The sequence below is a fragment of the Macaca nemestrina genome, chromosome 18, assembly GCF_043159975.1.
Source record: "Macaca nemestrina isolate mMacNem1 chromosome 18, mMacNem.hap1, whole genome shotgun sequence".
NCBI lineage: Eukaryota > Metazoa > Chordata > Mammalia > Primates > Cercopithecidae > Macaca > Macaca nemestrina.
The window spans coordinates 2,204,400-2,313,710 of NC_092142.1; the positions used below are offsets into that span (position 1 = coordinate 2,204,400).

Consider the following 109,311-nt stretch of genomic DNA (forward strand, 5'->3'; position numbering starts at 1 on the left):
GAAGGGAGAGTCTGTCCCTGTTCTCCTCCTTTGGGAGAGGCCGAGCGTCGTGGGCAGGCGGAGCCTCACCCGGGTTGCGGCAGCTGGTAAGGGGGCTCCAGGCCTCTTGATTCCTGTGGTAACACCGAGGCCTACACACACATTCAGCCCACTGAGTTCCAGAGGCCCCCATCACTGCCACCACCCCCGATGGCCCCACTGCCCCTGTGGCCTGTTCTGGCTCAAGGCCGGTGGCCTCCCAGGCTCCTGTCTTCAGGCTGCGCAGAGCCTGGCTTTCTGTAGGACAGGACCGGAGGGAGGTGACGCCATGTCTAGGTCAGATCCTGGAATGCATCTGTCCCTGTCCCTCACTGTTTCCAGCAGTGCCAGCGAGTCCTATGGCTCCGCATCCTGAGGGCGCACACCTGTCCACAGTCAGGCCGTTGGCAAGCGGATGGTGGCCGCCACCGTGGAGACCCAGCATCTTCTCTAGCACACGGCCGCAGGGTCATCCGGCCTCGGCCACTGCTGGTTGCCGTATCTTGTCAATTTTCTAGTTAGCTGGCTGATTTCTGATTTGCAAGACACAAGGAAGACCAAAAGCTTTCTGCACGCACACCTGTCAGGGGTGTGGCCGGTGGTCTCTGTCACACTGTGTGGCCTTTCCATCCTCTCACTAGGATTCTGAGTTTTTTGTTTGTTTGTTTTTGAGATGGAGTTTCGTTCTTGTTGCCCAGGCTGGAGTGCAATGGCGCCATCTCGGCTCACTGCAACCTCCGCCTCCTGGGTTCAGGCAATTCTTCTGCCTCAGCCTCCCGAGTACTGAGATTGCAGGCATGAGCCACCACGCCTGGCTAATTTTTATTTTATTTTATTTATTTATTTTTTGAGACAGAGCCTCACTCTGTCGCCAGGGCTGGAGACCAGTGGCATGATCTCAGCTCACTGCAACCTGTGCCTCCCAGGTTCAAGCGAGTCTTCTGCCTCAGCCTCCCAAGTAGCTGGGATTACAGGTACCCGCCACTAAGCCCAGCTAATTTGTTGTATTTTTAGTAGACACAGGGTTTCACCATGTTGGCCAAGGTGGTCTCCAACTCCTGACCTCGTGATTCACCCACCTCAGCCTCCCAAAGTGCTGGGATTACAGGCGTGGACCACCATGCCCAGCCCCTAATTTTGTATTTTTAGTAGAGATGGGGTTTCTCTATGTTGGTCAGGCTGGTCTCAAACTCCCGACCTCAGATGATTTGCCCGCCTTGGCCTCCCAAAGTGCTGGGATTACAGGCGTGAGCCACTGGCCTGGTGAGAGTTCCTAATTTTAATTAAGACGATGTTCTGGCCAGGTACGGTGGCTCACGCCTGTAATCCCAGCACTTTGAGAGGTCGAGGCAGGTGGATCACAAGGTAAGGAGTTCAAAACCAGCCTGACCAACATGGTGAAACCCCGTCTCTACTAAAAATACAAAAATTAGCCAGGCATGGTAGCACATGCCTGTAATTCCAGCTACTCAGGAGGCTGAGGCAGGAGAATCACTTAAACCCGGGAGGTGGAGGTTGCAGTGAGCTGAGATCATACCACTGTACTCCAGCCTGGGCGATAGAGTGAGACTCTGTCTCAAAAAAAAGAAAAAAAAAAAAGATGATGTCCCTTAAACGTTGAGCTTGATTCCTCAAATACCAACAACAAAGATGGTGATACGATTTGACTGTGTTCCCACCCAAATCTCACCTTGAATTATAATAATTCCCATGTGTCAAGGGCAGGGCCTGGTGGAAATAACTGAATCATGGGGGACGTTTTCCCTATACTGTTGTGGGTAGTGAGTAAGTCTCATGAGACCTGATGGTTTTATAAATGGGAGTTCCCCTGCAGATGCTCTCTTGCCTGCTGCCATGTAAGACCCTGTGCCTTCCGACATGATTGTGAGGCCTCCCCAGCCATGTGGAACTGTGAGTCCATTAAACCTCTTTCCTTTATAAATTACCCAGTCTCAGGTATGTTTATCAGCAGTGTGAGAAAAGACTAATATAGTAAATTATTACTGTAATAATTATTCTTACAGCGGGACACTGCTGTAAAGATACCCAAAAATGTGGAAGTGACTTTGGAACTGGGTAACAGGCAGAGGTTGGAACCATTTGGAGGGCTCAGAAGAGCACAGGAAGATGTGGGAAAGTTTGGCACTTCCCAGACTTGAATGCCTTTGACCAAAATGCTGATAGTGATATGGCCAACAAAGTCCAGGCTGAGGTGGTCTCTGAGAGGAGGAACTTGTTGGAAACTGGAATAAAGGTGACTCTTGCTGTGCTTTAGCAGAGACTGGTAGCATGTTGCCTCTGCCCTAGAGATGTGTGGAACTTTGAACTTGAGAGAGATGATTTAGGGCATCTGGTGAAAGAAATTCCTTTTTTTTGTTTTTGAGATGGAGTCTCGCTTTGTCACCGAGGCTGGAGTGCAGTGGTGTGATCTCGGCTCACTGCAACCGCTGCCTCATGTTCAAGCAATTCTCCTGTCTCAGCCCCCTGAGCAGCTGGAACTACAGAAGTGTGCCGTCACACCCAACTAATTTTTGTATTTTTAGTAGAGACAGGGTTTCACCATGTTGGCCAGGAGGGTCTTGATCTCTGACTTTGTGATCTGGCCGCCTTGGCCTCCCAAAATGCTGGGATTACAGGCGTGAGCCACTGCACCCAACCAGTGAAAGAAATTTCTAAGCGGCAATGTGTTCGAAAGGTGACCTGGGTGCTGTGTTAAAAGCATTCAGTTTTGTGTATTCACAAAGATACGGTTTGGAATTGGAACTTTAGTTTAAAAGGGAAGCCAACCATAAAAGGCTGAAAAATTTGCAGCATGGTGATGCCATAAAAAAGCCCATTTTCTGAGGAGAAATTTAAGCTGGCTGCAGAAATTTGCATAACAAGGCGCCAAATGTTAATCACAAAGACAGTGGGGAAAATGTCTCCAGGGCATGTCAGAGGTCTTCAGGGCAGCCCCTCCCATCACAGGTCCCGAGGCCTAGGAGGATAAAAATGGTTTAGTGGACGAGGCCCAGGGCCTTGCTGCTTTGTGCAGTCTTGGGTGCCCTGCCTCCCAGCCATGGCGAAAGGGAGCCAAGGTGCAGCTCAGACTGTTGCTTCAGAGGGTGCAAGCCCCAAGCCTTGGCAGTTTCCAGGTGGTGTTGGGCCTGCAGATGCCCAGAAGTCAAGAATTGAGGTTTGGGAGCTGGGTGCAGTGGCTCACACCTGTAATCCCAGCAGCACTTTGGGAGGCTGAGGCAGGTAGTTCACCTGAGGTCAGGAGTTTGAAACCAGCCTGGCCAACATGGCGAAACCCTGTCTCTACTGAAAATACAAAAATTAGTCAAGCGTGGTGATGCGCACCTGTAGTCCCAGCTACTTGGGAGGCTGAGGTGGATCACTTGAACCTGGGAGGCGGAAGTTGCAGTGAGCCAAGATCATGCCACTGCACTCCAGCCTGGGTGACAGAGCGAGACACCATAAAAAAAAAAATCAGGTTTGGGAACCTCTGCCTAGATTTCAGAGGCTGTATCGGAACACTGGGATTTCCAGGCAGAAGTGTGCTGCAGGGGCAGAGTCTTCACAGAGGACCTCTGCTAGGGCAATACGGAAGGGAAATGTGGGGTTGGATCCCCCGCAGAGTCCCTACTGGGGCACTGCTTAGTGGAGCTGTGAGAAAAGGGCCACCATCCTCCAGACCCCAGAATGGTAGATCCACTGACAACAGCTTGTACCGTGCACCTGGAAAAGCCACAGACACTTGACATGAGCCTGTGACAGCAGCTGGGAGGGGAGCTGTACCCTGCAAAGTCACAGGGGTGGAGCTGCCCGAGGCCTTGGGAACCCACCTCTTGCATCAGTGAGATCTGGATGTGAGACATGGAGTCAAAGGAGATCATTTTGTAGCTTTAAGATTTGCCTGCCCTGGGCCGGGCACGGTGGCTCAAGCCTGTAATCCTAGAACTTTGGGAGGCCGCGATGGGCGGATCACGAGGTCAGGAGATCGAGACCATCCTGGCTAACACGGTAAAACCCCGTCTCTACTAAAAAAAAAATACAAAAACTAGCCGGGCGAGGTGGCGGGCGCCTGTAGTCCCAGCTACTCGGGAGGCTGAGGCAGGAGAATGGCGTGAACCCGGGAGGCGGAGCTTGCAGTGAGCTGAGATCCGGCCATTGCACTCCAGCCTGGGTGACAGAGCGAGACTCCATCTCAAAAAAAAAAAAAAAAAAAAAAAGATTTGACTGCCCTGTTGGATTTTGGACTTGCATGGGGCCTGTAGCCCCTTTGTTTTGGCCAACTTCTCACATTTGGAATGGATGTATTTACCTAATGCCTGCACCTTTGATTTTACAGGCTTATAGGCAGAAGGGACTTGCCTTGTCTCAGATGAGACTTTGGACTTGGACTTTTGGATTAATGCTGGAATGAGTTAAGACTTTGGGGGACGGCTGGAAGGGCATGATTGTGTTTTGAATTGTGAGGATATGAGGTTTAGGAGGGGCCGGGGTGGGATGATATGGTTTGGCTGTGTCCCCACCCAAATCTCATCTTGAATTGTAGTTCCCATAATCCCCACACGTGTGAGAGGGACCCGGTGGAGACAGGTGAGTCAGGGGCTTGGTTCCCTCCGTCCTGTTCTCTCGAGAGTGAGTTCTCATGAGAGCTGATGGTTTTATAAGCGGCTTCCCCCTTCACTGGGCACTCATTTCTCTCTCCTGCTGCCATGAGAAGAAGAACTTGTTTGCCTCTTTTCCCACCATGATTGTAAGTTTCCTGAGGCCTCGCCCGCCTTGCAGAACTGCGAGTCAGTTAAACCTCTTTTCTTTATAAATTGCCCGCTCTCAGGCAGTCCTTCATAGCAATGTGAGAATGGACTAACACAGATGGGAAAATGGCAAAATTCTTAATGTCCTCTATCTTATTTTTATGGTTTCAAGTACTATTTTGTGCAGACACTGTCCTGTTTTCCCTTCTTTTTTTTTTTTTTTTTTTTTTTTTTTGAGACGGAGTCTTGCTCTGTCGCCCAGGCTGGAGTGCAGTGGCCGGATCTTGGCTCACTGCAAGCTCCGCCTCCCGGGTTTACGGCATTCTCCCGCCTCAGCCTCCCGAGTAGCTGGGACTACAGGCGCCCGCCACCTCGCCCAGCTAGTTTTTTGTACTTCTTTTTAGTAGAGACGGGGTTTCACCGTGTTAGCCAGGCTGGTCTCGATCTCCTGACCTCGTGATCCGCCCGTCTCGGCCTCCCAAAGTGCTGGGATTACAGGCTTGAGCCACCGCGCCCGGCCCTGTTTTCCCTTCTAATCAGCCTCCTAAGAGGGAGAGGCCAGGCTCAGGGTTCACTGTTCCCATGTGGGGGTTACCATCAGCCTCTGTGCCGTTTAGTGGAAGGACTGTCACTGCCCATCATAAACCAAGCCCATCTAAGCCTGGGCCCCTTTCTGGATTCTTGGTCCCTCTGTCTGTCCACTGCCACGCTCTCTGCACAGTGCTGACTTTTTGGTAAGCTGGAGTTCTTCTTTCTTTCTTTTTGGGGACATGGTCTTGCTCTGTTTCCCAGGCTGGAGTGCAGTGGTGCCATCTTGGCTCACTGCAGCCTCAACCTCCCAGGCTCAGGTGATCCTCCCACATCAGCCTCCCAAGTAGCTGGGACTTACAGGCGTGGTGTGTGCCACCATCCTCAGCTAATTTTTATTTTTTTATAGAGATGGGGTCTCCCTGTCATTTTCAGGAAATTCTCATATCTGGTAGAGTAGGGCCTCATTCTTCAAGAGCATCTTGGCTCTTCCCAGTCCTCTTGTGTTTCCATATAAACCTTGGAAGCAGCTGTTGAGTCTCTAAAACAAAACCAAATTGTGCGTGGCGCTGTGGTCTGTGATGTCTTCCTGCACTGAGTCTTCCAACCTGGGGACATGCAGTATTTCCTCCTTTACCGAGGACTCGTGTCTCTCACGTTTTTCTAGATTTTCTACGATGTGCTCTTGCATGTATTTTTTTAGGTTCTTTTCCTATATGATTGTTGCTTTTGATACTATTATGCATTATCATTTTTCCTCCTCAATTTCATTTGCTGTTTGTCAGGGCTGGAATTGTTTTCTAGACAGGTTGGGATAACTAAGTATGAAGTAATGTGTTCTCTTTACCCTACGATTCTGTTTCTAAAACAGTTTTGTTGATTTATAATTTACAGAGCACAAAATTCCCTCACTGTAAGTATGCAGTCGGTGACAGGAAATGCATGCTGTGCGGCCAGCGCTGCCTTCCGCCTTTCCCACATGAGCCGCGTGCTCTGCATCTGGTTTCTTCCCTGGATGCAGGGTTTTGGAGGCTCGTCCATGCCGTGACATGGAGCAATGCTTCATGCTTTACAGCTGAACGATGCTCCGCTCTGTGGCCTCATTTGTTCACGGCTCCTCCTTAGTTGCTGGAGGCTTGGGCTGTTTCCATTTGGGGACACTGTGAAAAATGGAAATCTATTTGTGTGCAAGTCTTTGGACACAGGTTTCATTTTTCTTGGGTACAGTCTTAGGAGTGGAGTTGCTGGTTCATAGCGTTGTATCTCTTTTTAAAAACTTTTCTGGTGTGGGCATACTTTTTTTTTTTTTTTTTATCTTATCACCCAGGCTGGAGTGCAGTGGCACAATCTTGACTCACTGCAACTTCCACCTCCTGGGTTCAAGCAATTCTCCTGCCTCAGCCTCCTGAATAGCTGAGATTACATGCGCCTACCACCACGCCCGGCTAATTGTTTTATTTTTCGAAGAGACGGGGTTTCACCATGTTGGCCTGGCTGCTCTCGAACTCCTGACCTCAGATGATCTGCCCACCTTGGCCTCCCAAAGTGCTGGGATTACAGGCTTGAGCCACCGCGCCCGGCAGTTGTCTTTTTAAAGCTCAAAAGTTTTTCATTGTGACAAGTTCCAACTGATTTATTTTTCTCTAACAACTCTTTGCCTAACCCAAGATGACAGAGATGTTCTCCTACAGCTGCTTCTGAAAGTTTGGTGGCTTCAGCTATTATATTTAGGACTGTGATCTCTTCTGAGTTACTTTATGAGGATATGAGGAAGGGTCTCAAGTCACTTCTTCCACAGATATCTAATTGTCCCAACACTATCTGTTAGACTCTCCTTTTCCCAGTTGAAATGTCTTGGCATTTTTGTTGAAAAATCAGACGGCCGGCCGGGCGCGGTGGCTCAAGCCTGTAATCCCAGCACTTTGGGAGGCCGAGATGGGCGGATCACGAGGTCGGGAGATCGAGACCATCCTGGCTAACACGGTGAAACCCCGTCTCTACTAACAATACAAAACACTAGCCGGGCGAGGTGGCAGCGCCTGTAGTCCCAGCTACTCAGGAGGCTGAGGCAGGAGAATGCTGTGAACCTGGGAGGCGGAGCTTGCAGTGAGCTGAGATCCAGCCACTGCACTCCAGCCTGGGCAACAGAGTGAGACTCCGTCTCAAAAAAAAAAAATCAGACGGCCATGAATACAAGGATTTATTCTAAACTCTGATCTGTTGTTCTTCATACCCTTCCTTACACTACTGTCACACTTGATTTTTTTTTTTTTTTTTTTTTTTTTTTTTGAGACGGAGTCTCACGCTGTTGCCCAGGCTGGAGTGCAGTGGCGCGATCTCGGCTCACTGCAAGCTCCGCCTCCCGGGTTCCCGCCATTCTCCTGCCTCAGCCTCCTGAGTAGCTGGGACTACAGGCGCCCGCCACCGCGCCGGCTAATTTTTTGTATTTTTAGTAGAGACGGGGTTTCACTGTGGTCTCGATCTCCTGACCTTGTGATCCGCCCGCCTCGGCCTCCCAAAGTGCTGGGATTACAGGCTTGAGCCACCGCGCCCGGCCCACACTTGATTTTTGAGACAGAGTTTTGCTCTTGTCACCCAGGCTGGAGTACAGTGGCACTATCTCAGCTCACTGCAACCTCCACCTCCTGAGTTCAAGCGATTCTCCTGCTTCAGCCTCCCGAGTAGCTGGGAATACAGGCGTGGGCCACCATGCCCGGCTAATTTTTGTATTTTTAGTAGAGACGGGGTTTCACCGTGTTGGCCAGGCTGGTCTCGATCTCCTGACCTCAGGTGATCCACCCACCTTGGCCTCCCAAAGTACTGGGATTACATGTGTGAGCTACCGTGCTCGGCCCCTGCTAGGATCTTAATAGGAACTGCATGGGATCTGTGGGCCCATTTGGGGAGACAGAAATCGTGACAGGAGTCTCCTACCCAGTGAATGTGCATTGTCTTTCCATTTTTCTCAGCAAGCATCTTGTATTTTCACTGTATAAATCTTCCGTTTCCTTCACCAAGGTGGTTCCTAAGTGTGTGCTCTAGTTTCGATGTTGGTGACTGGAATCTGAGTTTTGTGTGGATTGTTCATAGTCTATAGAAAGGTGATGGATCTGTTAACTCTGGATCCCGAGGCCCAGCTGAACTTCCCTGTTCCGGTTGTGTGTGTCCCGTAGGCCTTGCTATGTAGAGAACCCTTGTGCTATGAATAGACACTTTTACTTTTTCCAATGTGTGGTTTTTTTTGTTTTGTTTTTAGCATCTTATTAAACGCCTCGTTCTGCCTTTAGAGGGAACCATTGTCACCCACCATGAACTACGCCACCAGCTTGGGAGGCAGAATAGTGCTCACTGCAAAGATGGCCACATTCTAAGCCCTGGGCCCGGGGATGACGTGAGGCCACACCACCCAGAGGAGGTGCCAATTTCAGGTCAGTTCCCCTAAAATGGAGTAGCTTGGGTTTTCCAGGTGAACCTAGGGAATCGTATGGTCCTTAAAAGCAGAGGAGGAGTTGCCTTGAGGCATGGAGGACTCGGCCTGCTGTTGCTGGCTTTGAAGGTGGCAGGAAGGGCCACGAGCCAAGAGTGCCTCTTGAAAGCATGGGGATATAGAACCTCTCCCAGAGCCTCTGCGGGGAACGCAGCCCTGCCCACACTTTCCTCTTAGTCCCGTGAGACCCGTGTCAGACTACCGACCTCCAAACCGCAAGATACACTCGTGTTTTGGTTCTCGGGTGTTTTTTTTTTTTTTTTTTGAGATGGAGTATTGCTCTGTCACCCAGGCTGGAGTACAGTGGCGCGATCTCAGGTCACTGCAACCTCCACCTCCTGGGTTCAGGCAATTCTCTGGTCTCAGCCTCCCAAGTAGCTGGGATTACAGGCATGCGCCACCACACCCAGCTAATCTTTGTATTTTTAGTAGACACGGGGTTTCGCCATGTTGGCCAGGCTGGTCTTGAACTCCTGACCTCAAGTGATTCACCCTCCTCAGCCTCCCACAGTGTTGGGATGACAGGTGTGAGCCACCACATCTGGCCTAAACTTGTGTTGTTTTAAATCACTGAGGTGGTGGTGACCTATCCCAGCAGCGATTGGAACCTAATGCAGACGGCCTTTTCTAGCTGGGGATGTCCCCTTCTCTTCCCGGGTTGTGAGATTCTTTATCAGGAACAGGAGTGGGACTTTTGTACTGTGCTTTTCTGCATTGATTGAGATGGATCTCATGGGTGCCTTTTTTTTTTTTTTTTTTTGGAAACAGGCTCTGGCTCCGTCTCCCAGGCTAGAGTGCAGTGGCTCGATCTCAGCTCACTGAACTTGCGCCTCCTGGGCTCAAATGATCCTCTGGTTTCAACCTTGGGAGTAGCTGAGACCGTAAGCATGCGCTCCCATGCCTGGCTACTTTGTGGTTTCTTTTTGATTTATTTTGGTAGAGACAGGGTTTCGCTATATTGCCCAGGCTAGTCTTGAACTGGGCTCAAGCAATCTGCCCACCTCAGCCTCCCAAAGTTCTGGGATTACAGGTATATGTTTTTCTATTAATGAAGCTTACGACCTAAGTGCTTTGTAGATGTTACGGAACCTCACTTTGCTGTGACAAACCACGTGGTCATGGTGTGTGAGGTTGCCGAGTTTGGGTTGCTAATATTTTGTTAAGGATCTTTACGTCTGTGTTCATGACGGACATTGTTCTGTGGGGTGGGGGTGGGGATCATGACGCCTTTCGTCGCCTTTAGCCCCTAGACTCAGGGGGCATGTCTCGTCCTCCACATTCTGAAGATTGTGAATGGCTGTGTTACTGACAGTTCACAGCGGCAGCCCTGTGGGCACAGGCTTCCTATAGGAACACTTAGGACTTCTCAGTACTATAATTTCTTGTTTTAGGTCTATTCAGATTTTCTGTTTCTGAGTCAATTTAAGTGATTTGTGTCCCTCTGGGAGTTTGTCAGCTTCACCTAGTTGGTTGGTTTTCCCAGTATTCCAAGGCCTGCTCATTTCTGTAAGATTGGTGATGGTGTCCCCTGTTTCATGCTTCTGGCAGTCAGTCTAGCTAAGAGTTTGCCAATTTTGTTGATCTTTTCAAGGAACTTTTGCTTTTTCTGTTTTCTAGTTTACTCATTTCCTCTCTAATCTTTAGGTTTCATTTGTTCTTCTTTCTAGCTGAAAGTACAATCCTACTTTTTTTCTTTTTTGAGACCAAGTCTCACTGTCACTCAGGTTGGAGTGCAATGGCATGATCTTGGCTCATTGCAACCTCTGCCTCCCATGTTCAAGCGATTCTCCTGCCTCAGCCTCCCCAGTAGCTGGGATTACAGGCGCCTGCCACCACGCCCAGCTAATTGTATTTTTAGGAGAGATGGGGTTTCTCCATGTTGGCCAGGCTGGTCTCAAACTCCTGACCTCACGTGATCCACCCACCTCGGCTTCCCAAAGTGCTGGGATTACAGGCATGAGCCACTGAGCCCGGCCAAAGCCAACTTTTTTTTTTTAAAGACAGAGTCTTGCTCTGTCACCCAGGCTGGAGTGCAGTGGTGTGATATCGGCTTACTGCAAGCTCCACCTCCCAGGTTCACACCATTCTCCCACCTCAGCCTCCTGAGTAGCTGGGACAACAGGCACGTGCCGCCATGCCCGGCTAATTTTTTCTATTTTTAATAGAGACGGGGTTTCACCATGTTAGCCAGGATGGTCTCGCATCTCCTGACTTCATGATCCATCCGCCTCAGCATCCCAAAATGCTGGGATTATAGGCATGAGCCACCATGCCCGGCCAAATGTTTTTTATTTGAGACCCCCTTTTATTACATAGGTGGTTAAAGCTATAAATTTCCCTCTAAGCACTGTCAACTCCCACAACTACTGCCTGCCCCACCACTCCTACCATTCAGATCAGACATCAGGGCCAGGCACCGTGGCTCACACCTGTAATCCCAGCACTTTGGGAGGCAGAGGCAGGTGGATCACCTGAGGTCAGGAGTTCAAGACCAGCCTGGCCAACATGGCAAAACCCCGTCTCTACTAAAAATGCAAAAATTTAGCTGTGCATGGTGGTGGCACCTGTAATCCTAGCTACTCAGGAGGCTGAGGCAAGAGAATCACTTGAGCCCAGGAGGCAGAGGCTGCAGTGAGCTGAGACTATGCCATGGCACTCCAGCCTGGGCAACAGAGCTCCTGTCTCAAGAAAATAAAAGATCAGATGTCAGGCATTTGTTGCATCCACAGAGGGCTGTTAAAATTACTTATTGGTTTACAAATGAGCACAGTGTTACAGAATGGAAGCATTTAAGGTTCTCACCTAAGAATATTTGCTGACAAACAGAACGAACTCTTTGAACTGGGGTAGGGTTAGTGGGAGAAGCAAGCAGGAGAAGGAATCTGTGTCCTGTCTCCTCACACACACCTGGCTTGAGCGGCATCCCAGAGGGGTCTGTGAGTCTGAGAACAGATCAGTGACCCCTCCGGGGGGATGGGCAATGCGTGTGGTCTGGAAGTACAGTGCCAGCCTTCCTCTTCAATCCACAAGCCTCGGGCCAGGCTTGCTCCTAGGTCCCCAGGGCCGCTCTGCCTCTCCACTCAGAAGAGCCCATCTACAGGACCAGGTGGCAGAGGGGTTGTGGGCCCCACTCCCTTCACAACTGCACTGACAGGGCAATCGGTCAGTCAGTGAATCAGTCAGATGTTTCAGAACACACGAGAGGTGGGCGCAGCATTGTGAATGGACTAAATGCCACTCAACTGTGCGATTAATTAATTTCTTTGAGATAGGGTCTCCCTGTCCTCCAAGCCAGAATGCAGTGGCACAAGCAAGGCTCACTGCAGCCTTGGACTCCCAGGCTCAAGCGATCCTCCTGCCTCAGCCTCCTGAGTAGCTAGGACTACAGCTACACACCACCCTGCCCAGGTAACTTATTTATTTATTTATTTATTTTGAGACAGTCTTGCTCTGTCGCCCAGGCTGGAGTGCAGTGGCACAATCTCAGCTCACTGCAAGCTCTGCCTCCCAGGTTCACGCCGTTCTCCTGCCTCAGCCTCCCGAGTAGCTGAGACTACAAGCGCCCGCCACCATGCCCGGCTAAATTTTTTTTTTTGTATTTTTAGTAGAGATGGGGTTTCACCTTGTTGACCAGGGTGGTCTCGATCTCCTGACCTCAGGTGATCCACCCACCTCGGCCTCCCAAAGTGCTGGGATTACAGGCATGAGCTACCGCGCCCAGCCCTCATACATTTTTTTTTTTTTTTTTTTTGAGACGGAGTCTCGCTCTGTCACCCAGGCTGGAGTGCAGTGGCCGGATCTCAGCTCACTGCAAGCTCCGCCTCCCGGGTTCACGCCATTCTCCTGCCTCAGCCTCCCGAGTAGCTGGGACTACAGGCGCCCGCCACCTCACCCGGCTAAGTTTTTGTATTTTTAGTAAAGACGGGGTTTCACTGTGTTACCCAGGATGGTCTCGATCTCCTGACCTTGTGATCCGCCCGTCTCGGCCTCCCAAAGTGCTGGGATTACAGGCTTGAGCCACCGCGCCCGGCCCCTCATACATTTTTTAAGTTTCAGATTAGCCCTAAGGGTTGCCTCTTCCTGCCCTTCCCTCGTAGACCCTCTGCCGCGAGGCACACGCAGAGCCTGGGCAGGACATGTGGCCACCCACCCAGCGCTCCTGGGGTCACAGGCCGAGCACTCCCCAGGTGGCTGCTTCCCCAGAGGGCGGTTTGTGCTTTCCAAGCAGAGACGGGGCTGGGGGTGCTGCTGAGCAGGGCACTGCCTGGAGGTCGCGGGATCTGGCCACCTCTCCCTGCCAGGGGGACCTGAGCAGATCAGACAGGCACGGGCTGCAGAGGTGCCGACCGCAGCCGTGGGTCTGACAGTCGCATCGGCACCCAGCCACAGCAAAGGCACCGGCTCACGCCCACAGACCACGCCCACCCCGTGTCCCGGGGTGACACGGGGCAGTGTGCCATCACAACCCTCGGGATTCCCCAGGAAGACCTGTGAGGACAGCCTTTGAAGGGACAAGGGTGGGATGGGGCATGGGAATGAGCGTGGTGCCAGTGGCACGTTGCCAAGAGGCGGAGGCTCTGGGCAGCTGGGGCACGCTTTCCTGCAGCCCCAGCCACCCCCATGCTGGGAGCTTGGGACAGGAGACAGCACAGGCACGGCCACAGCGGCCACTCCAGCTGAGCCAGAGCCCCCGAGCATGGGCAGGAAACTTGGTGAGGAGCCCCCGCCTGCTTCAGGCACAAACACCGAGCCGCCTTCCCCAGCCCAGGACAGCAGCAGTGCTGGAGAGCCCATGGCCCCGGTGGGATGGGGTTTTGCTCTCGAAGGGCCCGAGCCCACTCATCCCATGTCAACGCGGATTGTGACGGTGACCTGGGAGCCAGAAAGGTGTCGATTCCTCTGGGGTGGGGTGCTGGTGGCAAAGGGAAGGAGGAAGAACCCAGGGCACCCCAGGTATCCTCTCTCCTCCAGAGCCAGGAAACCCAGGGAGAGAGCACCCCGCCCCCGGGGTCCTGACCTGAAGCATGGGTGGGGGGACTGCAGTGGCTCACGGGGGAGGAGGAAGAAGAGGAAGAAGGCCCGAGGGGATGAGGGGAGGCCTAAAGGCCAGAAGAAAACAGTCTACAAGTGTGAGTTATGGGAATAAATACTTTTTAAACTTCTCTTATAAATATGCATTAGAACATCCAATAACACAAGCCAAGGGCTGTGAAATTAAGGTTAAATCAAGACTGAATTTCTTGCGCGACCAGCAGGAAAGCCAGTTACCTAAAAGAGCCTCATCCTCAAATGCTCTGAAGGTGCAGGGCGGCCTCAGTCCTGGGGCATCTTGACCAAAGGCTCTGAAGGTGCAGGGCAGCCTCAGTCCCGGGGCATCTTGAACTCGTCCTTCTCCTTGCGCACGGCCCTCATGGTGGTCACTGGGTCCGTCTCACGCGCGTGCTGCTGCACCGTCTTCTCCCTGCGGAGGCCGGCACCGGGCTGCAGGCTGTGCAGAGCCATGCCCACCGCCCACCTCAGCAGCCAGGGCCACTGCAGAGGAAGGTGACTCGTGCTGGCTGTAGCCCAGCCCTGGGAAGACACAGAGGGCGGCGAGGCAGCAGCCACTCCCCCCGACAGGTTCTGAACTCCAGGGTCCAGAAGGACTCACGCCCTGGCCAAGGCGCCAGGAAAGGCCGGACCCCGCTCAAGAAGAGTGGTGGGGCTCTGCGGCTGCACCTGCTACAGCTCCCCAGGGCAGCCTCAGCCATCTGGGGTCTCAGATGCACCCCACTGTGTGTGTAGGAGTGGGACTGCCAGAGGGGAGGGGCCTGCGCCCTCCACCTGCCCTGGGCCCTCACCTCACTCTCATGAAGGGGTTGTAGGTGAACTCCTCTGCCAGGGTGGATGGCACTGTGGGCTCCCCGATGCTGTACTTCTCCTGCAAGAGAAACACGCCACTTTAATCACAGGAACTTTAAACGATGGCAGACCGGTCATGGGGGCTCACGCCTGTGATCCCAGCACTTTGGGAGGCTAAGGCAGATGGATCACTTGAGCCCTGGAGTTTGAGACCAGCCTGGACAACATGGCGAGACCCCGTGTCTACTAAAAATACAAAAAACTAGCCAGGCATGGTGGCGGGCACCTGTGGTCCCAGCTTCTCGGGGGGCTGAGGTGGGAGGATCCCTTGAGCACAGGTCGAGGCTACAGTGAGCCAAGACTGTGCTACTGCCCTCCAGCCTGGGTGACGGTGACCTCAAGTCTCAAAAAAGATGCTCAGAACACCTGGTAACCTTAGGACACCGCTGGACTGACAAAGGCTGAGAAGGAAGGTGAGCAGAGGCCAGAGGGTCTGTGCGTGTGGAAGAGGGAAGAGAAGCCAATGTCCGGGATGAGCCGCACATCCATCTTCCCGCGCCGTCCTGGAGAGCACATGGACAGAGCTTCCTTTTCATTCACGGGGTTTACATTTCACGTTACGGAGGTAACAATGCAGCAGACACAGAAAAGAAACCACCACAGCTGCACCCTCACAGCGAGCACAGGGAGGAGGAACACGGGAACCCGCAGCAGGGGAGGTTACCTGAGTCCCCGCAGGCAGGCAGCTGGTCACCTCCACTCGCGATGGAGATGCTCTCCCTTCTGACAACACTGACCAGGCAGATGGGTGGAGGCCGGGGGAAGAGAATGCAAACCCAACCACGGGGCCTAACAGCGGTCTCCACACAGCTCTGGCCCTTCTACCACAGCCGCACGAGGAGGGCCTCAGGGCAGAGCTCTGACAGAAGCTGCCGGCGCCCACGCACAGGCTCAAGACCACCGCAGCCTCACTCCCGAGGGTCCCCAGCTGCTGTGGGCAGTGGTGTCAATGAGTGACCCTTCAGCGGGTGGAGGCGCACCGAGCGGGGGTCTGACAGATGCCGAGATGGTTTCTCCCTAATCCGTTCTTCCCTTCTGGTGAAAACAATCTGAGAATGTTTTATAATATTCCTTGTGTTCCCACCAACATTCTCAATCCCAAAAAATCTTCCTCTACCTCCTATGAGGGAAGAAAAGTTAACACTTCTAAGGGTATCTTTAAAACAGAGGAAGTACAGGGCCGGGCGCGGTGGCTCATGCCTGTAATCCCAGCACTTTGGGAGGCCGAGACGGGCGGATCACGAGGTCAGGAGATTGAGACCATCCTGGCGAACACAGTGAAACCCCGTCTCTACTAAAAAATACAAAAAACTAGCCGGGTGAGGTGGCGAGCACCTGTAGTCCCAGCTACTCGGGAGGCTGAGGCAGGAGAATGGCGAAAACCCGGGAGGCGGAGCTTGCAGTGAGTGGAGATCCGGCCACTGCACTCCAGCCTGGGCGACAGAGCGAGACTCCGTCTCAAAAAAAAAAAAAAAAAAAAAAAAAAAACAGAGGAAGTACAAATTGTCATAAGCTTTTGGGTTACCTATTAAAACGAGTTTTAATGTTGTCGCTATTTTTCCTACAAAGTATGAAGCATTTACAGACAAAAATAAGGTCAGTCAGATGAGCGTGGTGGCTCACACCTGTAATCCTAACGCTTTGGGAGGCCGAGGCAGGTGGATCACCTGAGGTCAGGAGTTCGAGACCAGCCTGGGCAACATGGTGAAACCCCATCTCTACTAAAATACAAAAAATCAGTTGGGTGTGGTGGTGGGTGCCTGTAATCCCAGCTACTCAAGAGGCTGAGGCAGGAGAATCGCTTGAACCCAGGAGGTGGAGGCTGCAGTGAGCCGAGACCACACCACTATACTCCAGCCTGAGGAGCAGAGCAAGACGCCGTCTCCCAAATAAGACAGGCCGGGTGCAGTGGCTCAGACCTGTAATCCCAGCACTTTGGGAGGTCAAGGCAGGTGGATCACCTGAGGTCAGGAGTTTGAGACCAGTCTGGCCAACATGGTGAAACCCAGTCTCTACTAAAAATACAAAACCTAGCTGGACATGGTGGCGCATGCTTGTGATCCCAGCTACTCAGGAGGCTGAGGCAGGAGAATCGCTTGAACCCGGGAGGCAGAGGCTGCAGTAGTGAGCCGAGATTGTGCCACTGCACTCCAGCCTGGGTGACAGAGAGAGACTCTGCCTCAAAAAATAAATAAATAAAAAATAAGGTGAGTCCCTGCAGCACAGCTCATAAGAGCTCCACCTCGTGGGTTCGGACTCCAGGGTCCAGAAGGAGTTGAAAACACTCAACGTCCCTCCTATTGGGATTGGTAAAATGATTTACGGGTGGCATCCACGTAGTAGTATATTTTACACCTATTAAAAAGAATGAGGCCGGGCGCAGTGGTTCATGCCTGTAATCCCAGCACTTTGGGAGGCCAAGGCAGGAGGATCACTTGAGCCCAGAAGTTCAAGACCAGCCTAAGCAACATGGTGAAACCCCCTCTCTACCAAAAATGCAAAAATTAACCAGGCATGATGGCACAGGCCTGTAATCCCAGCTACAGGAGGCTGAGGCAGGAGAATCACCTGAACCCGGGAGGCAGAGGTTGCAGTGAGCCGCGATTGTGCCGCTGTACTCCAGCCTGGGCAGCAGAGCAAAACACTGTCTCTCCCCAACCAATTAAAAAAAAAAACACAGGCTAGGCACAGCGGCTCAAGCCTATAATCCCAGCACTTTGGGAGGCTGAGGCAGGCAGATCACGTGGTCAGGAGTTTGAGACCATCCTGGCCAACATGGTGAAACCCCGTCTCTACTAAAAATACAAAAATTACCCAGGCGTGGTGGCACATGCCTATAATTCCAGCTACTTGGGAGGCAGAGGTTGCAGTGAGCCGAGATCACGCCCCTGCACTGCAGCCTGGGCAATAAGAGCAAAACGCTGTCAAAAAACAAAAAAAAGGGTACAAATTGTCAAAATCAGGAATGAAAGCAAGAATATCATTCCAGATCCAGCAGACATTTGGTGGGTGGGAATTCATACTGATCTAAATTTTAAAACTATACTAATTCCAAAAAGAAAATACAGGAGCAAATTTTTTGACCTTGGGAGAAGCAAAGATTTCTTAGATGGAAGACAAAAAAGAATGACCCATAAAAGAATCTATTAGACTTCATTAAAATTAAAAATGTTTGCTCAAAAGATACCGCTAAGAAAACCAGAGGCTGCAGAATGGGAGCAGCTCGGCAGGAGGCTGTGTCTCACCAGGGACTGGGCTCCAGCACCTCCTTCCAAAACGCTGGCTCCACTGCCTGCGTGCTGGGAGGACCACGCCGTCCTGGCAGGAAAGCAACCACCACAAGCACCAAGGGAAGGGGAGTTTGGCAGTTTCTTTAAAAGTCAAACACACCTTCCGTCCAGCCTGGCCACTCCCTTCTCCTGGGGCTGGGATGTCCGTCCCTCCAAATGCATGCTGAAATCTGATCCCCAACTAACGGAGGTGTTTGGATGGGGGTCCCCTGTGAGTGGCTGCCCTGCTCCAAGTGTGAGTTGTTGCTGTTGGTTCCCACAGGAACTGGTGGTTTAAGAGAACCTTGTGCCCCCCACTGTCTCCTTCCTCTGGCCACACGCTTGGCACCACCAGCTCCTTTCCCCTTCTGCCATGAGCAGCAGCAGCCTGAGGCCTCGCCAGGTGCAGATGCCCAGGCCATGCTGCTTATAGCCTGCACAGCCATGAGCCACCTAAACCTCCTTTCGTAAGTCACCCAGCCTCAAGTATTCCTTTATAGCAACACCACACAGACTAAGACACCAAGGAAGTTAAAATATGCATCCGCTGTGTTTCCAACTAGTATCAACAAATCATCACGACTGGAAGTGCTTAGCGATCACTGAATAACACATGCAAGACCTTGAACACGCAAATTCCAAAACACTGCTGAGAAAAGCGAAAGACCTTAATAAATGGAAAGCTCACAGAAACAATGTTAAGATCTCAATTCTCTCCAAATCAGTTATCACAACAGTCCCAATCAAAAGCCAAGCTAGCTAGCTTGGTAGAAGCTCACAAGATGATTCTAAAAATGGAAATGCAAAAGGCTTAAAACAACTAAAACCATTTTGAAAAAGAACATTGGAGAATTTACACTACTGATGTCAAGACAGCATAGAGCTAGAGTCATCAAGATGCTGTGCTCGGACACCATGGCAAGTCATACAAACCAACGAAACAGAGCAGAGACCAGAGGCAGACTCGGGCATAGAGGGTCCATTCTCTTTAGAAAGGTGCCAAGGCAATCCAGGGAGGAAAGGACAGTCCTTCGACAGACGGCGCTAAACATGTCGGGATCACACTGCGAGAGGGTGAACCTCTACCCTCACCTCGCACGACACACAAACACCATCTTGAAAGGAAACATTGTAAATTGTAAATATAAAAGCTAAGACTTTAAAACTTCTAGGAAGAAACACAGGAGAAAGTCTTTGTGAGCTAGGGATACGCAAAGATTTCTTAGGGCACAAGAAACATAAAAGAGTGGCTGGTGCAGTGGCTCACGCCTGTAATCCCAAGCATTTCGGGAGCCCAAGGTGGGCGGATCACCTGAGGTTGGGCGTTGGAGTCCAGCCTGATCAACATGGAGAAACCCTGTCTCTATTAAAATACAAAATTAGCTGGGCGTGGTGGTGCACGCCTGTAATCCCAGCTACTCAGAAGGCTGAGCCAGAAGAATCACTTGAACCCGGGAGGTAGATGTTGTGGTGAGCTGAGATCCCACCACTGCACTCCAGCCTAGGCAACAAGAGTGAAACTCCGTCTCAAGAAAGAAAAGAAAGAAATGAATAACTTGAACTTCACCAAAACTATAAACTATTTTCCAAAAGACAATGTTAAGAAAATGAAAAGGCAAGCCATGAGCTGGGAGAGAAAAACATCTTTTAAATACGTATCTTCCAGATGATATAAGGAACTCTTACAAGAGCAACCCAACAGGCCGAATCCAATATTTAAAATAGACAAAAGATTGAACATAACAAGAAGGCATCCAAAGGCCAACACACACATGAAAAGATGGTCAACCCCGTTCATCATGGGGAAATATACAACTTAAAGGGAGTGAGACACCACCACATGCAAGTTAGAATCACAAAAATTACAGAGACCAGCGACCCAATGCAGTGCTGGCACAGTGTGGAGCCCTGGAACTCACACGCTGGTGGTGGACTGCAGAGCGGTACAACCATTGGGGAAAACGGTTCATACATTTAACCACACAACACAGCAATTCCACTCTTAGGTAGGTACCCAAGAGCAATAAAAACATATCCACAAAAAGACTTGTACACAAATGTTCATAGCAGCTTTATTCAAATAGCAAAAAACTGGAAACAGACGGATGGATAAAACAATGATAGCATTTCCACACGATGGGCTACTCAGAGGCAAAGAGCATGTCTGACCCTCACCAACATCGGCGGGGCCGAGAATGCCACAGAGACGACAGAACAATGTGCTTCTGTTCATGGGAACCTCTAGAAAGTGACCCGAGGTCAGAGCAGAGCAACAGCTGGCGGGGACGCCACAGGAGCCTTTGGGGTAAAGTTCCACATCTGGACTGCGGAGGGGATTGCACAGGTGCAAACACATCAACATTCCTCAAACTGCAACCTGCCCACTCCAAAGAGACACACGGGCCAGGCGCAGTGGCTCACGCCTGTAATCCCAACGCTTTGGGAGGCCGAGGCAGGCGGATCACCTGAAGTCAGGAGTTCAACACCAGCCTGGCCAACATGGCAAAACCCCATCTCTACTAAAAATAGCACAGTTGGCTGGGCATGCTGGCGGCCCCGTAATCTCAGCTACTCGAGAGGCTGAGGCAGGGAGACTTTTTTTTTTGAGACAGTGTCTCACTCTGTCGCCAGTCTGGAGTGCAGTGGCATGATCTCTGCTCACTGCCACCTCTGCCTCCTGGGTTCAAGCGATTCTCCTGCCTCAGCCTCCCAAGTAGCTGGGACCACAGGCACACGCCACCACGTCCAGCTAATTTTTTGCATTTTTAGTAGAGACGCGGTTTCACCATGTTGGCCAGGATGGTCTCGATCTCCTGACCTTGTGATCCACCCACCTCAGCCTCCCAAGGTGCTGGGATTACAGGCGTGAGCCACCACGCCCGGCCAGCAGGGAGAATTTCTTGAACCCAGGATGTGGAGGTTGCAGTGAGCCGAGATTACGCCACTGTACTCCAGCCTGGGCGACAGAAGGAGACTCCGTCACAAAAAAAAAAAAAAAAAAAAAAAAAAAAAAAAAAAAGAATTTATGATTCCTCTGATTTAGAGTTTCAATTTTTATGAATAATTATAAAATAACATAAAACTCTACATTGAAAAAGATGCTCAACAAAAACAAGTGATTTATTTAAAACAATAAACCTGTTGAAGGCAGCGACTCTCCACTCAGCAGAGGGAAGCCACGCCTGAGACGCCCGGTGTGTGTGCTTCCGACAGCGTTTCCAGTGAATCGGGGAAACACCCCTGGAGAGCCCCGCCGGCTCCTGCAGTCCTGGCCCAGCGGCCTGGGCTACGCCGTGGAGGCTCACGCGGGGCCATCACGGAGATGAGAGTCCTTTGGACACAGAGCCACGTTCTGTAGCCTGGAGAGCCAGCAGAGCCACGTGGTGCCAGCCTGACCCCACTGCTCAGAATATGGGAACAGGCCGGGCACGTGTTAGACATGCAGCGTCTGAGGCAGAGGGATCTCAACGGAACCCTGGGTTGGCCATGCAGGGCGAGCTGGGCCACACTGGCCTGAGTCCCAGGCCTGCTCTCTGGGCTCGGAGGGGTGGCTGTCTACCCACTCTGGCGACCCCGCCGTGCACAGTAGCCCTGAGCAGCCCACAGGAAAGCACTGCACAGTGACGGCCCCACTCACCTTGGCCCAGGCCAGCTTCTCCTGGATGGCGGCATTGCCAGGCTCCACGTGGCGCGCAAACTTGAGGTTGTTGATGGTGTACTCATGGCCACAATAGACTCTCTGAGGAAACAGGTGACAGTTGAGCTCACAAGGCTGTTACCATCCGTGGAAGTCCTCAGGGACGGGACCTGGACCCTCCCGGGGGGGTGTCCAGTGAGTGGGTGCCAGAAGGGAGAGCAGGCCCGCCCTGGGTGAGACCCTCCAAACCCCGGCCCACAGGGAGGCACTGCCTACTGTGTCTGGGGGCAGCCGGCCCAAGACCTCCAGCAGAGCTTTACACATCTCATCCGCAGTCCCTTCATAGAACTTCCCGCAGCCAGCCACAAACAAGGTATCACCTGGAAACAAGGACAGCCATAAGGTGGGGACCACTCGAGGCTGGTGGCTGGGACTCAGGAGGGGGCCAGAAGCAGGGTGACACTCACCAGCAAGGCCCAGGCCCCAAACCCTGGCTGCCCTCCAGCCACGGCTGCCCAGACTCAGCACCCTGCATTCTGGCTCCCACACCTCCTTCCAAGTCTCAGCTGACAGTGCCAACCACGCGACTGGTCGTGCAGACCCAAAACCCAGTCACTCCTCCCTCCCAGCCCCCAGTCCCACCAACTGTGGCTCTGAGACCCTCCCAAACCCAGCTCTCTCCCCGAACACCCAGCAGCCTCTCTCAGGCCCATGCCCGGCTCCCGTCTTCCCTTGGCCCCAGCAGCCAGAGCCACCCCGTGACCAAGGTCTCACCACCATGGCTGAGCTGACCGGAACCACCTCTCACCCACGGCGGGGGATACGGCCCGAGTGTGGCTCTGGGCCACCAGGATGCCTCCCGGTCATGCAAGGCCCACATCGAGTCACCGGGTGAAACCCCGCACTGTGAGGCCAGTCGGGACCAGACGACAGTAACAAGCATGGGAGGCAGCCCCCGCCCCCAGCAGCCTCCACACCGCCTTGAAGGTCGCAGCCATGAAGGGCCCAGCCTACAGTGGGGCCGTCCCCTGGCCATATGACCTCCAGAGGTGCCTCCACGGGTCTGCAACAACCCTGGGAGGCAGGCAGGGCCCCTAGACTGGCACAGGTCCCCGAGTCCACACTACAGCATCGAGAACACGGCCCCAGGGCTGAGCCACCTCTCGCCCTGCCAGAAGAAACTGACTCCTTTCCTGTGGGATCCGCCAGGACCCCAGCTGTCCAGCAGTCTCCGCCAGCACAGCCCTTGCAGCAGGCGTAACTTCCTTCCAGACCACAATCCAAACCCGTCGGAGGAAACAGCCAGTCCCACCACAAGGCTCCCAGCACCCACCCCGGGTCCTCACAGCGGTGCAGGAGAAGGCCATGAAGCTGCCCCGTGAGCCTGTCTGGCAGGAGACACAGGGTCTTCACAAAGAACCACCGCCCCCCACACCCAGACACGCACCTGTGAACACAGCAGGGGGCTCCGAGCCACCGGGCCTGCTCACGAAGTAACAGACGTGTCCTGAAGTGTGGCATGGTGTCGCCAGGCACTTGACGTTGAGAGACCCCACCTTAAACAAAGCAAGTGACCGCATGTGCTCCCAAACACCCTGGAGAGCGTCACCCGGGGTCACGGCGCGCAGCCTGGGCCTTACGGGGCCTGCTCAGCTCCGAGGGAAATGCCTGTGAAGGTCAGGCGGGCGCTCCCCGCCACGGGACTGGGGGACTCACTCCATGGGCGCGCCCCAAGTGCGGGGCCACCCTGGAACAAGAGCGCTTGCATGTAAAACACCAAGGGGCTTGTTTTCTCCTTCAAAACTGGGCCGAATCCATGCAGGGCATCTGGCTAGGAAAGACGGCTTTCCTTCCCACACATGAACTTTTGTTTTCCTCTGTCCCCATCTGCCCCAATTCTTTACTTCAAAAATGTTCACACCTTCAAAAAGGCTGAAGACCCCCTCACAGCGGCCTCCCGCCTGTGCGCTGAGCTCTCGAACCGGGACCCCGCCCACGTGGCCCACGCCCCAGGGTCTCGGAGCCCTGCTTCACAGCCCCGCACACGGCCGGGTTTTGCACACTCCTGTCCTTGTGCCTAGACAGAGAAGACCGTCCATGCTACCGCAGAGGACCACTGGGAGCACTCCCGGGTCACCGGGTTAGGGAGCAGAGAGGACGCAGGGAGGCCCCCACTGCTCCTGGCAGGGCCACGCTGGGGCACCTCCAGGGCTCACTCCTTACCTGCAGTGTGGACAGGTGAGTGATTTTGTGCGTCAGGGCCCCGATACGGTCGTCACCCCCGTACACCTTCAGTCCCGACTGCAGCTTGACCAGTTTCTCATTCCCGCCAGCATGGTCCCTGGAAGTCAAATGGGAGACCTGGGCTGCCTGCTGAGCTGAGGGGGCTGCCTGCTGCTTTTAAACCCTGGTCAAACGGGACGCTTATTATGCACACACAAAGGAAGCCAAGGAAGCAAATCACAGACACCTGCATGATCCTGTGGCCTGGGTTCCGGGCGTGGGGGCCTGGGGTTATCACCTGGACGTCTTTACAAAGCACCACCTGGTTCCACCCCCACGTCCTGGTGCAGTGGGTCTGGGGAGCGCCTGGGGGTGGGGTTTTTTAGTTTTGAAAGCCCCCAGCTGATCCTGATGTGCTGCCCAGTTTGTGACCCGAAACTCTGGCAGAAGATCAAACTGTTCAGCATGGGAATCACCTGGGGTGCGTCTGGGATGAGCAGCTGGCCCGAGGCAGTCTGTCTGCAGAGGAGGCCAGCCTGGGCCAGCTCCAGGCCTTCTGATGCGCAGCAGGTGGAGGTGCCTCCTGCGCGCCCGGGTTTGCCCAGGGGAACCTGCCTGACCTGCATTTCAGACAGGGGCGGTCGCAGGAGCCCTTCCCGGGCCTCACATGACATCACAGACTCCTTCACGTGCCTCCCATGAAAACTCCAGCGACCACACCAGAAACCACCCGCCTTGGCACCACTGGGCCCCAAGATAACAGGGTGGAGTGGTGGCTGCAGCCCTCTGCCCCTCCCACCCTTCAGGAGGGCACAGCACACAGGCCTCGGTCTGCCCATCACCACCCTCCACCAGTGAGCAAACCCCACTCCGCTGAAGCTAGCGCCTGGTTTAGGACTTGCCCATGCCGGCATGAACGTCTGAGGGGCCGGGAACTAAAAAGCACCACAGTGTTAGAAAGAAACGTCTGCAGCGAGGCCAGGAGAGGCAGGGAGCTGCAACAAGCTGTGATGCGTCAGGCAGCCACACGGAGGCCACCACCAGGGTTCCCTGGAGGAGGCATGGTGGCAGCAGGGGCCTCACACGACAGGCAGGTGAATGTGCTGACAGACAGCAGCTCAGCCACACAGGACAAGGGCCAGGGAGGCTGCCAGCACCGCCCCTCGAGCCCAGGTCCCTGCATGGACACCTCTGATGACCCCGCAGAGGCTTGTGAGGCCCGACTCACAGAGCCTGAGACTCTCCAGGCCTGAGTCTGACTGTGTGTGAACCGTGACGCTTCCATCAAACCCTGGCCAAGCGCTCCCACCACCAAGAAGAGGACAAAAGGCTTCATTTCACCCCGACACAGAGGCTGGGGAAGCCACAGTTCAGAGGCCCTAAAGCAGTGCCAGACGGGTCCCGGCTCAGGAGAAAGGTGCCGGCTGCCCTCAGGTGCTTGCTTGGCAAAAAGAAGAAATAGCCAAATAAACATTTTTTTCTAGCTTTGAAGAGCCTCAGAAATTTCCAAAAGCCGAACAAGGGCCTTGAGCAGGCAATGCCAGCCCTAGAACCCAGACACAGCGCTTTATTCATCTATTTTCAAGGATTTTAAAAAACCCAACCTCTCCAGATATGGCTGCTAGTCTTTTGTTTTTTTGAGATGGAGTCTCGCTCTGTCACCCAGGCTGGAGTGCAATGCCACAGTCTCATCTCATGCAACCTCCACCTCCGGGATTCAAGTGATTCTCCTGCTTCAGCCTCCCGAATAGCTGAGATTACAGGCTCCTGCCACCACGCCCAGGTAATTTTTGTATTTTCAGTAGAGACTGGGTTTCACCATGTTGGCCAGGCTGGTCCTGACCTCGTGACCCACCCACCTCAGCCTACCAAAATGCTGGGATTATAGGCATAAGCCACTGTGCCCGGCCGGCTGCTTGTTTTTTTGTTTTTTGTTTTTTTAAATAAAACTCACCTGTAAAGTCATTTCCTCCCCAACATTGAGGCCAACGTGCCAGGGCACAAGCCCGCGTGGCCCAGGAGAGAGCAGGGGGGTGGGGCCTGAGGGTAAGGCTGCAGCCTTCTCCCCTCACCCTGCAGGCCTCGGGGCCTCAGAGTCACTGCAGCACCAGACTCGCCCCTTGGGGGCGACGGTGAGCCCCGGGTCTTTCTCAGAAGTCTGCTGGGGGCCTATCCTCACACAGCAGACAGAGACATGGGGGGAGACAGGTCTCGATGTCCCTAAACCCACCAGGGCGAGAAGTGAGCCGGGTCCCGCACCCCTAGGTGAGACGCAGGCCCCTGTGGCGCCAGCACTTACCAGTGGTGGTGGGTGGTGAGCACTGTGGTCAGTTTCACCCCATGCTTTCTCGCCGCGTCCACGACCTGCAGTGACCCCAGGCAGGACAAAGGCCCATCACACTCCCAGGCCTGGCTTGCCGGCCTACACAGTAGGGTGCCCAGCGGAACCCAGGACATGCCAGGAGGGGCCGCTGACATGGCCTGTCCTGACCCTGCCAGCTTGCCCTGCTCCAGCAGAGCCAGTGAAAAGCACCTTCTCCTTCCTGCTCAGCCTGACTCTTGCAACTACCTACGACTGCCCCAAGCCCCTCTAGCTCTGAGGGCACCACCCCCAGAGGTAGCATGCAGGGGCAGAAAGCCTCCAAGAAGAGCCAAGTGCCCGGAATTTTACGGCACAGCGTTTTCTGTCACTGCCTCTTGCCTCCACGCTTTGTGGGGCCCTGTAACAGAGTGGCTGGCGACTAATTTCCATTTAGCTTAGGCAAAATTGCAAGGACACTGCGGTTAGGAAACCCATCGGGGGTGAGAACTCCGAGCTGGATGATGAGGGCAGAGAGAGCTGGGCACAGCCATGCGCACCTTCTGGGGCTGCACCGGGTCCACGATGGCAGCCTCCTTGGTCTCATCATCGATGACCAGGTACATGTAGTTGTCGGTCAGGGCAGGGAGCACCTCCACCTTCATGGTGCCCTCGTCCACGGTCAGATTCTTCCGCAAATCTGTGTGGTGGAGAACTCCCAGCAGGGCTGGACCTGCAGACACAGAGCACAACTCAGCGGGTGTCCACGCCAGGCCCTCCACGACAGGACGCACAAAATGCAGGGCTTCCCAGCCTTTCTAGGTTCCTTTGAAAGGGAATATCCTGGCCAGGTACGGTGGTTCTTTTTTTTTTTTGAGACGGAGTCTCACTCTGTTGCCCAGGCTGGAGTGCAGTGGCGCGGTTTCGGCTCACTGCAAGCTGTGCCTCCCGGGTTCACGCCATTCTCCTGCCTCAGCCTCCTGAGTAGCTGGGACTACAGGCGCCGCCACCACGCCTGGATAATTTTTTGTATTTTTAGCAGAGAGGGGGTTTCACCGTGTTAGCCAGGATGGTCTCGATCTCCTGACCTCATGATCCGCCTGCCTCGGCCTCCCAAAGTGTTGGGATTACAGGCGTGAGCCACCATGCCTGGCCGATACAGTGGTTCTTGCCGGGAATCCCAGCGCTTTAAGAGATTGAGGTGGGAGGACTGCTTGAGGGCAGGAGTTTGAAACCAGCCTGGGCAACATAGCAAGACCTTGTCTCTACAAATTTAAAAATTAGCCAGGCCTGGTGGTGTGTGCCTGTAGTCCCAGCTACTCCAGAGGCTTAAGCCCGGCAGTTTGAAGCTGCAGTGACCTATGACTGTGCCACTGCACTCCAGCCTGGGTGACAAGACAAGAACCTGTTAATAAAAAAAAAAAAAAAAAAAAAAAAGAGAAAGAAAAACAAACAAAAAAAAGAACCAAAACGAGTATCTTCATATATCCCTAAGGAAAACATAGGAACTGACTCATGCTCACATTCATGGAAATCAACTGTTTCAGACTTATGATCTCTTCTTTTTTGAGAACTCTAAAAGGACAGGATGGCCAGCTTGTGACTGTGAGGCAAACTGCTGCTAGTTCTGGGGTATTCACACCCCGGACTCGGACAGAACATGAAGAAGGGAACGCAGACTGGGGGTGCCCCAGCCTGGCCATCTGCCCTCCAGCAAGCTGTGTTGCCACCACTGATTAAGCGAGCCTGCATTCCATGCAGTTACAGCCCTTCTCAGCCTCTAGCCAGAAAGAACCAATACTTGACAGCAGGCTGAGGCAGGAGAATCGCTTGAACCTGGGAGGTGGAAGTTGCAGTGAGCCAAGCTTGCCCCACTGTAATCCAGCCTGGGCGACAGAGTGAGACTCTGTCTCAGAAAAAACCAATACTTGCTCTTGAATGGCACGAATGTGAGATGTGCACAAGAATCAGCAGTTCCTTTGAGATGGAAAGCCGGCCACAACTGCGCCAGATTCAACTGTGGAAGACACAAAACCACCATCCAACTGACCCAAAGGACTCTGCCACAGGGGCCCAGGAGGTGGGAGGAGTGGGTGGCCAAGGGACAAAAGCATCTACCACCCAGTTGACCAACGCAAAAGTATTTTCAGCAATGAAACTCCTACTAAATCTAAAAATACATGGGGGCCTCGACAATACCTTCAGTTCCACTCTACAGGGGGCAGAAACCACAGAAGGTGGCAGGGGACAGTGCAATCCTGGGATAGGTGCCAGGGCAGGGGCTTCTCCCAAAAGGGATCCAGAAATGGGCAGCACCCTCCAACTGACAGACACACACGTCTCCAGGGCCCATCTAAATGGGGAATCCGACCTTATTTCCACAGCCAGAGAAACTGCCCAAACTATAGTTTCACTGTTCAAGGATATCCTATCACCCGTCTGACAATCAGCTGGGCATTTTCCAGATCATTCTCCTCAGGTACAATATACTGAGATTTCTATATGAGCAGCTTCCTGCGATATTCCCCTTCCCCTTAGCCTCAGTACCACCCCAGCCCAAAGAGCACACCAAGCAGTGTGGGTGCTGGGGGCGGCAAGTGGGGTACAGAAGGGCTGCGACAGGATTCCCTGAGTGCCAAGGCATCCTCCTGGAAAGGAGCTCCATTGATACTAGCAGAACATTACAAACAAAAATATTACCCATGTGCAGTGGCCATGCCTGTCATCCTAGCATTTTGGGAGGCTGAGGCAGGTGAATCACTTGAGGTCAGGAGTTAGAGACCAGCCTGGCCAACATGGTGAAACCCCATCTCTACTCAAATACAAAAATTAGTCGGGCGTATTGGCGAGTGCCTGTAGTCCCAGCTACTCAGGAGGCTGAGGCAGGAGACTTGCTTGAGCGTGGGAGGCAGAGGTTGCAGTGAGCCAAGATTGGCCACTGCACTGCCTCACAACTGGTGCTCAGCCTCCCATGGGGACCATCACAGCCTCCTAAAGAAGCTAACAACCCATGGAGGTGCCTTTATTTCTGAGGAAAGACGCAGCTGGTGCCAGCACCAGCAGAAACCTTATTCCCTTTCCCTATCACTCAGCCCAACACTGCCTGGAAAATGTTCCCGGCTCGCTGTTTTGTAACTGTAATACTTTGTACAAACAGGCCAAGGACCTGCAGCTTGGGGCCTGGGCCAAGTCCAGAAATGTTTGGTTTGGCCCACAGAAAAAAAATTTTTTTTTTTTTTTTTTTTTGAGATATGGTCTCACTCTGTCGCCTAGGCTACAGTGCAGTAGTGCGATCACGGGTCACTGCAGCCTCGACCTCCTGGACTCAAGCGATCCTCCCACCTCAGCCACCAAAGTGACTGAGACTACGGTTGTGTGTCACCACGCCCGGCTGATTTTGTTTAGTTTTTATAGAGATGAGGTCTCAACATGTTGACAGGCTGGTCTGGAACTCCTGGACTCAAGGGATCCTCCCGCCTTGGCTTCCCAAACTGCTGGGATGACAGGCGTGCGTCACTGCACTTCTTTCTTAAATCAGGAAGTTTCACAGCATCTTGCTTCCCTTGAACTGGGCGGCACTAAATACGGGGGCTGGGGGCTCCCTTAGAATGAGGCAGGCACGCCCTGCGGATGCACACAGTCCCGCTGGAACTCTCTGCCTGGGCCCTTATGAATGTCCCTAATGTCCCTAAAACTGTTATTCTGAGGACCTCTAAATCCATGTCCGTTCCTTACCAATGGGGACATTTTACCCCCTGCAGAGCCTTGACAGATTTTGGGGAGATCTGGAAACCGCCAGGGATGCCTCCCTGCCTGCGCCTCCGCCCGCCCAGTGCCCTGCGCTGCGCACCCGCCCGGGGCGCTGGCCTGGCCGGCCTCGCGACCACCTCGGGCGAATGACACGCCGGGTCCCCAGACAGGGAGGCTCCGGCGCCGGGCGGGCAGCTCCACCACCGCAGGCGGCGCCGCGAGAGCGCGGTCGTTGCAGCCGGGCAGCAGGTGCGGGGTGGGCCAGGCGTCCCGGGGCCCTGCCCGCTGCGCCTCACAGCCGCGCCCCAGGCTCTCCTCGGCGCCGGCCCGGGCAGGACGCGATGCCCTGGAGGCGTCAGAGGCACGGCCGGCCCAGCCCGAGCGTGGAGGCCGCGGCGGACGCAGGCCTGGCCCTGCTTACCTAGCGCTTTCCGCACCCGCGGCCCCGCGCCCGCTCCGTGCCCGCCTCAGCGCCTGCGCCGCCTCCACTCGAGCCGGGCAGCGCGGCCTCAGGCACCTGCGCAACAGAAACCGCGTCAGCGGCCGCCAACCGACGGCCCGGCGCCGCCCGCTGCCCGCCCCGCCAGGCCCGCGTCCCCTGACCCGCACCGCCCCGTCGCACCCACCCAGGCCTCGGCGGGCGCAGGCGGCTCCCAACGCGGCGAGACTGCGACAGCCGAGCAGCCCGCGGCCCAGCACCATGACCGGAGCCGGGCTGGACGGCCGGGCGGCTCCGGGCTGCAAAACACCGGCGTCGACGCGTCTCAGCCAATCAGCGCCCCCCTCGGGCTGCCCTCAGCCAATCAGTATCCGCCTCGCACCGTCCGCCAGCCAATCAACGCGCTCGCGCTCAACTAGTTTCCTCCACGAGCCCCGACTGCCAGGGGCCGGTAGACGGGCCTGGGAGCGGGGGCGGCGGCCCGAGAGATGCGCCAGGAGAGTTGTGCCGCGAGCCTCCGCCTCTTTTTTGGCACCGCGAAGCGGCTCCCTGGTGGCCGAGCGCCACGCCGCCCGGGCACCCGGCAGATCGCGAGGTGGAACGAGCCGTCGCTGCAGGGACAGCGTTCCGAGGCAGTTGGTCCTCTCCGGGGTGCCGTAGGCATCAGCTGACCGGCCCAGCGCACGTGACTACAGGGGCACTTGATGGGAATCATGGCAGCCTCCCGGCCACTGTCCCGCTTCTGGGAGTGGGGAAAGAACATCGTCTGCGTGGGGAGGAACTACGCGGACCACGTCAGGGAGATGCGCAGCGCGGTGTTGAGCGAGCCCGTGCTGTTCCTGAAGCCGTCCACGGCCTACGCGCCCGAGGGCTCGCCCATCCTCATGCCCGCGTACACTCGCAACCTGCACCACGAGCTGGAGCTGGGCGTGGTGATGGGCAAACGCTGCCGCGCGGTCCCCGAGGCCGCGGCCATGGACTACGTGGGCGGTTATGCCCTGTGCCTAGATATGACCGCCCGGGACGTGCAGGACGAGTGCAAGAAGAAGGGGCTGCCCTGGACTCTGGCCAAGAGCTTCACGGCGTCCTGCCCGGTCAGCGCGTTTGTGCCCAAGGAGAAGATCCCTGACCCTCACAAGCTGAAGCTCTGGCTCAAGGTCAACGGCGAACTCAGACAGGAGGGTGAGACAGCCTCCATGATTTTTTCCATCCCCTACATCATCAGCTATGTTTCTAAGATCATAACCTTGGAAGAAGGAGATATTATCTTGACTGGGACGCCAAAGGGAGTTGGACCGGTTAAAGAAAACGATGAGATCGAGGCTGGCATACACGGGCTGGTCAGTATGAGATTTAAGGTGGAAAAGCCAGAATATTGAGTTATTTCTTTACAAGTTTCGGGAGAGAAGGGAAAAAGACAAGAGCAAGCAACGGCTATTAAATGTCACAATCCTTTAATAAGAAACCATTTATTGGCTGGGCGTGGTGGCTCACGCCTGTAATCCCAGCACTTTGGGAGGCGGAGGCGGGCGGATCTCGAGGTCAGGAGATCAAGACCATCCTGGCTGACACGGTGAAACCCCGTCTCTACTAAAAATACAAAAAATTAGCTGGGTGTGGTGGCGGGCGCCTCTAGTCCCAGCTACTCGGGAGGCTGAGGCAGGAGAATGGCGTGAACCCAGGAGGCGGAGCTTGCAGTGAGCCGAGATCACACCACTGCACTCCAGCCTGGACAACAGAGCGAGACTCCGTCTCAAAAAAAAATAAAAAGAAACCATTTATTTTAAAAACGATTAGATTGCTATGCCTCAACTCATATAAGATGGACTCTTCAAGAAAACGTGAAGTAGAATGGATAGGCCAGAAATGAAAACAGCCAAAGTAAAGTATTTCTTCAGAAAACATTTTATCAAACCAAATGTTGAGTTTCCTTTTGTAAACCTGGATTGGTGAAGACTTTTCAGTGGGTTATCTCTAGTAGTTCAAGACTTAAAAGCTGCAGAGAAAACTGAAAATTATGTTCCAGATAACTTTCCATTGTTTACTAAATTTTCTTGGACTCGGTCATCATCAGGAAGCATTTGTAAAAACAATAATTTCCAAATTACTGGCCCATCCCAGACTGGCTGAATCCATTTGATAGGATTAATCTCCAGTGAAGCTGTGTTTACAGAGCGTTCCAAGTGATTCTTACCAGGAAATGTGAAAAACACTCCTGCATGTAATCAGTTAATTTAAAATTTTTCTTAATAAGCAAACAATTAATGAAGATTTCACCTGTTTACTTAGGGTATCTACCCAGACCCATCGATTCTGAGTTCGAGGGATGATTTTGAAATTATTGCTTTCCAAATAAAGGTGCTCCCTTGTATGTGGCTTTACTAATTTATTTCTCCCCAGTAGTGACGAGGAGGGATATTTCCTCCTTGTGGGGCTTTAGACCTTAGTCTTTGACCTTTAGCCTTCTGAGCACTGTGCTCTATTAACAGAGTTAATCAGCAACTGTACTTCCCAACCGGAGATAAGGAGGCTTTGTGGAAGTTGAATAGCCTGGGACTGCTGCTTTTGCTCTTGCCTGCACCTTTCTGCGAAAAAAAAGTCTAGGCAAGATGCACAGCATAGCTATCAATGCCTGGAGGAGTCCTCTGGGCTTCGGCAGGGGTTCCTGTTAGTGTACACATCATCTGCTGGCCCCTTGAAGAAAGCCTAGGACATCTAATTTAGTAATAATGGTCACCATTTATTGAACACAATACTGTTACGCAGCATGTCAAGCAGTTTATTCTGTATTTCCATGTGTTATGTAACCCTCAACCAAGCCATAAGGTTAGTATTATCACTACCATACCCATTACTCAAATGAAGACAGATCTAGAGGCTAGGAAGGCTGGCTAAAGTCACTCAGCTTAGTGGCAGAGCCAAGATGTAACCCACTCTCCCAAGACCAGAACCTGAAGTTTTGACCACAATGTGGGCTGCATCCTGTAAGTAGGTACATAAGAAGAATCAGACATTTAGGTATGCTACAACCCATGCTTATAGTATAATTTAGTACGAGGAATTGCCATAATTTGATTTCTTTATTAAATATGCTATCTTAACTACTTTTAGTATTATTTTTTTCATTGCTTGGCAATGCATGTAATTAGAGAAGAGTCAGAAAATAGAGATTAGCAATTAGAACAAAACACCAAAAATTTCATCTACCCAGGGACAGCCGAAGTTAAGCATTTAGTCCAAGTTCTTCCAAATCTGTGGATATAATTGTAATGTTTTAAATAGAGTTTGCTCATACCATACAATTTTCTTCTTTTTTCGCTTTTTTTTTTTTTTTTTTTTGAGATGGCGTTTAACTCGTTGCCCAGGCTGGAGTGCAGTGGCGTGATCTTGGCTCACTGCAACCTCTGCCTCCCGGGTTCAAGTGATTCTCCTGCCTCAGCCTCTCGAGTAGCTGGGATTACAGGCATGTGCCCCCACACCCGGCTAATTTTGTATTTTTAGTAGAGACAGGGTTTCACCATGTTGATCAGGCTGGTCTCGAACTCCTGACCTCAAGTGATCCACCCATCTTGGCCTCCCAAAGTGCTGGGATTACAGGCATGAGACACCGCGCCCAGCTATACCATAAAATTTTTTAACTTGCTTATTTCACTGTATATTGTGACCATCTTTTTCCTTGTTAGCTGACACATTCCTGCAGTACAATTTTCATGGATTGCATAAGATTCTGAAGTCAAGCCTCCATTTTTGGACCTTGAGATTGTCTCTAATGATTTGCTAGTATCAGCACATGTGCTGTTGGCTAGGTTCCCATAAGTGGAAGACCTGGATCAAAGGGTGTGCTTATGCTGAAAGTGTATTATTTGTCTAGCTACCAGGTACAAGGTTCAGCTGAGATACATCTACCAAGTTGACAGACTATTAAAGTCAAAGGCATAAAGTAGAAGCATTGCTCACATGCAACCCTAGTAAGGTGGCACAAGCCAGCACTGAGTACGGTACCCCCAGGGTCAGTGTTCACCACAGTGGTAGAACAAGCTTTGTCACAAACATCGACATCAGCATTGCAAGTGTAGGCACACGAAGTCCTTAGATGCAAGAATCAAAAACAAAGACACCAAGTCCGACAATTCCTGATAATGCTAAAATCATAGTAATCCTAGCATTCAGAAGATAACGTTTTTCCACATTTTTAGTACATTTAAACCTATGAAAAAGTTGAAAAACTAATACAATGAACTCCATATGCCCTTTAATAGATTCAACAATTACCAGCACTCACTGTTTGTCCTCTGGTCCTGTGTCTCGCCTTTCCTCCCACCCCCCCATATGTGTGTATATATACATACACGCACCTCTCTATATATGTGTGTATATATATGCGCGCGCACACACACACACACCCCCTTATTTTGAAAATGCATTGGGATGGTGACTGCAGAAACACTCTGCCCTTTCAGCATACATCTCCTAAGAATCAGGATATTCTCCTACATGGAAATGTGAGACCATTATCACACTTCATAATTTATTAGTCTGTACAGAATATATGGCTTGACATCTGTTCTTCTGTTGTTTTTAAAACATGTTCATTGGACTTTTATAAAAAATTAGTATTACACATCCGCTTAATATATTATGAACATATTTCCAGGTCAGTGAATGTAAGTATAGGTACCCCTTTTTTTTTTTTTTTTTTTTTTTTTTTGAGACGGAGTCTTGCTCTGTCCCCCAGGCTGGAGTGCAGTGGCCGGATCTCAGCTCACTGCAAGCTCCTTCTCTCGGGTTCACGCCATTCTCCTGCCTCAGCCTCCCGAGTAGCTGGGACTACAGGCACCCGCCACTTCGCCCGGCTAGTTTTTTGTATTTTTTAGTAGAGACGGGGTTTCACTGTGTTAGCCAGGATGGTCTCGATCTCCTGACCTCATGATCCGCCCGTCTCGGCCTCCCAAAGTGCTGGGATTACAGGCTTGAGCCACCGCGCCCAGCCCAGGTACCCCTTTTTAATGACTGTATCTTAGATCACGTACCCCAGAAGCACAGCCTAAGATGGAGATTCTTGCTCCCATGATTTGCTGAAGGAGTGCTCTCAGAAGTGTAATGAAGCAGAAAGGACAGGGAGTAAACTCCAAGGAAGAAAGTGGTCTGCGCTGGATACCAGCTTCAGAAAGCTGGTGAACCCAAGGGGAAGTTCTGAAGCAAGGAGTCTGTTGGCACCAGTATCTGCTCTCCCCACCCCTTCCATAGCTTCCTCAGGTAATTTTCTGATCCTCATAGAAGCTGAGGGACCTCAGCAAGTGAAGAGACTCTGGGTGGGACATCCCCAACAGGTTGCACACATTTCAGATGCTCTGCTAATTAGAAACAACGATGCAGGGAGCATCCTCCATTTACTTTTTTTTTTTTTTTTTTGAGACAGAGTCTCACTCTGTCGCCCAGGCTGGAGTGCAGTGGCACAATCTCAGCTCACTGCAAGCTCCGCCTCCTGGGTTCACGCCATTCTCCTGCCTCAGCCTCCTGAGTAGCTGGGACTACAGGCGCCCGCCACCGCGCCCGGCTAATTTTTTGTATTTTTAGTAGAGACGGGGTTTCACTGTGTTAGCCAGGATGGTCTTGATCTTCCTGACCTCGTGATCTGCCTGCCTCGGCCTCCCAAAGTGCTGCAATTACAGGCATGAACCACCGCACCCAGCCTCAGTTTTTTTTTTTTTTTTAACAAGACTATTGTTGGGTGCACCTTTGGTGTAAATGTTGGTATAGTATCTTTGTTTTCAAGATAGTTTTATATTACCTTTCAAATATGCTAAAACCTTCATATAATTATTTTCCTCTTTTTCTTAAAAATGTAAGTGTCGGCTGGGCATGGTGGCTCACACCTGTAATCCCAGCACTTTGGGAGGCTGAGGCAGGTGGATCACTTGAGCCCAGGAATTCAAGACCAGCCTGGGCAAAATGGCAAGATCCCTGTCTCTACAAAATGTTTTAAAATTAACCAAGTAAGGTGGCATCTCCTGAGCTCCTGGACATGGGGCTCAGTGGAGGGGGCACCATACCCACTCTTGCTGAACCAACAGTGGGAGCCAAGCCAGCACCAGCCATGGCACCCTCACTTCTCTCCTCTCCTTCCTTCCCTATCCACCCTCCTCATTCACCTTGCTTCACAACCCCCCCCCGCCATTTCTCCCAAGGGAGGATGGAAGGATGTAAGGCCTGTTCTGCACAACTAGGTCAAGTCGTTCGTTACCTTATCACCACAATTTGGACATGTAGGGGTGAACCTGCATCCCTCCTCTGTGGCCGCACCTGGTAACAGCCAGATAAAACATGACTGGCAAGATAGTTTATCTCCCAACACCAGCCTTAGGAAACAGTTTCATATACTCACTTTTTCCTTTTTTCCAATCCTGTCGTGGAGGACGTGTAGCCTTCTAAAGTACCAGGTCAAACCTCCCAGGATGTGGGTCAACAATGACCTTAGCGGTGGGTCTTCACAGGCTGGAGTCTGTGCCCTGAAGCAAGTGACTCTCAATGGTGTGAAGTTGAGCAGTTTTCTTTGTGGCTGCTGCAAAGCAAACAGATAAAATGGCAGCTGTCGTCCTCATGTCCTGAGTAGGTCCCCCTCAGAGTTCTGAGACCCAGGCACGCTCATGAAACTTTTGAAGTTGGTCTCCTCCCTGTTGATTCAGACTCAGTCATGTCAGTCCTGAGCCAGCAAGTCTCCACAAGCACTGGGCACTCTAGTGTGTCACCAGAGAAGACCAGGGGCTAGAAAAGCTCCAGGTGCTCAAAGCAGTCGCACAGGATTGCCCACGACTTCGGCTATTCCCACCCGGTGCAGAGAGCCCCTCGCCCTCATCCTGTCGGATGACGAGTCACCACCCAGCTCTCAGAAGGTAGTCTTTAGAGGTCTGACTTTTTTTTTTAGATGGAGTCTCGCTCTGTCGCCCAGGCTGGAGTGCAGTGGCTCGATCTCAGCTCACTACAACCTCCACATCCCAGGTTCAAGAGATTCTCCTGCCTCAGCCTCCTGAGTAGCTGGGACTACAGGCACATGCCACCACACCCAGCTAATTTTTTGTATTTTTAGTAGAGATGAGGTTTCACTATGTTAGCCAGGATGGTCTCTATCTCCTGACCGCCTCGGTGTCCCAAAGTGCTGGGATTACAGGCGTGAGCCACCGTGCCCGGGGCTTGAGGTCCTACTCTTTTTCCAGGGAACCAAGACAAAGAATAAATTGGCTTAAGAAAATAAATCATTCAAATCTGTAGAAGATTAAATCCCTTTATTAATTCATGTAAACATTTTCCAACTTGGGAGGAGACAAGGCAAAGACAGTAGGAGGCCTTCTGAGAAGGGAGGTCAGATGAGAGAGGCCTTCAGACTCACCCCAGACCAGCTCCACCATAACAATTTCTAGAAACATATTCATCACATGTAAACAAAATGCAGTTTTCCCCATAATTTTCAAATTAAGATTCCATTTGAAACGGAGTTAAAGCTCATACACTTTTCCAGAGTTTAAAATGCTAGGCCATTTTAAACACGTGTTTGTCCAGATAAGTTTCTGCTTGCCTCAGTGGGATCCGCAAGCTTGCACGAGAGCACACTAATTTTCAATCCACTCCTTGCTCTGTGTGATACAACAAACTGCAAGGAGAAACAGAAAAAGAGACAGAAGGTTAGTTTTTTAAATCGCCTTGTATATCAAGTTGAAAAATCAATGATCACAAATAGTGAACCGCAATGAAAGTTTTGTTTACAGATATTAATATAAACTTCCGTTAAAGCTGTAAGATGATGGAAAGGGTTCCAGTCTCAGAGTACAGTTAATTTATAGGCCCAGCTTCTGACAGATTTTATAAAAATTTATGTCACTTTTCATGCTATTTCTCTCAGGTAGGAAAGTTGGGATTAAAAGTCTAGTGTGGGCCGGGCGCGGTGACTCACACCTGTAATCCCAGCACTTTGGGAGGCCGAGGCGGGCGGATCACAAGGTCAGGAGATCGAGACCACGGTGAAACCCCGTCTCTACTAAAAATACAAAAAATTAGCCAGGCGCGATGGTGGGTGCCTGTAGTCCCAGCTACTTGGGAGGCTGAGGCAGGAGAGTGGCAGGAACCCAGGAGGCAGAGCTTTCAGTGAGCCGAGATCGCGCCACTGCACTCCAGCCAGGGGGACAGAGCGAGACTCCGTCTCAAAAAAAAAAAAAAAAAAAAAAAAAGTCTAGTGTGGCCGGGCGCAGTGGCTCACACCTGTAATCCCAGCACTTTGGGAGACCGAGGCGGGCGGATCACCTGAGGTCAGGAGTTCGAGACCAGACTGGCTAACATGGTGAAACTCCCATTTCTACTAAAAATACAAAAAATTAGCCGGGCATGGTAGCGCACACCTGTTATCCCAGCTACTCAGGAGGCTAAGGCAGGAGAATCGCTTGAACCCAGGAGGCAGAGGTTGCAGTGAGCAGAGATTGCACCATTGCACTCCAGCTTGGGTAACTAGAGCGAAACTCTGTCCCCCTGCCCCCCAAAAAAAAGTCTAATGCAGGGCTGGGTGAGGTGGCTCATACCTGTAATCCCAGCACTTTGGGAGGCCAAGGCAGGTAGATCACTTGAGGCCAAAAGTTCAAGACCAGCCTGGCCAACAAAGTGAAACCCTGTCTCTACTAAAAATATAAAAATTAGCCAGGCATGGTGGTGCACACCTGTGGTCCCAGCTACTCGGTGGCTGAGGTGGGAGGATCACTTGAGCCTGGTAAAGTTGAGACTGCAGTAAGCTGTGATCGCACCATGCGCTCCAGCCTGGGTGACAGAGCAAGCAGAGAGAGACTCTGTCTCAAAACAAACAAAAAAAAAGTATAACGTAGGAAAAAGGGCTTACTGTGTGTTCAAACTACCAACTGTGATAGACTTTAAGCTGTAGCAGGGACTCAATCTGTGAGACTACAGGAATATGATGACATAATTTAATAATAGTCTTATTTTAGGCCGGGCGTGGTGGCTCACGACTGTAATCCCAGCACTTTGGGAGGCCGAGGCGGGCGGATCACAAGGTCAGGAGATCGAGACCACGGTGAAATCCCGTCTCTACTAAAAATACAAAAAATTAGCCGGGCGCGGTTGTGGGCGCCTGTAGTCCCAGCTACTCGGGAGGCTGAGGCAGGAGAATGGCGTGAACCCGGGAGGCGGAGCTTGCAGTGAGCCAAGATCGCGCCACTGCACTCCAGCCTGGGCTGGGCGACAGAGCGAGACTCCGTCTCAAAAAAAAAAAAATAAATAATAATAATAATAATAATAGTCTTATTTTAATAGTCTTGTTTTTTACAATTTATACAGCACTTTAACCAACATTTTATTTAATATAGAGTGGAAGGACATATAAACCACTTTAATTTCAAGACTGAGAGAAAAAAAAGTACCAACGTCAGGAAAACTGTAGAAGGCTTTAAATGGGTAATAACAATAAGTGGGTATCCTTTCGATGGAATGTCATAGTAGTCTGGCATTGGCTAGAACACGTTCAGAGCTATCTGATTCTACAGGAGCTACACCTCCCACTGCACGGACTGAGCTGTTTTAGAACTAGGTTGTAGAAAGCTGACAGTGATTCGAATGACCCTGCTCATGGAATCCCCATGAAGTCTGAGTGAAGATGCACTGCTTCTGCCCTGTAGAGGAGCCCAGTGGTTCATCTACAAGCAAACCCATCCAGCATTTTGCATTGCCTGCCTATGTATCTATTCTTCCAATTACTTCTTTTTTTTTTTTTAATTTTTGAGACAGAGTTTTACTCTGTCACCCAGGCTGGAGTGCAGTGGTGAGATCTCAGCTCACTGCAACCTCCGCCTCCCGGGTTCAAGTGGTTCTCCTGCCTCAGCCTCCTGACTAGCTGGAATTACAGGCACCTGCCACCACGCCCGGCTAATTTTTATAGTTTTAGTAGAGACAGTGTTTCACCATCTTGGACAGGCTGGTCATGAACCAATTCCCTTTGAATCCTTTTCCCTATATCTTACTGGTTCCCTCATTAATTAATGAGTTTTCAACATGTGTTATTTTATTTTTGTATGCATCATGGTTTTTGGATTTTGGTTTTGGATTTTACATCTTTTTATTTGTAAAATACTGTGTTACCTAACGCACCAAGCAGCTTGTCCATAATTGTGAATATTTGTTAAAGCCACCTGGGACATCTGTTACACACATTCTCTGGGAAAGTGCAGTATCCACTTGAGGGTCATTCATTGTTGTATTTGAATCAAATTTAGAAAACTCTTAAGTTCCCATGAACTTAAGTTGATCCAACTCATTAGCAAGTGGTGCCTCCTGTCTGGAGGCAAAGCATACAGGGTCGGTCAAGGACTTGAGTGTGCCCTGACTTGCAAAGAGATAGTACTTAGGGGCCCATGCTAACCATTGAAGAGATGCAGCATCTTACTGCAACTTTTCTTTCCTTTGGCCTGGTAGTGAAGAGGCCTTAAGCCAAGGTCCTAGAAATATTGGTGAGGCCACTGGAGACTCCATGTCTGCAAACTATTTGGATGTGCTGGTGGCCATGGAAAATGGGAAAACCTGCTTATGAGGCTGAGATGGAGGAGATGCGGCATTCACAAATGCTCCTGCAGGACGTCCATGAGATGAAAACTAATTTCATAATAATACTAATTCTCCCATCAGCACACGATGTTTTCTAGAGGCTTCATGATACCGTTAGTCTGACACAAATGGAATGTGTGCTCTAGAATGTTTTAAATTTTTTTCAGTATTAAGCTCCAGTAGAGCAAGTATCAGTAGATATAACCCACACAAATGGAAGCACATTGACTTGCAGGACAACACAAGAGAAAAGAGTTGAGAACCATGAAGTGAAGCAACGAGGCTGGCTGGGTCCAGTCTTACCTGTGACCCACGGCAAGTGGCAAGACTTTTTTTTTTTTTTTTTGAGACAGAGTCTCGCTCTGTCGCCCAGGCTGGAGTGCAGTGGCGCGATCTCCACTCACTGCAAGCTCCACCACCTCCAGGGTTAACACCATTCTCCTGCCTCAGCCTCCCTAGAAGCTGGGACTACAGATGCCCGCCACCAAGCCCGGCTAATTTTTTTGTATTTTCAGTAGATATGGGGTTTCACCGTGTTAGCCAGCATGGTCTCGATCTCCTGACCTCGTGATCCACCCACCTCGGCCTCTCAAAGTGCTGGGATTACAGGCGTGAGCCACCACGCCCGGCCGTGGCAAGACTTCTTGGTCCCACTTTTCTCATCTGCAGCAGGGGAGTTTGTCTGGCTGCACTTTTCCCCCTCTGACACCTTGAACACTAAGACTCGAGGATCCTCCAACACTGAAGTGCCTCAGGAGGCAGCTGTGGCCCTTCAGAGTTGGAGGATCACGGAATTTTGCAGGTTAGCAAACTTAATTAACCTCCGTAGGGTCTCACAGGCTGAGGTGTGGCGGGATTAGGATTCAGACCAAATCTGTCTCCCCAATAACCACGCACTTAACTGTGCTGTTTCACACTGCTCGTTACGCGAAGAGAACACCATGGCGGGGTGGAGGTGGGGACAACCTAGTCTGACCTTTTGGGGTTCAGGGGCCAAGAGAGGGGTCTCACTATGTTGCCCAGGCTGGCCTCAAACTCCTGGGTTCAGGCGATCCTCCCACCTCAGCCTACCAAGTAGCTGGGATGACAGGTGTGCACTTTTGCACCCGGCAGCTCTGATTTTAAAGCGTTTTCCCCTCTTTTGGATTTAACCTTAAAGGATATTTTCTTTGTTGGTCTATTTTCTTTGATGTCTTTGGTAACTCCTTTATACAATATGAAAAAAACCCTGGTTATTTCTTTTGTTTTTAGGGTAGCTGAGTCCTTATGCACATCTGGGAACTGGGCATTAGAAATAATAAATTTCCCAAATTTATCTAGGTTTTTCTTATGGTTTGAATATATAGAATAATAAATATATAGAATAATATAGCACTATAAAATGCACTAACTTTTAAATAAATTTTGCTTCTTTCCAAGAGAAATTGCCACTTTAATGCTGTTTTCTGTTCATCTGTCATTGCAAGAAACTCATTTACCTGGTTAAAAAAAAAGATGAGACAAATATATCTGAAGTTTACGAAGAAAATTCGTTTTGACAACAGTGAGAAACAAACTTTCTCATTAGGAATGAAATTTTAATTTGCAGTAATTATAGCTCAACCGTTTGTTTTTGTTTTTACAGACAGGGTCTCACTCTGTCGCCCAAGCTGGAGTGCAGCAGTGCGATCACAGCTCACTGAAGCCTCAAACTCCCAGGGTCTAGCAATCCTCCCACCTCAGCTTCCCAAGTTTCTGAAATTACAGGTATGCACTATTATTCTCTGGCTAATTGTTTTATGTTTTATTTTTTGTAGAGACACTATGTTGCCCAGGGTCTCACTATGTTGCCCAGGGTGATCTTGAACCCCTGACCTCAAGTGATCCTGCTACCTCAGCCTCCCAAAGTGCTAGGATTACAGGTGTGACCCACTATGCCCAGCCAACTCAATTGTTTTGATAGAGAAGATAAGGCAGGAAAGGCTAGATAAGCAGAATCTCTAAAGGCAATCAGGTAGCTCAGTAAGGAAAAATCCCTTCAATAAAGTGGAAGCAGAATTTGGAACTAAAGTCTAATGGTAAATTTCATGAGCTGGTTTTAACAATAAAAAGCAAGTGCCTATTGCCAAATGCACATGCTAATCCCTAAGTGTTATCTGCTGCTGTTCTGTAGCTGCAAACCAGGGAGAAAATGTGTAGCTGATTTCATGTAACTGAGTAGGTGAAACACAGCCAAATCCTCCTAGAAAAACCACCTGATGACTGATCAACATCTCCAACTTGTTTTACCCCTTGTTACTTGACTATATCAAACATCATGTTTCCTCGGTTGTTTTTTTTTTTTTTTTTTTTGAGACAAGTCTTGCTCTGTAACTCAGGATGGAGTGCAGTGGCGTGATCTTGGCTCACTGCAACTTCCACATCCTGGGTTCAAGTGATTCTCGTGCCCCAGCCTCCTGAATAGCTAGGATTACAAGTGCACGTCACCACACTCAGCTAATTTTTGTACTTTTAGTAGAAATGGGGTTTCACCATATTGGCCAGGCTGGTCTCAAACTCCTGACCTCAAGTGATCTGCCCTCCTCGGCTTCCCAAAGGACTAAGATTACAGGCCTGAGCCACTGCACCCAGCCCTAAAACATCATGTTTATTTATCCATTTAGGCTAATGGCCTCAGTCATTACTCATAATAGTAAATATTAGCTAGGATTTTAATATATGTAACATTTGTTCATGAAAGCAATGTGTGTTTAAAGCAAGATGATTTTTTTCCCAGACTGTTTCTTAGTGAATTAATTTCTATCAAATGTTTGACAAAACCACCTCTATTTTTGGGGGAAAAGCATTCACTTTGGAAATATTCTAAGCATTTCTTCCTTTTTGCTATTTACCGTGCAGCCCAAAGTCTCCTCAGCAACACTTCCTGTGAGACTACAGGAATGAAGGGTGCCTGTGTGATCAGTCAGATCAATCAGCATATCGAAACTGAGAAAGACAGATTTAAAGTCCAAGGAGTTTTTGTTGCAAATTGTGCACATGTTAGATGCTTCATTTACTATATAACCACAGGTGGAACTGAAAAGAAACAAAGACAATGATAAAATGTGATGCCCTAAGTGACAAATTTCATCTCTAGCAGAAAAAGAATTATCACTAAAAACTCTACGTCAGTGTATGCAAAACTTACTGAGTGTTCAGTGCTATGCAGTGTACCAGACAGTCGTAAAAAACAGTAAAACACATTTTCTATGCAGCCATTCTCAGAATTCATCTGAAACTGCGTACACCAGTCCTCCACCTGCCCTCCCTTCTTCCCTCCCTCTGCCGAGTTCCTGCCAAGCCCTCCAGGTCCCTCCCAGTCTCATTTCCCTGCTGGTGCCCTCCCTTCTTGCATCCCAGCTGGCACCCTTTCCCTCTTGGAACAGCAGCAGAACGCAAGCCTCAGGACTGACTCATGCTGTCGCATCAGCTCCTTGTTCTCACCTCCCCCGCTGGGAGTTCTGAGGGCAGGAACTGTGTCTTGTGCCTGGAAAGCACGCGTTCAATAGCTGCTCACTGGATGGTCCTGCACGGGGCCTTTTCTACAAATACAGAAAGCCTTGCAAGGCTGGCCAGGTGGCACCAGACGCTATTAACACTGCTGGTGATACACTCTCCTCTCTTCCAGTGGTTTATGCTATTCCAAATTTCTGAAGCAAGCCTTACTTTAGCAATCTTGAACAGACAACCTAATTCAAATTTCTCAAATAGGGGAAATGAACTAAAGACAGTGGATTTTTGTCTAGCCACAGATCACTTGGTTCAGCAAATTGTAGATGCTTTTCCTCAGATATCAATAATAAATATACAGGGAAAAAATTAGTTTTTCAATTTTTGAAAACTGTTTTTCAAAAAACGAACACAAGGTCTTACACAGCATCCACATTAGTTTTTTCAATTTTAATACATCATAAAATGTTTTAAAAATCCAGAGGTCAGTATCTTGACTGTGGCAACAGATACACAAACCTACAAGTGTGATAAAACTAATTAGAACACACACACACGACTGCATGTGAACCTGGAGGAATTTGAGTAAGACCAGTGGATTGAATGGTGTCGATATCCTGGCTGTGACATGGTACTATTACTTGCAAATGGTATCGCTGGGGGAAATGGGGCAGAAGCCACAAGGGATCTCTCCTATTATTTCTTTTTTTTTTTTTTTTTTTGTGAAGCAGAATCTCGCTCTGTCTCCCAGGCTGGAGTGCAGTGGCGCAATCTCGGCTCGCTGCAAGCTCCGCCTCCCGGGTTCATACCATTCTCCTGCCTCAGCCTCTCAAGTAGCTGAGGCTACAGGTGCCCGCCACCACGCCTGGCTAATTTTTTGGTATTTTTTACAGACCAGGTTTCACTGTGTTAGCCAGGATGGGCTCAATCTCCCGACCTCGTGATCAGCCCTCTTCGGCCTCCCAAAGTGCTGGGATTATAAATGTGAGCCACCACGCCCGGCCCTCTTATTATTTCTTATACTTCCATGCAAATCTAGGATTATCTCAATGAAAATTCTCATAAAAATCCATAGACTTTCCTAATAATATTACACGTTTCTTGCCAAGCATCTTTTAGCTAAGAGTATTAAACCTACTGGAGTTTACTTTCTTTTTTTTTTTTTTTTTTTGAGACAGAGTTTCGCTCTTGTCACCCAGGCTGGAGTGCAATGGTGCAATCTCGGCTCACCATGACCTCCACCTCCTGGGTTCGAGCAATTCTCATGCCTCAGCCTCCGAAGTAGCTAGGATTATAGGTGTCCATCACCATGCCCAGCTAATTTTTTTTGTGTTTTTAGTAAAGATAGTGTTTCACCATATTGGCCAGGCTGGTCTTGAACTCCCGACCTCAGGTAGTCCACCTGCCTCGGCCTCCCATAGTGCTGGGATTACAGGCGTGAGCCACCATGCCCGGCCTGGAGTTTACTTTCTATGCAAGTAAATATTAACTTCGATCTACAAGAGGTTGGATGTTTCCCAGGCTGGACTCAAACTCTTCAAACTCCTGGGCTCAACCGATCCTCCCACCTCAGCCTCCTGAGTAGCTGAGACTACAGGTGCATGCTACTGCACCTGGCTTGAAAATAATTTTTTTTTAATGCTGTCAGTACACTGCTGTAGGGCCTAGCAACCAAAATAGTTTTCTGCCAAATCATTAGACAAGTTTCTCAAAAGTTTCTCACATTATATCTTTATATGTTAGAATTATAGAAATATAGATTATATTTTAAAAGGCAATTATAATATTTTAATCTAGTTTGCTATGGAAACTTTTCAGTATAGTTTTCTATACATTTATCTCAAATACATAACCCCCATTATGTCAACAAACAGCTTTAACTTTTAGAGAGCTTAAAATTTATTAACAATAATTATTTCTTACAAAAATGAATTTGCTAAAAGAGACATGGATCCTTACCATCTGTTTCGAACTACTTTTGTAGTTTCATCATCAATGTTGAGTGTGGAAATGTAGGCATAAAGTATGCCATAGGAAGGATCAGCTTTTCCTTCATTCTTCAAAGCTTTTCCCTTTAATTGTTCAACTGTATAGACATCAACTATTGTACTTACTAAAAATAGAAAGAAGTATTACGGTCTGTATATATTCTTATAAAATAAAGGATTACATCTGAATGGAAAGCTATGACAAATGAGAACATGCAGTAGCTTAAGTAACAGAAAAATTACTATGTTGGGTATATAAACACTGATTCTATAAATGGACATAAAAGCAAAACATAAGAAAAAAAGGAAATGAAACTGGTCTTCATTAAAATGAAGAATTTCTGTTTATCAAAAGACACCATTAAAAAAGCAAAAAGGCAAGCCACAGAGTGGGAAATGCTAGCAGTCTACAATGAGATAAAGGACTCATCCAGAATTGTCTAAAGAATTCTTAAATATCAGTTAGAAAAGGAAAGTGACTTGGCTGGGCACAGTGGCTCACGCCTGTAATCCCAGCACTTTGGGAGACCAAGGCGGGCGGATCACCTGAGGTTGGGAGTTCAAAAGCAGTCTGACCAACATGGAGAAACCCTGTCTCTACTAAAAATAAAAAAAGCTGGGCATGGTGGTGCATGCCTGTAATCCCAGCCACTCAGGAGGCTGAGGCAGGTGAATCTCTTGAATCCGGGAGGCGGAGGTTGTGGTGAGCCGAGATTGCGCCATTGCACTCCAGCCTGGGCAATGAGAGACAAACTCCTTCCCAAAAAAAAAAAAAAAAAAAAGACAGTGATTCAATTTTTTCTTTTTTTTTTTTTTTTTTTTTGAGACAGAGTCTCGTTCATTGCCCAGGTTGGAGTTCAGTGGCACTGTCTGGGATTACAGGCATGCTGGGATTACAGGTGTGAGCCACCGTGCCTGGCGACAGTGACTCAATTTTTTAACTGCGGAAGTGACTTTTAAAAGTACATCACAGCCGGGTGCAGTGGCTCTCCACCTGTAATCCCAGCACTTTGGGAGGCCGAGGTGGGCGGATCATGAGGTCAGGAGATCAAGACCATACTGGCTAACATGGTGAAATCCCATCTTTACTAAAAAATACAAAGAATTAGCCGGGCGTGGTGGCGGGTGCCTGTAGTTCCAGCTACTCAGGAGGCTGAGGCAGGAGAATGGTGTGAACCTGGGAGATGGAGCTTGCAATGAGCCGAGATCGTGCCACTGCACTCCAGCTTGGGCGACAGAGCAACACTCCATCTCAAAAAATAAAATAAAATAAAATAAAATAATTAATAAATAAAAGTACAGCACAAAAGAAGTTATCAAAATGGCCAATACACGTACTGGTCTCAATAATCATCAGGAAAATACAAATTAAACAAGAGTAGGCTGGATGCGGTGGTTCACGCCTGTAATTCCAACACTTTGGGAAGTTGAGACTAGTGGATCGCTTGAGGTCAGGAGTTCGAGACCAGCCTGGCCAACATAGCAAAACTCTGTCCCTACTAAAAATAAAAAATTAGCTGGGCATATCAGTGTGTGCCTGTAATCCCAGCTACTTGGGAGGCTGAGGAAGGAGAATCGCTTGAACCCGGGGGCAGAGGTTGCACTCAGCCAAGATGGCGGCATTGCAGTCCAGCCTGGGTGACAGAGCCAGACTCCGTCTCCAAAACAAACGAACAACCAGAAAAAAAAGAAAAAAACAAGAGAATTCCACTAAACACCTAACATTTAAAAGACTAATAACACAAACATTAGTGAGGATGTAAAGCAACAACAAAAATAAACTTTACAAAACTAAAAATAACCAATAATTCATTTTTATTTTTCTTTATCTTAGAAGAATCTTCCATGAACAAATATTATTCGGGTTAGAAAACTTTTATCAGAAGTTATCCGGTTCCTTCAGCACTTCATTGGTTTCTTTTCTTTTGTTGCTGTCTAGTACATGAAATTTAATTTTCTTCAATAAAAAGATGGTAATGTATATCTATTTATCTATATTTTTATGTCTTTATCCTTCTATTAGTATATATGCACGAAAAGATACACTAAAAGATGTTAACCAAATAACTGTTTATTTGGGGCTGTTGCTTGCATTCTGTATTATGTGTCTTTTTTTTTTAAGACGGAGTCTCGCTGTGTCACCCAGGCTGGAGTGCAGTGGTGTGATCTCAGCTCACTGCAACCTCCGCCTCCTGAGTTCAAGCGATTCTCCTGCCTCAGCCTCCCGAGTAGCTGGAATTATAGGTGCCCCCCACCACGCCTGGTTCATTTTCTGTATTTTTAGTAGAGACAGGGTTTCACCAGGTTGGCCAAGCTGGTCTCAAATTCCTGACCTCAAGTGATCCCTCCACCTCGGTCTCCCAAAGTGCTGGGATTACAGGCGTGAGCCACCACGCCCAGCCAAGCATTCTGTATTGTGTTTCTTTTATTTTTTGAGATACAGTCTCGCTCTGACATCCAGGCTGGAGTGTAGCTTCACTCTGTCACCCAGGCTGGATCTCAGCTCACTGCAACCTCCACCTCCCAGGTTCAAGAGATTCTCCTGCCTCAGCCTGCCGAGTAGCTGGGATTACAGGCACATCCTGTGATGCTCGGCTAATTTTTGTGTTTTTAGTACAGATGGGGTTTTGCCACGTTGGCCAGGCTGGTCTTATGAACCCCTGGGCTCAAATGATCCACCCACCTCAGCCTCCCAAAGTGCTGGGATTACAGGTGTGAGCCACTGTGCCGGGCCTACTTTTAAAATTTTGAGCATTTTAATTTTTAATAAAAATATAAAAGCTCTAAAGAAAACATGATTATAGTTTTACGCTGAGATATTTAATCAATTTTTACCTATAAGGTTTTCATGGGAGTAATGAGCATTTTAAAAGATAAAAAAGGCCAGGCACGGTGGCTCACGCCTGTTATCCCAGCACTTTGGGAGGCCAACGCGGGCAAATCGCTTGAGCTCAGGAGTTTGAGACCAGCCTGAACAACATGGTGAAACCCAGTTTCTACCAAGAACACAAAAAATTAGTTTTTGCTTTTATAAATCTGAGTAAATTTAACTATCAAAGTTCCCACAGTAAAATAAAAGGGACGCTTAAAAACTATTTTTAGGCCAGGGCTGGTGGTTCATGCCTGTAATCCCAGCACCTCGGGAGGCCTAGTCAGGCGGATCACCTGAAGTCAGGAGTTCGAGACCAGCTGGCCAACATGGTGAAACCCCATCTCTACTAAAAATACAAAAATTAGCAGGGCGTGGTGTTGTGTACCTGTAATCCCAGCTACCCAGGAGGCTGAGGCAGGAGAATCACTGGAACCCAGAAGGCAGAGGCTGCAGTGAGCCGAGATTGCACCACTGCACTCCAGCCTGGGTGACATAGCAAGACTCCATCTCAAAAAAAGAAAAAAAGCTATTTTGGGGCCAGACACTGTGGCTCACGCCTGTAATCCCACCACTGTGGGAGGCTGAGGAGGGCAGATCACCTGAGGTCAGGAGTTCAAGACCAGCCTGCCCAACATTGTGAAACCCCATGTCTACTAAAAATATAAAAATTAGCCAGGTGTGGTGGTGTGCACCTGTAATCCCATCTATTTGGGGGGTTGAGACAGGAGAATTGCTTGAACCCAGGAGGCAGAGGTTGCAGTGAGCTCACACCACTGCACTCCAGCCTGGGTGACAGAGCAAGACTCCTCAAAAAACAAACAAACAAAGCCTATTTTTGGGCCAAGCAAGGTGGCTCACACCTGTAATCCTTCAGGAGGCTGAGGCAGGAGGATTCCTTGAGGTCAGGAGTTTGAGACCCCGAAAAAAGAGAAGAGGGGAGGGGGAGGAGGGGAGAAAGAAATAAAGAAAGACAAAAGAAAGAACGAACGAGAGAAAGAGAAAGAGAGAGAAAGAAGGAACTACTTTGTGATTACTTTAATATAACCTCCTGATCAGAAAAAAAAAAATTCCCAAATAAATCAGGCTGCCCTTGAGTAGCCTAAAAATGGTTGTAGACACTGTCATTCCTGTCCCCGTTTTAGGGTTGCATGGCAGGACAGGGACTGAAATACACTTTATCAAGTTTACCTCACAGCTCACTGAACGCCTCTGTGCTCTCTCAAGTTTCCTGAAATGGCATTATCTACAAAAGACCCAACATTTTTAAAAAATGTTTCCAAAGTAACAATCATGGCTTTATTTTATTAATTTATTTATTTTTGAGACACGGTCTTGCTCTGTCACCCAGGCTGCAGTGCAGTGGCATGAGCACAGCTCACTGCAGTCTCTATCTCCAGGGCTCAAGCCTATCTCAGCCTCCTGAGTAGCTGAGATCACAGGCACATGCCACCATGCCCAGCTATTTTTTAAAAAAATTTTTGGGCCGGGCGCGGTGGCTCAAGCCTGTAATCCCAGCACTTTGGGAGGCCGAGACGGGCGGATCACGAGGTCAGGAGATCGAGACCATCCTGGCTAACACAGTGAAACCCCGTCTCTACTAAAAATACAAAAACTTAGCCGGGCGAGGTGGCAGGCGCCTGTAGTCCCAGCTACTCGGGAGGCTGAGGCAGGAGAATGGCGTAGACCCAGGAGGCGGAGCTTGCAGTGAGCTGAGATCCGGCCACTGCACTCCAGCCTGGGTGACAGAGCGAGACTCCATCTCAAAAAAAAAAAAAAAAAAAAAAATTTTTGTAGAGACAGAGTCTCACCTATGGCTTGTCCCTTCTTGTAGGCAAAAAGATGATAAATTTTGATCTTGATCCAGTAGTACCTTTTTCTATCAGTGACCTCTACTGATATGAAACACATTAAATATCCTCTGCAAAAAGCAATAACAAAGTTCCTCTTCCACACAACGTGATGTGGCTTGTAGAATACATTATTTCATGCTAAATTCCATTGTTACTCTCTTCAGGTGAATTAAGCATCATCTACGGTAACTAAGGACTATGTTACAGAACACGCCTTCAGGGAGTGATCTAAAACTTCCCTCTGTTCCTCCTGGTCCCTCCGGCATGCATGTCTGGCATAAGCCAGCAATAGCAATAAGCAGAATCCTTTTTTCTCTCTTTTTTTTTTTTTTGGAGAGAGTCTCACTCTGTTGCCCAGTCTGGAGTGCGGTGGCGTGATCTCGACTCATTACAACATCCGCCTCCCTGGTCAAAGCGATCCTCCTGCCTCAGCCTCCCGGGTAGCTGGGACTACAGGCACATACCACCACACCAGGCTAATTTTTGTATTTTTAGTAGAGATGGCGTTTCACCATGTTGACTGGGCTGGTCTTGAACTCCTAACCTCAAGTGATCTATCTGCCCACCTCGGCCTCCCAAAGTGTTGGGATTACAGGAATGAGCCACTGCACCCGGCCAGCAGAATCCTTTTAAAAGAAGAGCCTCAACCTAGGCTTCATGGATTTGGGGTCCAGGAACATGACAGTTTATGCAAATTCCACACATGGGTACAAGCACTGCTCTGGGGAGAGGGTCATAAGCTCCCATCAGATAGGCAAAAGGTATATAATATATAAGATGCTCAGGAGGGCATGGTGGCTCATGCCTGTAATCCAGCACTTTGGAAGGCCGAGACCAGTGGATCACTTGAGCCCAGCAGTCTGAGACCAGCCTGAGCAACACTGTAAAACCCCATCTCTACAAAAAATACAAAAATTAGGCCGGGCACGGTGGCTCACGCCTGTAATCCCAACACTTTGGGAGGCCAAGGTAGGTAGATCACAAGGTCAAGCGATCGAGACCATCCTGACCAATATGGTGACTAAAAATACAAAAAAGGTCGGGCGCGGTGGCTCAAGCCTGTAATCCCAGCACTTTGGGAGGCCGAGACAGGCGGATCACGAGGTCAGGGATTGAGACCATCCTGGCTAACCCGGTGAAACCCCATCTCTACTAAAAAAAAAAATACAAAAAACTAGCCGGGCGTGGTGGCGGGCGCCTGTAGTCCCAGCTACTTGGGAGGCTGAGCCAGGAGAATGGCGTAAACCCAGGAGGCAGAGCTTGCAGTGAGCTGAGATCCAGCCACTGCACTCCAGCCTGGGCGACAGAGCGAGACTCCGTCTCAAAAAAAAAAAAAAAATTAGCAGGGTGTGGTGGCATAAGCCTGTAGTCCCAGCTACTGCGGAGGCTGAGGCAGAAGAATTGCTTGATCCCGGGAGGTGGAGGTTGCAGTGAGCCGAGATCACGCCACTGTACTCCAGCCTGGGTGACAGAGTGAGACTTCGTCTCAAAAAAAAAAAAAAGAAAGAAAGAAAAGTTGAAATATAGTAGTTACAGAATAGGAATCTGGTCTTTTACCATGTCAAATCTTTACAGGCCCAATTTCAGCCTTTAAAAAAAATCCAAATATATTTAAAGGGTCACTTACAATTTATGGATTCTTTGAAATAACTTTCAATTTCGTCATCCAGAACATTTGTTTCTTTATTTTCTCGTATAAAATTCAGTAGAATGTTAGCTTCTGGCGTCTCTTAAATTGAAAATGCATAGTAAGTGAAAAGTAAACGGATTAACTTTTAAATCACATTTAAATCATCCAAAATCATTTTAATAGTAAAAAGTGAAGACAGGTAAGAATACAATCAAATAGAATATTATGTGGCCATTAATAATCTGATATAGAATTCTGTTAACATGGAGAGATGTACACCACATTACATCTAAAACAGATGTTAGTGAAAAGAGCAGCTTACGTTATAACTTGTGTGGTTCAATACCCTTTTAATTAAAAAATCTACATATGTAAGGGGCCTGGCGCAGTAGCTCACACCTATAATCCCAGCACTTTGGGAGGCCGAGGCAGGCGGATCATGAGGTCAGGAGATGGAGACCATCCTGGCTAACACGGTGAAACCCCGTCTCTACTAAAAATACAAAAATATTAGCCAGGCGTGGTGGCGGGCACCTGTAGTACCAGCTAGTTGGGAGGCTGAGGCAGGAGAATGGCACGAACCCAGAAGATGGAGGTTGCAGTGAGCAGAGATAGCACCACTGCACTCCAGCCTGGGAAACAGAGCAAGACTCCGTCTAAAAAACAAAAACAAAAACAAACAAAAAAAAACTACATATATAAATGCAAAATTATCTGGAAGAATATATATGAAAAAATGATTCTCTCTAGACAGTGGGATTGTAGGTGATCTTTGTTTTCCCTGTTTATGTTTTTATATATTTTTTCTGAATTTTATATGTATTTCTTTACTCAGAAAAAAAAGGTTTTCTTTTTTCTTTTTTTTTTTTTTTGAGACGGAGTCTCACTCTGTCCCCCTAGCTGCAGTGCAGTGGCGCGATCTCGGCTCACTGCAAGCTCCGCCTCCCGGGTTCACGCCATTCTCCTGCCTCAGCCTCCCGAGTAGCTGGGACTACAAGCACCCGCAACCGCGCCCGGCTAATTTTTTGTATTTTTTTTTTTAGTAGAGACGGGGTTTCACCGGGTTAGCCAGGATGGTCTCGATCCCTGACCTCGTGATCCGCCCGTCTCGGCCTCCCAAAGTGCTGGGATTACAGGTGTAAGCCACTGCGCCCGGCCAAAAAAAAAAGATTTTCAAAAGGCAATTGAAATATATAAAACAGGCGCTATAAAAAGCCTTGCTCCCCACGTTGGGACATGAGTATGCAAGGGTCGGGGGTGCTGTGCCAGAAGGCAGGAACGTGTTTGGAAAGAGCTCCCCCATGATGCCCTTAGACCCCAGGCCCAGCCTCTGGCACGTGATTGTTAATTACCCCAGGACCCTTTGAATATTCTACAAATTGTCCTGACAATGTCTGTACTTTCCTAACTCCCCTGGGAAGATGTGGGCATTTCTTCCTCCTTGCTCCCAGAATACAAGTCTTCTACCTGTTCTTTCTCAGAACTAGGTTGTCAAATCCTAGCTGGCACGCGGTGTCCCACGGGATGACTGTCCTCACATCCATCTGACCAGCCACTCATCTCCTTCCTTGTTCCAGAAATTTATATTATCTCAATTCTTGGCAAGTAAAAGGCATTCAAGAATATTGATAAGGTCATGGGCGAATGAATGAATGTAGAACTCTATTAACTTGGAGAGATGTGCACCATGAATTGCTGTGCTTCAGATGGGAGCATCTGCTGGAGCGAGACCACAGAAATCCAGCCAACGAGCTTCCTGTGATGGGGGCTGGCAGGGATGGGTGGGTACCAGCACTGCAGGTTCTCACTGACAATAAGGTTATCCTGACTGTCAGAGACAGGCAGGAATTGTGCCCTCCCTATCTGATAAGCACCCTCAGGGCAGAGAAAGAAACAAGGGAATCTTGACATCCTAGTGAGGATGAACACAAGCCATTTAGGGCTTCTTAATTTCTATAAGGCAGGTGTAGCCCAGGAAATTAAAAGTAAAACTGATATAACTATTTACAATAGCAAAGACATGGAACCAGCTCCAACGCCCATCAATGGTAGACTGGATAAAGAAAATGTGGTACATATACACCATGGAATACAAAGCAACCATAAAAAGGAATGAGATCATATCCTTTGCAGAGACATGGATAAAGCTGAAAACTATCATTCTCAGCAAACTAACACAGGAACAGAAAACCAAACAACACATGTTCTCACTCATAAGTGGGAGCTGAACAATGAGATAACAAGGACACAGGGAGGGGAACAACACACACTGGGGCCTGTTGGGGAATGGGGGGTGAGGGGAGGGACAGCATCAGCACAAATAGCTAATGCATGCAGGGCTTAAAACCTAGATGACGGGCTGGGCGTGGTGGTTCATGCCTATAATCCCAGCACTTTGGGAGGCCGAGGCGGGCAGATCACAAGGTCAGGAGATCAAGACCATCCTGGGCAACATAGTGAAACTCCATCTCTACTAAAATACAAAAAATGAGCCAGGCATGGTGGCACACGCATGTAGTTCCAGCCACTCAGGAGGCTCAGGCAGGGGAAGCACCTGAACCCAGGAGGCAGAGGTTGCAGTGAGCCAAGATGACACCTTTGCACTCCAGCCCGGTGACCGAGTGAGATTCCATCTCAAACAAAAAAAACGAAAACCTAGATGACAGGTTGATGGGTGCAGCAAACCACCATGGCACATGTAGACCTATGTAACAAACCTGCATGTTCTGCACATGGATCCCAGAACTTAAAGTAAAATTTTAAAAAAAGTAAAGCTTATATAAACAAGCACACAAATTCATGCATCCTTGCGAGTATTCTCCTTTAAATTTGTTTCCTTGACAGAATAAATCCAAGAAATCTAGATCTGCTGAACAACATGGTAGCTATGGTTAATAACATATTACATTCTTGAAAAGTACTAAGAGAACAGATTTTTTTTTTTTTTTTTTTTTTTTTTTTTTTTTTTTGAGACAGAGTCTCGCTCTGTCGCCCGGGCTGGAGTGCAGTGGCCGGATCTCAGCTCACTGCAAGCTCCGCCTCCCGGGTTTACGCCATTCTCCTGCCTCAGCCTCCCGAATAGCTGGGACTACAGGCGCCCGCCACCTCGCCCGGCTAGTTTTTTGTATTTTTTTTAGTAGAGACGGGGTTTCACCGTGTTAGCCAGGATGGTCTCGATCTCCTGACCTCGTGATCCGCCCGCCTCGGCCTCCCAGAGTGCTGGGATTACAGGCTTGAGCCACCGCGCCCGGCCAAGAGAACAGATTTTAAGTGTTCTCACCACAAAAAAAAAAAGTATGTGAATTAGTGCATATGTTAATTAGCTTGATTTAGCCATTCTGCAATGTATACATATTTCTTTTTTTTTTTTTTTTTTTTTTTTTTTTTTTGAGACTGAGTCTGGCTCTGTCGCCCAGGCTGGAGTGCGGTGGCCGGATCTCAGCTCACTGCAAGCTCCGCCTCCCGGGTTCACGCCATTCTCCTGCCTCAGCCTCCCGAGCAGCTGGGACCACAGGCGCCCGCCACTTCGCCCGGCTAGTTTTTTGTATTTTTTAGTAGAGACGGAGTTTCACCGTGTTAGCCAGGATGGTGTCGATCTCCTGACCTCGTGATCCGCCCGTCTCGGCCTCCCAAAGTGCTGGGATTACAGGCTTGAGCCACCGCGCCCGGCCTTTTTTTTTTTTTTTTTTGAGACAGAGTCTCGCTTAGTCGCCCAGGCTGGAGTGCAGTGGCGCGATCTCGGCTCACTGCAAGCTCCGCCTCCCGGGTTCACGCCATTCTCCTGCCTCAGCCTCCCGAGTAGCTGGGACTACAGGCGCCCGCCGCCTCGCCGGGCTAATTTTTTGCATTTTTTTTTTAGTAGAGACGGGGTTTCACAGTGTTAGCCAGGATGGTCTCGATCTCCTGACCTTGTGATCCGCCCGCCTCGGCCTCCCAAAGTGCTGGGATTACAGGCGTGAGCCACCGCGCCCGGCCAATGTATACATATTTCAAAACAACATATTGTATAAAATAAGTGTATTCGGCCGGGCGCGGTGGCTCAAGCCTGTAATCCCAGCACTTTGGGAGGCCGAGACGGGCGGATCACAAGGTCAGGAGATCGAGACCATCCTGGCTAACACGGCGAAACCCCATCTCTACTAAAAAAAAAAAAAAACACAAAAAATTAGCCGAGCGAGGTAGCGGCGCCTGTGGTCCCAGCTACTCGGGAGGCTGAGGCAGGAGAATGGTGGGAACCCGGGAGGCGGAGCTTGCAGTGAGCTGAGATCTGGCCACTGCACTCCAGCCTGGGCAATGGTGCGAGACTCCGTCTCAAAAAAAATAAATAAATAAATAAATAATAAATTAAAAATAAATAAATAAAATAAGTGTATTCAATTTTTTGTCAATTAAAAAGTTAACCAATAAATAAATTTTAAAAATGTATCTCCTTAAGAAGGCATTTTTTCTAATGATGTTGGTTACTGCTCAAAATACTGTGACTTTTTTTTCTTTGAATCTGTAATCAGAGCCAAATGCACAACATCCTAAAATACTTGTCTCATCAATTAGATCTTGAGTTTTTTATATCATGGTACAGTCAAGGTTGATCATCTTTTCCATCAGACAAATCTGTCTTTTAGAAACTTTTCCAGCTCAAATTTACCCTTAGAGGATGAAGATTTTACTATCACTGGTATTACTAAATGTAAGAGTAATAGGTCGGACGTGGTGGCTCATGCCTGTAATCCCAGCACTTTGGGAGGCCAAGGCAGGTGGATCACTGGAGTCCAGGAGTTCAAGGCCAGCCTGGCCAACATGGTGAAACCCTGTCTCTACTAAAAACATAAAAAATTAGCCGGGCATGGTAGCAGGCACCTGGGCAACCCGGGAGGCTGGAAAAGGAGAATCGCTTGAACCCAGGAGGTGGAGGCTACAGTGAGCCAAGATTGTGCCACCGCACTCCAGCCGGGGGGACAGAGCGAGACTCCATTTTATTTAAAAAATATATATATATATATTTTAATATATATAATAAACTATTTTTATTAATAAGTTATTTCTAATAGCAAACCCAGGGTGCAGAGGATCACGCCTGTAATCCCAGCACTTTGGGAGGCTGAGGCGGGCGGATCACAAGGTCAGGAGATTGAGACCATCCTGGCTAACATGGTGAAACCCCATCTCTACTAAAAATACAAAAAATTGGCCAGGCGTGGTGGCGGGCACCTGTAGTCCCGGCTACTCAGGAGGCTGAGGCAGGAGAATGGCATGAACCCAGGAGGCGGAGCTTGCAGTCAGCCGAGATCGCGCCACTGCACTCCAGCCTGGGCGACAGAGTGAGACTCTGTCTCAAAAAATAAATAAATAAATAAATAAATAAAATAAAAATAAATAAACCATACATAGTACCTCCCTCCAGGAAAGAAAAAATTGAAGAGTGTCCCACTATTGTCCTAAGTGTTAATAATAGACTATCGTGTGTCACCATCAATTTCCAACAAAGCATTCAGAGCAGACCTCTCAGAGCTGAGTCACATGCTGTCACTGCTCTGCTCCAAACCCCAACCTGCTACTCCATCCAGAGTAGAAGCCAGCATACTCTAACAGCCTCCGAGGCCTTCTTCATGGGTGCCCCATCTCTTCTCAGAACAGCTCCTGCTGGCCTTGAACTCCTGGGCTCCAGCCACACCAGCCCCTTGGTGTTTCCCTTCGTTAACCCTTTAGCTTCCACATCAAGTCTTTGCTCAAACGTCACTCTCCCATGCAGCGTGCCTTGTGGAAAATCACACATGCTGTGGCTCTCTAGGTCCTCCTGACTGTGTTCCACCTGTTCTCCTTAAATATTTCATAATTCATGGACATATTATCTTCATTATTTATTCTCTGTCTCTCCCTCATTTCCATGAGGGTAGAAATATTTGTCCATTTTGTCATTGCACCCCAGAACAGCACCCAGCATACAGCACGTGCTCAGTAAATGAGTTCAGTGAAGAGCAATTTGGGGCATGCACATCATCTCCCATGGTGCCGCCTTCAAGGAGACAACCTCCATGTGTTGGATGTGCAAGGTTCAGAGTACTCATATAAAAACCAGAGTCTCATTATTTGACACCATTCCTCATAGTAATTCTATCTTTTAAAAATGCTGATAATGGTTTGGTCAAAAGCACACATTGCTTTATAATTCTGTCACTGCTGATGCTTTGTCACAGACCAGCAGAGGGAGCTTATGGTTTTTTTTTTTTTGTTTTTTTTTTTTGAGACGGAGTCTTGCTCTGTCACCCAGGCTGGAGTGCAGTGGCCGGATCTCAGCTCACTGCAAGCTCCGCCTCCCAGGTTTACGCCATTCTCCTGCCTCAGCCTCCCAAGTAGCTGGGACTACAGGCGCCCGCCACCTCGCCCGGCTATTTTTTTGTATTTTTTAGTAGAGACGGGGTTTCACCGTGTTAGCCGGGATCGTCTCTCGATCTCCTGACCTCGTGATCCGCCCATCTCGGCCTCCCAAAGTGCTGGGATTACAGGCTTGAGCCACCGCGCCCGGCCGCTTATGTTTTAAATGATACACTACGAACTCTACTCACAGCTTCCTGAGATGGCGAAAGATTCATTACTCCATTTCTTTGGCAGTTCTGGGTTGATGGTTACGTCTGCACTATAAAGCACCCTGGGAATGCTCACAGGCACTAACGCCTCATCTCCCCAGTCTGGCTCCCTTGATTTCATGCTGTAGTAAACTGTAACTCCTTTAACAATAACTCCAGGGGATCATCTGGGCATTTAATGTGCAGTTATGAGCTAATGATACCATACAGAGAGTACTGTGTGTGTGTGCGCATGTGTGCATGTGTGTTATCAATGTCCTAGCAGTAAAAGTTACTTGAATGTAGCAAAACTGAATTTACCTATTAATCAATAATTTAGCATCTGAGCAACAAAACTGATCTCTCAAAGATCATCACAATGAATTATACTTTAAAATTTAATCTGGTTTTTCACTTTTATTTTTTGAGACAGAGTCTCGCTCTGTCGCCAGGCTGGAGTGCCGTGGCACCATCTCAGCTCACTGTAATCTCCGCCTCCCAGGTTGAAGTGATTCTCCCGCCTCAGCTTCCCGAGTAGCTGGGACTACAGGCACGTGCCACCACGCCCACCTAATTTTTATATTTTTAGTAGAGACAGGGTTTCACCATGTTGGCCAGGATGGTCTCAATCTCTTGACCTCGTGATCGGCCCGCCTTGGCCTCCCAAAGTGCCAGGATTACAGTCATGAGCCACCGCGCCAGCCTTTTCTGTTGTTTTTTTTTGTTTGTTTGTTTTGTTTTTTTTTTTTTGAGACGGAGTCTCGCTCTGTCGCCCAGGCTGGAGTGCAGTGGCCGGATCTCAGCTCACTGCAAGCTCTGCCTCCCGGGTTTACGCCATTCTCCTGCCTCAGCCTCCCGAGTAGCTGGGACTACAGGCGCCCACCACCTCGCCCGGCTAATTTTTTTGTATTTTTTAGTAGAGATGGGGTTTCACCGTGTTAGCCAGGATGGTCTCGATCTCCTGACCTCGTGATCCGCCCGTCTCGGCCTCCCAAAGTGCTGGGATTACAGGCTTGAGCCACCGCGCCCGGCCTGTTGTTTTTTTTTTTAAGACAGAGTCTTGCTCTTGTGGCCCAGGCTAGAATACAATGGCACGATTTCAGCTCACTGCAACTTCCGCTTCCTGGGTTCAAGCGATTCTCCTGCCTCAGCCTCCTGAATAGCTGGGATTACAGGTGTCCACCACCAAGCTCAGCTAATTTTTATATTTTTAGTAGAGACTGGGTTTCACCATGTTGACCAGAATGGTCTCGAACTCCTGACCTCAGGTGATCCACCCTTCTCAACCTCCCAAAGAGCTGGGATTACAGGCATGAGCCACCACATCCAGCCTCACATTTCTTTAGTAAAGATATCAAAGTTCATTGTAAGTTTTTTTTAAAGTTATATAAAGTAATTTTTACTTCTAATTTGAATTAAATCCAGGCTGAATTTTCATTCTTAAATATAGTGTACAAATATTGAAATGTGTTCAGTCATTTCCAAAGGGATAAAAAATTTCACAAAGTTTTTTTACCTGGATTAGTTGTAATAATGGTTTTTGAGATTACAGTTGCTGTCATGCAGTTCCGAAATTTGTCAAAACTTATTCTTACATCTGAGACAAATATTACTGTTTGGGAAAAAAACCATTTACAATTATTACATGGGGGGATATAAAATTACAAATATTGGACATAATCATTTAATGATGATACCTGTTTCTCGTGGCATCCAGCTCTGTGCAAGTAGAATGGATTCATTATCCCAACTGCATTGTTTAAAAAGAAGTAATACAAATTGAATACACTAGAAAAAACTGATAGTGACACATTATTTACAACAATAAAAGAAAGCTTCAGTGGCTGGGGTCAGCCATCCCCAAAGTGGTCAAAGACCTCCTGGTCTTAAGGATACCAGCTTCCTCCCAGGGAGAATTTAATATCTCCATGAGCGAACATTCCTTCAACACACACTCTGCTCTAGTAATACTCTGCTCTGCCAATTCTTTATTTTTCTAACAATCACTCCAGGCTAGTTAGAACTAAAGCCTAAAAACTTTAAAGTCACACTTTCAGACCCTGAAGTGTCCCCCAGTGGATATCAAGGTTCAGGGGCCTTGATGGGTTGAAAGCATTTTTCAAATCATTTCCTTTGGTACCCAGGCATCAGAGGTCTAGACAATGCCTTGCTGTACCTGGCAGTGCTTCAGGGTGCAGTCCCCGCCCTGGCCCACATGCCCTGTGCCCTGCCCTGCTCCAGGATACTTTCCAGGAAGCACAGAGGGAAAGTCTGGCTTGTTCCATGGGACCTAGTAAACCACCATTTGTTATAAAACAGAATTCAACAATAAAACTGGTCACAGTGGAGTCCTCCTAAGCAAGTTCCATGCCATCTAAAGACCTCATTTTAAGGGGGTGTCTATAACAACTCAACATTCAAGAGTGAGGTTTATTTTTTAAAATATCATTCATCTCCTATCATTATCCTCTCGATATGAAGTCCATCATATTTTTGATAAAATGAAAATATCCTGGTGATAACAACAGGGATTTCACAATTTGGAATAGACGTCGGTGGTTACCATGTCATTGCAAAAGAAGACTCTGTTTCATCATAGAGTCTAACTTCACACCTCTGGCCTTTTCTCCGGTCTGAAGTTGTAAAGTATTTTGGCTCTCCAACCTTAGAAATGGAAAGAAATCATTACTCTTCACCTGTATGTAGAAGTATTTAAGTTTTTTGTTTTTTTTTTTTTTGAGACGGAGTCTCACTCTGTCGCCCAGGCTGGAGTGCAGTGGCCGGATCTCAGCTCACTGCAAGCTCCGCCTCCCGGGTTTACACCATTCTCCTGCCTCAGCCTCTCGAGTAGCTGGCACTACAGGCGCCTGCCACCTCGCCTGGCTAGTTTTTTTTTTGTATTTTTTTAGTAGAGACGGGGTTTCACCGTGTTAGCCAGGATGGTCTCGATCTCCTGACCTCGTGATCCGCCCATCTCGGCCTCCCAAAGTGCTGGGATTACAGGCTTGAGCCACCGCGCCCGGCCCCTTTAAGTATTTATTGATTAAAATACTCAAATGTTCACCTTTTAAACACCAAATTAGAAATATTAAAATAGCAAAAACCAGTAATATATAGTTGATTATTTTAAAGCATCTTCTATCTCTAAACTACATGTACGTAGCTAAAGTTGTAAGTCACACAACACTTTGAAGAGACACAAGGGGACAGGTAGGTGCTTGAAGTACAGACTGAAAGTCTTTTTTTTTTTTTTTTTTTGAGACGGAGTCTGGCTCTGTCGCCCAGGCTGGAGTGCAGTGGCCGGATCTCAGCTCACTGCAAGCTCCGCCTCCCGGGTTCACGCCATTCTCCTGCCTCAGCCTCCCGAGTAGCTGGGATTACAGGCGCCCGCCACCACACCCGACTCATTTTTTGTGTTTTTAGTAGAGACGGGGTTTCACCGTGTTAGCCAGGATGGTCTTGATCTCCTGACCTCGTGATCCGCCCATCTCGGCCTCCCAAAGTGCTGGGATTACAGGCTTGAGCCACCGCGCCCGGCCCTGAAAGTCTTTATAACATGTCACAACAAGGCTCCATGACAGGCCCCCTGGGGCATCTACGTGGACTCCTCGAGGGCAGGGAGTGTGTTTCCAGCACGTGTGTGTCCCCATGGCTCAGTGTGGAACCCAGCATGAGTTCATGTGACTGAATGGACTCAGCCTTTCCGGGGTCAGCATCTCCATCTTCTTAGCAAACATCAAATATAGCATATCTGTGGTATAAAAAGTGTCCACAGGAAACAAACAAACAAATGATACGTCCTCTGCCTTCTCCCCAGAACTACCGTGGTAAGAGCCACATGCGGGATACACAGGAAACTTTGACACTTTCCAATTCTGTCCATTGTGGGGTGAGATGATCAAAGAAGTGGAGATGTTCTCACCCATTAAAGCAAGTAAAAAAAAAAAAAAAAAAAAAAAGAGTTGAACCTAGGACCCTTCTCTCCACCTGGTAGCTTCTCATGTGGGAACGGCAGGCGCCTCTGAGAGCTGCACAGCAGCAGGTCCAGCATGGACAGTCACTGGCCACCCCCCACCACTGCCACCACTGCATCTGTGGTGCCCAGAGAAAGGGACCTAGAAAGGACAGCCAGAGGCTGAGAGGTCAGCCTAACATCTGGGGTTGGGGAGATGAAGAACACTGTATAAAAAGGAGTTTTAAAGTGAAACAACAGTGGAGATGAGAGGAAGAAACAACAGGTTAAATGAAAGTGTGAAGAGTGGCCAGGTACGGTGGCTCATGCCTGTAATCCCAGCACTTTGGGGGGCCGAGGTGGGTGGATCACAAGGTCAGGAGTTCGAGACTAGCCTGACCACTATGGTGAAACCCTGTCCCTACTAAAAATACAAAAATTAGCCAGGCGTTGTGGTGCATACCTTTAGTCCTGGCTACTCGAGAGGCTGAGGCAGAAGAATTGCTTGAACCCGGGAGGCAGAGGTTGCAATGAGCCAAGATCATGCCATTGCACTCCAGCCTGGGTGACAGAGCGAGACTCCTTCCCCCCGCCAAAAAAAAAAAAAAAAAAAGTGTGAAGAAAAGGAAATGTAAGAGGGCTGAAAGCCAAAGTGGAGACAAAAGGCATGAGAAGAAGTGACGTGACACATGAAAGGTGCCAGACTCACTGAGGGTGGGGGAAAGCTGCCAGTTTCCTGCTTACCCTACTGTATTCACTCAGGGTTGTAGACAATTCCTACTTCATTATAAATGTAATAGCACTGTCTAGAACTTGGGGAAATCGCAAACAATTGAGCACTCATTTGAACAACTGAATAGGACTGAACATAAACTGCCTACAAAGTGACCTCTCCTGTTTTTCAAGATGATCATATAACAGGCTTATTCCTTCTCCCTAAAGTATACAGATGCTCCCCAGGCGGCAGGCATGGCCTCCACAGCCGAGGCCCTGCCAACTGAGAGGGTCACATTCTCTCAGTCAGTCACCATTTAATATGACAAGCAATTCACGTTTACTTACATGGACTATCATAAGCTTGAGTGGTTTTTGTGGTTGTTGTTGTTTTTATCTCTTGACTATCACCCCTCTGTATATTAAAAGATTATTCTTGCCCCTTTATTTATTTATGTATTTATCGACCCAGAATCTCGCTCTGTAATCCAGGCTGGAGTGCAGTGGTGCCATCTCAGCTCATTGCAACCTCTGCCTCCTGGGTTCAAGTAATTCTCCTGCCTCAGCCTCCCAAGTAGCTGGACTACAGGTACCTGCCACCATGCCCAGCTAATTTCTTTTTTTTTTTTTTTGAGACGGAGTCTCACTCTGTCGCCCAGGCTGGAGGGCAGTGGCACAATCTCGGCTCACTGCAACCTCCACCTTCTAGGTTCAAGTGATTCTCCTGACTCAGCCTCCCAAGTAGCTGGGATTGCAGGCACCTGCCACCACACCCAGCTAATTTTTTTTTTTTTTTTTGAGATGGAGTCTCTCTGTGCTGCCCAGGCTAGAGTGCAGTGGCATGATCTTGGCTCACTGCAAGCTCCGCCTCCCAGGTTCATGCCATTCTCCTGCCTCAGCCTCCGGAGTAGCTGGGACTTAATTTTTGTATTTTTAGTGGCGATGGTGTTTCACCATATTGGCCAGGCTGGTCTCGAACTCCTGACCTTGTGATCCACCCGCCTCAGTCTCCCAAAGTGCTAGGATTACAGGCATGAGCCACTGTGCCAGATTTTTTTTTTTTTTTTTTTTTTTTTTTTGAGACAGGGTCTCCCTCGATTGCCCAGGCTGGAGTGCAGTGGCATGATTTTGGCTCACTGCAACCTCCACCTCCCAGGCTCAGGTGATCTTCCCCCTTCAGCCTCCCAAGCAGCTGAGAATACAGGTACATGCCATCACACCCACCTAATTTCTGTATTTTTTTAGAGACGGAGGTTGCCCAGGCTGGTCTTGAACTCCTGGGCTCAAGTGATCCATCTGCCTTGGTCTCCCAAAGTGCTAGGATCACAGGTGTGAGCCACTGTGCCTCGACTAATTTTCATGTACTTTATTTTGTGAAACTTTACCATTGAGGCCTGTATGTCAATCTCTGCCTTATGGCTCTGGTCTGTCCAACTACAGAGCTCAGAACTTGCTACAATAATTCAGACAGATGCTGATGCACCAGAAGGGAACACCCCTGTGGTGCCCCACGGAGTGCCATCCTCCCCTGCACTTCACCAGCACAGTCCCACTCCACCTATTAGACCACGGAGCCCCTATGGCAGGGCAACGTGTATTCCCACTCCCTCCCCGGTTTCTGGGCAGCTCTGAGCACAAAGGCACAGAACCAATCCCTTAACTTACTCAACTACGCCCCTTCAAGGAAGATCGTGGAGATTTTCGAGTCAATAAGCTTACCCTTTTCATTTTCATCTTTGTTTAAGCAAAGTATAAAAAGCTGTCCTATAGTTAGCAGATCATTTATGAGCAGAGTGGAACACTGCATTTTGCATTGAAATACAATTTTATTTTACTACTCATCCACAGATAAAATGCTACTTTCCCTTTAATGAGAGGTGTTACTGTTTTCTTAATTCAACATACTACCAAGATACAGAAGACAAGTTACCCCAGCTGATCATGACCACTCCATCCCAAACACAAATCAAGTGACCGCAACACCCCTGACAAATTGCACTTGGCTTTGTTGGGGTTTTAACTTACCGACTTCACAGCTGCCAGCACGTTAATAATCCTCCCATTAAGACTGTGTCCATTTGCAACAATGTCACCCAATGAATAATAATCATGAGACTCTTTAACAGGTAAATGTATCAAAGAAAGTAACTTTGTGTCCACTTCGTAACTGGAACAAACTTTTACTGTTGAGTGATTCTCACTGAGCAATAGTTTACAGTTGCTAAATTGCAAAAACACAAGAAAGTTATATGAAAGTGATTTTTGGATAGAAAAATATTTCCAGGTTCACATTTAAACTACATATTTGGTTGAAATTTAGACAATACTAATACATACTTCTTACTCTTAGAAACACTGAATAATACGGCAAAACATTTTTTGTTTACAGTGCACTTTCATTAAGGAAATGTTTTGAGAATCGATTCGTGTTGGAGTTCTAAGCATACCATTTGTCCGATCTTGCCCAAGACTCTGCGCTTATTTCCTCCTCCAAAAAAATAGGAGCATAAAAGCACTCTGAAACTTTCAGGGGTTATGCAAACCTAAGGACTGGTTGTTTCTCTCTCTCATGGACTTGGCTGTTCTGCCTTAGTGCCTCAGGTCAGGGACTGTGTTTTTCCTACCCCTGCTGAGCTCTGCATGGGGCAGACGCAGAACACTGGCACAGCGAGCCCGAAATGAGGAGCTGTCCCTCCTGCACCCAGTCCCTGACGGCCCTTGGACTCTGTGCCCCAGCAGCCCCCTAACCCAGCCCCTCCTCCTCCCCACTGCTCGGCCTCACTTACCTACCTCATCACTTCTCTCCCACGCCACTGCCTTGCTCTCCTAACTAAGCTTCATTCCCCTACAGTCCATCCTCCACAAGCAAAGTGATCTTCCTAAATCACAAATATGAAAATGTTATTTCCCAGCTCAAAGACTGTCTTGTGGCTACCAGTCACAAAGGCAATAATTTGGTATGAAAGCAAAGCTGTCTGTGAAATACCTCTGCTTCTACCTTAAGCTTCTCCTCCTGCCCATGCCCTGCGTTCCAGCAGTATCAGACTATTAACGTTATGAAACTGATATTCCTAGATGAAAAATAGTAAAACATCAGCAGTTTAATATGGCTCAACCTAATATTAACTGTTCTGGAAAAGACAGGAGGTTTCCTGTTTCTTCCCTCTACCAAGAATGTTCTCTCCATCTAACCATCCATCCATCGCTTCCATGAATACTGAGAATCTGTTATATGCCAGACCCCATGCTAGGCACAAGGGATACAGGTGGTGAAGAAGGCAGACAAGACCTTTGATCTCATGAGGTTCATATATGTGAGGGGGAGACCCAAGAACAATGAATTAAACAATCTCGCCGGGCGCGGTGGCTCACGCCTGTAATCCCAGCACTTTGGGAGGCCGAGGCAGGCGGATCACAAGGTCAGGAGATCGAGACCACGGTGAAACCCCGTTTCTACTAAAAATACAAAAAATTAGCCGGGCGCGGTGGTGGGCGCCTGTAGTCCCAGCTACTCAGGAGGCTGAGGCAGGAGAATGGCGTGAACCCGGGAGGCGGAGCTTGCAGTGAGCCGAGATTGCGCCACTGCACTCCAGCCTGGGCGATAGAGCGAGACTCTGTCTCAAAAAAGAAAAAAACAAAAAACAAAACAAAACAAAACAAAAAAAATCTCAGACGGTGACTTGGGTTATGGTGACAAAAACCAGGGCAAAATCCCAGTAATTGACCATTAGCGCTACCACAAACAGAGTAGATGGGGAAGGTTGAAGAAGATGACATTTAAGCTGTGAGTCAATAACCCAAAGAAGCAAATAATCAAACAGATGGGAGAATGTTCTATGCAGAGAGAGAACAGAAAATACAAATGTTTGGCCTGGCGCAGTGGCTCACGCCTGTAATCCCAGCAATTTGGGAGGCCGAGGCAGGTGGATCACTTGAGGTCAGGAGTTTGACATCAGCCTGGCCAACATGGTGAAACCCTGCCTCTACTAAAAATACAAAAATTAGCTGGGCGTGGTGGCATGTGCCTGTAATCACAGCTACTTGGGAGGCTGAGATGGGAGAATCGTTTGAACCCAGGAGGTGGAGGTTATAGTGAGACGAGATTGCGCCACTGTACTCCAGCCTGGGCAACAGAGTGAGACTCTGTCTCAGTAAAAATAAAAATAAAAAGGAAATACAAAAGTTCTTAGTGCAGAATGAGTTCACAGTGTTCATGAAATGTAAAGAAATTTACTGTGGCTACAGAGAAACGAAGTTTGAGAGTCTGGCATAAGATGAGGTCAGAAAAGAAGGTGGAAAGGGGTCACAATTGATGTGAGTGTCAATGCCATAGACTGCCATGCCCACCGAGAGCCCTTTACAGGCTGGTACAGGGGCGCAGCCACACCCTTCTCTCCAGAACTGCCAGACCCGCCTTTGAGCTGATGCCCTGCCCCACCCTGGGGGTTTGGGGAGTGGATGGACTACAGCCAGGACACTACTCTAAGGGGCCACTGCCACTCCAGAGCTCCCTCCTGGGCTCCTGCTGAGGCTCCAGGTGAACCCACTTCTCTGTTCACCTTCTTCCCTGCCTAGCCTTCCCCTGAGAGCTCACCCTCAACCAACTACTCCCACAAGAGTCCTCCTCTCAAGCTCCGCTTCGAAGGAATCTGCCCTAAGATGGTAAGCCTGTGAGTAGAAGGATATCTTGATATGAAAAAAGATAGATGTAATTTCCAAAGTTTATCTTTTCTTCTCAGTTTTAACATGACAAAGTCAAATTTTAGTAAATCTAAGAATGAGAATCAAAGTACTAAACCAAAGCCATTTTTCATGTGACTCTGTATCAAAGTAAATTATGTCATAATCAAAGATGAATTTTGTAAGAGAAAATTAAACTCCTCATTTTTACTGAAATAGAAACAGAACACTTTTAGTAAGATCTCTGCTAACCTGACAGAACATTATTAGTAATGATCATTCTGGCACAATCTCTGTGCCAGAGGTTGATCTGTGTGCTAGACAGATGCTTACCTAGGAGTTGCAGGGCTGAATTTTTCTTCTCTTTCTATTTCCTTTCTTTGGATCAGGGGATTTTCAATTATCACTAAAACAGAGGGCAAAGTATGATGATATTACAAAACAGTAACAAGATAAACACACTAATCCTAAATAACATCCTGTTTAATGTATAATCATCACTGACTCTAGGCTTTAAAAATTCCTCACCTCATTCCTCTTCTCCACCATCAACATATAACATATTTTGATACTGAGATGTCAAAATCGAAATATTTATCTCCATATGTAACTAATATTTCAGCATTTATTCAAGGGACGTCTATAACTATACTGGGCCCTCTGAAGTTTGTGAAGCTTTCTGCCTTCATAGTCCATGCGTTCACTGACCCTATTATTCAACTACAGAGATACCATACACTGTCCTGAAAGTTAATAATACAAAGCAATATATAATTAGGTTCTAAATAACTGATATGGGGAGTGGGCTGCTTGAGACCACAGTATTAAAGAAGAGTGTTTTCATTACCTGCATTACTCTTTTCTCTTTTTCTATCGTGAAGGAGAGCTAGTATACATGCTTCCTTGTTGCTTTTATGAGGCTAGGGCTCATAAAAGTTATCTGTTGAGTGACTAAGTTCCACACTTTATACTAGGTACACTATCTCATTTAATATTTACAAAAACCTAAAGAGGTATTAGTTCATAGTTGAGACCCAACAAGATTAAGAAATTTTCTCAAAGCCATAATGTAAGTAAATGTTGGAACTGGGATTTGAATCTAGACCTCTGTGCTTTCAAAGTCTCCTGTTCTTTCTACTATACGAGGCTGTTCTGTCAAAGAGATACTAGGGTGAGTAGAAGATGTAAAAGATTTGGTATTTCAACTAAAAGTAAAGTTCCTTAAAATCCCATTAACAATTCAAATATCAGTTTTTATCAAATCTATTCAGTGGTCAAATGTCAACTTTTATCAAAATATATTCAGTGGCCATTTTATACGTCTATAGAAAGATAACCAATAATAACAATAATATGGGTTGATGCAAATTGAAATATGTAATAAACCAAAGACAGTAAGGTTATCTGGTAAAAATATAACGATCAGGCCGGGCGCGGTGGCTCAAGCCTGTAATCCCAGCACTTTGGGAGGCCGAGACGGGCGGATCACGAGATCAGGAGATCGAGACCATCCTGGCTAACACGGTGAAACCCCGTCTCTACTAAAAATACAAAAAACTAGCCGGGTGAGGCGGTGGGCGCCTGTGGTCCCAGCTACTCGGGAGGCTGGGGCAGGAGAATGGCGGGAACCCGGGAGGCGGAGCTTGCAGTGAGCTGAGGTCCGGCCACTGCACTCCAGCCCGGGCGACAGAGCGAGACTCCATCTCAAAAAAAAAAAAAAAAAAAATAACGATCATGTTTGTATGCTTTAAGTAACATTCTGAATGCTTTGCACTGCAGTCTTGTTTTTTTTTTTTTTTTTTTGAGACAGGATCTTACTCTGTGACCCAGGCTGGAGTGCAGAGGCATGATGTTGGCTCACTGCAACCTCCACCTCCCAGGCTCAAGCCATCCTCTCACTTCAGCCTCCTTAGTAGCTGGTACTACAGGCCCACGCCACCACGTCCAGCTAATTTTTTGTATTTTTTGTAAAAATGGGGTTTTGCCATACTGCTCAGGCTAGTCTTGAACTCCTGGACTCATGCAATCCACCTGCCTCGGCCTCCCAAAGTATTGGGATTATAGGCATGAGCCACCACGCCCCACTACATTATACTATTAACACTTGACTTTTTCTGGTAAAGTTCTTGAGAATTATGAACTGTGTCTCATTTCAACTCCTTCACTGTAGTTACCATAAACATACCACAGGAATAATACAATGGAAAAAATTTAAGAATCAATGCCAACTTACCACAGTCACCAACTCTAAAGCTGTCAGAAAGAGACTTGATGTAATCTTCATTGCCCCAGGAAGCTGCATTTACAAAATGTGCTGGTGAATCCCGAATGGTGAAGCTGAAAGTGTACCTTTCTGATCCAATATCTAAGGGAAAACCAATGCTTTTATTTTTCAAATGAAGAGTTTCAATCGCTTCTCTGCCTTTGGTGTCACATGAAAAGTTTCATTTCAATTACAAACAAATGATTATTTCTTTAATCAAATGACTATTGATTATGATAATAAAAACATTCAAACACATGGAACAAAATGTTTTCAGATGTATATTCTATAACATTATGCTTCCAGGAATTTCAAACTGAAGTGGTAACAGGTTGCCCCCTTGCTCCCTTCCCTGGTGATCTGTGTATTTGGAGGGAAAGACATGTAAACTCGAGCCATACAGGTATGACCTTAGGTTCTCCTTTTCTCTCTTACTGTTGTTTGAACCTAAGTCATAATTCAGATCTAAATAGTTATTTCAGTCCCAGCTACTTGGGAGGATGAAGCAGAGGGACTGCTTAAGCCCAAAAGTTCAAGGCTTCAGTGAACTGTGACTGCACCACTGCTCTCCAGACTGGGCAACAGAGCAAGACCCCATCCCTAAAATAAAAATAAAAATAGGCTGGGCGCCATGGTTCACACCTATAATCCCAACACTTTGGGAGACCGAGGTGGGTGGATCACCTGAGGTTAGTTCAAGACCAGCCTGGCCAACATGGTGAAACCCTGTCTCTACTAAAAACACAAAACTTAGCCGGGTGTGGTGGTGGGTGCCTGTAATCCCAGCTACTCGGGAGGCTGAGGCAGGAGAATTGCTTGAACCCAGGAGACGGAGGTTGCAGTGAGCCGAGATCCAGCCTGGGTGAAAAGAGAGAAACTCTGTCTCAAAAATAAATAAATAACTAGTAATCAAATAAAAATAAAAATTGGCCAGGCACAGCAGCTTACCCCTGTGATCCCGGGGCTTTGGGAGGCAAGGTGGGAGAATCACTTGAGGCCTGGAGTTCAAAACCAGCCTGGGCAACACAGAGGGACTCCATCTCTACAGAAAATGTTAAAACGAGTGGTGGCACTCATCTTTAGTCTCAGCTGCTTGGGAGGCTGAGGAGGAAGGGCTGCTTGAGCCAAGTTTAAGTGTGCAGTGAGCTTTGAATGCACCACTGCACTCCAGTCTGGGAAGAATGAATTCAGGGTGTTCATGAAATGTACACCCAGGCTGGAGTTTAGTGACGCGATCTCTCAGCTCACTGCAACCCCCGCCTCCCAGTTCAAGCTATTCTCCTGCCTCAGCCTCCAGAGCAGCTGGGACTACAGGCGCACACTACCATGCCAGGCTAATTTTTGTATTTTTTTTTTAGTAAAAACAGATTTTGTTTTTTGTTTGTTTGTTTTGAGACGGAGTTTCGCTCTTGTCACTCAGGCTGGAGTGCAATGGCATGATCTCAGCTCACTGCAACATCCGCCTCCTGGGTTCAAGCAATTCTCCTGCCTCACCTTCCCAAGTAGCTGGGATTACAGGCGCCTGCCACCGTGCCTGACTAATTTTGTACTTTTAGTAGAGATGGGGTTTCACCATGTTGGCCATGCTGGTCTCGAACTCCTGACCTCGTGATCCGCCTGCCTCAGCCTCCCAAAATGCTGGCGTGAGCCACTGCACCTGGCAAGATGAGGTTTTTTAGCAGAGGTGGGGAAGAACAGAGTGAGACCCTGTCTCTAAAAAAAATAAATAAATTTTAAAAATAATAAAACCTCTTTCCCTAAGCAGCCCGAGGTAATCTGTGAAAAGGGTTCGCTATTCACTTGACCTGGAGAACCCCATGAAATCATGCAAATCAAGAGGTTCCAATCTTCCTGTTCACTTTAAGAACACTCGTGAAACCGCTCAGGCCATCAAGGGTATGCATATACGAAAAGTCACCAATATCTCAAAGATGTCACTTTACAGAAACAGTGCATACCATTCCAACGTCACAATGGTGGAGTTGGCAGGTGTGCGCAGGCCAAGCAGTGGGACTGGACAGAAGGTCGGTAGCCCAAAAAGAGTGCTGAATTTTTACTGCACATGCTTAAAAACCCAGAGCGTAATGCTGAACTTAAGGATTTAGATTTAGATTCTCTGGTCATTGAGCATATCCAAGTGAACAACGCACCTGAGATGCACGCCGGACCTACAGAGCTCAAGGTCGAATTAACCCATACATGAGCTCTCCCTTCCACATTGAGATGATCCTTACTGAAAAGGAACAGATTGTTCCTAAACCAGAAGAGGAGGTTGCCCAGAAGAAAAAGATATCCCAGAAGAAACTGAAGAAACAAAAACTTATGGCACGGGAGTATATTCAGCATTAAAATGAATGTCAATAAAAGGAAAAATAATTAAAATAAGTTATTTCAAAACAAATTATGTGCTACTTAATGAGGACCACTAGGGGTCAGCAAATACTTTTTTTCCAAAACAGAAATTTCATATTGGTTTTGCTAATTAAAAATTACAACCTGGCTGGGTGCAGTTGCTCCTGCCTGTAATCCCAGCACCTTGGGAGGCCAAGTGGGTAAGACCGCTTCAGCCAAGGAGTTCAAGATCAGTCAGGGCAACAAAGTGAGACCCTCTGTCTCTACAAAAAAATCCAAAAATTATTCAGGCATGGTAGCATGCACCTGTGGTCTGGGCTACATGGGAGGCTGAGGCAGGAGGACCACTTGAGCTCAGAGTCGAGGCTGCAGTGAGCTGTGTTCACATTGCTGCACTCCAGCCTGAGTGACACCAAGCCCGTATCTCAATTTTTTAAAAAAAGTAATATAGCCCAACATGCACGCAAATTATGGACATATTCTGAACTGTCATAGTGTCTACCTCTAGGGAGAGGACTAGGATGGGGAAAGTGAGGAGCTGAAAAGGGGAATTTTACTTTTCAACTCTATGACCTTTGGTACTGCTGGAATGTTTTATGAAAATATAATGTTGTATGTACAATGTTTTAAGTCAGTAAGCATACTTCCTCCAAAAAAGGAATATCACAGATGTCATCATAAAAAGAAGCCAAACAACACAGAAGCTTTTCTCCTTCCCTCACAGTCTGATAGGTGAATAACCATGTTTTTTGTTTGTTTGTTTGTTTGTTTGTTTTTGAGACGGAGTTTCACTCCTGTTGCCCAGGCTGGAGTGCAATGGCGCCTTATGAAGTTTGGTAAAAAGATATATAGACTTTCTCAAACTATTTATTTAGTAATTCTGATCTAATTAGTTAAGATGAAACAAAGTGCATGCACAAATGATAAGGGTACCAGACGACAGCTTTGTATTTACCTTAAAGATAAAAGCATCATGCCTGTAACCCCAGCACTCTAGGAGGCTGAGGTGGGATGATCACTTGAGCCCAGGAGTTTGAGACCAGCCTGGGCAACAGAGCAAGACCCTGTCTCTACAAAAAAATTTTTTTTCAATCAGCCAGGCGCTGGCCGCGGTGGCTCACACCTGTAATTCCAGCACTTTGGGAGGACGAGGCAGGGAGATCACTTGAAGTCAGGAGTTCAAGACCAGCCTGGCCAACATGGTGAAATCCCATCTCTACTAAAAATACAAAAATTAGCCGGGCATGATGGCATGTGCCTGTAATTCCAGCTATTTGGGAGGTTGAGGCATGAGAATCGATTGACCCCGGGAGGCAGAGGTTGCAGTGAGCTGAGATCGTGCCATTGCACTGCAGCCTGAGTGATAGAGCGAGACTCCATCTCGAAAAAAAAAAAAGCGGCCAGGTGTGGTGGCTCACGCCTGTAATCCCGGCACTTTTGGAGACAGAGGCGGGTGGATCACGAGGTCAGGAGATCGAGACCATCCTAGCTAACACGGTGAAACCCTGTCTCTACTAAAAACACAAAAAATTAGGCGGGCGTGGTGGCGGGTGCCTGTAGTCCCAGCTACTCGGGAGGCTGAGGCAGAAGAATGGCGTGAACCCGAGAGGTGGAGCTTGCAGTGAGCCGAGATCGCGCCACTGCACTCCAGTCTGGGAGACACAGTGAGACTCTGTCTCAAATAAAAAAAAGCAGAGAGAGAACACATGTGCTCAAATATACATATATATGCACATATGTATATATACATATATATATATAGAGAGAGAGAGAGAGAAAATGTGGGAGGGAGGGAAAGAGAGAGCCTTGAATCAGGTACTTGACCATCCAATAGAGAGCATGACCATTGCTCTTAAGGAGTTAAACAGGCATAGAAAAATTAATCACTTAAATATACTTTGTTGTAGTCATAAGCCAAAGTTGATGAAAAATGAAGCAAAGAGTTAAATAGAACTCAGCTTTTTCTGTCTGGAAAGCCTTTGACATCTGTTTTCCCAATAACCACACCAATTACTTTCTGAAAAACAAAAAGGTTACAGAAGACCAATATTAAACACAGATGTACATGGTAAATTTAATTTCATGGGTTTGTTATACTTTACTGGCTCTAACAAACATTTCTGACTTGGAACATTTAAATGTATTTATTCCATGCAAACATCTAAAAGAAGTTCATAAATGTTCAATTCCACAAGGAATAGTACAAAGTAATCCAAAAGTTAACTACTATTATAATCATTTAATTCTTAGCATGTTTCTATTTTATTTTCAATCACTAGATGGAGCACAATAACTGCCCTATGCTATCAATCCTTATTGAATTTATCCAAAGCTCATGTATAATGCAATTTAGTTTGCCACGGTCTTCAAAGCTTTCCTTTATATAGGGTTTTCTAACAATCCACATAAAATAGCTTAGCTTCCTAATCCAAACATGCTGGACAGTAATATAAATCAGACTGTAACAAAACTTATATTTTGCCACTAATAAATCTAAATCCTAAAGTCCTAGATCTTAAACCTCAGAGATATTAACATCTCCTTAAAATGTTTAATGTTTTCTTCAGTGACTACTGAAGAAAAATTTTAAATGCGTTTTAAGAAATAAAAATGGGCCGGGTGTGGTGGCTCACACCTATAATCCCAGCACTTTGGGAGGCCGAGGCGGGTGGGTCACCTGAGGTCATGAGTTCAAGACCAGTCTGATCAACATGGTGAAACTCCATCTCTACTAAAAATACAAAAAATTAGCTGGGTATGGTGATGGGTGCCTGTAATCCCAGCTACTCGCGAGCTGAGGCAGGAGAATCGCTTGAATCCGGGAGGCAGAGACTGCAGTGAGCTGAGATCCTACTATTTCACTTCAGCCCGGGCAACAGAACAGGACTCCATCTCAAAATAAATAAATAAATAAAAATAGGCCGGGCGCGGTGGCTCACGCCTGTAATCCCAGCACTTTGGGAGGCCGAGGCGGGCGGATCACGAGGTCAGGAGATCGAGACCATCCTGGCTAACACGGTGAAACCCCGTCTCTACTAAAAATGCAAAAAATTAGCCGGGCGAGGCGGCGGGCACCTGTAGTCCCAGCTACTCGGGAGGCTGAGGCAGGAGAATGGCGTGAACCCGGGAGGCGGAGCTTGCAGTGAGCCTAGATCGCGCCATTGCACTCCAGCCTGGGCGACTAAGCGAGACTCTGTCTCAAAAAAAAAAATAAATAAATAAATAAATAAATAAATAAAAATAAAAACAAATAAATAAAAAATAAAAATGAATACCTTTTCTGAAAGGAAAAAACTAAACTTATTTTGCTAATTGCAGCAACTGATTTTAACCTTACAATAATCTGTGACATTTACATTACAATCAGGCTTTTAAGACTCCTACATTCTAGCTGAGCTATCAGCTAGCCTTATTGCTTATTTAGACACATTGGTATTATTTCTTCAATTCCTTATACATGCAGATCTCACTGAATTTTGTTGGAAAATCCAGCTGATGGAAATGTTGAGTAAAACTTTCTATCTGAAGAGACCATTATTAGCAAATAGTTTACCTTTCAAGAAAAACTATAACAATTGTTTTTTTTAATATTTATAAATTTTAAATTATTAAAGTTATATGTAAATGTATTCCATTGAAAGAAATCCAGTTTGCAAAAGCAAAATATAGTGACTGCTCAGGGGCAGGGAAGGTAAGGGTGTGTGGTAGTTGCTTTACAATAAGTTCTTTAACTTATAAGATGATTCCACCCAGTTTTTTTTTTAAATAAGTAACAGTTGAGGTGTGTTCAAAATCATTGAATTCCCCTATAACTACTACTCAAAAAGTCAATTTTCACATAATAATTTCAGAAAACACACCTGTTATAAACCTTGTATCATAAAAGCAGCATAATGTCAAATACTTAGACCATAACTTCGATAATTTGGTTAGAAAACTGCTACTGCTGAACCAAATGGGTTTTTTTTGTTTTGTTTTGTTTTGTTTTTTGTTGTTTTTTTTTTTTTTTTGAGACAGAGGTTCGCTCTTGTTGCCCAGGCTGGAGTGCAATGGTGTGATCTCGGCTCACTGAAACCTCCGCCTTCTGGCTTCAAGCGATTCTCCTGCCTCAGCCTCCTGAGTAGCTGAGATTACAGGCATGAGCCACCATGCCCAGCTAATGTTGTATTTTTAGTAGAGACGGGAGTTTCTCCATGTTGGTCAGGCTGGTCTCGAACTCCCAACTTCAGGTGATCCAGCTGTCTCAGCCTCCCAAAGTGCTAGGATTACAGGTGTGAGCCACCGTGCCCGGCCTGGTTTAATTTTACAACGCTAAATTTGAGCATGAATTAAATTTTTCACTTTATTAAATATTTAATTAAAATAATACATGTATTAATCATTTTGAACAATTACTAGTCATATCTACAATCATATCTTCTACTCTACATACAAATAAAGATTAATTTTCATCTAGGTGGCATAAATACAAAGAAATTTTGGTATACTTAATATCTAACAATTATACCAATGCAATCAGTATCTATATACTTGTCCATTATAAAAGCATGTGTTGAATGAATGAATAATGTTGATGCAATTTTATCACATAAGATTTTGTTAGTGAGCAAATCACCACATCATTGAAACCTACCAGATTAGCCATATTTGGTTGCAGATCTGAAAGGGTAGTGAAGGTCCTCGTTGCAAAGGAGTTTGCCATTTTTTTAATCTGCATTTTAGAAAATATAATTTAGATATATAAACTGAATAAACGAAATAAATCATGAAAAATTCCAAGAGTTTAAAATATTATTTAGGGCCGGACGTGGTGGCTCACACCTGTAATCCCAGCACTTTGGGAGGCTGAAGTGGGCAGATCGCCCGAGGTCAGGAGTTCAAGACCAGCCTGGCCAACATGGCAAAACCTCATGTGGAGCGGGAGCCAGTAATCCCAGCTACTCAGGAGGCTGAGACAGGAAGAAGTGCTTGAAGCTGGGAGGTGGAAGTTGCACTGAGCCAAGATCACACTACTGCACTCCAGCCTGGGCAACAGAGCAATGCTCTGTCTCAAAAATAAATAAAACAAAATAAAATAAAATATTATTGGCCAGGCGCGGTGGCTCATGCCTATAATCCCAGCACTTTGGGAGGCTGAGGAGGGCGGATCATGAGGTCAGGAGATCAAGACCATCCTGGCTAACATGGTGAAACCCTGTCTCTACTAAAAATATAAAAAATTAGCCGGGCGTGGTGGTGGGCGCCTGTAGTCCCAGCTACTCAGAAGGCTGAGGCAGGAGAATGGCGTGAACCCAGGAGGCGGAGCTTGCAGTGAGCCAAGACTGCGCCACTGCACTCCAGCCTGGGTGACAGATCGAGACTCCGTCTCAAAAAATAAATAAATAAAATAAAATAAAATATTATGTAGGAAAGCACTGGGTATTTTACTCCTTCTTTATAAAATTTTTATTGTAATGGTAAAATGTACATTAATATTGATTCAACCTATAGAAAACATGTTCAGAATGTCCTTTTATAATTTTGAATGATATAGCTATTATAGGTTTCAATTCTTAACTTTCATTTCTAAAACCGTGTAAAATTTAGTAGTTTTTGAGCACCATGTAAATTTAGTTTTATTTTTTAATGTTTATTTATTTATTTTCTTTTTTCTTTTTTTTTCTTGAGACATCAGTCTCACTCTGTGTCCCAGTCTGGAGTGCAGTGGCACAATCTCAGTTCACTGAAATGTCCACCTCCCGGGCTCAAGGGATTCTCCTGCCTCGGCCTCCCGAATAGCTGGGATTACAAGTGCCAGCCACTTGGCGCGGTGGCTCAAGCCTGTAATCCCAGCACTTTGGGAGGCCGAGACAGGTGGATCACGAGGTCAGGAGATCAAGACCATCCTGGCTAACACGGTGAAACCCCGTCTCTACTAAAAAAAAAAATACAAAAAACTAGCCGGGCGAGGTGGCGGGCGCCTGTAGTCCCAGCTACTCGGGAGGCTGAGGCAGGAGAATGGCGTGAACCCGGGAGGCGGAGCTTGCAGTGAGCTGAGATCCGGCCACTGCACTCCAGCCTGGGCGACAGAGCGAGACTCCGTCTCAAAAATAAATAAATAAATAAATAAATAAATCAAAAAAAGTGCCAGCCACCACGCTCGGCCAATTTTTGTATTTTTACAAGACAAAACCCTGTAGAGACAGGGTTTCACCACGCTGGCCAGGCTGGTCTCGAACTCCTGATTTCAAGTGATCCACCCGCCCCAAAGTGCTGGGATTACAGGCATGAGCCACCAAGCCCAGCCAAATTTAGAGTTTTACATGCAAGATGATTCAGTGGGACTTTTTTTTTTTTTTTTTTTTTTTTTTGAGACGGAGTCTCACTGTTGCCCAGGCTGGAGTGAAGTGGTGCAATCTTGGCTCACTGTAAGCTCCACCTCCTAGGTTCACGCCATTCTCCCACCTCAGCCTCCCAAGTAGCTGGGATTACAGGCGCCCGTCACCACACCCAGCTGATTCTGTTTTTGTATTTTTAGTAGAGATGGGGTTTCACCATGTTAGCCAGGGTGGTCTCAATCTCCTGACCTCGTGATCCGCCTGCCTCAGCCTCCCAAAGGGCTGGGATTACAGGCATGAGCCACCGCACCTGGCCTCAATGGGACATTTAAGGATTTAAATATCTATTAGCATCAAGCTACCTCAAAAAATACAGCAAAAAACTACTGTAAACACCTCAAATTGAGTATTTGATTATACTGTCTGAAGGGAAAGGTAGTAATTTTTTTTTTTTTTTTTGAGATGGAGTCTCGCTCTGTCGCCCAGGCTGGAGTGCAGTGGCGCGATCATGATCCACCCACCTCAGCCTCCCAAAGTGCTGGGAATACAGGAATGAGCCACTGCGCCCAGCCCGGGAAAGGCAGTAATTTTAAACACACCTCTACATGGTAAACTCCATGAGGAGAGAGGTGGCATCTTACATATTTTTATGTATGTATTTCATAACTGAAAACAATAAATATCAGATGAACGAAATGGTGGTTTGTCCCTCAATATCATCACTATAAAAGGTTCTACTGTAGAAAAATTCTAAGCTACACCAAACAGATTGACTTGACTTCACTTAATAATCCAGGGCCTCTTTAACTCTAGGAATGCCCACACCCACAGGCTCCAGTTCAAGGATGTGTCTCATGACACCTGAGTTTCAGGCAGCCTGTGGAGTTAGTCAAATGTGATTTTGAATTGCAGCACCACTAGTTTGTAGTCGTGTGTTTTAACATTACTAAACATTAATTTCCTCATCCTTAAACTGTGGATAACATCAACTTTGCAATGAAAAATAGAAACAGTGTATACAAGATGCCTGAATGTTCACAGGCTCACAACCAATGATAGCACTGCTTGTCAATACTATCCAATGTACCAGTTTTTGTATTCAAGGCCTTTCAGTGCCAGAAGAAACATTTGGAAATTAAGCTGTGTCAAGTTTTTAATTCATTCTTTGGCCTGGTCTGATGTGGCTTACAATGCAATGTCACTATCTAAAACACTTGCCAAACTGTAACAAATTCATTCACTCATCCAGCCATTCAACTAATATTTATTTACAGCCCAAAGTGCCAGACAAATGAGTCGAGAGGATGAGTCAGACATTTGAGTCAGTGGCTGAACTTTCTGTACAAACACAACTACCTACACATCAAGCGATTTCTCCACATTTTTATCCCTTAGTATCTCTTGGTGGAACATGGTATCCTATTATCTCTCTGAATTCCCTTGTCTGCTACCGTTAGAGGTATATGGTAGTAGACTTTAGTGTCTGCTCACAAAAAAATATGACTTGCTTCTCTACCTGGACACTTTAACAGATACAAGATTAATATGAACGAAAGAGCTCAATCTGAGAATTCAGAGATGACTTCATTCATCAACAACTACTGTCTCTTTTATTCTACAATTTTTTTTTTTTTTTTTTGACGGAGTCTTGCTCTGTTGCCCAGACCGGAGTGCAGTGGTGCGATCTCGGCTCACTGCAACCTCCACCTCCAGGGTTCTACCAAGTCTCCTGGTTCAGCCTCCCCAGTAGCTGGGATTACAGAAGCCTGCCACCACATCCAGCTAAGTTTTGTATTCTTTGTAGAGATGGGGTTTCACCTGAGGTGGGCAGATCACGAGGTCAGGAATTTGAGACCAGCCTGGCCAACATGGTGAAACTCTGTCTATACTAAAAATACAAAAAATTAGCCAGACATGGTGGCGCATGCCTATAATCCCTGCTACTCAGGAGGCTGAGGCAGGAGAATCCTTGAACCAGGGAGGCGGAGGTTGCAGTGAGCAAAGACTGCACCACTGCACTCCAGCCTAGGCAACTAGGCAAGAATCTGTCTCAAAAACAAACAAAAAAATAACCCTTCCCATGGCACCCTGACTTAAATCCAGACTCCTTGCGGTAGCATGCCATGCCCAGCTGACCTGGCCTCTCTGGTCCCCTGGCTCTCTGGTCCCCTGGCTGCGCGCATTTCCTCAGCATGGGTCTCGGGCCTTCGCAGATGTAGCACCTCTTTCTCCAGCATCCCCATCTTTCCAAACCAGGCTCTCCTCAGGTCTCCAGGAGAGGCCTTTCCTGCCACCCTGCCTCACGCAGCCGTGCCTCTGAACTCCCCTCTGGACACTGCCAGTTGCCTGCTGTGTTGTCTTTCTCCCTCATGACACAGTAGCTCGTCAGGACAGAGCCACGTCCTCACTGCACCCCACAGTAACCATGCAGTTCAGGGCCTCACACGCAGCAGCTGCCAGGTATGTGCTCACTAAATGAATACATGAGCCCTTTTAAAAGCGATCTAATTTGTCAACTGAGGATAATATTGCTACAATTAGCCTTTTGGAGAACTAGAAATTTAGTTAACAGCTAATTTTACATATATAACATGCACTGAAGTTATGGGAACAAGTGTGATTTCTATCTTGCTATTGTAGACAAATGAAGCTTCCAGGGAGCTCAGTGATGAGGTTCCTACGATTTTTTTCTTTTTTCTTTTTTTTTTTTTTTTGAGACAGGGTCTGTTCTGCTTCCCAGGCTGGAGTGCAATGGCGCAACCTTGGCCCACTGCAACCTCCGCATCCCTGGTTCAAGCGATTCTCCTGCCTCAGCCTCCCAAGTAGCTGGGATTACAGGCGCACCACCAGCAAGCTTGGCTAATTTTTTTTTTTTTTTAAAGTAGAGACAGGGTTTCACCATGTTAGCCAGGCTGGTCTCCAAATCCTCACCTCAGGTGATCCTCCCACCTCGGCCTCCCAAAACACTGGGATGACCGGCATAAGCCACAGTACCCAGCAGACATCTGCACTTTTTTTTTTTTCTGTCGCCCGGGCTGAAGTGCAATGGCTTGATCTTGGCTCACTGCAACCTCTGCCTCCTGAGTTCAAGCAATTCTCCTGTCTCAGTCTCCCAAGTAGCTAGGATTACAGGAGTGCGCCACCACGCCCGGCTAATTTTTGTATTTTTTGTAGAGATGGGGTTTCACCATGTTGGCCAGGCTGGTCACGTCGGCCTCCCAAAGCTGAAGTAATCCCAAAGGATTACAGGGGTGAGCCACCGCGCCCGGTTTTGTGTGCGTGTGTGTGTGTCTGTGACGGAGTGTCACTGTCGCCTGGGCTGGAGTGCAGTGGTGCGATCTCGGCTCATCGCAACCTCCGTCTCCCGGGTTCCAGCGATTCTCCTGCCTCAGCCTCCCGAGTAGCTGGGACGACAGGCACCGCCACCACGCTCGACTAGTTTTGTATTTTTAGTAGAGACGGGCTTCTCCATGTTGGTCAGGCTGGTCTCGAACCCCCGACCTCAGGTGATCCACCCGCCTCGGCTTCCCAAAGTGCTGGGATAACAGGCGTGAGCCACCGCTGCACTTTTTAACTTACAGGTCGCGGCTTGGAAAACTCAAAGTCGGACCCACAAGTCAGAGGCTCTCAGCTCCGCGAGGGGCTTTCCCGCGTGTCCTCCGGCACCGGCCTCGATAAGCCCCGGGAAAGGCAAAGCTGCGGAGGCCGCGGGAGGCGCTGGGAGGGCGGGCGGCGCCACAGGACAACCCGCCCCCGCCAACCCCGCGGTGAGCCGAGGATGCGGCGGGGACCGGACTCCGCGTGGGGCGCAGGCACGTACCCCACACGCGGCGCGGCTCCGCCCGCCCCCTCCCCTCACGCGCGCGCCCGCCACTCCCTCGGGGCGTCCGCCGGCCCAAAGCCGGGCCCTGACCCGCGCGGGCTCCCTTCCTCCGACGCCGCCTCACAGCTGGAGGCCGGGCCGGCGTCGCCACCACGCGGTCCACGCCGCTGCTCACCCGACGCTCGCCCGGCCAGCTGCTCCCCGGGCCTGCACAGACGCAGCCGCAGCTTCGCGGACCAGGCCCGCCCGACCCCCGGGTCGCCGGCGCTTCGCGGCTTCTCCACAGGATGCTCGGGCCACAGCCTCGTGCAGGTGCGACGGGCGCGCGACCGTTGGCACGAGGCCCCGCCCCGTCCTCAGCGACTCCGCCCGCGCCGCGCTCCGACTCCGCCCCCGTCGCGCTCCGACTCCGCCCCCGCCGCGCTCCGACTCCGCCCCCACCGCGCACCGACTCCGCCCGCGCCGCGCTCCTACTCCGCCCCCACGGCGCACCGACTCCGCCCCCGCCGCGCTCCGACTCCGCCCCCACCGCGCACTGACTCCGCCCCCGCTGCGCTCCGACTCTGCCCTCGGGGGAGGGGAGCCCAGTTGCCGTTTCTTCCAACGCGGGAGTCAAAGGGGCAGGACAGCAGCAGGTTCAGAGCCGCGTGTGGCTCTGTGGTCGCTCGATTCCAAAGACGGTGCGCCGGAAAAAAATAGACATATCTATCTATCTATAATATTATCAAGGGCGGGCGCGGTGGCTCACACCTGTAATGCCAGCACTTGGGGAGGCCGAGGTGGGCGGATCGCTTGAGCTCAGGAGTTCAAGACCAGCCTGGCCAACTTGGTGAAACCCCATCTTTACTAAAAATACACAAGAAATTAGCCAGGCGTGGTGGTGAGTGCCTGGTTGTCCTGTGGCGCCGCCCGCCCACCCGAGTAGTCCCAGCTACTCAGGAGGCTGAGGTGTGAAAATCGCTTGAACCCAGGAGAGGTCGCGTGAACCCACGAGAGGGAGGTTGCAGTGAGCCGAGATTGTACTACTGCACTCCAGCCTGGGCAACAGAGTGAGACTCTGTCTCAAAAAAAAAAAAAAAAAATTAGCCAGGCATGATGGTCCATGCCTGTAGTCCCAGCTACTGGGAAGCTGACGGGGGAGAATCGCTTGAGCCCAGGAGCGAGGCTGCGGTGAGCTATGATGGTGCTGCTGCACTCCAGCCTGGGCAAGAGTAAGAGTAAATAATAAGATATATCTACATCGAATGATAGATTTGGCATGTATTACATCAAGAAAATACCCATAGATGTGTATATCTATGTATGAAAAGGGTGTATATAATTAGATATGCTAAGGATTGGACTTAGGTGAATCTGACGAAAATTTTCTCAGCTCTTCATGTTTTTAATTACTTCTATTTAGAAATCTAAATATCTGAAACTCTTTTTAGTCTGGATAAGCAGAGACTGACTAGAAAATAAAAGGAAAAAATATTTTTAGTCTAATGACTTATACTAATTTTTAAGAGTACCAACCCAGGGCAAGTAAGATCCAAAAACTAAGTCTATTAAATTTGTCACCTACTACTGTCCACATGTAGCATTGTTTAAAAAGAGAAGAACAACTTTGGTACATATAACACAAACATAAAAGAAAAATGCAACTGCAGAACCAAGTTTTATGTTATTATTAAAATACAATTTTTCTTTTCCTCATTTTTAAAAAATGTCCTAAATAATACTGGGAAGCAAAATAAGGTACCTGCTTTTCACCATTTCAAATATAATGGGAAGAGTTGGGTTTTTAAATCGTCCCTATTCCTTTCCAGTCTCTGCCTTCAAAAGAACATAGTTTTGGCGGGTCGCAGTGACTCATGCCTGTAATCCCAGCACTTTGGGAGGCCGAGGAGGGCAGATTATCTGAGGTCAGGCATTCGAGACCAGACTGGCCCAATGTGGTGAAACCCCATCTCTACTAAAAATGCAAAAATTAGCTGGGCGTAGTGGTAGGAGCCTGTAATCCCAGCTACTCAGGAGGCTGAGGCAGGAGAATGGCGTGAACCCGGGAGGCAGAGCTTGCAGTGAGCCAAGATCGCACCACTGCACTCCAGCCTGGGTGACAGAGCAAGACCCTGTCTCCAAAAAAAAAAAGGCCGGGCGTGGTGGCTCATGCCTGTAATCCCAGTACTTTGGGAGGCCGAGGTGGGCGGATCACGAGGTCAAGATATCAAGACCATCCTGGCTAACACGGTGAAACCCCGTCTCTACTGAAAATACGAAAACAAAAAATTAGCCGGGCGAGGTGGCGGGCGCCTGTAGTCCCAGCTACTCAGGAGGCTGAGGCAGGAGAATGGCGTGAACCCAGGGGATGGAGGTTGCAGTGAGCCAAGATCGCGCCACTGCACTCCAGCCTGGGTGACAGAGTGAGACTCCGTCTCAAAAAAAACAAGAAGAAGAAGATATCTTTATCTTTCCAAAAGAATAAACTAGTGGCCAGGGACAGTGGCTCATGCCTGTAATCCCAACACTTTGGGAGACCAAGGTGGGTGGATTGCCTGAGCTCAGGAGTCGGCAACCTGCCTGGGCAACACGGTGAAACCCCATCTCTACTAAAATACAAAAAATTAGCCAGGCGTGGTGGCGTGCGCCTGTAGTTCCAACTACTCGGGAGGCTGAGGCAGGAGAATTGCTTGAATCCTGGAGGCAGACGTTGCAGTGAGCGGAGATCGGGCCACTGCACTCCAGCCTGGGAGACAGAGAGACACTCAAAAAACTAAAAATTAACAAAATAAAATAAACTAGCATTTTAAGTCCATCTTAAAGGAGAGGAAAAAAATATAAAAATTCTTTTCATGCATTTTTCATTTGAGCCTCAGTGAAGCAATAATATTTTAAATTTTTTAAAATTTTGTCACGTTTTGGTAAATTAATTTTTACAGAAAGCTACATAAGGTTAAGCAAACAGTGTCAGCCTCGTCAGGACACAACAGGCTTCTCATAAGCCATGACGCTTCAAAACATAAGCCTAAAAGAATGGAATTGTTTCACATTCGTGAAATTAGGACTCCCTTGTTGCGCATTTTTTATAGCAGTTCTGTGAAATTAGTTTCCTCTTAACAATAGAATTGACTTGTCAGTATATTTTGGATGTACACGAACAGAAATAAGGACTAGAAATGCTAGCTTGCCCTTGCCGCTTGATGCGGAAGTCAAGGGTGAGTGAACAAGGGTCAGACTGAAAAAGCTCACATGTCTGGCTAAAGAAATGGTAGTTGGTTACATGGTCAGCTCCCCAGAGCAGGCCAGCTGTCAAAACATCTAGGAGCTGTCACAAAGGAGTGACAGACAAAATATATAGTCACAAACTTTACACGTTCTAATCAATAGGAAACAATTGACAGTTATTTTAGTGAATTACAAGATAAGCTTTTATTTATTTAACAAAACTACAACTTTTCCAACATTGATCCCATGACTACAATCTTCCTCCCAGGAGCTGAAATACTATTAGATCAATTACTGGCATAATTAGTCTCACCCCCACTCCTCCCTCCATCAAAGGACTAATCATTTTTGTGTTTTTTTCCCAAAACAGGGTCTCACTCTGTCATCCAGGCTGGAGTGCGGTGCCGCAATCACACCTCACTGCAGCCTTGACCTCCCTGGGCTCAGGTGATCCTCCCACCTCAGCTTCCCGTGGGACCATAGATGCACACCACCACGCCGGTTAAGTTTTGTATTTTTTGTAGACATGGGGTCTGGCTATATTGCCCAGGCTGGTCTTGAACTCCAGGACTCAAGCAATCTTCCTGCCTCAGCCTCCGAAAGCACTGGGATTATAGGCATGAGCCACTGTGCCTGGCCTAATCATCTTTTAAATAGATTGTAGGTGGGCATGGTGGCTCACCCCTATAATCCTAGCACTTTGGGAGGCCGAGGTGGGCGGATCACCTGAGGTCAGGAGTTTGACACCAACCTGGGCAACACGGCGAAACCCTGTCTCTACTGAAAACACAAAAATGAGCCCGGCATGGTGGCGGGCGCCCATAATCCCAGTTACTCGAGAGGCTGAAGCAAGAGAATTGCTTGAACCCGGGAGGTGGAGGTTGCAGTGAGCCGAGATCGCGCCACTGCACTCCAGCCGTTTGCAGCATTGCCAAGTATATAAAGCTCAGCTCCTAAGCTCTTTAAGACTCCGTCCCAAAAAAAAAAAAAAAAAAAAAAAAAAAAATGTTGAATGGTGAATTGAAACTGGAACTGAAAGCCTCAGGACAAGTTGAGAGGTGCTGAGCTGAAGTGAGTAACGCTCCGAGCTTGAAATAACTTAGCGTCCGTAGTCTGTGCCCAGGGACCAGGAGTGGTTCCTGCGTGCTGCGTGCCCGGCACCCTGTACTAGAGGGAGCAGAAGAGGGCATGAGCACACAAGACACAGGCTGCGACCTTTGGAAGCCTATCCCACGGGAAATGTACTGAGGTGACAACAGAAGGAAGGTCCCATGTCTTGGGAGGGCTGTCATGGCCACATTTCAGCACCATTTATATTAAACACACACACACACACACACATATATATATATATTTTGCTTTGTTTTGTTTTTTGAGATAGAGTCTCACTCTGTCGCAAAGGCTGGAGTGCAGTGGCACAATCCTGGCTCACTGCAACCTCCACCTCCCAGGTTCCAGCGATTCTCCTGTCTTGGCCTTGCAAGTAGCTGGGATTACAGGTGTGTGCACCACGCCCAGCTAATTTTTATATTTTTAGCAGAGACAAGGTATCACTACGTTGGCCAGACTGCTCTCGAACTCCTGATCTCAGATGATCCGCCCGCCTCGGCCTCCCAAAGTTCTGGGATTACAGGCGTGAGCCACTGCGTTCAGCCATAAACAAATATAAATTTTTAAATCATTGCAGCATCCCTTTACCACCTGCATGGCCATTAACAACATCTCTGACCGAGCTGTTCCCGCTCTACCTTGCCAGCCATCTGCAGCATTGCCAAGTATCTAAAGTTCAGTTCCTAAGTTCATCCCAAGCCAGCTCAGCATCTTCTAGTTCTATGGTAAACACCTGGTAACTGAAGCTCAGAGCCTCAAAGGCAGCCTTGAATCCTCTCTTTGCCACTTTACCATCAGGCGCCAGGTTCTGTTTTTCTTTTTGGAGACGGAGTCTCGCTCTGTTGCCTGTGCAGTGGCAGGATCTCAGCTCACTGCAACCTCCGTCCCCCAGGTTCATGCCATTCTCCTGCCTCAGCCTCCCGACTAGCTGGGACTACAGACACCCGCCACCCCGCTCGGCTAATTTTTTGTATTTTTAGTAGAGACGCGGTTTCACCGTGTTGGCCAGGATGGTCTCCATCTCCTGACCTCGTGATCCGCCCACCTTGGCCTCCCAAAGTGCTGGGATTACAGGTGTGAGCCACTGCACCCGGCCCACCTGCCCTTGTCTCTCCATATCTGTTGCCGCCACCTTCCCGGGGCTCTGGCAGCGTTGTTGGGGGACGGAACAGCACGCTGCAGGGGCTCTCATCTCCCCTGCCCCAGCCCATCTCACGGCCTCAGAGGGGTGAATCTCATCACATGATGCTTCTCAGGGCTGCACACAGCTTTTCCTAGGCAGAAACCTCCAATCTAGGTGGAAACCTCCAATGCCGTCTATCGCAGGACACAAATTCTTCTGTAAGATGCTATATGTAAAGGGCTTTGTGGGCCAGACAGTATCTGTTGCAATGAACCAACTCTACTCTTCTTTCTTTATTTTATTTTATTTTATATTTTATTTATTTATTTATTTATTTATTTATTTATTTATTGAGACAGGGTCTTGCTCTGTCACCCAGGCTGGAGTCCAGTGATGTAATCACGGCTCACCGCAACCTGAACCTCCCAGGCTCAAGTGATCATCCCACGTCAGCCTCCCGAGTAGCTGGGACTGCAGGCGTGCCCCCACCACACCCAGCTAATTTTTTGTATTTTTTGGAGAGACAGGATCTCCCTAGGTTCCCCAGGCTGGTCTCAAACTCCTGGGCTCAAGCGATCCTTCCACCTCTGCCTCCCACAGTGCTGTGGTTATAGGCGTGAGCCACCACGCGCGGCCAGGCTTTGTTCTTTATGAGGCTTATTTACATGGTTAAGGGTTTGCTCAGAGCTTGAAAACCTATTTGTATTGTTCTCATATTTCGCAAATGTTTAAGGAAGCAAGAGAAAACCGCAAGTACAAAAGACCGATTTCAATTTTTAAAATTATCACTCTGAGAAAAGGACAATAGATATTTCTCAACCTGCTTAATTTCAGTGTGCATTAATCAGAGCGCTTTTATCTTAGCAGTTTTATTGCGCGGTTGTCTGAAATGAGAAAATAAATGGGGTTTAGGAGGAGTTAACATGCGTTGTAGAAACTAAAAGTCAGACTGGTCAAAAATCTCAGCCTTGCCACTAATTGGCTGTGTCACTCAAGCATCTGAATTTCATTTTCCTTATCTGTCAAATAGAAAGTTTAGACAGATCCAGTGGGACGAAGATGAACACAAAGTACGTGCCCCGTGGGAAACGTGATGTATTTATTTGCTTATACGTCCCACTGTCCTCCCAGACTGAAGCTCCCATGGCTAAGTTAGCACCTCCTGCAGAGCTGGTGTTTACTGAGTGAATCATTCAACACTTGTAAGTAATATCTGCCTCTGATATGTAACAAAGCTGTGAAAAAAAGGGCATGTCTAGGTTGCTGCACGGTGTAACAGGGAGACCGGCAGATTGGTACCATAGCGCTTGCTGCTAGTTTTAGGCCTTAATTTAATTTGCTGTATAATCAGCTGGGTGTGGTGGCGCATGTCTATAATCCCAGTAGTTTGGGAGGCCGAGGCTTGAGCCCAGGAGTTTGAGACCAGCCTGGGCAACCCAGTGAGACCCCATCTCTACGAAGAAAAAAAAAAAAAAAAATTAGCCAGGTGTGGTGGTGCATGCCTGTAGTCCCAGTTACCCTGGAGGCTGAGGTGGGAAGATCACTTGAGCTGGGGAGGTTGAGGCTGCAGTGAGCTGTGATCGTGCCACTGAACTCCAAGCTGGGTGACAGAGCGAGACCTTGTCTGAAAAAATAACAGTAATAATAATTTGGCCAGGCGCAGTGGCTCAAGCCTGTAATCCCAGCACTTTGGGAAGCCAAGGTGAGCAGATCACCTGCATATTTTCCCTGAATTAAGTAGGGAAAAAAACAAAAGCAACAGAGAACAGTCACTATTAACAGACAAGCTTCCTTGGTGTGTCCATTTCTCCCACCACCTTCCTTCTTGGGGCTCACGTGCAAATGGTCCCAGAGGGCTCATGGCCACAGCAGCGTTGTATGGGTGTCCTAGTTCCACTCAGGGGACACCCACGGCTCACAAAGTGGGAAATTCTTTACCTCATATTGGTTTCTAACACTTTTAACATCACATTTTCGCCAGGCATGCCAGTGCTGTAATCCCAGCACTGTGGGAGGCCGAGGCGAGAAGATCGCTTGATCCCAGGAGTTCAAGACCAGCCTTGGCAACGTGGCAAAACACCATTTCCACAGAATCAAAAAAAATCAGCTGGGTGTGGTGTGTGTGCCTGTAATCCCAGCACTGTGGGAGGCTGCAGTGGGAGGATCCCTAGAGCCCAGCAGTTCAAGGTTGCAGTGAGTTGTGATCACACCACTGCACTCCAGCCTAGGCCACACAGCAACACCCTGTCTCAAAAAAAAAAAAAAAAAAAAAAAAAAAAAAAAAAAATCACATTGATTTTTCTCCACCTTTTTCTTCTTCTTTTTTTCAGGAGGCATCTTAATTGTTTTTTTGTTTTCTGTTTGTTTTTTTTTTTTTGAGAGAGTCTCGCTTTGTCGCCAGGCTGGAGTGCAATGGCGTGATCTCAGCTCACTGCAACCTCATCCTCCTGAGTAGCTGGGTTACAGGAGTGGGCCACCACACCCAGCTAATTTTTTGTATTTTTAGTAGAGACAGGGTTTCGCCATGTTGATCAGGCTTGAAACTGGGAGGTGGAGGTTGCAGTGAGCCAGGATCACGCCACTGCACTCCAGTCTGGGCAATAAGAGCGAAACTCCGTCTCAAGAAAAAAGAAAAACAAGTGAATTTGGGCTGAATGCCGTGGCTCACGCCTGTAATCCCACCACTTTGGAAGGCTGAGAAGGGAGGATCAGTTGAGCCCAGGAACTTGAGTTCCACCTGGGCTAGAGAGTGAGACCCCGTCTCTCCAAAAAAAATGCAAAAATTAGCCTGGTGTGGTGGAGCTTATCTGTAGTCCCAGCTACTCAGGAGGCTGAGGTAGGAGGATCGCTTGAGCCCAGGAGGTTGAGGCTACAGTTAGCTGAAATTGCGTCACTGCACTCCAGCCTGGGCAACAGAGTGAGATACTGTCTCAAAAAAAAAAAAAAACAAAAACAAAAACCTGAATTTACATGGAATCGCTGTTGTGACATTTTAACATCTTTTCTCTATAGTTATTGTACAAAGAAGATCATCTTTTTTTCAAAAAAAATTTCAAGAAAAAAATACTTTCAGGTTTTTCCACGGACTTAAAAGTATGAGACCACTATAACAAATGTATCTTGCTTATTTGGGAGCCTGGCAAAACATGAATGAAACGTTGTATGCAAAGTCTCTTTTTCTATTAGTCAGTGGCTGAAAGCCTTTGAAACAACAACAACTTGATGGGGGGCGGTGGGGTGGGGGCGGGTGGTATTGTGTAAGACCGTGACCTAAAAATAGCCTGTCAGGTCCCTGGAATCCCATTTTTCAACAGCAGGGCGTGATCGTAATGGGCTTTATTGACATCATAAATCGGAGAGCATGGATGGTATCCATTTCCAGTTGTTTAATTGAAGAAATGAAAGATCTTGTAATGTGGAGTTGACATGGAGGGTTTGTCAAGCTACAATACAATTTTGCAAGAGCTCTGACCTTGGGTCATAAAATGACTGATCAAGAGGGAACGTTTTGTCGTACTGTAGAAGTGACTGCATGGACTTCTTTTATTCTTAGCTCTAATCCCAACGGAGAGAACCAACTGCCTCTGACCGCTTTCTGTTTCAACCCAGAGTGACTCTGTGGGCAAATCAATACAAGTACTATCATTTTAAAATAAGCTATGATTAAATAATAAAATAAGATAAACTTTTATTATTTATTTATTTATTTAGAGACAGAGTTTCGCTCTTGTTGCCCAGGCTGGAGTGCAGTGGCGCGATCTCTGCTCACTGCGACCTCCGCCTCCTGGGTTCAAGCGATTTTCCTGCCTCAGCCTCCCGAGTAGCTGGGATTCCAGGCACGTGCTATCACGCCAGGCTAATTTTTGTTTTTTTAGTAGAGACGGAATTTCGCCATGTTGGCCATGCTGGTCTTGAACTCCTGGCCTCAAGTGATCCTGGCCTGAGCCTTTCAAAGTGCTAGGATTACAGGCCTGAGCCACTGCACCCGGCCTGTTTTCCATCTTCCTGATGTAAGGGGTTCTTACAAGGGTGAACAGGTGGGCGTGAGCAACCTGGATGCAATTGAAGCCACAGCATATCACAGACAGTCTCTGGCTTTTGTGGGTTTGGGAACAGCAAATTGCAGACAGTCCCTGGCTTTCCTGGGTTTGGGAACTTTAGGATGCTTGACACAGTTGAGTGTAAAAGAATGATACGTTTTCTCACAACTTGTAAGATTTGAGAAGTGCTGACAGCCCTAGAGATGAGAACGGTGGTGTCTATTAAAATGCAGCGTGAGATCGTCTAAGACTCATTTATATAAGGTTTAAAAATAAGCAGAACAAATACATGGCTTTACAAGTTCAGTCGTGGTTGCCCTTGCTGAGGAGGGGGTAGGCAGAGGAAGGGGAGGAAGGGGAGTGAGGGGGGTTCTGGGGTGCTGGTTACCTTCTGTTCCTTGGTCTGAGCAATGATAAACGGTCCCCTTTGTGAAAATTCATTGAGTTGTACACTGATGGCTTGGGCACTTCTTTCCATGTATGTGATATTCAATACATTTTTTGAAAATGTCAAAATGGGCCAGACATAGTGGTTCATGCCTGTAATCCCAGCACTTTGGGAGGTGGAAGCAGGTGGACTGCTTGAGCTCAGGAGTATGAGACCAGCCTGGGCAACATGGTGAAATCCCATCTCTACAAAAAATAGCCAGGCGTGGTGGCTCACCTATAGTACCAGCTACTTGGGAGCCTGAGGTGGGAGAATCACCTGAGCCCAGGGAAGTTGAGGCTGCAGTGAGCTGTGTTTGTGCTGCTGCACTCCAGCCTGGGTGACAGAGCAAGACCTTATCTCGAAAAAAAGAAAAAAAAAAAAAAAGGACTGGGCACAGTGGCTCAAGCCTGTAATCCCAGCACTTTGGGAGGCTGAGCCGGGCGCATCACCTGAGGTCGGGAGTTTGAGACCAGACTGGCCAACATGGAGAAACCCCATCTCTACTAAAAATACAAAATAAGCCTGGAGTGGTGGTGCGTGGTGCTCACGCCTGTAATCCCAGCTACTCGGGAGGCTGAGGCAAGAGGATCGCTTGAACCCGGGAGGTGGAGATTGCAGTGAGCCGAGATCGTGCCATTGCACTCCAGTCTGGGTAACGAGCAAAATTCTGTCTCAAAAAAACAGTAAAAATTGAGTATAGAAGAATCTTTGTCAGTCTTTTACAGAAAGTCGATATGAGAATTGTCTATCTAATACAATTTTTAAAATTGGTGTTATTTTTTAGAAGAGTTTTAGATTTACAGAAAAACTGAGAAACTAGTTCATGGAGTTTCTATATGGCCCACACCAGTTTCTATATCCCCTAGGAAACTGGTGTGGGCCAGGCACAGTGGCTCACGTCTGTCATCCCAGCGCTTTGCGAGGCCGAGGCGGGGGACTCAGCTGAGGTCAGGAGTTCGACCAGCCTGACCAACAAGGTTAAAACCTATCTCTAGTAAAAATACAAAAATTAGCTGGGTACGGTGGCGCGTGCCTGTAATCCCAGCTACTCGGGAGGCTGAGGCAGGAGAATCACTTGAACCTGGGAGGCAGAGGTTGCAGTGAGCCGAGATCGAGCCACTGCACTCCAGCCTGGGCGACAGAGCGAGACTCCATCTCATAAATAAATAAATAAATAAATAAATAAATAAATAAATAAAATAAAAAACATATTAGTATGGTGCATTTTTTACAAAGAATAAACCCATATTGCTACATAAGTAGTAACCAAAGTCGGTAGTTTATTCAGGTGTCCTTAATCTTCCCCAATTTTTCTGCTCCAGGCCCCCACATCGCCTTTGGTCACCACGTCTCCCTGGGCTCCTCTGGGCTATGACAGTGTTTCTGGTGACCTGGACGGTTTTGAGGAATGCTGGTGTTTGATTGTATAGCAGGAGTTTGAGACCAGCCTGGTCAACATGGTGAGATCCTGTTTCCACTAAAAATACAAAAATTGGCCGGGCGCGGTGGCTCAAGCCTGTAATCCTTGCACTTTGGGAGGCCGAGACGGGCGGATCACGAGGTCAGGAGATCGAGACCATCCTGGCTAACCCGGTGAAACCCCGTCTCTACTAAAAAATACAAAAAACTAGCCGGGCGAGGTGGCGGGCGCCTGTAGTCCCAGCTACTCGGGAGGCTGAGGCAGGAGAATGGCGTAAACTCGGGAGGCGGAGCTTTCAGTGAGCTGAGATCCGGCCACTGCACTCCAGCCTGGGTGACAGAGCGAGACTCCGTCTCAAAAAAAAAGAAAAAATACAAAAATTAACCGGGCGTAGTGGCTCATGCCTGTAATTCCAGTTCAGGCGATTCTCCTGCCTCAGTCTCCCAAGTAGCTGGGATTACAGGCACCCGCCACCAAGCCCAGCTAATTTTTGTATTTTTAGTAGAGACAGGGTTTCACCATGTTGTTCAGAGTGGTCTCAAACTCCTGACCTCAGGTGATCCACCCGCCTTGGACTTTCAAAGTGCTGGAATTACAGGCGTGAGCCACCCCACCCGGCTTGTAATTTAACTTTTTTCAGACCAGAAGACGGTGGTGCTGTAAGATGAAACTGTCCTATGCAGAGTGCTATTTTTTGTTTTTCTTGTTTTGTTTTGTTTTGTTTTGTTTTGTTTTGAGATGGAGTCTTACTCTTGTTGCCCAGGCTGGCTGGAGTGCAGTGAGCCAAGATGGCGCCACTGCATTCCAGCCTGGGCGACAGAGTGAGACCCTGTCTCAAACAAAACAAAACAAAACAAAACAAAAAACTTCTAAAAGAACATCATGGGGGGAAAATTACATTTTATTTGACTTCTCTACATGTAAAGTACCATTTAATGTTTTTAAAATTTTGAGTTGGCCGGATACGGTGGCTCACGCCTGTAATCCCAGCACTTTGGGAGGCTGAGGCAGGAAGATCATCTGAGGTCAGGAGTTCAAGACAGCCTGATCAACATGACAAAACCCCGTTTCTACTAAAAATACAAAAAATTAGCCAGGCGTGGTGGTGGGCGCCTGTAATCTCAGCTGCTTGGGAGGCTCAGACAGGAGAATTGCTTGAACCTGGGATGCAGAGGTTGCAGTGAGCTGAGATCTCGCCACTCTACTCCAGCCTGGGTGACAGAGTGAGACTATGTCTCAAAAAAAAAAAAAAAAAAAAAATTAACTGAGAGTCCTACATTTTATCCAACAACCCGAGCTCAGGACCTCCCCCAGCAAGGCCTGGGACGCCCTGCGTTTGTCACTTCCTCACCAAAGCTCAGCAAACCCCGCATTCTGGATTTCTTCCAGTGCTGGGAACAATTCAAGCTCTTTCCCAGCCCAGGGCCTTTGCGCAGTGTGTTCTATGTTGCTGGAACCCTCTTCACACACCTGGCTCCTTCTCACTCACGAGGTTTCAGCTTAACTGTCTCCTCCTCAGAACACCCTTTCCGGAGCCAGCTATGGTGGGGCCCCTGTAGTCCCAGCTACTCAGGAGGCTGAGGTGGGAAGATCGCCTGAGCACAGGAGTTCCAGGCTGCAATGACCCATGACTGCATCACTACTCCAGCCTGAGTGACAGAGCGAGACCCTGTCTCTAAAACAAAAATAATTAGTTAACTAAAAATTAAAAGGGCCGGGCCAGGTGGCTCACACCTATAATCCTAGCACTTTGGGAGGCTGAGGCGGGTGGATCACCTGAGGTCGGGAGTTTGAGACCAGCCTGACCAACATGGAGAAACCCCATTTCTACTAAAAATACAAAATTAGCCGGGCGCAGTGGCGCATGCCTGTAATCCCAGCCATTTGAGAGGCTGAGGCAGGAGAATCGCTTGAACCCAGGAGGCGGAGGTTGCGGTGAGCCGAGATCGCGCCATTGCACTCCAGCCTGGGCAACAAGAATGAAACTCTGTCTCAAAAAAAAAAAAAAAAAAGGCCAGGCGCGGTGGCTTATACCTGTAATCCCAGCACTTTGGGAGGCCGAGGTCGGCAGATGACGAGGTCAGGAGATCACAAGGTCAGGAGATCGAGACCATCCTGGCTAACACGGTCTCGCACCTGGCCTGTATTACATTCTTAAATTTAAGTTATGTCAGCCAGGCGTAATCCCAGCACTTTGAGAGGCCAAGGCGGGTAGATCACGAGGTCAGGAGTTCGAGACCAGCCTGACCAACATGGTGAAACCCTGTCTGTATTAAAAATACAAAAATTAACTGGGTGTGGTGGCACGCCTATAGTCCCAGCTACTCAGGAGGCTGAGGCAGAGAATTGCTTGAACCTGGGAGGCAGAGGCTGCAGTGAGCCGAGAATGTACCATAGAACTCCAGCCTGGGCAACAGAGCAAGACTCTGTCTCAAAAAAAAAAAAATTAAGTTATGATTAAGTTATGTCGAATTATATTTTCTTAGGCATCCAGAACCTTCCAACATGAATTCATGGTAAGGGAAACACCTAAATGTTGTTCCTGGCAATCTCTTGTAAAGTCTGTGTTAAACTTTTCTTCCCTGACTAGCATTGAAATCGCTGTAGAACACATAGATTTGATGTGAGGTGGCTTCGTTGTGAAAAAGTTCCTGTTTATCGAGTCAAAGTCAAGCCATCGTGCAGTCAGGTACGGATGGGCCAACTGCCAAGCGATGGTTGAGAAGGCAGAGAGGAGTGATGGAGTTATCAGCGAAATCAGAGCTGCCTCGATGGGTTTCCAATCAGAAATTCCCAAGGGTAACCCTACAGTGAGTGCATAAAGCTACTCAGTGTAATCAGTAGCATACAACTTCTGTACAATTTGCATAAGATGCACAGGTTGCAATATGGTTTCAGACTTTGTGTTTCTTCTTTTTTTTTTTTTTTTTTTTTTTTTGAGACAAGGTCTCGCTCCGTTACCCAGGCTGGAGTGGAGTGCACGGGTGTGATCTCGGCTCACTGCAACCTCTGCCTCCTGGGCTCTAGCGATCTTCCCATCTCAGAATCTCAAGTAGTGGGGACTACAGGCACACACCACCACACCTGGCTAATTTTTGTATTTTTTGCAGAGAAAGGATTTTGTGATGTTGCCCAGGTTGATCTTGAACCCTTGAGCTCAAGAGATCCTCCAAACTCGACCGCCCAAAGTGCTGGGATTACAGGCATGAGCCACCGCGCCCAGCCTGGTTTCAGATTTTTATAAATAACATATTATTTCCTCTAAATAGCTTGTTTTTCTTTCCTTTTTTTTTTTTTTTTTTTTAAATACAGTCTCACTTTGTCACCCAGGCTGGAGTGCAGTGGCGCGATCTTGGCTCACTGCAGCCTCTCAACCTCCTAAACTCAAGCAATCCTCCTGCCTCAGCCACCTGAGTAGCTGAGTCTACAGGCATGCGCCATCACACCCGGCTAAGTTTTGTATTTTTAGTAGAGACGGGGGCTTCACTATGTTGGCCAGGCTGGTCTCGATCTCCTGACCTCAAGTGATCCGCCCACCTCGGCCTCCCAAAGTGCTGGGATTACAGGCGTGAGCCACCGCACCCGGCCCTAATTTGGGTTTTTTGTTACAGGTGGATGGAGCTGAATTCCTGAGGAAAAGCTCAATTCAGTTATGGATGGATCTTGTTCCTCCTTATCAGGGGATCCCCGAGAGAACGCTGGGCGTGTCCTCTTTTGGTCCAGCCTAGGTTGCTCCCTCTGTGCAGGGCAGAAGGTACCTGCAGGCTGCCCATCTGCACCCCGGGATCTGGGGGACGCCTGATGAAGTATTTGCGTTTAATCATCATCCTGATGCGGACGCTTTTAGGAGCAATGACGGAGACTGGGAGGGATTATAAATACTCAAATGACAGGAAATCTTCAGCTGTCTTCCACCATCACTCTTCGAAAACATTAGTGTCTCATCTCGATAACGAAACAATGTCAGTGCATCCTGAGAGCATCTGGCTCACGTCTCCATTCAAGGCTGTGCCCATTGAACCCGGAGGTTTTGAATATTAGACTCTTTTATCAGATTTTCTGACCATCCGCCTTCCGCTGCTCACAGACCTTGGGTTTCAGAGAAAAGGCTCCTGGATTTCAATGCAATCCATTCTCTTCTGGGGACACATGAGGTAAGCAACCTATGGGAGGCTTTTTTCTCTTTTTTCTTTTTTCCTTGCCTTAAAAAAAAAACTTTTGTTGGAGTTTGCTTCACTGGTAGGAAAGCCGACACCTGTGTGGACAGGTTGTCTGCACCCACTCACAAATTCATTCATGCGTCGCGTGCTTTTCGGAGCCGGCATGGCCCTAATCTTTGAGGAGCTCACAGTTGGAAGGGACGGGAGTATCCAGGTGGTGGAGGTCCCCACTGGCTTAGTTACGTTTGGTTTGGGGTTAGGACGTAGAGCAAAAACAGGGCTTGGTTTAGCACTGCTCCCAAGTTGCTGACATTTATTTTTACTAATCATCCCTTAAAAAAAGAATCGGGAGGCCAGGTGTGGTGGTTCACACCTGTAATCCAAGCAATTTAGTCGGCCGAGGCGGGTGGATCACCTGAGGTCAGGAGTTTAAGACCAGCCTGGCCAACATGGTGAAACCCTGTCTCTACTAAAATACAAAAATTAGCCAGGCATGGTGGAGCACACCTGTAATCCCAGTTACTCAAGAGGCTGAGGCAGGAGAATCGCTTGAACTCAGGAGGCAGAGATTGCAGTGAACCAAGATCACGCCATTGCACTCAAGCCTAGCTGACAGAGCAAGACTCGGTCTGAAAAACAAGAAAATAAGAATCAGGCTGGGTATGGTGGCTCACACCTGTAATCCTAGCACCTTGGGAAGCCAAGACAAGAGGATCTCTTGAGCCCAGGAGTTTGAGACCAACCTGGGCAATATGGCAAGCCCTCATCTCTTAAAAACAGTTAAACTTTAGCCAGGCGTGGTGGTGTGCACTTGTAGTCCCAGCTACTCGGGAGGCTGAAGTGAGAGAATCGCTTGAGCCCGTGATTTCAAATTCCAAATGATCAATTGCAAACTGATTTTCTTTTATTCTTTTTTTTTTTTTTGAGACGGAGTCTTACTCTGTCTCCCAGGCTGGAGTGCAGTGGCGTGGTCTTGGCTCACTGCAACCTCTGCCTCCCAGGTTCATGCCATTCTGCCTCAGCCTCCAGAGTAGCTGGGACTACAGGCGCCCACCACCACACCCAGCTAATTTTTTGTATTTTTAGTAGAGACGGGGTCTCAATCTCCTGACCTCGTGATCCACCCTCCTCAGCCTCCCAATCTATCTCAAAAAAAAAAAAAAAAAAAAAATTAGCTGGGCGTGGTGGCACGTGCCTGTAGTCCCAGCTACTTGGGAGGCTGAGGCAGGAAAATCGCTTGAACCCAGGAGATGTAGGTTGTGGTGAGCCGAGATTGCGCCACTGCACTCCAGCCTGGGTGACAGAGCAAGATTCCATCCCCTCTGCTCAAAAACAAAAAAGAAAGATGTGGTCTTACTGATCAGAGGGTAAAGCAGAGAAAATCTAGGTTGCACCATCATCAAGCAACAAGTAGCATTCCTGGGACTTGCTTGCAAAGAAGAAAAAACCTCACAGACATGATGTGCAGATACAGTGCGGGCTGTGCTGGCTTGTAGAAAAAGACAGAATAGCTGGGCGCGGTGGCTCGCATCTGTAATCCCAGAGCTTTGGGAGGCCGAGGTGGGCAGATAGATCACTTGAGGCCAGGAGTTTGAGACCAGCCTGGCCAACACGGCGAAACCCCGTCTCTACTAAAAATACAAAACTTAGCCGGGCGTGGTGGCGGGCGCCTGTAATCCCAGCTACTCGGGAGGCTGAGGCAAGAGAGTAATTTGAACCCGGGAGGCAGAGGTTGCAGTTTGCCAAGATCGTAAGAGTCGATCTTCTGACCTTGTAATCCACCCAACGTGCTGGGATTACGGGCATGAGCCGCCGTGCTCAGCCCACTTCTTTTTTTTTAATCTTTATTTATTATTATTATTATTATTATTATTATTATTATTTTTTGAGACAGGGTCTTAAGTGATCCTCCTGCCTCAGCCTCCCGAGTAGCTGGGAGTGTAGGCACACTCCATGCCCGGCACACACCATGCCTGGCTAATTTATTTTTTGTAGAGATGGGGGTCTCACTGTGTTGCCTAGGCTGGTCTTGAAGTCCTGGCCTCAAGCAACCCTCCTGCCTTGGCCTTCCAATGTGCTGGGATTACAGGTGTGAGCCACTATGTCCAGCCTACAATGCTTTTTTTTTTTTTTTTTTTTTTGAGATGGAGTCTCACTTCGTCACCCAGGCTGGAGTGTAGTGGCACAATCTCAGCACACTGCAACCTCTGCCTCCTGAGTTCAAACAATTCTTCCACCTCAGCCCCTCAAGGAGTAGCTGGGACTACAGGTACGCGTCACCACGCCTGGCTATTTTTTGTATTTTTAGTAGAGATGGGGTTTCGCCATGTTGGCCAGGCTGGTCTGGAACTCCTGACCTCAGGTGATCTGCCCACCTCGGTCTCTCAAAATGTTGGGATTACAGGCGTGACCCACCACGACTGGCCTACACTGCTTTTTTTTTTTTTTTGAGATGGAGTCTCGCTCTGTCACCCAGGCTGGAGCGCAGTGGCGTGGTCTAGGCTCATGGCAACCTCCGCCTCCCAGGTTCAAGCCATTCTCCTGCCTGAGCCTCCCAAGTAGCTGAGACTACAGACATGCACTACTGCACCCGGCTAATTTTTGTATTTTTAGTAGAAACAGGATTTTGTTGTGTTGGCTGGGCTGGTCTCGAACTCCTGACCTCAAGTGATCTGCCTGCCTCAGCCTCCCAAAGTGCTGGGATTACAGGCGTGAACCACTGCACCCGGCCTCCACTGCTTTTAAGTCTTACATTGTGCACCAGAGAAGAGTCAAACAAAGCAAAATTAGCGGCAGAAAGCACCCCCTTGTTTCACGGTACCCACGACCCAGGTGTGTCGCAGAGCAGACCCGGTGAAAGCGTGCACGCTCAGGAAAGGCACAGCAACTAACATTTTACACGGTCCCTGAAGGGGCAGAAAGCAGGCCCTGAGAGGCACAGATGCCAAAAATGATGGTCAGGAATCAATGGGGAAGCGTGTTTGTGCGGCGCTATTGGCATCTGACGTGTTTGTTATAATTGGCTCCCGCCAGCCCTGTCTCCTTTATTAATTGCACGTATTCCTCTTGACGAAAGTGACATGCCGATGGCAGTGACGTGGGCTTGAAGACGAGGGTGCCTTTCGATCTAAGCCTGAAGTCACATTTGTGACCCGAACCGAAGACAGAGAGGAGCCCAAAGGTCACTTCTCCTCCAGGAATGTCTGGATAGGTGGCTTATTGGAGCCGCTCGCCTAATTGTACCACCTTGAGGTAGCCACATAGTGACAGTTTTCCTGCGTCCCTTAAATCGTGATGCTCGATAGGACGACTCTGCCTGAAGCCCTCCGGCAGCTGGAGTTTCGTTCTGCAGACAAGGAAAACAAGGCCATTCCAAAAATTTCCAGAATTCAGCCACTCAGTTCACCAGTGAATGCTAAGACCGTGGGCTCAAGTTCAAGGAGAAACGGGATGTGCACATGATACTAAAGTATCAAAACAAAAACAGTGATCTGGCTGGGCACGGTGGCTCACACCTGTAATTCCAACACTTTGGGAGGCTGAGAGGGGTGGATCACCTAAGGTCAGGAGTTCGAGACCAGCTTGGCCAAAAAGGCAAAACCCCATCTCTACTAAAAAACAAAAATTAGCTGGGCGTGGTGGCGCATGCCTGTAATTTCAGCAACTCCAGAGGCTGAGACAGGAAAATCCCTTGAACCCGGGAGGCAGAGGTTACAGAGAGCTGAGACTGCCCCACTGCATTCCAGCCTGGGTGACAGAGCAAGACTGCATCTCAAAACAAAAACAAACAAAAAAAAACATTGGTCTTCTTTGAGGCTGAGCAGTGACTCGTGCCTATAATCCCAACACTTTGGGAGGCCAAGGCAGGAAGATTGCTTGAAGCCAGGAGTTCAGGACCAGCCTGGACAATGTAGCAAGACCCTGTCACTACAAAACTTACAAAAGTTACCTGGGTGTACTGGCAGGTACCTATAGTCCCAGCTACTCGGGAGGCTAAGGTGGGAGGATCACCTGAGCCTAGGGAAGTCGAGGCTGCAGTGAGCTGAGATTGCGCCACTGCACTCCAGCCTGGGCAACAAGGAGACCTTGTCTCAAAAAAAAAGAAGATGAAAAAGAAAAGAAAAAATGTGACTGGGCATGGTGACTTACACCTGTAATCCCAGAACTTTGGGAGGCCAAGGCACGCAGATCACCTGAGGTCAGGAGTTCAAGACCAACCTGGCCAACATGGCGAAACCCATCTCTACTAAAAATACAAAAATTAGCCGGGCATGGTGGCGGGCGCCTGTAATCTCAGCTACTCAGGAGGCTGAGCCAGGAGAAGCACTTGAACCCGAGAGTCGGAGTTTGCAGTGAGCCGAGATTGAGCCACTACACTCCAGCCTGGGTGACAGAGTGAGATTCTGTCTCAAAAAAGAAAAAGAAAAAAGAAGATGCCGTGTCTAAGTGGACCCAGGCAGTTCAAACCTGTGTTGGTCACGGTCAACTGCACTTCATAAGAAAAAGATTTTTTGTTTTTGTTTTGAGACGGAGTCTCGCTCTGTCGCCCAGGCTGGAGTGTAGTGGTGTGATTTCGACTTACTGCAAGCTCCGCCTCCTGGGTTCATGCCATTCTCCTGCCTCAGCCTCCCGAGTAGCTGGGACTACAGGTGTCCGCCACGACGCCCAGTTAATTTTTATATTTTTAGTAGAGATGCGTTTCACCATGTTGGTCCAGCTGGTCTTGAACTTCTGACCTCAGGTGATCCGCCTGCCTTGGCCTCCCAAAGTGCTGGGATAATAGGCATGAGCCACTGCACCCAGCCAGAAAAAGGTTTTAAAATGTTTATAAACGAGAAAGAAAAACAGCCAGGCTTTTCCAGCACCTTCTGGAGCCACCTGAGGTCACTATCTTGCTGCACTGCATCCTCAGAACTGCTCAATCAATAGCTACATCTTTATAGTAAATAATTGTGTCCGTGGGGCTTTATTGGTCTCCGGCATGGGAGTTGTCAGGAGCACTTTCGTCAGCAGAGCAAAACCATTGATTTTTCTGCCCATTCGTCCAGGGCACAAACTGGCCAGTTGCCGGCGGCTGGGATCAGAACTGGAGGGACCAGCTCCAGAACCCGGAACCCCTCCCAGCACGGGTCCCAGCAAGGGTGGATGAAACGGTCTCTCCCCAGCCAATCACATTCCGGTGCAGTGTAACTTCCAAGAAAGAGGCCAGACAAGGCCGGGCGCGGTGTCTCACGCCTGTAATCCCAGCACTTTACGAGGCTGAGGCGGGTGGATCACTTGAGGCCCGGAGTTCAAGACCAGCTTGGCCAACATAGTGAAACCCCATCTCCACTAAACATACAAAAATCAGCCTGGTGTGGTGGTACGCTCCTATAACCCCAGCTACTCGGAAGTCTGAGGCAGGAGAATCGCTTGAACCTGGAGGTGGAGGTCGCAGTGAACCAACATTGCACCACTGCACTGCAGCCTGGGCAACAGAGTTAGACTCCGTCTCAAAAAAAAAAAAAAAAAAAAAGAGGCCAGCTGTGGTGGCTCACACCTGTAATCCCAGCAGTTTGGGAGGCTGAGGTGGGTGGATCATGAGGCCAAGAATTCAAGACCAGCCTGGCCAACATGATGAAACCCCTTCTCTACTAAAAATCCAAAAAAAATTTGCCGGCGTGGTGGCAGGCACCTGTAATCCCAGCTACTTGGGAGGCTGAGGTAGAGAATTGCTTGAACCTGGGAGGCAGAGGTTGCAGTGAGCCAAGATCGCGCCACTGCACTCCAGCCTAGCAACAGACTGAGACTCCATTTCAAAAAAGGAAAAAAAAGAAAGAGGTCGGGCACAGTAGCTCACATCTGTAATCCCAGCACTTTGGGAGCCTGATGCAGATGAATTGCTTGAGCCCAGCAGTTTGAGGCTACCCTGAGTAACATAGTGAGACCCTATCTCTACCAAAAATGTAAAAATTAGTCAGGCGTGGTGACGCAAGCCTGTGGTCCCAGCTACCCAGGAGGCTGAGGTGGGAGGATTGCTTGAACCTGGGAGGCGGAGGCTGAAGTAAACCGAGATTGCACCACTGCACTCCAGCCTAGGCAATAGAGTGAGACCCTGGCTCAAAAAAAAAAAAAAAAAGAAAAATACGGAAAGAAAAGGTAAAGCACCTTTGGTCCAAAGAGGATCTCAGGGAATCACAAGAGGGTTCTTTTTTTTTTTTTTTTTTTTTTTTTTTTTTTTTTGAGACGGAGTCTTGCTCTGTCGCCCAGGCTGGAGTGCAGTGGCCGGATCTCAGCTCACTGCAGGCCCCGCCTCCCGGGTTCACGCCATTCTCCTGCCTCAGCCTCCCGAGTAGCTGGGAGTACAGGCACCCGCCACCTCGCCCGGCTAATTTTTTTTTGTATTTTAGTAGAGACGGGGTTTCACCGTGTTAGCCAGGATGGTCTCGATCTGCTGACCTCGTGATCCGCCCGTCTCGGCCTCCCAAAGTGCTGGGATTACAGGCTTGAGCCACCGCGCCCGGCCACAAGAGGGTTCTTTTGCCATTTTTCTGGGGGCCTGATCCCTGGGGGCCAGCAAGAACCATCACAGAACACTCAGTGGGGCAGCAGCTGGCCGCGATGCTGGCTGGAAGCATCGGGTGAGGCTGCAACCCGTGTGTGCACCGAGAGCTCCCGGCTGGCAAACGCACACACTCTCACGACTGAACTGTTCCTGACAGTTGTGATGTGTTCACAATTGCACTGTGTTGTTCTTAATCGCTTTGCAAATAGAACCTGTGTGTGCGTGCTGTGTAGGTCAACATAGATGGTGCCTGTCTCTGGGGAGAGCAAAAGAATTAAACCTCGGAGTTTGAGAGACACACTCTTCTCCAGAATGCAGCCCTGGCGGCAACCCCAGGCGGCCAAAGGGACATGGCAGCAGCGTGCTGGGCCGACCACAAATATTTGCACAGGTGAACACTTTAGAAAAGGGAGTCAAACGCAGCATGCGGGTGGCTGAGGAGGAGAAGATGAGCCTCATGGAGCCCCATACCCTGGGCTTTTGCAGGGAGCAGTCACAGCCTGTGTTCACACACAGACCCAGCAGCCAGCCCCCGTCTACCCCACAAACCAGCCACAGATCAGGCCAAGGTCACCTGTGGCCTTGTGGCATGGAGCCCAGCATTAATTCAGACCCGACAGCCAGGCACAGTGGTTCACGTCTGTAAATCCAGCCCTTTGGGAGGGCAATGCAGGAGGATCACTTAAGCCAAGAGGTTCCAGACCAGCCTGGGCAACCCAGTGAGATCCCATCTATTAAAATTAAAATTAAAATTAAAAAGTAGCCAGGCCAGGGTGCAGTGGCTCATGCCTATAATCCCGGCACTTTGGGAGGCTGAGGTGGTGGGCAGATCACCTGAGATCAGGAGTTCAAGACCAGCCTGGCCAACAACATGGTGAAACCCTTTCTCTACAAAAATACAAAAATTAGCCAGGCATGATGGCAGGTGCCTGTAATCCCAGCTACATGGGAGGCTGAGGTGGGAGAATCGCTTGAACTGGGGAGGTGGAAGTTGCAGTGAGCTGAGATCATGCCACTGCACCCCAGCCTGGGCGACAGGGTGAGAGTCCATCTCAAAAAAAAAAAAAAAAGGAGCTGGGCATGGCTACGTGCACCTGTAGTCCCAGCTACTCAGGAGGCTGAGGTGGGAGGATCACTTGAGCCCAGGAGGCAGATGCTGTAGTGAGCTGAGTTTGTGCCACTGCACTCCAGCCTGGGCAACAGAGCAAGACTGGCGTCAAAAAAAAAAAAAAAAAAAAAAAAAGAATTGTAAAATTTGTAAAATGTATGTTAATATTTTAAATGTTTCTTGTTCTTTACTTAGAATGACATGAAGTAGCAAACAGAACCACCATGACAAGCTGGGAGTGGAAGGAGAGAAGGAAAAAGGGATGGTGTTGAAAGGGCAAAGCTTTCTACTTTAGCACCTTTCACAACACTTTGTTTCTGATTTTTCATTTTGCACTAGGCCCTGAAAATTATTTATGTAGCCAGCCTTGGATATAATTCACACACACAAAAGCTCTCTGGGGCTTTCAGTAATCATTTTTTCTTGTTTTTTTTTGAGACAGAGTCTCACTCTGTTGCCCAGGCTGGAGTGTAGTGGTGCAATCTCAGTTCGCTGCAACCTCCGTCTCCCAGATTCAGGTGATTCTTGTGCCTCAGCCTCCTAAGTAGCTGGGATTACTGGTGCGTGCCACCACGCCCAACTGATTTCTGTATTTTTAGTTTCACCACGTTGGCCAGGCTGGTCTCAAGCTCCTGACCTCAAGTGATCCGCCCGCCTCGGCCTCCCGAAGCGCTGGGATTACAGGTGTGAACCGCCACACCGGGCCATTCTGAGCTCTTTTTGAGCTCACCAAGAGTTGGACAGTGACCTCCCCGGGACCAGGGGAGTCCTGAATATGCCTCTTTTGACTCGTCCAAGGCTTGCCAGTGATTCTGGACCCTTTGCCGTGCTCTCCCGAGGCCTGCATGCGTCCCCCAACTGTGCACCCTGACAAGGCCAGCCAGTGATGGATGCCCTAGAGCCTCTGATCATCCCTGCACAAGGAGGCTGCCTCCCTTCCCAACCAGAGTCCAGACGGTGAAACCAGGGCCAGTCTCCAGATGCTTCTCCCCAAAAACCCGGCGTGCTTGGCAGGGGTCCCCTCCCCTGCTGCGCATCCATCCTCAGCAGGAGACCGGCTTTCCATCAGATAGGCCGTCGTCCTCCCTTGTGGGAGACAGAAAAGATGATAGTATCTGACCATGGGAGGCTGTCGGGTCCGGCCAGCAATCCCCCCGCCCGCTCACGGAGTGCTGGGAGCAGAGACGAGGAGAACAAGGTCCGCGATTGCTCTCTGCGGCCCAATGGTGGAGCTTGCTTCCGCGTCATCAGAACCCTTTTTTTTTTTTTTTTTTTTTTTGTGACGGAATTTTGCTCTGTAGCCCGGGCTGGAGTGCAGTGGTGGGATCTCGGCTCACTGCAAGCTCCGCCTCCCGGGTTCCCGCCATTCTCCTGCCTCAGCCTCCCGAGTAGCTGGGACTACAGGCGCCCGCCACCTCGCCCGGCTAGTTTTTTGTATTTTTAGTAGAGATGGAGTTTCACCGTGTTAGCCAGGATGGTCTCGATCTCCTGACCTCGTGATCCACCCGTCTCGGCCTCCCAAAATGCTGGGATTACAGGCTTGAGCCACCGCGCCCGGCCCAGAACTCTTGTGTATGGAATCCTGCTGGCAATAGTTTTGCATTAACTGTTTTGGTTGACTGACTGTTTTTGGCGGCTCCTCCAGCAAAAAGCACACTCAATGTGGCTGAGATTAGGCAGCATGAAAGGAATTCCTCTGCCTCCCAGCCAGAGCCTGGCTTTGAGGGGGAGGATCTTGTTCTGTACGTCCCCGGAAGCCTCAGCAGCACTGGTTGTTGGCGACTGCATTAGAAGAGTCTCATCATTCCTCAAGAGGTGGGGCTGGCCGGCTCACGCCTGTAATCCCAGCACTTTGGGAGGCTGAGGCGGGCTGATCACTTGAGGTTAGGAGCTCGAGACCAGCCTGGACAACATGGTGAAACCCCATCTCGGCCGGGCGCGGTGGCTCAAGCCTGTAATCCCAGCACTTTGGGAGGCCGAGACGGGCGGATCACGAGGTCAGGAGATCGAGACCATCCTGGCTAACACAGTGAAACCCTGTCTCTACTAAAAAAAATACAAAACATTAGTCAGGCGAGGTGGCGGGCGCCTGTAGTCCCAGCTACTCGGAGGCTGAGGCAGGAGAATGGCGTAAACCCGGGAGGCGGAGCTTGCAGTGAGCTGAGATCCGGCCACTGCACTCCAGCCTGGGCAACAGAGCGAGACTCCGTCTCAAAAAAAAAAAAAAAAAAACCCATCTCTACTGCCAATACAAAAATTAGCCAGGTGTGGTGGGGGGCGCCTGTAATCTCAGCTATTTGGGAGGCTGAGGCAGGAGAATCGCTTGAACCCAGGAAGCGGAGGCTGCAGTGAGCCGAGATCGCACCACTGCACTCCAGCCTGGGCAACAGAGTGAGACCCTGTCTCAAAAAATAAAAATTAAAAAAAAGAGGTGGGGCTGAGCATCCCAGGCCCCAGGGCTCCTGAGCAGGGTGTCGCCTGCAGGCGGTACATGCACCTGAGGGTCTCCATGGCCTCGGTGGTCTGCTCTTCATCCCGTCTCCCCGGTGGCCGCCATGCCGGAGTCCTCTGACAGCCAGGACCTACCCCCAGCCCAGCTGGAGATGCAGGGCTTGGCACCCTGGTCCAGAGGGTGGGGCCCCACCTGTGAACCCCAGCAGACAGGCAGCCTCCAGGGGCCACCGTGGGCCCTGCCTCGCATGTCCATCCTCACCCACCCACAATTTTGACCAAACCTCTTTTACCCAGGCCAGCGTGCCTCACACAAGCCATGCCCCCAAGTCATCCACGGTCTTCCCTGAACTCCCTGCA

At 48.5% G+C, this 109,311-nt stretch overlaps 3 protein-coding genes and 2 long non-coding RNA genes across 14 annotated transcripts; 3 read left to right on the top strand and 2 right to left on the bottom strand.

The window, feature by feature from the left end:
• Nucleotides 1–13,912: 13,912 nt before the first annotated feature.
• On the bottom strand, nt 13,913–30,744 carry LOC105485834 (hydroxyacylglutathione hydrolase). Of its 3 annotated transcripts, XM_024794082.2 has the most exons (10): nt 30,484–30,744; nt 30,279–30,374; nt 26,668–26,840; nt 26,108–26,172; nt 23,809–23,926; nt 23,033–23,141; nt 21,862–21,965; nt 21,586–21,687; nt 14,619–14,698; nt 13,913–14,239 (listed from the first exon to the last, which is right to left on the bottom strand). In XM_024794082.2, the coding sequence occupies exons 3-10, from the start codon at nt 26,770–26,772 to the stop codon at nt 14,140–14,142; spliced, it is 783 nt and encodes a 260-aa protein (XP_024649850.2). In that variant the 5' UTR covers nt 26,773–26,840; nt 30,279–30,374; nt 30,484–30,744; the 3' UTR covers nt 13,913–14,139. The 3 variants fall into 3 exon arrangements, with proteins under 3 accessions (XP_024649850.2, XP_011746670.2, XP_024649849.1); XM_011748368.3 differs by lacking the exon at nt 30,279–30,374; XM_024794081.2 differs by lacking the exons at nt 13,913–14,239; nt 14,619–14,698; nt 30,279–30,374 and adding an exon at nt 19,996–20,272.
• Nucleotides 30,745–30,939: 195 nt separating this feature from the next.
• LOC105485835 (fumarylacetoacetate hydrolase domain containing 1) lies at nt 30,940–32,667 on the top strand. The gene has a single exon (XM_011748372.3). The coding sequence runs from the start codon at nt 31,001–31,003 to the stop codon at nt 31,673–31,675; it is 675 nt and encodes a 224-aa protein (XP_011746674.1). The 5' UTR covers nt 30,940–31,000; the 3' UTR covers nt 31,676–32,667.
• Nucleotides 32,668–35,352: 2,685 nt separating this feature from the next.
• On the top strand, nt 35,353–54,949 carry LOC139359799 (uncharacterized). The gene is made up of 4 exons (XR_011616238.1): nt 35,353–35,552; nt 42,514–42,635; nt 48,180–48,318; nt 54,179–54,949. It is a non-coding gene; the product is annotated as an uncharacterized lncRNA (long non-coding RNA).
• On the bottom strand, nt 37,563–83,728 carry LOC105485832 (meiosis specific with OB-fold). Of its 8 annotated transcripts, none has more exons than XM_071083885.1 (14): nt 83,537–83,726; nt 77,855–77,932; nt 75,181–75,238; nt 70,840–70,971; nt 68,940–69,012; nt 65,952–66,147; nt 61,824–61,924; nt 60,958–61,010; nt 60,777–60,872; nt 52,695–52,796; nt 46,317–46,470; nt 43,760–43,943; nt 42,281–42,367; nt 37,563–37,944 (listed from the first exon to the last, which is right to left on the bottom strand). In XM_071083885.1, the coding sequence occupies exons 2-14, from the start codon at nt 77,921–77,923 to the stop codon at nt 37,834–37,836; spliced, it is 1,416 nt and encodes a 471-aa protein (XP_070939986.1). In that variant the 5' UTR covers nt 77,924–77,932; nt 83,537–83,726; the 3' UTR covers nt 37,563–37,833. The 8 variants fall into 8 exon arrangements, with proteins under 8 accessions (XP_070939986.1, XP_070939987.1, XP_070939991.1 ...); XM_071083886.1 differs by lacking the exon at nt 83,537–83,726 and adding an exon at nt 83,118–83,291; XM_071083890.1 differs by lacking the exon at nt 42,281–42,367 and having other exon boundaries at nt 83,537–83,728.
• A 40-nt stretch (nt 83,729–83,768) lies between these two features.
• Nucleotides 83,769–102,443, top strand: LOC139359800 (uncharacterized). The gene is made up of 4 exons (XR_011616239.1): nt 83,769–84,041; nt 97,279–97,498; nt 98,300–98,842; nt 101,925–102,443. It is a non-coding gene; the product is annotated as an uncharacterized lncRNA (long non-coding RNA).
• The last annotated feature ends 6,868 nt before the right edge of the window (nt 102,444–109,311 follow it).

What these genes read in the sequence shown, in the direction of transcription:
- LOC105485834 (XM_011748368.3), bottom strand. Translation starts at nt 30,559, where the DNA reads ATGGTGCTGGGCCGCGGGCTGCTCGGCTGTCGCAGTCTCGCCGCGTTG. An exon ending in ACCCGGTGCAGCCCCAGAAG is followed by an intron (nt 26,173 to 26,667) that starts GTGCGCATGGCT and finishes GGGTCACTGCAG; the next exon opens with GTCGTGGACGCGGCGAGAAA. An exon ending in CTCACCTGTCCACACTGCAG is followed by an intron (nt 23,142 to 23,808) that starts GTAAGGAGTGAG and finishes GCTTTGTTTAAG; the next exon opens with GTGGGGTCTCTCAACGTCAA.
- LOC105485835 (XM_011748372.3), top strand. Translation starts at nt 31,001, where the DNA reads ATGGGAATCATGGCAGCCTCCCGGCCACTGTCCCGCTTCTGGGAGTGG.
- LOC105485832 (XM_071083884.1), bottom strand. Translation starts at nt 73,215, where the DNA reads ATGCTGAATATACTCCCGTGCCATAAGTTTTTGTTTCTTCAGTTTCTT. An exon ending in CTTTAGAGTTGGTGACTGTG is followed by an intron (nt 69,013 to 70,839) that starts GTAAGTTGGCAT and finishes CCTCTGTTTTAG; the next exon opens with TGATAATTGAAAATCCCCTG. An exon ending in TCTTCTTTTGCAATGACATG is followed by an intron (nt 61,011 to 61,823) that starts GTAACCACCGAC and finishes TAAACAATGCAG; the next exon opens with TTGGGATAATGAATCCATTC.